At 38.9% G+C, this 144,179-nt stretch overlaps 3 protein-coding genes and 1 long non-coding RNA gene across 4 annotated transcripts; 2 read left to right on the top strand and 2 right to left on the bottom strand.

Moving 5' to 3' along the window:
• Positions 1-13,064: 13,064 nt before the first annotated feature.
• Positions 13,065-14,936, bottom strand: LOC121912037. The gene is made up of 2 exons (XR_006100006.1): positions 14,506-14,936; positions 13,065-13,583 (listed from the first exon to the last, which is right to left on the bottom strand). It is a non-coding gene; the product is annotated as an uncharacterized LOC121912037 (long non-coding RNA).
• A 2,441-nt stretch (positions 14,937-17,377) lies between these two features.
• Positions 17,378-21,643, top strand: LOC121912130 (protein FAM161A-like). Its single transcript, XM_042434215.1, has 4 exons — positions 17,378-17,476; positions 18,460-18,725; positions 20,168-20,320; positions 20,403-21,643. The coding sequence occupies exons 1-4, from the start codon at positions 17,378-17,380 to the stop codon at positions 21,277-21,279; spliced, it is 1,395 nt and encodes a 464-aa protein (XP_042290149.1). The 3' UTR covers positions 21,280-21,643.
• Positions 21,644-22,299: 656 nt separating this feature from the next.
• Positions 22,300-37,275, top strand: LOC121912036. The gene is made up of 9 exons (XM_042434079.1): positions 22,300-23,024; positions 23,448-23,532; positions 23,735-23,810; positions 28,226-28,353; positions 28,918-29,040; positions 29,401-29,428; positions 35,139-35,168; positions 35,932-36,029; positions 36,125-37,275. Exons 1-9 carry the CDS (start codon positions 22,993-22,995, stop codon positions 36,128-36,130), a joined length of 606 nt encoding a protein of 201 aa, XP_042290013.1. The 5' UTR covers positions 22,300-22,992; the 3' UTR covers positions 36,131-37,275.
• A 34,647-nt stretch (positions 37,276-71,922) lies between these two features.
• Positions 71,923-143,860, bottom strand: LOC121912129 (contactin-associated protein-like 4). The gene is made up of 24 exons (XM_042434214.1): positions 143,696-143,860; positions 125,551-125,701; positions 119,474-119,667; positions 115,247-115,394; positions 111,886-112,089; positions 104,380-104,555; positions 104,132-104,278; positions 102,321-102,588; positions 101,340-101,489; positions 100,967-101,138; positions 96,946-97,052; positions 95,385-95,504; positions 94,968-95,168; positions 94,015-94,177; positions 93,463-93,590; positions 93,126-93,296; positions 90,745-90,963; positions 88,169-88,408; positions 83,990-84,211; positions 80,014-80,147; positions 79,232-79,319; positions 76,889-77,104; positions 74,812-74,883; positions 71,923-72,774 (listed from the first exon to the last, which is right to left on the bottom strand). The coding sequence occupies exons 1-24, from the start codon at positions 143,858-143,860 to the stop codon at positions 72,578-72,580; spliced, it is 4,053 nt and encodes a 1,350-aa protein (XP_042290148.1). The 3' UTR covers positions 71,923-72,577.
• Between the last annotated feature and the right edge of the window lie 319 nt (positions 143,861-144,179).

The raw sequence follows: 144,179 nt of genomic DNA, 5'->3' as shown, positions 1-144,179 counted from the left end.
GGCTGAAACCCTGATTTACATAAGTTCACATCAAGTTTTAGACCTTTGACTATGTTTTACACAGATGTCCGACATTATACCAGCATAATAAAATCATATCATAAAAGCAAGATATCTCCCCTTTAATGGATCCATGGTTGAAAGGCGATGAACATGAATGGTCAGAAATAACACAGGTAGCAAACAACCCTTTGGTAAGTTGGTGAGTAAAATAATATCATAACTGATATAATTGATGATAGTAAGACCCATGGTGAAAATATTACATTTCCTTTAACTTTATTTATTCTCAAGCTCTTGATTCTGGGTTTGTTCCTCACCACTATGCTGTATGCATAACACAAAACTAACTTAGAAGTAACCTGACATCAACCTAAGACAACTCTTACCATGAACTAAATTTAACTTTATTCTTTATCTGAACCCAACAAATTGACCTCAACTTGAAACCTCAGCTCTAACTCTAAACATGTGGAGTGTTTTCATTTTTCTGTCCTTGCGAGAACATTTCGTCTTCCACAGAAGTACAAGCACACACATGAAGAGACATGCATTTTTTCTCTAGGTGGAGACAAGGTTTTGGTTTACTCAGAAATATAAAAAAATCCACAGTCATTCAGTTTCATTTTGAGAGTTTGCTCTTCAGTGCAGAAAAAAACAAGCACAGACATATTCAAGTCAAGTCAAGTTAACATGTATTTGTATAACACATTTAAAACAACCACAGTTGACCCAAGTGCTGAACAGGCTTAAAATATCAAATACATAAATATGAAAGTAAATAACAAATAAGAATAAAAGAAAAAATAAACATAATAATAATAATAATAAAGGAATTGCGGCACAATAGAAGATGAAGTCAAGCTCAACTCGAACTGAATGCCAATGAGAAGAGGAGGGTCTTCAGCAGCGACTTAAACGTTTCTAGGGTCTGAGCAGTTTTTATATGAATAGGTAAGCTGTTCCAGAGATTTGGGGCAGCCACCATAAAGGCTCGGTCGCCTCGGTTTTTACGCCTGGATCTCAGAACATCCAGGAGCATCTGGTTGGTCGACCTCAGTACTCTAACTGGAGTATGATGATACAAGAGTTCAGCTAGATAAGGTGGCGCCGGCCTGTTTAAAACCTTTAAAACAAGCAATAAAATCTTAAAATTAATCCTGAAATGGAGAAAACCAGTGGAGAGAGGCCAACACTGGGGTTAAGTGATCACTCTGTCTTTTTCCAGTTAGAAGACGAGTGGCTGCATTTTGTACTAACTGCAGACAACGAAGAGACGACTGTTCTACATCTGCATGCAAAGAATCACAATAGTCTAACCGAGAGGTAATAAAATCACAAATGACTCTCTTGAAATCTTTGGGAGACAGATAGGCCTTTACCTTGGCTGAAAGTCTTAACTGTAAAAAGCTAGTTTTGACAAACTGAACTAATCCGTTTATCAAATTTGAAGGAGCTGTCAAAAATCACACCAAGACTCTTAACAAATGATCGACTGTAAGAGGGTGAAGGACCAAAAGTACCATCAGAGTCACCAAATAGGTCAGGTCGTCCAAAAATATCAGTCTTATTTTAATTTGTATAACAATAAAAGGAATGTTATGTTATGTCATGTTTCTTAAAAATAGACCCCAAGGGCAGCATATACAATGAAAAGAGGTTTGAGCCCAAAATGGAGCCTTGAGGGACCCCCAGAAGTAAGTGGGGCTTTAGTCGAGGAACATTCGCCAAGGTGAATTGAGAAACTCTTATCTATCAGGTGTGACTGAAACCATTTGAGGAAAGTGCCGTTGATGCCTATGCACTGTTTGAGATCCACAGTGTCAAAGGCAGCAGTCAGGTCTAAAAGCACCAGAACAGCAGAATCAACAGTTAAGAGAAGACCATTAAAAACTCTTAAAAGAGCTGTTTCATTACATTAGTGTGGTTTAAAGCCTGACTGAAACTTTTCATAAGTGCCAACGTTATCTAAAAATGTACTCTTGAACATTAAAAAGTTGTACTCTGACGTGTATGTTTGCCTGAGAGCTCAGAGCAAACAGTGAAGGTAATGTGCTTCAAAATGGCTACGGCCATATTACATCACACTGCGTTCTCTGTGTACTCAGAGCTGCAGAGGGAAACACGTCGAGTAGCTCTGCATGAAATCTAATTTCAATACATGTTGAGATGTTTGAATGAGAGAACCAGACCAACCAGTCTGTGTTATACCACTTGGCACGGACATGATTTTTCTTTACAGGCCTGAATGGTTTTCATATCCAAATACTGTGGAAGAGTATTTGGAGAATCTAATTTCAACCATTAACACTCAACAACCCAGCAAAAAGAGCGAAATGGAAACTGGTGAGACCTGATACCTGATAAAGGTAACATTACACTAACATTACATAACATCACCCTGTTTGCCTTTAGCTTATGAAGCTATTAAGCCATTTTCATGAACTCTAAAGTTGAGAGACTAAAAGTTTTACTCTTTAACCAAATCAGAGAAGATTTTTGTTTCCAAAATAAATGCAATTTCTTATTGCACTGCAGGGCAGTTATTTCTGATGTCAGGGTGATAAAACAAATAATCATCATGTCCGCAGGTTTTATAACTTCATACTTTTGAACTCAGAAAAATAATCTTAATAATGTAGGGGGTGCACATAGCATGTGTAGTTAATATAGATGAAAATTAAACTCATGGCGCCATGCTCTGCCATTTTCTGATGAAGTAAACCTAAAGGGAGAGAAGAAATGAGGAGAACTTAACTTACCAGCTAGGTGAGATATAACTGTGTGTGTTAGTCTTTTTCATTTATTAACCTGAAAGACTCATTGAATATGTCATCAATTCCAGGAAGATGCCACTTCCTCACTTCTGGAAACTCCCCCTCCTGTGTTTGGGAAATGAAGATGAGCGACACTGACAGGAACTGGCACGTGATCAAAAATCTTTTCAAATGTTTCCTGATATTACATTGCCTGGCAACACTCCAAAAACAATCCTTTCAAGCGATTAATGCTTTGAATTAGTGCCAATGCAATGGACTCTGTTGCCTTAAATGGTGTCCTGACAGATACTGGCTTTAGTAGAGAATAATTTTCATTAAAGAAACGTATTACAACTTGGAAAAATATGTTTTACCACTGTGTGTATAAAGGTAATGCCAAACAGAGACATATGCTGTATGGAAAGAACAACAGAAAAGGAGACGAGGGAAGAGAAAAGTTTGGTTAGCAGACAGGAATGTGTTAGGTACAAGGAGAAGACAAAGCTAGGAATCAGAAATATACAGATGAGTATATAAAAGGCACTTATCACCTGGTCCATATGCCCTCTTCGTGACTGAGTGCAACTTTATCTGCCCGACACGAAATCAGAAACGAGAAACCGACCCGAGCATAACGGTGCAGAAAGGTGCTGCAAGCTTTACGAGAAAAAATGCTGACTCTGGAGAACATGGGTAATGCCAGAGAGAAGCCCGGCTTCTTCATCACCTGCCATAATGCTGTGTAGAACAAAACACTCACTTGCTCATGTGTCCTGCTGATGAGGAGGCCGTCTGTCTTTCACTTTCTGCATTTACACTGGTGTGCTGACATGGAGGTCATGGAGGCTGAGTTGGCTGTAGCCCGGAGGGCAGACAGGTGGCAGACAGGGTGTGCCTGAATACAAATACAGTATTCTGCAAAGCACAAATAGTAGACTGTTGTGTCTATCAGCAGGTCTAAACGAGGGGAGTCACATCCACCTGCTACATAATTCAGATTTCCTAATTTGGACATCACTCCTGGAGTTCAGGGTGTTCCCCAGAGATAAAGTTTAGCTACTGACACAAGTGCACCCAAGGGACTCTCCATAACCTGTTGTTCCCCTTCTCTCCTCCACAAAGTTTAAGTGCAAAGCAATAATCGCCTTTGAAGTTTTTCCCTACACGTTACATGCTGTGCTGTCTCTGTGTTATGGTTGTATAAATAGGTAGAGGTCTGTCTAAAATGAGGTGATGAGTAAAGTTTTAGTCAGCTCAGTAGTCACTCAGTAGTCAGTCGTCTATGATCTGGGAGACTCCAGTTTGAGACCTGGTGTGGGAACCTCCTTCATAAGATAGTTTACACTTATTGTAACACTTTAATTTTCTAAAATTAAAAGCGTAACAAAAACAAAAACAGGATTTTTAAGCCTCCTTTCACTTTTATTCGAATACAAATACAAATAATTTTGCTGCCTCAACAAATACAGATACAAATACAAATAGATAATGAGTTCAGTCCCAAGAAAGGCTGTTAGCATCACAATACTGTTGTAAAAGATGCTTAAAGATCATAATAGCAGGGGTGTTTCAGTTTTCAGCCCATTAAGTGTGTTGTTTACATGACTGTTGACCGTTTTGTAAAGCATATTGATTGATCTGTCAAAGGAACAAAGGACTAAAACTATGACTTCCTCAGTGTGATGCATTAACGTGGCTGATAGTTATCAACAGAACAGTTATTTCATATTTGTGTTGACTTCATTGGTTGGTTCTGCTTAGTTACATCCACTAGTGCAGCATGATGTCGACACTGAAGAAGAATTGTTTTCCGTGACGTACTTTCCCAAGTAGCTAAAGTGTCCATATCAGAATATTTCATAGAATTCCTCTCAGGCGATGAACAGTAACACAAGCTGCTGGATTGTGTTAATCATACCGGTTGGCTTTGATGTGTGCTTCAAGTATCTTTAGAAATGTATCAAACTGACATCATGAGGAAGCTTCTTAACATAACTCTACAGTATCCACTTGTGAACTACTCTGCTCTTAACAATGAAACTGAAAATGAGTCACAGCTTGAGGGCAACTAAAACAAAAAACCCCTTCAAACTCAGAGAATGGCGTGCAAGGACTTTGCCATCTTTGTAACCATAATAAAGTGGGTTTAGTTGCTGACGTTTTAACTGTGCATTCACCAAACTGCTGCTGCCATATGCGTGAGTTTCAGCGGTCACGTGGTTTGATGAAGTTTGAGTATTTGCTGCTCATTGATTCCTAAATATTTCAGTCCATGATGCAATGAAATCGCAGAGACTTGAACTTGACTTTGGATTTAGATTTGGATTGGATTTAGATTCAGAATTTTCTTTTGTTAATGAACCCCACTTAATGCTGCAAAAGACAAAACCATATACAGTACTGGGAAACAGACAGCTGCCTCCTACATTGGTTAAAACTTCTGGTGCAAAATCAGTGAGGCACGAAAACCAAACCACATTTACACAGGTGGTTAGTTGACTTCTGGCTCTGACAATTACCAGTAAATGGAACATTATGTTAAGATAATTTGACTTTTGCAGTCCTTCCTCTCTGTACAATGAGAGAGAAGGGACCTTCAAAAGGTTTACTGAAACCCTTTTTTCTCAGGAAAAGGAAAGGTGGAGCAAATGGTCTGAAATTGCTGGCAGTTTAAAAAAGGAACTTATCACAGAAAGAAAAAATCCTTTGTGTTTTCATTAAATTTCGTTTTACTAAGAAACGAAATCTAAGTTACAGGAAATGTGAAAGTGTTACCTTGAGGCTGAGAGATTGTTGATGACTCATCCTCCTTCTTTTCTTTTTTTTGTCTTAAGTGTCTCTGTAAACCGTAGTGATGCCTCAAAATGCAGGCTGGACACAGGTGGTTTGGTTTTTATGAATGTTATTGCCGACCCATCTTTCTTTACTTGATTTCTTTTGTTGCTGTTTTTGATGTAACGTGCACACAGAATCAGTTTCACTTTCGTTTTTTTGTTATGTGCTACTTTCTTTGCTGTTGACATTTGGCCAGATTTCACCCAAATCACACACACACACACACACAAAAACATATTTTCTCACTTAGTGGTATCCAGCCATGTGGATAGTTTTGGTTTTTATTTGCAGACGTTTTCAGATATCCGTCTCTGAGATTTCTGCCTCCACCTCAATGCAACGGAAGATGAATGGAACTTCCTTTTTGCGGTTCTTAAAGCACTGAAAATTACATTTTCAAAATTAAATTGCAACATCTCCTTCCATAGACAACGCCCTGGTTGCTTTGGATAATACACAGACCTCACTAATTTTTATTGATATTTTCTACTGAGGAAATAGCCTCAATTAAAACAATTCACTGTCAGAGTGACAGAGGACACAATGCAATATATTTCTTCTCGGGAGTTTCTCTTGTAAACTTTGAAGAAGTCATTGCCAAAAAGTCATCTTATGTCATAAAGTCTGCCCTTGCCTATACTTGTTTGCTGCCTGATTTATCAGGGTATGTTGCGCTACAGGGTGCATCTCCCTTGTCAAAGCTTTTAGAAGGACAAATTCCATTTACCTATATTGTATTTTGGTGTGCAACTCTCAAACTTCAGCAGATAGACCCAAAATTATCTACACACTTTAATACTAGCAGCTGTGAGTGAGAAAATATAGTTTTCAGGCTTTTGGTTGAACTGACCTTTAATGGTGCGTACACGATTAAGGGAAAATTTTCAAAAGCAGACTGGAAAAAGTTGGAGCAAATCGTCTACAATATTCTGCTCATAATGGTCAGTAAATACAAGATGATGCAAGCCAGGCGCCACAGATGTACTGTAAATACATTAACAAGAGTCTAGTTCAGTCGTGTGTCAGCGCAGACTTTGTGGCTCTGCCAGCGACACACAGCGAGGAGCCAGGCAGTCTAATCAGAGCTGGAACAGAACACTCAGGTTGTGTTTTAGAGATTAGAGGAAGAGATGAAGGAAGCAGCACGACCGGACCACAGTGTGAAACAACGCTGGAACAACATCAAGGTCTTTTTTTGTCAAGAGCCACAAATACTACAAGGTTGCATGTAAATGTATACACACTCACACACACTCACAAACAACTGTTGATGGACATACAAACACACATTCAGAAACATTTGCGCTTAGAAGAAAAAAACACCCCCTCCCACCGCAGCAAATTCATATCAAAGAACCACTTCTAATGGGCTACTTCCTCAGTCAGACTCTCTCTCTCTTTCTCTCTCAAGCTATCAACATTTTTGTGGGTGTGTCATCACCGGAGGAGATACTCTGTACAACTTCATGTTCACAGTATCAGAGCGCACAGAACATCACACACAGTATCAAAAGAAGATACTGCTTCCACTGTAGATAACTAACGGCTGCCAAGCAGTGATGTCTTTCATTATTTATTGTGACACTGGTGCCATAAAATTTAGAGAACGTCTGGATTTATGGTTCATGACTTTATGGCTCCCATTCAATATTCTATAGTGGGAAACTGACTTTGCAAATACATCTTTGTTTAAGATATATTGCTCAGGTTAAAGGTTGACAGAAAGAATTTATACTGTGCAACAATAGTTCTGCTTCATGGTTTGTTATCAGTTGGCTCTCACTGGTGACCTATAGTGTAAACTGACAGATTCACAAAAGGAGGATTGATTTAAAGGGGACATATCATGAACATTTCCAGGTCTATATTTATATTCTTGGGGCTCTACTGGAATATCTTTGCATGATTTACAGTTAAAAAAAAACTCCTTATTTGTCTTGTACTGGCCCTTTATGCAGCCCCTCAGCCTCTGTATGAAACAGACAGACATTTTAGCTGTCCTGTCTCTTTAAGGCCCCCTTGAGCCCACTCTGTTCTGATTGGCCAGCTCCTGGAAGCTGCCTCTCAACAGACTTGGGCTTGAGAGGTGACGTAAACAAACAGTAGTGGTTAGGAGTTCACTTCTGTACATGTTTGAACGATCTGATGTCATAAGGAGGAAATAGAGGTAACTTTGACCAGGTTTAACATAGACATCCAACAGACAAAAAGCACAATATGTTGAGTATTTTAGTGGAATTCAAGGGCAGAATAGTAACAATAATGGACAGTAATTGCAGCAGCAGTATCTTAACAGTCAAATGGACTAATACTACTGTGGGTTAGCTTTTGAGTCAATGCTCCAAACCACCACTATGTCTGCAGGCATTTTACTCATCATTCTTCTGAAATTAGGGCGATGCATTTACTGGCATTGTTTTCACTATAGGCGTAAATAAGGGTGGATTCTTGAGAAAAGCAGTAGTAAACAATAACCACTCGAGCTGGTGTTATTCTTAATTTAATACAGTACTTTCTGACTTCCCTTTTCTGTCTGTGACACATAAACAGTCAGGAGTAAATAGTGCATTTGCAAGGGACTATTTTATATTGTTTTTGTTTTTGTTGCAGTTTTTGGACAACAATCGAAGTCTGTGTCACAGAGAGAAAGTTTTATGAAATTTGCTGTCAATAAGGAAAATGTGAAATATCACCAGACTTACTCTTCACTCATTTAATTAAACAGAACAAAGTATTCTCATTAATGTCTGTTTGTGAATGATTATTATTAAGAGTAATGATCATAACTTTCACATGGCCCGGTTTCCTTTATGTGCAGGCAAATAAAGGATAAAGATATTTTTTCAAACTTGGCTGCTCTCCATCTTTGCATTGTGCGGGCCATGGGAGTGATGGAGGTGAATTCAAGATATGTAAACAAAAGCTGTGCAGAGCAAACATTCTTATGAAATATGGAAAGGATGAAGTGTGAACACAAGGACAGACTCCACTGCTGCCTGATATGTTTGGATCTGACCTCAACTTGTTTGGACTAGCTACTGCGATGCCTATACAAGGGAACAGGAATCATTCTCTTCCCTCCCTGTAAAGGCCAACCACAATGATAGAAGATCTCTCTTTCTCTCTCACAACAGACCAACCACAGTGACTATGAAGCCTTTGTCTCTCTCTTTCATTAGTTTAGAAATGGTTGCTGAGCAGAGATTTAAGAGGGATGATGGTGTACACAAACACTCAACACTCAAATTGCCCGGCTCAAATTGAACAAAACATAAATGTGTGGTCATATTACGTGTATTGTTTTCCATTCAGCAGCAGTTGCTCAGATCTGCATCTCTTTCACAGGCCGAAGTTCACTTTAGACAACATCACAATGACCTCTCAGCTCTGTTCGATTTAGCTGATTAACATTTAGGACTCATTATTTTCCGTTTGTAGTGAAATAAAGAACCTGGGAATTGAGTGAAAATCATTTGTAGTGCAAAGACTCGTTGACAAATGTCTTCTTGCTGCAGGAAACACTTGAAAATCAGCTTAAAGGGATCAGAAAAATCATCAGTTTTACCAACGCTGTGAGATACAAACTTCATGATTTGCTTTGAAACTGTAAACTAGAGATACGTTTTTGATTAAGTGAGCCTTCCTGTGTACTTACGAGAATCATCATACAGCTCTGCCTGCTACGCAAATGTTTGTGATGACCCTGTTTAGAAACAAGGTTATTTTGGTCGCCCTAATAATAATATGACCACAGCTTAAGTCTGTCTTTCCTCTTTGAGGACAGAACATGCTCCACATAAACCTCACATAACTAAAGCACGTTCAGTGTACTGCACAAACAATTGTAGCACAAACAAAGCTGTGAGTATATATAGTACACTTTATGTGTTGTTTAAGTGGCTATATGTCTCTGCAGTTCCCCTTAGCTATATGGAGCTTTATAATGAGTTTCAGCTCATAGTTTAGCTGTCCAGCTGCAACTTTAACATTTTGGTTCACTCTCAGCGCTCTCATGGCCTTGTTTTCCACCACAGCAGGCAGTTGTTTTCAGAGAAAAAGCTCTAAAAACCTACTGTACACTTCCTGCTCAGCACCAAACAGCTGGTAAACATAGTGGAGCATTTAACTGCCAAAGATATTTCTCTCAGGAGTTGGTTAAGAGCAAAAACAGAGCTAAAAGAGAGTGAATATTGGACTTACATTCACCAGTTGGACAGACACATGATGATAATGTTTGCTTGTAACTGCTGAATGTGTAAAGAAGCAATAGTTTAGCTAACAAGTCCAACATATCAACTTAAAAGTTAATGATATGTCAACGTTGTGTTCACAGCTTGTTTCTGCTGCCCCCAAGTGGCTACAAAAATCAATTAATTCAGGTTTTATCACAAGTTTGCAGCATCACTTTAGGGATTCGGTGCAGGTTTAGAATAGTATTCTATTGACATGTGCTAATGAACGCAGTGATGTCAGGTTAGATATTAGCTGAACCCTTTAACATCAGATCAAGTTGAGCACATTAGGCTCTTATTGGACTACTCTTGAAAAACACACTTCTATACATCGAGTGGCCTTTGTGTTACATTTCGATGGAACATGCTTTAATAGCGTTATATAATATACAATGCATTTTTTTTACTCATGCACTGTGACTTCTCTATTTCCTCTTCAACAGTCTGTGAAGGTGTTAAAGAACCGCCTCTGTTTCTTCCTGCCACAGTCGAATGGTGATTTAACACCTGTCTTATCGGACTGATGACTCTCCATCAGTTTGGCAGTTGAAACTAATCAGACAATTTTCTTTCTCATGATCTCTGAGATACAAAGAAGCCAAAAATAAAAGCAAACATGCGTCAAGCTGAAAATAAACACATCATATTATACATTAACTGCTATGTTTAACTCGGCTGAACCAGATCCGTCATGCTGGATTTAAAACTTTCACACGGTGACTGTCTACTTTTATTTATTTTTTTTTGTATGTTTTATAACCGATTTTTGGTTCACAGTTGTTGAGGTTGGAAATGGCGGGAAGCTTTGGTGTGGTGTAACCAGTAAATGTATATAGGTTAAAGAAACACATGACCCACAAACAAACACACACACACACACACATACAAAGTGCAGCTACATTGCAACTACACTACATTCCTAACATTTCTAAGTTGCTGTACATTTTCTACCAGGGTTAGACGATATGCTGTCACAGCATTGGGCACAAAATAAAAAGTGCATGTCAACTTAGAAACAGTGTCGTCAACTTCCAAAATGTGGAAGGATATGGTTTTAACCTATAGTTTCACTATAAAGCCTGCAAAAAACTTTCAGTCACGTAGTGAACAGAAAGTGTTATCACACATTTGATTTCACAAAAGCTTTCAATCAGTTGACCTGTTTCCTGTAACATCAGTGCTCAAAGCTATAGAAAATCTAAAGAATAAGATATAAAGAAGTAGACCAAAAGTATGTGCATTATTCTCCCAAAAATTTAGCAAGTAAGTGTGAAAGTGTGTATTCATTTATGCTAACCTCAGTTGACCAGAATGCATTGCAGCCATGAAGCGTGTTGCTTTTTCAGTGAGTGCGGTAGACGGAAACTCTCTGCCTTGCTTTTACCATTATCACTCTCTCACCCACAACCAACATTTGAGCAGGGTCACATTTGTTCACAAGGCATTTTAGGAAATGTGAGAAATATCTATTCAAGCAGCGATAAAGCAGATATTTCAAACACTTCGTCCAAAAAAATATTCCTGGAATGTATTTATCATCACAGATAAGACAACCAGATAGTGGATTAATTAGTGACCTGCATACTTAGAGAATTCAGTCAGTCTGTATTTCCACCTTAACATGAACACATTTATAGGTGAAACTGAATATCTGTGTGTCTACAGCCTCAGGTCCTCCCCTGAGATGTCACCGGGGATCGTTTCAGTGTGATGGTAAAGGTCACATGGATCATGTATCTTATCTTGAAGTATATTCTTCTCGGTGGAAGGGCCTTCAAAACAACATTTCATACCACGTGGCACATGATCTCCCTGCAGCTCCTTGCAAGTGACTTGCAGTTTGTGCACGAGCATTAAGATTAGAATCTGGCATGCAGAGCAGATGCAGATCTTTGTGGCAGGCAGAGTTGCTGGAAACATGAACATGAAAACACTGTCTGTTTCTAGGGACGTCCTGCAGGAAACTCAAACAAACTCCCAGATACTTGAATTTAATGACTGTGTTTCTGGTGGTGAAAAAAACTGAGATGATTATTAAAATCTTACATGATCGGTTTACACAAACAAAAATATGTTTCATCTGATTAACTTGATGGCTGCATTTTTTAAGTGTTTTTTTTTTTTTTCCTGCTAATTCTGTTAATTCTTGGAAGCCATGTAATGAAATGCTATTTTACTGTAGCAGAGCATTTAATTTACAACTATGTTAGGCACTACCATGTTGCAGCAAAGTGTTTAAGTTCAGCATGATCATTCTTTTTGAAGTTTATGTCATTATTGAACTTATTTTGTGTCGTTTTCATACTTTGAAATATTGTATAAAATAAAACATAATATAGCAGATTATGGGTAAAAAAAATGCTAAACTTCCTGTTTCTGTCCTTTCATCTCTACTACTGTTGACAGATCATGTTACATACACACACAGCCAAAAGTATGTGGACACGCAAACATTACACTGGGTATTAATGTGCTGCTACAACAGCCTTTGATCTTCTGATAAGGCTTTCAGTGTCCAAGGTTTTGGACACTGGTGTCGATCGATAAGGCCTGGACAGTTCATCCCAAAGCTGTTGGATGGGGTTGAGGTCAAGGTTCTGTGCAGACCAGTCATGTTCTTCCATGCTGAGATTATGAAACCATTTCTTGGTCATGTTAAAACAGGAATTAGACTGCCACAAACTGTTGCTGCAAAGTTTGAAGCACACTATTGTCTATAGTGTTGTTGTATAACATTTCCTAATATTACTTTATAATAACTACATAGACATAACAACTACAGATGTATTATAGTTTGTGTATCTCTCTCTCTTTAATGCTTTTTTTTCTTTTTGTAAACAGGAATTTACATTTACATTTTGTCACATGGCATGACGCTTTTATCCAAAACAACTTACAAGTAGCGGCCTTGGTGTAATGAATAATAGTGTAAAGTGTAATGAGAAAGAGAGCTAGACAGAGTGTGGTTTTAATTTAATTATTAATATTCCTACTGTAGGATTAATTCATGTAATTAATGTGCTTTTTTATAAAACATCCTTAGGTTCTGGATGTATTTATATATATTGTTTATTTTTAGTATAATTTAAACTATTTCAAATGTCTTATTGGTCTTTATCTTCCTCTTATTTTGTCTTATCTGTCTTTGAGAAACTGCACGCTTGAACTGCAACACTGAACTATTTATTCCCTGTATGTCCACATAATTGTTTTAAATAGAAGGCAGAGAAGAGTAGAGTAGAGAGCACAACTTTATTTGACTTTACCCATCATTGCTTCCCATTGCGTCTTTAGGGCGGCAGTCATGTTTGTCTGAGTCTTATTTTTAGGCTGCAATCAGCCTCCCATTCAAAGCCCGGCCTGTGTAACAGAAGTGGTTTGAGGAACTTAATGAGCAGAGCTTGTTGATGAGAGGGTGGAGTATTCCTCTCAAAAACAAACAGGTTGTGAAGTGCTGCTGTGAAGTGGGAGGTCAGCAGACGAGAAATCCTCTCCAACTCCTGCACCTCGTCATCTCACGTCAGCGTTTGTTCCTGTACCGTGTCCTAAATGTCGATGCGGTTTTTGAGTGCAAGTGCTTCAAAAGTGAATGCATGCACTTACGTGTGTTTCTGTGCAATCACACGCACCCTGTTAAATGTATGTAGATGCTCTGAAGTGAGTTGAGGTAAGATGAGGTGTGAGTGGGAGGGGGGGGGTTTCCTCTTCAACATAGGCCTTCTCCAAAAATGCGGAGGTTGTTTCTCTGTAAAGGGTCCTGACAGAAAAGAAAGCGTCCTTTAGTTTGCAAAGAAAAAACCAACAAAATCAGGAGTTCCAACTTTACAAATAGTTAAGTCAAAAGATGACAGAATAATGAGTGTATTGTATGAATGAATATGACTAAACAGTGAAATTAGTGAAAAGCTACTGTAGAGAGATGACATAAACATATCCAGTGTATATATATATATATATACATGTTGGTATTACAAAAAAACTGATGAGTCAAACAAGTAAAACCAAAAACCTCTTCAAATCTAGAACATGGACAAAATATCCCATGAACAGTAGTTTGACTATAGGATCCACATTCCAGGGTGGTTTGCATTGCCACTGAACAAGACATCAAACCCTGACCAGGTACCTGCAGAAGAGAATCTGACCTTAAGGGATCTGTAAAGAAAAGATATTTGGTGGCTTGGTAACTGCTGTTGTGCAGAACTGTGGCATTGTGCCGCCACATTACTCTGTATGGCGGAGGACAGCCAAGCTTGTGATGACTGTTTACTCAGCCCCACTCTGACCGAACACTGCCACTATTCATCCCACGCCAACACACTGAGAAGCCCAGTGGAAAACTGGACACACACAGAAGAAACGGAGTAACACTGAATGCCCCACAAAGTCAGGAATCTGTGAATTTTACAGTATACGCTCTCTCTAAGGAAATCAGAACTGAATAACCACACGCTCGATGTACAGTGGAAATATATTTATGAATAAATAACATGTATTTTCTTTTCAGAGACAGATTTGTGTCATTAACTTGTGTTTATCAAGCATTTATTCTTACCTAAGTCCTACACAACACACACACACGTACACGAACGCACACACACACACACACACACACACACACACACACACACACACACACACACACACACACACACACACACACAAAGGAGAGTCTGTACCTGAGAGGCGGGAGGATGTGGAGAATTTCTGTGAACTTTGAAAGCAAGGTGTTCCTGGAACTGCAGGAGTACAAACCACGATTCCAGAAACAATGTGAGAGGGGAAAAAAAACATAATCAAAGAAACAAAAAACACACTAAAACCACTGCTTCAAAATATCTAAACTTTTAGTTAAAATCTAAATATCTTCACGATCATTTTTCAGAATGACATCTGAAAACTGCTGATGATTACACTCCATAAAATAATTATGACGGTGAGGCAGGTGAATATAATAATCTTATATGAAATGAAGAGAAGGTCCATGTAACAGAAAGCACTGAAACCTTGTTGTTTCACAGCTATGAAGAGTACAACAGCTCCATCTTGTGGACAGATGTTGTCTCTGCTGGTATGGACTGTAATAATGTTAGGTCCTTTTTCTCACATCTGAAGAAGAAGAAGAAGAAGAAGAAGTAGTAGTAGTAGAAGAAGAAGAGGAAGAAGAAGAAGAAGAAGAAGTAGAAGTAGTAGTAGTAGTAGTAGAAGAAGAAGAAGAAGAAGAAGAAGAAGATTTTTCTTCCGCTGTAGTAGTGGGGGGTGGTAGTAAGTCTGTGGTTTTAAATAGTGAATTATTTCATACTTTATGGTATCATATAATCTATGTTTTTACTTTAAAAGCTCTGAAATAAATAAATTTGGACTAAAATGTTGAAATTATCATGATTTTTATCATTCTTTATGGCATTAAGATTCACAAAATATTACATTATTATAGTGAATTTGTTTCCCAAATGGAAAACACACAGCTATTATAGTGAGGTGCTGGCTTTCCAGTACATCTTTTTTAGTATTATTTTTTTTTTAGATAAACATTTCAGCACATCTTGACTTCATGGGGCATTCAGCATGAGCACAGAAACAGCTAATAGAGAAGTAATTCATTTTCTCACAGCTTATAAACAGTGTTGTGTCTATGTTGGGAGTGATTGAAGAAAAGAATAATAAGGAATGGATTTATAGCCAAGAAAGGCCTCCGACATTATCCACATTGCAATGAAAACTAGAAAACAAACTACAACACATAGTAAAAAAAAAAGTAGAAAAACATCTGAAAAAAAAATCATCAGCATTATGAATGTGCACCTTTGCCCTCCTTTATTTACTCTTACAGTATATTGTGGAAACTCAAGTTTCTTATTACATTCCTACATGACTTTATAATGACATTAACAAACTATATACTATATAATTGTATAACATTTCACTGAAGCTTTCATTAAAATATATTTTAAATTAAGAATAGACGCCTCCCTTTGGTCATCCTCTTGACAGTTTTTGCTCAAAGTGTCGCCGTAAATACTCTCTCCTTGGTCTCCTGTTGTCTCAGGCTCTTAGGCAGATGGACGGACGAATGAATAGAGAGAGACAGGAAACAGATGGAGAAAGGTGTTGCAACACGAGGTGAAGAAACCCAAGTAAATGGATTAACACTGTTGACTCTGGTATGTGTCCTTCCTCTCTAGCTTCATCTGTCAAATCCTAAAAATCTCACAGTTGAGTTGAAGCCAAACTTCACTTCACTTGATCTCAGTCTAAGCCTTCAGTAACTAAACTTTGGGAGATTTCCATATGTACCACTGGAGCAGGAATGTCAGCGGTAGATAATCACTGTCAGCCATGAATCCAACTTATGAACACAACACAGCCCGTAAATAAGCTGGAGTGTGTTTGGTTTTGGACCCACATTTTCATCCACTGTGATCAAAAAAGTGCAAAAAATTGACGTATCAATAATAATTGTAAGCTTGCAACACTTTATTAGGGTTGCTATTATTCTTTTCCATGTGCTTTTGGATTCATTAAACATTTTTTTTTAACTCTAATTTAAACATCTGCATATTACATGTATGTTTTATTGCATGACTATGTGCATTAAGTGGGTATGTTGTACACTGAATAAACTGAAGGGGGCATTGATTTGCAGTGGGAAGATTGTTTAAACTGTGTAGGGTTGGGTGTATGATTGTGAATTAAATAGAGAATGAGGACGTATTTGTACATTGAATTTAGTGTTTATTGTATTTTGTGGTGTTTGTGTCTTCATGATGTATGACAGCTTGTAGCTCCAGTGTATCTGGTGCAAAACAGCTCTTCTCTTTGCATTAGATTCATGCTTTTGGACGTGATCCCTGACAAATAAAATGAACATAATCAAATAAAATGATGGATTACAAACCTACGTAAATACAAACACCACATCCAACACCAACTTCAGAGACATAACCTCAATTTTCCTTTAAGAAATAAAGATACTGTGACTTTATTTATGCCAGACATGCCATAGTTAATATTACATGACCAACTACCAATAGATCTATGTAGATACATGTATTTATTTTATACTGTAAGTCACTCCTATGGTGTCTATTTACTTCTTGACCTTTTTTCCTTCACACTTTTTGCAAACAACAACAGGTGCAGGATACCGTAGACCGGTGCGTGCGCTGTATTTAAGAGAGTTAATCTGTAAATCAGATTGGGGAGCATTCACATAGACATCTATCTCACTGAATCATGTCTTAAAGTGAAAAGCCATTAGACCATCTGGCCATCTGCAACCCCTGACGACTGTGAAAATCTCGACTTCTCCTGGTGATAAGAGGATAAGGGTCTCAGTCTGTTTGTGTGAGTGAGAGAGAGAGCGAGAGAGTTAGCTGTGTGTGTTAATCTTTGCTGGAGTCCTGCTCTGACTTAACCGTGCTATTCGTTTAGCGGGTCAGTGTGCAGGCTGAGGTGACAAGAGGACGCGACACCCAGAAGCCGCGCTCTGCTTCAGGCTGGTTGTGAAGCTTCCGTTCTTACGAGAGAATAAGGAGGAAGATGGCAGTGATGTATCGGTCGCGCTCTCTGGAAAACAAGGAATTAATGGCTCTGTATGGAGGAGAAGGAGAACATTACTTTGTGAGAGATGAGGACTGTACCAGTGAGGTGAGGATTTAAGGATAAATAATATTTTAAACTGCCTGTAAACTGTGTGATACTACTATTATTAGAAAAGATCTACAAGACTCTGACAAGATTTGCACATGCTGCCTATCAGTTCATGTTTCAAGTTGACAACCTGAGCAAGACTTCACAAAATTCAATTCTCAGATTCAATGTATCTCAGAGGTTATTTACAGTTTATGAGTTTCATGCAGAGTAGGAAAATCTAACAGTTAGTTACTTTGTTGTGCACATACAAGTGCCCACCTCACAAAGACTTACATGATAACGAAATACAGTTTCAGTGGTGAAACATTATGAAACATAGACAAGAACAAAACTTCTGACATTATAAAAAACTGATTATAGGGGATTTATACGCCACATCGTATTTGTATATGTATTACAATAAAGATGGAAATACCCACGACCTCTCTCCACATCCTCACCTCAGTTCTTTGATAAAAACACATATAAAGATCTTAACACATCTTTTACAGTAAATCACAACCACATGAAACCACCTGAAATAGATGCATGGCATTTAGTAGTGTTGCAAAAATCACCTAAAATAAATGTAAGCTAGCACAAAGGCATTACCCATCTTTCACATGTAATTTAATGATCCTGTTGCAGCAACCCAATGCAGAAAAGGCTGCCTGACTGTAATGCTTCATTTTTTTTCCTGTTAAGTAATAATTATTACATTATTTGGTTTCATTACAGGTTGACATTTGAAAGGTAGACATTTTTTATAAGCCATTTACAATGATTCAAGGCCTCTCCCATCAATCCTTATACAAATGTAACCTATTTTGTTAAAAGGGGGGCAGATGTTTACTATTTTTTATTATCACTTAATTTTTTTAAACGCGACACTCACTGTATAACCACATTTAAAGAAAAACATTCAGAGGCATTTTTTACCTCCAAACAGCAAATTGTTACCACATTATGGTTCGTTGATGTTGATGTTGATGTTTCAGGAGTACGATCTGGATTCAGAGTGCGGCGAAGAAACAAAAGGCGGCAGAGGCGTTCGCAGCTCTCTGTCCCTGGAAATCTACGGTCTGCAGAGGGAGCAGCAGGTTAATTTCTCCAACCAGGAGTACTACAGGAGGCTGGAGGAGCTGAAGAGCGCTCACCTGAGGAACATGGCCGAGCTGGAGAAGATGTACATCAGTCAGGCCAGAGAGAGACGCGGGCTGGAAGAAGAAAGAGGGACAAACATAGAAGCCAGACAGTCAATCAGGTTGGCATGTCCTATAATTGATTAATAAAATGCTCCAAAAACAAAATGTTTAGACCTTGATACATCATAATCCCATTTATAATAATAATCATGATACTGTAACCACGGTTACTGGGATTTCATAGAGTTTTATAGACACTTAGCTAGGCTACAGGATGTCATTCGCTAAACCTCAAAGTGTAGCAGATAAAAGGTCAAGTGTAAGTTCATCTATTTGACATTTTAAAAACAAAACAACTTTGTATGCATTGTACAACTGTACCTATAAGGTACATGCAACATACATACAGTATACAGAAAACATAGAAAGCAGCAGTAACATTCATATAAACCAACTACTAAATGGAGTGAGCCCACAATAATGTCATGACAAGGGAAGAGGCCTAATCTCAGAAACAGAACCATTGTGAGCAAAGGAAAGTATTGGAGGATCTGCTTTGCACTAAAATATATATTGAAATGTTATTATATTTACCTAAAGGTCTAAATTTAGCCCACTTTTAACCCCAACAACCAGATGTTTTTTTCACCTGCAAAATCATACTCAGTGGGCAGCTGGTTGAGGTGGATTTATTGCTGTGGATGAAATCAAGAATAATTATTTGATCTGATCTGTGGCAGTTACATACATACACAGCAGATACTGTTTATGGGATAATCAATAAGAAGGATGTGGGCCATGATACTCTCCACAGGGTGATGTACAATATACTGTATCTCGTGCTGAATAATTATTCTTAGCTTCCTATAGCCTTCTTCAAAACTATTAAGAAAAATGCACAAACATTTTGAAGTTAAACTGAACTTTGGACTGAAGTTTGGACTTTTTGAAGAAAACCCAAACACTATAGATAATTATCCATAAGATGGTGCTGTTGTGTTGAGTAACCTCCAAGCAGCTGTTTGATGAGCGAGTCTGCGATTTAATGATTCTTTGCATCACCTGTTTTGTTTAGTTTAAAAGGGCCAAAATCAAAGATTGTTGCATCGTTGCTTTTCAGGCAGTCGTTGTACAATTTCCAAACTGATGCACATGACTATGTCCATGTACATATTTTTAAAGAGGTGCAACAATTATTTGATTAGTCTATCAACAGAAGATTAATAATCAACTATTTTGCTAATTGAATAATAGTTTTAATCATTTTTAAGCAAAAATGCCAAACATATGTTGTTCCGGCTTCTCATATGTGAGATTTTCATGTTTTTCTTTATCCTTGTTGAGAATAAACTGAACGTCTTGGGTTTTTGTAGGCATTTTTCACTATTTTCTAACATTTTGTTGACAAAACAATCAATTTAGAAAATATTTGGCAGATTTATCAATAATGAAAACAAGTGTTTGTTGCAGCCCCTAAATCACTTTCTTTCAGCTGTGATTTTGGCAAGAAGGATAATGTCTCCTTCCTGATCCCTGCATCCTGCAATTGTCGCCCTGCCAGGAAACTCCAGCGCATCAATTCCCAAGAGGAGCTGGACTTGCATGAGACATCGAGTGGCTCTGACCAGTCAGACCTCTGTGGAGAGGACAGCATGGAGGACCTGGAACTGGACAATCCAAGAGGGACTTTTGGCCAGGGCCGAACCTTTGGGAGGTTGGTGAAATAGTAGCAGACGTGTTATGAAATCTAGCTTTCTTGGTTTATGTTTATGTTTCACACTCTCTTTATCTTCTAGAGACATCCTGCTGAGCCTGGAAGACTTGACGATCCAGAAGCAGTTCAGGCTTCAGGCCAAGGCCTCCTGTCCCAAACCACAGGGAAGACTGTCGCGTCAAAGTGGGGGCAGGATGAGGTCCAACTCTAAGGTCACTGTGCCCAAACCCTTCCAGATGATGCTGAGAGAGGAGGAGAGGAAGAGGCACAAGGTGCGTACGCGCTCAGAGATCGAGCTGGAGAACACCTTGCTGAGACGGGAGCTGGAGGAGCTCCGAGAGTGCCAGAAGAAGTTCCGGGCATCACCTGCACCAGCGCACATACACCTGCCTCTCTACGAAATCATCAGCCGCCGCTCCGGTCAGCGACCAAACCGAAGCAGTGGTAATAACAGCAAACGTAACACTAAAAGCGACCAGGCCTCTGCTGCTGCCTCATCACAGCCTTTCCATTTCCTGGAGAGAGAGAGGAGGAAGAGGGAGGCGAAGATTGTGGCTGAGCTGGGGAGGCTGGGACCGAAAGAGGAGCGTCAGGCCTTCAAGGCTAGGCCTGTGCCCAACTCAGTGTACGGCACCAGACACAGAGCAGACAGCAAGACCACAAACCGTCGGCCCCAGTTTCTAACTATTTGCACAATGGAGAGGGAGGCCACGGAGGGCCAAAGTGATCCGAGCTCCGACCTGGAGACCGACAGTTCTCCTGACTCCTGTAGGCCTCAGAGATGTCCATCCTCCAAGCCAGTGAAGAAGCAGATAGAGCTGTCCATTGAGATGGTGAAAGAGAGGGAGTGGTCCTACATCGACCCGCTCAAAGCCACCGCCTGCAACCTCTGTTCACCTGTGCAGCCAGGCGACCAGGAGCCTCTGCTCACTAACAAGAGTGATTACATCAGTGTGTGAGAGACAGTGTCAATCAAGGAAAAAGACAGCAGATATAACTAAACTGTTTGTGTTGTAGAGGAGCTTTACTAATATTTAGTAGAGAAATTCTTTATCAAACAGCAGTACATGGTAGCCTAATGTAATATAGCCTAGTAGCCTAATGGCAACGGTTTGTAGAGCCTTTAGCAAGGTATGCATTGTTTTCATAATACATTTGTTGTGATTAACTTTCAAAAGTTTATTTGTAAGTTCTGTTTTTCAAAGTATCCTTAAGGCCCAATAAACTGATTTTTTGGAAGAATTTGGAACATGTTTGCTTGCTAGCAGTTTTCTTTTTCCCTGCTTTCCTCCTTGAAACCACCATGAAGGGAACAGTGCAAGGCATTTGCATGCAGGAGGTACTTACAAATTTAAAATATTGCTCCTTTAAGTTGCTTGTGTCCAAAAAATGGATGCACTTTAACAAACTAGTTATCCGCTCTGTGACTGAACATCAACCAATCATCCATTGTCGGTGTGATGGGTGTTCCTCCCACACCACAGTTTCATACAACAGTTATTTTAAAGGACAGGTTGCATGTTTTCAAGTCTGTCTTAAAACAATAGTCAGGTACCTAAATGAATGATCACTTGCCATAATCATTCTCCTGTTCATACTGACCATTAGAAAATCCCTTCATAAAGTCACTTACAATGTGAGTGATGGGGGACAAAATCTACAGTTCTCCCTCTGTGCAAAAATGTATTTAAAAGTTTATCTGAAGCTAATATGAAGATTCAGCATCCAAATGAGTCAAATCAAGTAGATTTCTCTCAACGTTGCAGTCTTTTTAGTGCCAAAGTTCCTCTTTTTGTTACTATACTTCCACCACAGCTCAACAGGGAAACTTTCTGAAACACAAAGAGGGAATTTTATGCTAAAAAGACTGTAAATGTAGCAGATATCAACTTGATATGACTAACTCAGACAACTGAAGACTCATATAAGCTTCAGATACACTTTTAAATGCATTTTTATACAACATGACTGCACACTGTGTTAAGCTAACTAGCTGTAATTTACAACACCAAAATCTGTATTAATCACGGAGTGGATAAGTAGCTCAAATGTGTAGCATAGCAAAGCTAATGCTAACAGTTTCATGTAAGTGAATGAAAGATGCTAAAACACTTAGCTTCAAGATTAGTCAAGATAACTAGCAGTCTACTGGGGTAGTTGGTAATAAGCTCAAAAGTTTTGCATAGAAAAGCTAATACTAGCCGTTTCAAATGTGTAGCATAGCAAAGCTAATGCTAACCGTTTCATGTAAGTGAATGAAAGATGCTAAAACACTTAGCTTCTTAGTCTTGGAGGTATAGTTCAATAAAAACACAGATATGTCTGGTAGTCTGCTAGTTAGCAGATTAGTTTAGATAACTAGCAGACTATTGGGGTAGTTGATAATAAGCTCAAAGGTTTTGCATAGAAAAGCTAATGCTAACCGTTTCAAATGTGTAGCATAGCAAAGCTAATGCTAACCGTTTCATGTAAGTGAATGGAAGGTGCTACAATGATTAGCACCATACTCCGGGGAATAGTTAAATAAAAACACTGATTCGGGTGGTCTAACCTACTTTGTTAGTTAGTAGATTATTCAAGCTTTCTAACCAAGTAGGGTCCATTTGATAGATTTGGTAGTTAATAGCAAAACGTTTAAGCTATGCTAACTGTTTCATGTATATGAATGGAGAATGCTAGTACCATTAGCACCATACTCCAGGAGGTAAGTTATAGTTAAATAAAAACACAGATTTGGGTGGTCTAACCTTTTTTGCTAGTTAGGTCGACTAGTCTTTCTAACCAAGTAGGGTCCATCTGATAGATTTGGTGGTTTATTTCATGTCAGAAAAACGTTTTAGTCATTGAATGGAAAATATTATGGTACTTACACTGAAAGTGAGCTGTCAATGAAACGTGACCGCCACAATACTGTGAAGTGGTTTGAGCAGCCAAATGAGCTGTTTTTGAGCTAGGTTTTCTAGTAGTTGTGATTTTTTATTGTCATTCAGATTGTTGTGGATGCTTAAAAAGACAGTCAACTTTGATATCATACATGCATTTTTACTATTTCCACCCACATTTCTAGAGGCTTTGATGGTTTTAATTCATATTATGTAAATAAATTGGTGACATTTTTCCTTTTTAGGAGAATGGGATTTGAATATTCTGTAATAGCCTGTGCATACACATCACAGGCTGCAGGAGGAAGTCAACAGCTTGCAGCAGCTAAGGTGTCTGTCTCCCTCTCTCTCACTCGCACTCTAACTAGCTGCACATGAGGGGAAATCCAAAGGGTTGACAGAGAGGGCGTAAAGCAAATGGTTGCCAATTGTCCGATTTATTCATAAGAGCACATGATATGATGAAATAGGAAAGACGCCTACATTCGCTCAGTTTTTCTTTTCTTTTACACAACGGGCACGCACGGGAAAGGTAGGAGTTGTCACCAGACAGCTGCACTCAGAGAAGATGCTGCTCACCATCGCGGTTCACCTGTGCTTGTTCTCCTGTGAGTTATACAACCTTTTATTCTGTAACTGAAGCCAATGCCTTATGTTAAAAAAATCTTTCTGCAAAGTTTCCGAGTTAGTTGCACGCGGTGTTTTGCACCTGGCTTATTGCATCACCTACATCATATGACTGAAAACTAACACAACATACTGAATGCAATGAAACTTGCAGCGCATATGCCTTAAAATGCCTTAAAAAAACATTGAAAATACAATACGACACGCTCCAACTCACTCGGTGCATCTGTGAGAGAAAATTGAACAGTAGGTTATCATTTGATGTATTTTTTTGTATATTTTATACATATTACAGATAGTGTTTTAAGTTCAGTTTAATGTAAATTTCTCTGTGCTGTCTATTCTAAACGTGGTTCTTTGCTGTGCAAGATGAGGCAGATAGTGTTGTTTGTTCTTAGTTTAATATGGTAGTAACGTTATTTTGTGATGTTACTCGGTGCATGCTTGAGCGCTGTCATATATGGTCATGAAGAAAGGCTTTTCCCAGGTTAGTTGAACTTTTGTCTTTTGTTTCTATCTGAGGGTTGTTTGCTGACCTGTAAGGTTAATAAGCAGATGTTTTAAATTCTGTGCAAGTAGTATTTAAGGGACTGGCTGAGTGCTGACTTTTCAGACAAAGAAAAGATAGCTAGGTGATATCTATCTTTGTCTCCAGAAATATTATGCATTATGCTTCTAATTGTATTATTTGATTACATTATTTCACAACCTGACAATGCTCTCTTTGTGTGTTTATTGAGTGATCAGCAATTTTCCATTGCCCATGCCTGTGCGCTTGATAATTAAGAGGGTTAATGTTATTTTAAGTGACAGTAGAGCATTCTTTACGGTTGATTAACAATGTGTGATTCAGTGCGACAGGATGAATCAACATAAGGCTGTGAGTGCACGATGTGTGTATGTGTGTGTGTGTGTGTCTGTGTGTGTGGGTGTGGGGGTGTGCGGGGGGGGGGGGGGGGGGGGGGGGGGGGTAGGACGACGACGACGCAGGTTCATAATAGACACTGCATATTCCACTTCCTCTCATTCATTCACACGACCTTAGTCCTTGATGCGCAGTAACAATACGAAAGTGACGTGAGAGAGGCATTTTGTGATTGGATGCACGTCCTTGCAGTCAGTTGTCTCAACAGAATGAGGAGCTCCGTCTGCTCCTTGAATACCATAATAACGTAACATTATGTGGATCTTGTTACTTGCACTTGTAGATTGTTTGCTCAGGCATTCAAACATCATTTAATATGTACATATGTATATGTATATATATATATATATATATATATATATATATATATATATAAATCTGTTAATTACTGAAAGAACAAAGTCGACATAAAAGAGCAATAAAACAGCTGTAGCCTGCAGAATATGTTTAAATACAATATAGCTTATTTAGTTTGTTAAAGCCTGACGACCCTTTCAGGCTCAGGATGATTTTACAGGAGACACACAGCTGTGCAGCATCATGTTTTCCTGAAGGAGCTGAGACGTACTAAAATGGAGAAGAAGAAAGGAGAAGCCTTTTGGCTTATAAAGAAAAGTAAAAAAGTTACAAGAGTGTTTTTTATATGATTGATTTATGATTTATTAATTTTTATTTTATGAATAAATATGATCAGCTGCTGTTGGTGCTTTCATTCCTCTTCCACAGGTAGTTTTCCTGATCTGCTGTAAGGCCTATTACAACAGCAGCCCAACTGTTTACTGTCCTGTCACATCAGCTGATCAGTCAATAAACACATTGGATCAAAGGGGTTTTGCTGTCCGGTAAAAAGCTTCTGCGTAGGATACACCAGTGTTTCCTTGGAAGCTCCTCTCTCCTCGCTCTTTGTCTACTCCAGGTGCATTTAAGGAATCGGAAGTTGTGATGGCGGAGGGAAATCAGTTTCTGAGTCACAGGAAGGAAGTCATGAAAGAAGGAAGGGTCATTACATCATCAACCAGACTTTCATTTTTGCCAGATAAAGCGATTTGAGGCTGCAACAAAAAATTGTTTTAATTTTCAATAAATCTGCCAAATATTTTCTAAATTGATTGTTTTGTCAATAAAATGTCATAAAATAGTGAAGAATGCCTACAAAAACCTAAGACATTCAGTTTATTCTCAATGAGGATAAAGAAAAATATGAAAATCTCACATATGAGAAGCTGGAACAAAATATGTTTGGCATTTTTGCTTAATAACGATTATCTGGCATTTAAGGAATCGGAAGTTCCTCTATGATGGCAGAGAGGTCAGTTTCTGGGTCACAGACGAGGAACTTATAAAAGAAGGAAGGATCATTACATTATTCCAGCTTTCTGTGGTGCCAGACTTGACCTTTGATGAAGAAATGTCTCTACCACATGGAAGAACTATTGAGAGAATACTGACTGATCTTCCTTTTATTATATATTATATTATATAGAGGTGTAACATTAGTCTTCTCATGACATGCCATTGTAGGCTACCACTTTCTCTGCTGTTTTAAGCGCCTCTGGAGCGCCTTTGAAGACCAACAGAAAATAAATGAATGCACACATTTAGAGAAATCAGTCAGTATTCTCTAGTCTGAGGTATGTTCTTTCATTTGGTAGAGGCATTTCTTCATCAAAGGTCTTACAACGTAGATATGTTTGGTTTTAGTGTGCTTCTCCATGCATCTCCCATAGAGTTCAATACAATTGGCACCAAAGTCTGGCACCATAGATAGTATAGTATCATAGTTTGTATGATGTAATGAGGAGTGCTCCACGGAGGTTTCTGTCCGTCATTAGTAAAGATCGAGCTGGGATATCAGTCAGCGATGTGTCATGAATCCATTAACAGCAGTTATTCCAGCGAGTCCAGAGTCATGTTCTTTGAAACTTATTTTAAACTGTGCCGCCTTAACGGGGCTCCGCTTTTTGAGTCACACGTTATGGCTGAACTGTTTGACACCTCATAGTGTGTGTGCATGTGTGTTTACACAGTCACATAGTGGGAACTCACCTCCGTTTTGGGGAAAAAAGAGGTGAGTCCCCACAAAAACCAAGATATCTACAAGTTAAATAAATAATAATAAAAAAACAATACAAAGTGGATCCTGTGTTACATTATGTAACTGTGAATTTTATACATGTGTCGCTGACAAGATGTAGAGGGACAAGATGTGGTGATTTGCGGAGTTCAATAAAGCATAAAGTATGTCCTAGTTATTGTTATTGAAATATGACTCATTATAGAACTGAGGTGGTTTTGGTTGTGTTTCAGCCAGATGCTAAACAAACACGTTTTCAGAAATTAGCAGATATTATCTTTCAAATGCAGCCTAAAACATGACCTCACTGTTCTTCTGTTAAAAGCTTTTCCATTTGGATATGCCATTAGGCAAAAATTCCAAAGGGTGGATGTTAAGCGGATGTTAAAGAACTGTGACAAAGATATGCATAGAGCAGGACAGTTGGAAAATAAACTTGTTGGTGAACAAACTATGTCGTGGAGACACTTTCTAAACTACCTCAAACATATCGTAAGTGTTACTGTAGAACAGTTTCTTGTTAGTTATCGGCTAGCATATACAGAAATACTGGTATATCTGTGAAAAGCTGTAATATATCAGTCTGATAGCTCTAGTTTCTGGGTCCCTGTGAGTAAAGTGAAGCTGTCATTGTCTATGTCTGCTGTGTGAACCGTACTTAATCTGAATTTAGAGGTGACAATGGTGTTGAATCCTTCACAGGTTATCCGAATGATCAGCTTCTACTGTTTATAAGTTTACAAATATACACGTTTATTTTGTAAAGCCTCTTTTAAAGGCTTTTAGTAGGGAAGCTACACCAACAGCTCATAGCGAAAGAAATGCATTCATTACTATATGATATAGTTCAGCATTCTGTGAGTTAGTGTATTTATCCTGTATTTTTGAGATTCAGTAAACACCCAATGTTAAAGATAAGTGGAGACGTAGCCTTTTGACACCCTTTTTTTTACCAAATGGAAAAGCTTATAACAGAAGAACAGTGAGGCCATGTATAAGGCTTCATTTGAAAGGTTACATCTTCTAGTTTCTGGAAATGCACTTGTTAAGCATGTGGCTAAAACACAACCAAAACTACATCAGTTCAAATATGGCTAAAAAAAGTGGCCAAATTGTGCCAATTGCTTTTACTCATTACTGCGTGATGCTAAGCTGCTTACAACTGGCTTCGCCAACAACCCGGTGAATGTTAAGAGGTTAAATTGAAATTAGACATCTAGCATACTGACTGGGTTTAAATATGTTTACATGCTCTTTTCCAAAACTAGATTATTTTAGCAGCAGTGTTAGGAACAGTAGCCTACACGCTCTGTGCATGTAAGCATTGCTAGAATAAAGTCTAAGAGCATCTCTTGATTAAATGCTTCTGATGATGTGTTTGTTTTATTCCCTCCCAGGTGTCTTCCTACAACATGTCAGTGCAGAGGATATCGTGTGCAATGTCACTCAGGATGGTAGCGGGACGCATTACAGTGTCCCAGAGTTCAAGGCAGAAAAATGCCATTACTCTTGGACCAACATCAATGTAAGTTAGACAAGCCAGAATGACTTAGTTCAGTGTTTTTGTTTTCTCTGACATGTTCACTATTTAAAAAATCCTATGCACTATCATATGTAGACCTTTCTCATGGAAGATATTCTGACCTGTGGTAGCTGGAAAAGCACAGGTGTAACTAATGACATTAGTGATGACTGTTCAGTTTTGATGTGCTTGTACAGTATGTCAGTGGGCCATTGTGTGCAATAGCAGTGCCCTGTCACCATTAGTTGCACCTGTGTTTGACATGTAAAAATGCTAATGAATCTCAAAATAATAATAATAATAACTTTATTTGTATAGCACCTTTTGTACAAGAAATGCAGCTCAAAGTCCTTTACAACAAAATAAATTACATGCACCAAGTGCTTAAAATACATAGAATGCATACTGAATAATAATCAAAGAAAATATGATAAAATATGATACTATATATATCAAACACATCTTTAGCTGTCATATGGCCTGAAGGTCACTGTTTGTATGGATTGTCAATGTGATCTAATTTGTTAAGCTGTTCTGATTTTATTTTATTCCATATACTGACTTTAGGACAGTGTTCTGGCAAATCATGAGCAAAAAATGGATGAGATAGTGGCGAGAAAGAGCAGCAGGACTCTTTTTACCTATAAGTGCTACGAGCGGATCTCCTACAAACGAGACTGCATCTCTGAGGTATTACACTGTTGACATTTAAAAAACACATTACTGCACATTGACCAATACATGAAAAATATAAAAGATAAAAGAAAATCAACACATAGATTGATTTTCTGAATTATGTAAGGTACTTGTACTCTCTTGTACTAACTGTTCCAGTCCAAAAAAATATTGTTTATGTGTGATGAGAAGATTTCAGAATAAAAAAATAAAAAATACATTTTCATGTAATGACATAATACATTAACTGTGATAACTTAATCAGCAGAAGTACAGAAATTTATACTAATATAATTCATATGACAATGTCACCATTCTGCCAAGCTCCAGACAATATTAATGTCACTGTATTGTTCCTCTGTTCCTTCTGTTTAGGGGACACCACGCACGGCAACCTGCACCAGTGAGTATCTTACCTGCCATGATATATTAAATGATATTCATTTTCCTGGTAAGGTAAGGTAAGGTGAGGTGAGGGAAGGTAAGGTAAGGTGAAGTGAGGCAAGGTGAAGCGAGGCGAGGTGAGGCGAGGTGAGGTGGGGACTGGACTACACTGGACTGGACTGGACTGGACTAGATTCATTGTCCCAGAGGGGAAAATTGTCTTGGGCTCAGGTTTTGTATACAGCAGCATATACAAGAATACAAGGTACACAAAATACAGTGCTGCTTGAAAGTTTTCTGCATAAATATGACCTAAAACATGATCAGATTTCCACTAAAGCCCTAAAACTAGATAAAGAGACATCAGTTAAACACTTGTTCATTTATTTATTGAGGAAAATGATCCAATGTTACATATTTGTGTGTGGCAAAAGTATGTGAACCCCTAAGATTATCAATTCATTTGAAGGGGAAATTAGAGTTGGGTGATTCAATCAATGGGATGACAATCAAGTGTGAGTCTGGGAGGCCCTGCCTTATTTAAAGAAGAGAAATCTGGGTCTTCACTGTCAAACTCTGAGCTTCACAACACAGGTTTGTGGAAGTGTATCATGGCTCAAACAAAGGAGATTTCTGAGGACCTTAGAAGAAGAGTTGTTGATACTCACCAGGCTGGAAAAGGTTACAAGACCATTTCTGAAGAGTTTGGACTCCACCAGTCAGCTGTCAGGCAGATCATATAGAAATTGAAGACATCCAACACCATTGTTACCCTCCCCAGGGGTGGTCGAACAACAAAAATCACACCAAGAGCAGGCGTGTAATAGTCCGGGAGGCCACAACGGACCCCAGGGTAATGTCTAGGAAACTAAAGGTCTCTTTTGCAGTGGCTACAGTCGATGTTAATGAGTCCATCATCAGGAGAGCATTGAACATCAATGGTGTGCATGGTAGAGTTGCAAGGAAAAAAGCCACTTCTCTCCAAACAGAACATTGCTGCCGTCTACGGTTCACTCAAGACCACATGGATAAGCCAGAAGGTGATTGGACCATCGTTCTGTGGATGGATGAAACCAAAATCGAACTGTTTTGCTTGAATGAGAAGCGTTATGTTTGGCAGAAGTAAAGCAGAAGAAAGATAATGTTTTGGAACCTTAATCCTAAAGAAATACTGTCGAAGGACCTGAAGCATGTAGTTCATGCAAAGAAGCCCACGACATTCCTGAGTTGAGACTATTCTGTAAGGACAAATGGACTAAAATTCCTTGTGTAAACAGTTACAAACATTTGGTTGAAATTATTGCTGCAAAAGGGATCACACCATTAACTGAAAGCAAGGGTTCACATACTTTTGCCTACCACAAATATGTAAGATTGGATAATTTTCCTCAATAAATAAATGAAAAGATAACATTTGTGCCATTTGTTTAATTGGTTTCACTTTGTCTAGTTTTAGGACTTGTGTAAATATCTGATCACGTTTTAGGTCATATTTATGCAGAAATATAGAAAATTCTAAAGGGTTCACAAACTTTCAAGCAGCACTGTATAGATACATAATCTCCATGTGTACATACAAAATATACCATTGTATCCTAGGCGTTATGGAATTTTATGCTGTTCTTCTTGTGAGTGAATAACATCATTCATTACCCCTCTTCCGACATGCACTGGACCATGCGCCACATGTGCTAGCACATGTAGGAGAACTCGAGGGCAAACCGGTCTACCATCAGGGTGGAGCCACAAGCTAGACTCCGCATCAACTTTGCAACCTTTACGCAACCAAAGGCTTCACTCCCTGTCATCAGCGTGGTTTTGCATTGTCACAACATCATTAGCGGAAAGTACTGGAATTGGGTTGGCAGGTTGTGTGGAGGCACATTGTTGTACCATGGAGGAAGAGGAGAGTGCAGCTCATTTGGCTGCAGCATCAACCATTGCATTTCCTTGTGAAACAGGATTATTTCCATTCGTGAGAGCAGCACATTTGATGATTGCAAGCTGAGACGGGCGCAAAATAGCATCTAACAGGTCATTTACCAAAGTGTGATACTGTAGCGGTTTTCCAGAAGATGACAAAAAACCTCTCATCTTCCATAACTGGCCAAAATCATGAGCGGCGCCGAATGCATGCCGATGTACACAAGTCAATAGTTGAAAAGCAATCATGCTCATCATCTGTGTCAATCAACCGGATCATCAGTCAGCCGGATTTAATGGAAGTGAGTGCTTTAATTTGTGGACTATGAAGAATGATTGTTTCATAGCCTGAGCGATGTGCAGCTGTCATGTGTTGAGTAGCAGATGTGTTCAAGATGTGAAGTACTGCATGTGGGATGTGCACAACACAGTCATGAGCCAGTATAATGGGAAAAGATTTCTCAATCATAATGGCAACAGCGGCCACTGCTCTTATGTAATCTGGCATGCCATGAACCACAGGGGTTAGTCGAGAGGAGTAGTACACAACTGGATGGTAATGAGACCCATGTTTTTGTTTTCAGATCTTGATCTTGATCTTGATCTTGATCTTTCAAAACATGACCCAAGTATGTCACTTCAGACCGACAAAATTGCAGCTTGGCCAGTGATGCTCTGTGACCACACTCAGCTAGTCTCTGCAGGAGCAAGATAGAGTCTGTTCGAGAAGCTTCTTGTGATGGCGAAGCTATTAAGAGATCATCTGCGTACTGCAGGAGAGTGGAGCCCCCTGGCAAGTGGAGGTCATCCATGTCCTGTTTCACCGCCGCTGCGTATACCGTAGGACTCTCGACATAACCCTGAGATAAACGCCACCAAGTGTACTGTCTTCCTTTGAATGTGAATGCAAACAGATACTGGCTATCTGGATGCCACGGTATTGAGAAAAAGGCTGAACACAAATCTATGACTGTGTAGAGTTGGATGGTAATGAGGCTAAAATCGAATTTGTGTCTGGCACAATTGGAGCTGTTGGTACTACAATGCTATTAATAGCCTACAAATCATGTACAAAACGCCATTCATCTGGGCAATTTGCTTTTGGAATGGGCAAAATGGGTGTGTTGCATGGACTTGTGGTTTGAACCAACACACCTTGATCCAATAGAGATTGAATTACACCTTCAATACCAGCAATTGACTTGTGTGGCAAATTGTACTGTCTGATCGTTGGTAGCTTAGCATCAGGCTTGAGTGTGACTTTATGAGATGGAGCCGAATTCACAAAACCCACATGGTTTTAATGTTTAGCCCATAAAGTGGATGGAACCTCTGCAAGCTCTGATGGAGGTCCATGGAGGGAGTTGTTGTTGCAAAACAAATGTGCTTTGTGGAAACTGAATGTGCTGAGTTAAAGATAACATGTATAGCTCCTGGCCCAAGTGTGTTATTGTTTGGGTTTGAGAAGCATCAGCGGCTCCTTTCAATGAATTGCACTGGGCCACCGTGCTTCCAAGTTGTTGTGGCTCACAGCCAGGAGAGACTGCTACAATGATGTGTGGAAATGAATCTTCTCATATTGTTTATCATTATCCATTTTGCGCTGTGAGTCAGATAGCCAGATTGGTATTGCACTTCCCTGTGGACCAACAAACAAACACTGTTCACACTCCAACCCCTCAAAAACACATTAGCCAATTGTTTATACTGCTCTGAAGGGTTAAATGCTGATGTACAATGACAATGCAGGAGAGGCCTCATAGCAGACATCAACGTTGCATATGCTGGAAAAACTTTTCTCACTTTTTGAATGCTGGATAGTGTGAAATTGGAAACTATGTTAAAATCTGCCAATGTCCAACAATACAAACAATCAACAATGATTGCTTGAGCAGCCTTCTCATTAGGGAGGCTTAAAAACAATCCATCTGGTGTGCATTGAATGGTAGCATGTAGCTTACAAAGTAAATCCCATCCCATGAGATTGATTGGACTTTTATCAGAGATAAATTTGTCAGATTTGTAAATTAAAGAGTACGGTCTTGACCTGCTCTATGTGAAAAGTGCCTTGAGATGACTTTTGTTGTGATTTGGCGCTATATAAATAAAAATTGATTGATTGATTGAGATCAGAAAAGAATGTTGCACATCTGAACCTTCAACAGTTATTGTAGCTCTCTGTGATAGTGGCTCTGCAATAGGAAGGCCAGAAACACCTACAGTGGTGACAAAATTAGATGTCGGTGTACATACATGCTCAGCGGCCTTAACTTTGGAAATTGTAGCCCCACTATCTACCAAAACTTCAACTCTACTACCATTAACCTTGACAGGCATCACTGGATCTTGTGCAGGATTAGTAGAAAGTTGAATTACAGCTGCTTGAATGGGAAATGGTTGTTTTGATCCTGTCCCTCCATGGCCTCCCTATGCTTGATTGCAATATTGTGCATGCTTCACACCAGCATCCTTTTGAACTGGTGGTGGTGGCAAAACAGTGGGGGCTGCATGTGTGGAGTCCCCTGTTTGGTGACCCTGGTTTGGGTTATCGGACCTGTTCTGACGACGACCACTCCTACACTCTTTAGCCCAATGCCCTGCTTTTGCACATTTGTGACAATTTCCTCGTCTTTGTTTGTTATTGTTTTTGTTATGTTGCTACTCACCTTCCTGTTGTATACGCAGTACCATTTGTTTAGGGCTGGAAGCAGATTTGTTGTCAGTGAAAACCTCACTCCTGTTTAGCGCCATCATCTTTTTTACTGTCGTCTTCCAATCTTTGGTTTGCCAATCAGTGACTGACAATTTGTAGGCAGCTGCTACATGTGGCTTCAGGTTTTGCAGAAAAGTTGTTACAACAAAACATTAATTTCCTTCTCATCCTATTCCTGCATTGCTATCCCACATTCGTGTAAATCTCTGAATAAATGCAGGCACAGACTCATTTGATTCTTGGACAGAGTGGATTACTTTTGTAAAGTCAGTGCGCTGTCTTGCACACTTTCTTATTGCTGTTTTTGAAGGGGAATTCAAAATGTCAGTCTTCTGTTCTGATTGTCTCATCATTCGTGTCATTCTAACTGTTCCTCGCCTTTTAATAATGCTGTGTATGGGGAAGTATGGGGTCATCTCTGTGTCATTCCTGGTCACTTAGTTAGCTGTCATAGCTGAAGAGAGAGAGACAGACACAGACACACAGGACAGCTCAGGGGCCAGTGTTTCACACTGTTTCTAAAATGATTAAACACAATGACTTGTAGTCAGTTAAGTGGCAGAGCATATTTAAGAATTAAAAACATTAAATTAAAACTAGAATTAAACTATAAAAGGTAAAAAAAAAAACAAAACAGATGTGCAAAACAGGCAAAGTCCATAAATTAGATATCCAAATAAATAAAACAAGTTAGATAGTATTGTACTCACTAACTGTCACTATTGTGCATGAAGACATTTTGCTTCATTTTGCTTCCTAGTCCATAAAAATAACTAACTGTGCAATAAATAGATAAATTAAAAAAGGTCACACAGGTTCTTTGTTCAGCAGTCTTATGGAGGCAGGGACAAAGGAAAGTTAAAGACTGTTGGTTTTGTATTTCCTGGCTCTATAACGTCTACCAAAGGATAGAATAGTCAATGTCATTGTAAACAATTTGTTCTGCTGTTCACCTTGTGCCAGATTCCTCTTGATCTAGTTCTATCTTGTGTGTGATTTGGCCTTTGTTTCCTTGTGAAATGTGAAATGTCAGTTTCTCCGTTAATCTAATTTTCTTAAGTATGATTCATATATGGTCATCTTCTTTTTACAGGAAACTGCACCGGGTTTCATGTGAATAAAGGTAAAGAAGAATTTTAGATTATATATTTGTATCAATGAGTCACATCCCAGAACTGATATGAACAGTCATCTAAAAGAGATCAGAAATGATTTGAGCTGAGCAGATAACTGTGAGAATGTGTGTCTGCTCTGTCTGTTTGTTCTTGCTGTCTAAGCACCAGGCACGAGGTTATTGTAAGGTTATATTATGTGCCTCTACTTCCTGCTTTACTCACTGTCTGATGTAATCATTACTCACCGGAGGTTGTGAACCAATACAACATGACAGACTGCTTTGACGCAGTTTCCTTCTATAAAAAGTAGACAGAAATTAGAAGTCATTTAAGAAGTTAAAAGGGCCTTTTCCCTAATTAAATGCCTTTTCAGTCCTCAGGTAGCACTGTTCATGCTACTGTTGTAGGCATTTATTTTATCCCCAGTTACAGTGGAGCAGATAGGGGTGTATTGTCTTTTTTGAAAATCAACAGCAGTTTGACAGAACACATAGATGCCATCAATTTGCAATGCAAATCAGTGGATTGATTAATTAATATACAGTAACTGCATGTACACAAAAATAACCAAGGCTGTCTTGCTGCCCACATATTGTTTATTGGTCATGATTGTAATGGAGGAGTGTTTTAGAAGAAGTTAATGGAAAGATGCAAATTGGCGGGACAGGCCTTTAAACATGCCTAATCACATCATTGAATGAGCAACTGGGCTTAAAATGAAATGTTACTTGTGGAGGAATTGACTTGTTAAACCCTCTGTTCTCCTGACAGACGTTCCTGTCTACGTGATTATTGTTGTTGCTGTAGCTGTCGTCATCCTGGTGCCGTTGGGACTTCTCTTGTGCAACAGACTCAAGTTGTGCAGGAAGGTTAGAGATCTTAGAATAATTTCATTATATAAAATGACACGCTCTGCCCTTACCAAGCATATTCTGAATCCTCTGTTTTTGTTGTGTGTATGCAGCGGTAACCAAACCAGATGCGTTTACCACACTGTGAAGAGGCCAAATCATCTCCCCAACACGACTGATGTGGAGGCAGCTGATTAGAAAGATGTGGTGCTTTTTTCACTTTTCTACAAGAGATTTTATCACATGGATCATTCCACTTGATCCGTTACAGTGGTGTCATGACAATAATGCCCTCCATTTTCAATTTATTATTGTACATACTACTGGAATGCCACATATTAATTCGTTCATTTGTGACTTAAACTGAATAAGCTTAATTTCCCAGAGTGCTCAGATTCTTCATACCTCCAGTTATAACTCTGCACATGAATCCAGCTTTGAGCTACCATTGGTTACTGTGGTATGTGACTCATGATGTCATCAGGTCAACAAAACCAGGGCTTCCCCTCTCCAGTGTCTCTCTTCTCCTGGACACTGCAGGGTTGTGCAGCTATGAGCTGCTTGTCTCTCTCTGCTCTAAAGTAAACAGAACTCTCCTTCCTTAACGGCGGCGACACAGAGCCGGCCTGATTCACGTTTACTGTCAGCGGCTACAACGCAAAGTCTGCCTGCTGCCTCCACAAGCAACTGGAGCCATAAAGACAAGTTAGCACAGAGCTTGCTGCTATTTCTACAGGACAGAGGAGTCACTGGTTTTCCTCCTACCTGCGACCTGGAAGCAAAGCCTGCACCGTTCAGCCTCGGAGCTGCAGCTTTTCTTAACCTGGCTCAACACAGTAGCAAGCTAAAGCACAAAGCACTTATAGTCGCATTTGTTAGACTACATATTGTTTTTTAGTGTTTTTACTTTTGTGTGCTTTTGAATACACATGCTGTCTATCCAAAATCCTTCAACCTTTACTAGCTATTGATTTGGTAATTTTGGTTATTTTGGTTATAGGTGTTAAGTTAATTATTAATCAGAGTATATTTTATGAGACTGAATCAGTGAATTGGCTATCATTTCCCTGTTTTTCAGGGTGGTGTCCCGAGGTGATTTGATGTAAATTAAATCCTATTATTTAAAATGATTAATTATTTCTGATAATTATTAATTATTTCTGGTAGCCAAATTTAATGGTGCATAATCCCTACGTTATCACACGGGATTTAAAGAAAACTGCCATTACGGGTGGTTTCTTAGCAAACATACTGTACTGTAGCACGCTTCAACTGATTTCTGAATTTTTATATATTCATGCTGCAATTATATTTACGTTTGTTGTATACGTTTGTGTTTCCCCTACATTTTTTAGTAGCAGAGTGCTTTCGTTACCACTTTATCTCCATAGATCTGCTGCACAAACCGTTACATTCGGCTAAAATCAGTGTGCCTTCCTGTAGGAAATCATCTTTTTGATGCTCAGTATTCAAAACAATATAGTGTTAATCTTAGATCTTAGATTTTCTCATGAATTCATGTTACAATTTACATTATGTTACTTTATTGAAGGACTGGATTAGTAGGGGGAATAGCTATTAGGACAACCTAAAATATTCCACATTATCCACTACTACCAGCATGTGAACATGCCGCTGCTGCAAGAAAAACTTTTGGGGAAACACTATTTAAAAAATGTCTTGCTTCTGTATATCGCTAAATGCTGTAAGTTTTCCCATGAATTTAATCAGTTGTGGAGAATCATGTAAATCAATGTGAGTTTTGAAGCTATGCACTGTATGGTGTTCTCAGTTTGGACTCAAGCAAAGACTTATGATATGGATTATAAACTCTCCCATCAGTGCTGGTCACTCGTTGACATGCAAGAGTTGTTTACATCCAACTGAGACGTGTACTGTCTTTATCATTTCTGTTGTTGTTGCACTGCTGTGGGCTGTACAGTATAAATATACACTATATAGGGGGTGGATACAACAATGTGTACTGTAATGTATTGCCCTTGCTGTTTTTTTCTGTGGATGCTTGAAAAAGTTATAGTGAAAATTGAGTTTGCTGTGTCCATCTTGATGACTGATGATTCAGGTTGTAACACTGTTCACTGTATCTCTTTCACTGTAATTTGCTTTTTTTTTGGTACACATCATTAAAGATTTACAATTTTGAAAAAGAGTTTTAATTTTTCTTCTACTTGTGCAGGTTTTTTACAACAACGGAGGTGTGCTCTTTTATCTCATGATATCTCTCAGCCAGTGACAATAAGTAAGGCTGAGTTTACTCTGGTGGCGTGAGGAGTCTTGCGAGAGGAAGTGACTCACACAGAAATGTTAATGCTCTCTGTAGCCCATCTTTCTGTGAGAGAGCACTACATATGTTGACTACAGATACACAGATATCTGACATGTGTGCATGCAAGTGTGTTGAAAAATAATTAAGAATAAGACACTATTTCTAAAAGATACCATCAGAAAAGGCTTATCTCTTGCCCCATTACAGCACCTCCAGGAAGGCTGCACTGTAACCTGACACCAGTGCCCTACACTTCCTAACTGTTTGTTTTTTTGCCTGGAACAAGATTACAATATGCTTTAACAGTAAAACACCTCTAGAGTAATGAAAGACTATAAAATATAATCTGGTAAAAATAGAACAGATAAAGAGACAGAGTAATTCACTACAAACACATTACTCCACTTCTGGTTTACTGTGGTCATGACTGTAAGTTAACGGGTGAAAACTCTTAGTTATGTAATAGTCTTTGTGTAAACACAGCATGCCACACAAGGTGTTCAAAATGTGGTGTGACCAGCTCAGCCAATGAGACAGGGCCTGAAGACTACACTGACATCAACCGTCTCTCTGTTTTGTTTTGCTGCCACTGAAAAATGTGGTCACAGATGTGCAGATAAAGTGACTTATGACAAACACTGTCACGCAGTAATATGTTCCAAACATAGTTTATCACTAAACTTAAAGGGTTTTGAACAACAACAACATGTAATGACAGTGTGAAGAATTGACTTTGTTATAAACAATAAATTAATCATGCTTGCAGCTCTGTGAGGCTGTACTTTGGCTAAATGGAGTGGAGCTTTGTGCTAAATGCTAACATCAGCTTCCATCAGCAATGCTAACATGCTGATATATAGCAGGCATAATATTTACCATGCTTGCCATCTTTGTTCAGCATGTTAGCAGGCTAACATTTGCTAATTAGCATTAAACAGAAAGTACAGCTGAGAGAATATCATTAGTTTTGCTGGTATATGGTCACAATTCAAAGAAAAGGACAAATGAACATGACCTGAAAACTGATTTACTGATTTATGGTGCTACATGAAAAAGTCAGACTCACCAACAGTACTACAGTACAATGCAACCTGAGGCGAACACAAATGTCTGTACAAAATTTGTGCCAATCCATCGAGTTAGATGTAGATATGCTCCTGGACAAGTGAAAACTTTCACCTGCTGGTGGTGCTAAATTAAATTTAGTGGATCAATTGGTTTCATCCACAGGGCACCATGAATATCAGTACTAAACGTCACAACAGTCCATCTAATGGTTGTTGAAATATTTCATGAAAAAACAAGAATGTCAACCTTTTGGTAGCACTATATGAAAAGGGCAATCACCACGTCAGCAACCTTTACCAAATTTCATGGGAATCCATTCAAAGGTTGTTGGGCTATTTCAGTGTGGAACAAAGTAGTAGGCCAACCGACTAACCAACATTGGCATATCTAGAGCTATGCTGCTAGCGTGGCTAAATTTTTTTAAATATAAGTCAGTTTTCAGCCTGTACATCATCATTAGTCAAAATGAATCCTCTTGTGTATTGTTCAGTGGTTGTAAATACAGTGTTGAGACGATAAACCAAAACACACACACACACACGTGTGTGTTTGTGTGACAGGTGATTTGAGGAAGTGTAGATGAGTCATCAGTCTTAGCAGCCTCGCCCAAGGTAAAAACCCCAATGGGAATTTCTGGAATTTCATTTTCACAATGTTCAATGACTGCTTTTTAACCACCGTTGGTACAAACTTTTGAAGAATTTCAAACAAAGGTACAGAACCAGTCAAAAGATTTGACAGTGCGTCCAAACTTTGACTGGTACTGTAGGTTATGTGCCATTGCGTGTGTGAAAAAAATGACCTTCAGCTTACGTAAGGTCATTGAACCAAGAGCGCATTCTTTCATCTTGCTCTTTGATCAGTTTTATCACCACTGGCCATATCTTTTAGTAGGTGGGATGTTTATGTTCTCTCTCAGTATCATGCCATTAATATGACCATATATGGACATATGGACCTGTCACCTACAATTTTCATATAGTCATATAGAGTCTGTAAGATGAGGATTGGATTATGTGTTGCTTGAACAAAGAACTACAGTTTCATTTAGTGAAATCTTTGCACAGTTTTGAGTTGTAATTCTGTCAATCTTTAGCAAATGTTTAGAGAACTGGAAGAAACCAGTAAAGGGCAGATTGCGTTAAGTCATGAACCAGATCCATGCAGTGAAACTTTGGATCAGATGCTCTAGATTTCTTAAACTATCCTTTACAGGAAAATTATAATAATTATTTTTTCAAGCCATTAGAGGTGAGTGACCGGATGGAAGGTAAGTAATACTGAAGTGGATTTATGATTGCTTGTGTTGACAATAACTCAGATAAAGTACTAAAGTAGCTGTTATGAGAACTACACTGAGTAACAGCTACTGAAGTAGAGGAAGTAGAGACACTTTTTACATTTGATGATTTTACTGCAAAATAATAGTGTACTTGTTTCAAAAAATAGCTTCTATATATACCTCAGGTTGTTGTGTACCCATGGAAATTAAAACAAGTTATCTAATCATTATGGTTTTAGAACATTGACACATCAACAAAAGTTAGTCCTATGGATAGGGGTAAAATCAGCATGGGGATGGGATAAATTGAGCACTCTAAGGGTAAATAGTACCACAATTAAATACTGATATAAAAATGACACAAAATCAAACAATTTTGAGATAATTTTGAACTTTATTAATGCCATCAATTTAACAGTTTAAAGATTAAACTGTGATCTCTGTGTGTGTAAATGTGTATATTGTATGTACAGCGTGTTTGTGTGTGGCTTAAACGTAACGTTAGTCAGCGATTAGGTTTTTATTCATCAACACTGTAACACTTATAATAGTGATCATACAATAACAGTGTCTCTAGTTTCTAGAATATCAGAAAATAAAATACGCAGGTTACTCTGTACATACAGACAGGTGACAGATTAAAGGAAAAACTGGTCCAGGTCTGAATGCTTGACCCCTACAGTGAGGGGATCTGGTGGCTCTGTTATGCTGTGGGGGGCATTTTGCTGGCGTGGTTTGGGTCCACTTGTCCCCTTAGAGGGAAGGGTCACTGCAAATCAATACAAAGTTGTTGTGAGTGATCAGTTTTACCATCAGGGGCCTCTTTGCAATGAGTGAAAACTCTCTCCACGGCTGCATCGCTCCAACAGAGCTCCTCATATAGAGAAATGGGGGCGTTGTAGTATGCTAATTATTGATAGCGGGCGCATGCCTGTCAATTTAGAATGATTCTGACTCACATACATATGCACAGTGGCAACAGTAAAATTGGCCACATGTCTTGACATTTTACGCACATATTAGTGAATGAGGCCCCTTATGTGCACCATTATTCACATCTTCAGATTCACTCATGCTGTACAAAGAGGTCTTTTTTTATCAGCAAGCTTTTCAACAGATTTAGTCATAAGCGAAACACTTTACAACCTAACGATTGAGAAAGGACTCCTAGTCTTCCCATATGAATCAGAGTACAATCAGTTTCAGTTAAGCAGAAGTACACAGTATGTTAAATGGAAAAGTCTCCTAACAACAATAACAAGAGTGAACTTATTTAAAGGGCTTTCGATAAACCTGACAGCTGGGCTGACTGAGTGTGGAACTGACTTTGTTTTCATTTATTTATTTAACTGACTATTTAACTTCATGATGTGAAACCTGTTGTTTGTTGCACAGTACTGTAGTTGCAAAGTTCAAACTTCATGGAATGAAGGTGACTCAGAATTCATGCAAATGAGATCATGCATGTTTTTTAAGTGACGTGTGTATATGTGTGATCTCTGCTTTCCCACAAAGTTTGGAAAAAGGCAGTACCCAAGAGGAAACAGCAGAAGAGTCATGTATTGACCTTTTTCATAAATTTCTTTGCAATGATAAATAGGCTGACGCTGCTGATGTGTTTTAACATGAAAGCATGTTGCTATCTTTTTTAAATGATATATCATGTTGTCACTATTCCACAGAAGACAATCACACGTGTGCACCTGCAGGTAGACCCGCCACTCTGCACGCCACCTGTGCGTGTGTGTGTGTGTGTGTGTGTTTGTAATGTTTGTGCAATGAAGAAACCCCCTTTCTTTACTTTGCAGCGTGACTTCCAAGAAACAAATGGGTGTTTCCCCTGGCATGAAAAATGCCACCGAGAACGTTTAAAAATCAAGCCCTTACCTTTTAGGGCATATATGTTTTAACACACACTACCAAAAATAGCTTTAAAGTTTTTAAAATTGAACTTGCAAGATTGACCAATTCCCATCAAAGTTTTTCCTCTTCAGATGCTGCTGTATTGTTACCACAGACCAACTATTGCACCCTCTCTCTTCCACATATGAGCTTTACTTATGGTAAACCACATCCTGCACTCATTCACTTCATAATTTGTTACCAAGATATTTATAGCTTGACTCAACTGATGTTCTTTCAACGGAGCACTGGGATTTTAAGAACAGCTGTTGTCACAGTTATAGGAAGATATGTGACTTGTTATTTGACTCACCTGGACTGTACTGAGCACCTGTGCTGAGCTCTATGCAGATGAGTCACACTCTATATGAAGATCAGACTATCATGACAGTTTAGTTTAGGGATATCTTTTTGAGTGGCAATTCTGTGAACCATTAAGGAAAGTGAAGAGATCTGGAGGAAACTATTGACATATAAAGGGCAGATTGTGTTAAAACATGAACCAGTTCCATGCAGTGAAGCTCTGAGTCACATGCTGTAGATTTCTGAAACTAAAACACCATACTTGGATATACATATATGGACATTTCCTGTCAGCTACAATTTCTGTGAGATTTATTACATTAGAGGTGAGTGGCGGAAGGAAAGGTAAATAATCCTGAGGTGGATTTAAGATTACTTGTGTTGAAAATAATTTAGATAAAATACTAAAGCAGCTGAGAACTACACTGAGTAACAGCTACTGACGTACATACAGTTCTGTGTGGTAACTCACTTGACTTTCTGTTTCTAAATCTATTAAAATGTATTCCAGATACCATGTTTTTCTCTTTGTCAGAAAAGCTTTCAAGATGGCGCTGCTGGTGACCTAGAAAAGGGCAGCATATATGTTTTTTTGCTTCATACATTGTTTTTTGTGTGTTTGCAAGTGTGTTTCTTTTCCACTTGTCTTTAGTTACATGTCTATTTTTATGCAGCAATTTTTTTCTTTCTCTTTCGAGAGATAATAAAAGGAACTTTGACAGTGCCCACACATTGTCTAATGACAGAAAAAACAAATCCTCCTAACTGAGCCTGGCTACTTTGGTGACTATTGGTGTGGAATATAGTGGAATATAAAACTTCATTGAAAGAAGAGTTTTTAATGCTAGAAAAGCCTCTTTACTGCCATAATCTAGCTCTTTTTTAAAAATGATTTTCTTTGTTTGTTTGAACAGCTGGAATCAGTATTTGTATACTGTAGGCAGATCGGGTAGTTTATGACTCAGAGTGAATGCTAGTAGGTGACTTTGAATGGCTCTCGGTACACTGTTTACACAGCTACAGTAGTATGTGGAAACGTGTGTGTGTGTGTATTCACCATGACTCAGCTCATTAACTCAAAGTCAAAACAAGATTGTGGCCTATTAAATTCTGCTCTATATTACATTTCACATCCTGTATTCAGATATTCAGTTTTTTTACATTTCCATATTTACATGCTTATTGAATTATTGTACTATACCATACGATGTTGCTGTTTCAGTCACTATGTCACTTTGCTTTGCATGCACAATTTCATGCACTTACACTATTGTATTATATTATTTTATTTTATCTCGTATTATCTGTTTTCTATTTATCTGTATTAACATATGTTGCCTCTTTTTATTTTGCTCCTGGAACATCAGAATATTCCTCCTTGTGGATCAATAAAATGTAATTTTATTTTTCTTGTGCCGTATTTCACACTATCACTATGTTAATTAATGAATTGCAATATAGAATACCTTTTAAGTTGGATGAACCACACCCTGTCAGCCACTGCCAACATGGCCTGAGTTAAAACAAACCAATGGTAAGAATGAACTTAAAATACTTTTTAAAAAAAACAGAAGTACCACTAGATGTCAGCAAAGCTTCAAGGTTTCCTCATGCAAACGTTACACATGACAAGTGTTTTTTCCATGAACAAGACCTCTATCATCTATTTATGCTTGAAATTCAGCTGTTATCACAAACAATTTTAGTAACAGCACACATTATCCTGTGGAGGTGTACTAAATGCATGGAAGTTCCAGTGTGACAGTATGGAGAAATGAAAACAGCCAATTTTCCATGATGGAATTTTTTTTTCTATTACTTTCATGTACAACATGTTCCTAACAGACATTTGATTTTTAATGATGACAAGCTTTTTTCAACACCGGATATCCTAAACAGTATAACACAGTTTCATATCAGCGTGTGTCAAATCAAACCAACTTCCTAACAGGCAGTTGTTGGGGGATTTCTCACATTATTGAGGTTTCTACAGCCCTTCTACAGCAGTGGCTCAAACCACTTCCCTTCTGTTGTCATTACTTTTAGAAACATTGCTAACCTTTTTTTCAGCTGGTAAATGTGTTATTGTCTTTCCTCCTAGTTTTCCTTGCTAACCCTAACCTGATGTGTGGCATGGTTTATCTTGTTTTTAATTGGTTCTCATTAATCATGAATTAGCCTAGAGCACTGTTTATATGTATATGTATATGTATATGTATTAGGGATGTGCAGAGATCCCAGTATTTGCATCTGTATTTGTTGAGGCAGCAAGATTATTTGTATCTGTATTTATAGTCGAATAAAAGTGGAAAGAGGATTAAGAATCCTGAAAAGGTGTTACAGTAAGCGTTCATGAATAAACTACCCTATGAAGGAGGTCCACACACCTGGTCTTGAAGTGGAGTCTCCCAGATCATAGACGACTGCGCTGACTACTGAGCTAAAACTTCTTACTCATCGCCTCACTGCAGACAGACCTCCACCTACTTATACCCCCATAACACAGAGACAGCACACCGTGTAACATGTAGAGAGGAACTTCAAAGGTGATTATTGCTTTGCACTTTTCATTTATTGCCTATTTTTGAAAGCCTAACTTTGTGGAAAGGAGAAGAGAAACAGCAGGTTATGGAGAGTCCCTTAGGAGAACTTGACATGCGTGTTAGTAGCTCAGCTTTATCTCTGGGGAACACCCCTAACAAATAAATTTTTAAAATATTTGTATGAAACAAATATTCGTACAAAACCCACTATTTGTGCTTTGCGGAATAATGTATTTGTATTCGGGCACACCCCTAATGTGTATATGTATATGGATGTAAAGGGCTGCAGATGTCGGCACTGGAAAATTTAAAAAGAGGTGTTGAAAACTGAAGAAAAGAGGAAAAAAAAAAAATCAACCATGCAAGTTGCTACCCACTCTGGTACCACTACAGACCAGTCACTGGAGCTAGACAATTGCCAAGAATACAGAACAACAACAACAAAGCATTAATTAAGATTCCTGTTATGGCTGACAATCACAATTTATCTGTGAGCCGTCCCACACATCCAACTTTCATCAGCGATCAGTTTTATACTTCTTTTCAGACCTTGACGGCACTGATAAGACGGCCTTTTGATGCACACCTGTTTTTACTTTTATCACTGATTAAGCAGACGATCTACACCAGTATCACAAACAAAACAAGTAAGGCTGAAAGATAAATTAACAGATTGACTGAAATATTGGGCTGACATGAATGATCTAACATGCACAAAAAGTGTTAATGCTGGGAAACGGGGCCTAGCGAAGCATGCGATTTTTTCTGTCGTTAGCTTTTAGCACTGAACCTTTGTCATGCGCAATAAGATTTGGGGAAAGTTTTGGTCGGTGTTTAACTTCTATAGTGATATTCAATCCCTATGAAACCTGCTTATTACCAGTTTCATTATATTGCACTAGAGATCTCGGAGCTGCGTCACACCGATGTGGCTAATTGTTGTGGCTGAAATTAATGTAGCTTCATAAATTAAAACTTCATATTGTCTATTCACAGTGACACAGCACTCCGAGGACAGGGGAGCGAGGCGGAGGGAAATATCAAGGGAGGAGCTGTGTAACTGGTTTTTGCTGTATCACCATGAATCACATATTCAGCGACCAGTTCTTGCACATTTAATCTCCAATAATTTTGCGTGATGATTCATAAGCATGCTTTCATGGATTATGAAGCTATTATTCAGTTTAATGACCAACATTATGAACTGTTTTGTAAATTATGTGCATTTTTAACTTATGTAATGAAGCTGACAGGGCTTTTTTATGTGGTGATTTCAGTTTTCTATCCATTCTGCTCCATTTTACTTGGCCAAAATGTCCCCACACTAAAATATCCTCACTTTTAAGGTCTAACACTCAAAATGATATTGACAAATACAGAGACAGAAGAGTAGACATGCAAAACCTTACAAAGGGGAAAATACACAGGACAAACCAGAGTTTGACATTGATTTCCCCACGAGCAAAGGCATGCAGCACAAGAGAAGACTGGTTGTATAAACACTGTTGACTGGCTGCTGATTGCCATTGTCATATTATACATAATAGTGGCTCAGCTTTCCTCTCGCCTGGACACACATTCCTCCTACACATTCCTCTTGGATTTGAACCAGAACGTCAGTACAACTGAAAGTAGGAAGTGGACGACAGGTGTCCCATTGTAGAGAAAAACACAGTGAAAAGTTTAACAATGGCATACACTTATGTTAAAGATGATTATAAGGAAACATGCCTTTTTTTCTTAACTCATTTCCTCTCAAGTGTATCAATACAAAGGCATGCAGCACAAGAGAAGACTGGCTGTATAAACACTGTTGACTGGCTGCTTATTGCCATTGTCATATTATATATAATAGTGACTCAGTTTTCCTCTCGCCTGGACACACGTTCCTCCTGCACAGCTCACTCCTAGACACAGACTTCTCGCCTGTTGCACCACTTCCTTCCCTTCTACCTGTCAAGCACCTCCAGCTTTGGTCGCGGCTCCGGCTGTCTGGCCCTTCATCGCCTCAGCTTACCCATCACCTCGCCTCAGGCAGCAAAACCAATTAGTGTCTGATAGTAAACTGGAGACGTGCTCTATAAACTTCAGAGCTCTGTTTTTATTTCTTTCTCACTGTGACCGCAGAACAATCTCTTCCGCTGACCCCTGGCGTCTCAGGTCAAGTGGAGAGATTTTCTAAGATATAATAATGTTCCTACGCTTCCCTGTTTATAAGAAGTGGAACATAAATCGCCTTTCATTGTTAGTGTTTTTAGAATTCTGTTTGTATCCCCCTGTGCTTTTTAAAGTTGCTGCTATCCCTGAGGTATTTTGTTATGTACTGACTACATTTTCCGGACATGGACATATTGACATAACAAATCCTTTTTGCCAGCCCTCTAAATAGAGATGAAACTGAATAATAATGGCCCGTGTGAGTCTGTTTGTTTGCTTTATCAGCATTTATTTGCATCCAAAATGTGCTTTATTGTCTCCTGATGAGACGCTTTTTGTTTTTTCATTTGGGTGATCAGCGGCTGCGATTGTTTCCATCGGACAAAGCCCAATGCAGTAGGTAACAAAAGAAAACATAATGTCTCTGCCTGAATCATCTTATCAAAAGTTCCCACTCCTCTTTTTGTGAGAGAAGCTGGTAATTAAGGCCGATCCATATCGACACTTTTTTGAAAACATTTCAATTACAAAAGGCTGAGTGAGGATGTGGGGAGTTTTGTTCACCTGCATCAATAACTTTCTTTTCTCCCTCTGTGTTGCTTTATGTTTGACAGACAGGCTGCCCAGCTGAGTCGCTTCAGAAGAAGATCGACCATCATTGCTCTGAGATAAGGAGGCCTGGAGGTCAGAGTCAGAGTGTCTGGAAATAAGTGATATCAGCTGGGACGCTATGTGATATCTATATTCCTTTGACACCTCCATGGTTATGACAGATAAGGAAAATTCATGGTTGTAGTTTGTCGTAATGAAGTGATCATTTAGCAGCCACTCTGCAGTATCAGGCTAAATGAGGCTAGCTAACTCGGGTCAGCTACTTGATGAGTTGGTCCACTGACAGACTAGAATAAACAAACTCAAAAGGGCAGTAAGACATTTCCAGGCGACTTTACAGATCTGGTTTGCACTGCACGCACAACTTCACATACTATCAGATTCATTAAGACTTGAAGTCATCCATTCCAATGGAGGCTGAATGACGGACAATAACAGACTAGTGCCCCCTAGCAGCCGTTGGATTTGTTGGTCAGTGGGTCACGTTGGATATGTTGGATTTGAACCAGAACATCAGTACAACTGAAAGTAGGAAGTGGACGACAGGTGCCCCATTGTAGAGGAAAACACAATGAAAAGTTTAACAATGGCATACACTTATGTTAAAGATGATTATAAGGAAACATGCCCTTTTTTCTTAACTCATTTCCTCTCAAGTGTATCAATACATTTTGGGATTTATTGTTTGACTGTTGAAACCATTTCACTAATCATGAGAACACCAAGTTACACAAACCAAGCTTCACAATTTGGTCACAATAACAGATAAAAAAAAAGAAATGACTCTTTCAGGATGTGACAACTCCACAGACAGATACCTGTGTGTTCAAAAATATTATGAGCTATTATGAGTTTCCCTTTTAGAGAACAGACCTTAAATTGTTTTAGGATGTTAATAATTTAAAGTTAAAGGGAAGTCTGTGAGTTATTTCTGGACAGAAAACCAGCTGAGCATGACAAGAGTGTGTGGACAACGTTTTAAAGGCAGTTTCAACTTATTCCTCATGTTTTACAGTCATTAACAAAGAAAATACAATCCAAACACACCAACAAAGTTTGCAATAATGAACATACTTTTGTTAGACTGATGTGGACAAAAAAAAAAATGTTCTGGAGGCTGAGGATAAATATTTTATAGGGTTTGTCCATCTTTTGTTTAGTAGTTGAACCAATCAATGGCTGCATATCAATGCACAGCTCTAGAAGCATCTGAACAGACTTCTTTTTTCAACCCACGTCGACATGATATGCCCACATAAGGTCATGGAGGTTTCACTCAGTTTCACCATTACATAATCAGTGATGACTGATTCTTCTCAAGTAGTAGTCTGTAATTTTCCATAGCATGTCCAATTTACAGAAAATCGTATAATCTGATATTAAACAAATGCTGCCACCTTGTGTCTAAAATGAGTTAGTGTTTTTTTTAAACCTTTGTAGATGAAAATGATGTAATTTAACATAACAACAACCAACAACCAATGTGTGGGGTTAGGGATATGTAGTAAATATACAGTATGTACGCAATTATACTTCCAACCTTATTCACCAGCCAGCCATTGGTTGTTTTCTGTCCCATATCTGCTGCTTCTGTATCTGATGACGGTCACTCTCCTTTATCCACTGCAGTGTCACTTTGTTTTTGCTCCAGATACTAGCAACAGTCAGACAGCGATCAAACCAGACACAACCGTCACTGGCGACCTATACATCGCAAACAAAGCTGATATGCCACACCGAATCCCCTTTATGCTCGGAGGCTCTGTCAGAAAGCTTTTCAGTTTTCCACGCTGGGCGTCACCTTTTAAAAAGTGAGACCTGGTATCGAAGCCCGAACCCTTCAGGATGAACACAAGCACTGAAGTCACGGTGTCACTGAGTCCCGCTGGGCTGCCATGTCAAAGAGAATTTAAAACACTGTTAAGAATACGAGTGTAAACACCCAAACTGTCTTAGTGCTTTTCAATGTTATTTTACAGTGTTGGCTTTAAAATTTTACAAATTCAGTTAAAGATAGGTGTAAGTTAATGGGCCAAGGGTGAGACGTATCACTTGTACAACCCTTTCTCTTACAAACTGCATCCATATAAGTTGCCCTTGCTAGTATCTTTTGGTGTTTTTTGTGATAAATCCACCTGCAAGTGCTTTTTTTTGGTAAGAATGATTATGTGACCCTGTCTTGGAGAGATGTCAAAATTATAAGACATTTGTTGTTGTGCTCACATGATCCATGTTAGGCCGACTAAATAAATTTGGGTTTTATTAAAGTACCACAACCTCCATTACAAGCAGAAAACTGAGGGCTACATAATATTTGTCTCTGGGTGTGTAATGAAGCTGTCTTACAGCAGTTTAGTCTATTGTAATGTGTTTGGGATGGGATCTTGGAGGTGACAGGCTTTACACAACACACATAGGGCGTGGTGTTGGCACATAAGCCTTGCTTTTCTCATCCACCTTAATGAAACATCCCTCTGTTGTATCATGCAGTAAACAATAGTTTTGTATTTAAATTATTTCATGCAGAAGTGAAACAGTCCGAAACTTAAAGAGAGAGAGAGGGGGGGAAGTGCTTAGTGGTAAGAGATTACAGATCGAATTTTGTTGTTGATTAAAGAGGGGGATGATGAGAAAGAAACAACATAACAAAGAGACACTATATAAATGGACAGGGTAAAGTGAGAAGGGGGGTCTGCAGCATATCCTCAGCAGTGAAACAAAAGGCAGGTAATTTAAAGAGAATCGGGAGGCTGAATCATCACCAGGGAATCTCTCTGTGGGGGAAACAACAAGCAAGAGAAAGTAACGATAAAGAGAGGCACACAGACGGCGACAGAGAGAGAGAGAGAGAGAGAGAGAGAGAGAGAGAGAGAGAGAGAGAGAGAGGGAGAGAGAGAGAGGGAGATCAGAGTTGTCAAGGTATACAAAGGAAAGAAAGAACAAACAAACTTTTCTTCTTTCACCTTTACTGTCTGTCTCTGTCCTTCTCATCACAGCTGCCTTTCTTCTAATCATGAAAAAGAATGCCGACTTTCAAAGCTCCCCGAAATATATTCAGTTATTCTACAATGTTTCGACAAGAACTCTTCATACGGGTGTCTGATGGCTAAAGGACTTAAGGTCAGAATATGAAACATTTGTATGTGGGATCATACTTGTTTTTCAGCTTTCTTGACTCTTTTCTAAACAGCTAAAAAATGTCAGAGGGATATCAGCACCATTTCTCCTCTCTTATTTTATCTTTTCTACTGGTTCTCCCCCCCCCCTTCTTATAGCTCTGTCTTTCTCTCATTCATTCTTCAGCCTGCGGGACGATAGTTGAGTTTGAGCATCGAGTTTATAACTAAAAACAGCAGCAGCTTTAATCCCAAATCAGACTGCAAAATAACAACTGGGGCATTGATTCTTGAAATAGAAATGCATTTTCAATTCATGGGGTTGAATTATATTGACAGTAAGGCTTTTATTATCTGTGTAAATTAAAATTACAATAAAGTGATAATCAGGTGGCAAAGATATATATGAAATAGCTTAATTTTTGGTCTGGTGCTGGGATTCATTGTTTGGTCTGAGCCAATGAGGGAAAACTTGTTTGTTAGTACCAGAGTCTGGCAAAAAGTGCCAAAGATAGTTGTTTAAAATATGAAAAAATAAGAACTTCAGAGAGAGTTTCATACCTAGATTACTTTCTCACCTCTGTATGCTGGGGCAATCACAGCATGAAGTACTACCACGGCTTGAGACTGAAACCAGTGCAGAAGTACTTAACGCTCGGGCCGCACCGCCTACCTCTATCTAACAGTGCGTGACGGCTACCTCGCTGAACTGCTGCGGCTCACATGCAGATAGTGTTACTGCCAGGCTTATCTTTCTACATTGACTTCATCATTTCATTATTTAGACAGAAAAAGGTTACAAAGAGTTGGCTCAATTGTGAAAAATAAATAATAAAATAAATAAATAAATAAAAAATATACAGTAATCTCTCTTCATGTCACTTCATTTTGAAACAGATACTGGAAGTGTTGAGTTAAAAAAAAACGAAGTTATATTTTTTCATGTCTGTAACATATTCTGCAGATATAGACACTGAATATAGTGAAAGGTGTAATGTTGCTGGTATCAACAGATCATTTTCACGCTCTATTTTTGTTGAGAACTGTGCACGTCACGCGGAAAAAATAGGTGACACGCCAAATCTCTAGAGGTTCTGTGATGCACACACGTGCTGCTCAGGTAGGCGGTGTGGCCCGGGTGTTAAAACCGCTAGATGCTGCCTACAAAAAAAAATCTGCGGTTCCAATTGACTCACACTCAAAAAGTGTCAACTTCTCTCTAGAAATACTAAATCAATCACTTTTTCCAGCGAGTCATTATGGTCTTAATCTGTAAATTCAGGCCCTCTAATAATTCTGCTGTGTGAGCCGAGACTCGAACTGAGTCGGATTATTGTTGCAATATTTTGGTAAGTTTAATGTTATTTGATTATGATACCTGCCCTGTTTGCACAATTTAGCTAAAGTAGCTAATGTTAGCCCGAGTGTGCACCACTTGGTGTTCCCAGTAAGCTAGTGTTAGCTGCGGTCCGAGGTAGCGGGGCGTTTCCAGAGTGTGCAAGGCAACACCTTGGACTCCTTATTTGGAAGGTCCTGGCTCCAAATGGAAAGCTGGCTCCAATGCAAACCAATGAGTGATGTCATACCTTGCTATGGCCATCTTTATATAAAGTATATATTGTTTTGGAAAGTTACAGAAATTGCAAATCCAACGTCCAATTACGACGTTTGAAAGGAAATCTGCAAAATGATGAGTTATATCTTATTGGTCCATATCAAATTTTTATTCAATGTATGTTTAGTTTAGCTTATTTACTGTATTAGTTTGTTTCGGGCAGTTTGAGAGACGGCTCATTGACAAACTTAAAACTTTAAAATATACCAACATGTTTCCTGTTATTTTATCAACTGTACTTACTAATAGCTCCAGAGACTATAAACTGCTCTGTAGTTAACTCCAAAGAGTTTATAGATGAGCTTCACACAGAGAGGAAGCAATCTGTTTCCCCAGAGCCTCCAAAACACCACATTACTCCGAACTAATCAGCCGCTCACTTACTAATATCCCCACAGGAGGAACAGCTCACAACTGAGTAATGGAATGAAAAGGATGCTGCTGTGTTAACTTTGTGATGTCTTCTGAAAACGACACAATGGAAACTGATAGAAAATCACAATCTGTCAAAAGACAAAGAAGAATCAATTATTCCCATTAATTAATTACTGCAATAACGTAATAATGCTGATATAGATGTTTATAGCAACACAGAGAAGAAATGCAATCACTCTTTTCTCAAGTTTGGGGAGGAAGGAGCGAGAAAACCAACAGAAACCTGCACATCATTTTCAGCTTCTGCAGGTTTAGGCTGAGTTTTTAGAGCAAGATAGAAATCAGAATGAGAAGCTGAGATATAACTATTATCTAAAAGGTAGCACAATACAAAAAGGTAGATGGGTTTCGCACTGAGATGGAAAAACAAAACCAGGCTGAGTTGCAATGACCTCATAATAAATAAAGTGAGTGGGAGGATGAAGGCTGCGGTTTTATCTGAACCTTGTGACACAACCAGCGTCCATTCTTCTCCTTTTGGCAGTGAAATCACTTTTTCCTCCTCTCCAACAGGAACAGCGCATCAACATGATAACATACTGACAAGATCCGACCCATATAGTGCCAGGAATTCATAATGGAGAGAAGGTTAAGAAATGTTCATGGTGGAAAAAATAGCAGCCAAACTTCTGAGGACTTCTGTGAACCTCAAGGATTATGTAGTGAAAGCTTGTTTGAGTACACAAATGCATATAGAAATGTACTTTTGTTGTCCACCTAATATTGTAAACCGCAATACTAGGTGGATATATTGAACATGACCGGGCTTTAATTATAGTACCAACCCACCACAGTGATTATAATTACATTCTTTCATTATCTGCCAGACAGCAGTGGTTGCAGCAAGCAGACGGTTTACAGTGGAAATGCAAAGGTGTGTCTCACGTTCTTCATCTTCCTTAATGTGGTCTTCAACAATCTCCACAGTGCTGATGGAGAATGGGAACACAAGCAGCCCTAGTGGACAAATGGCTCCTTAAAAGATTTTGCTTATTGTCAAATCTCATGTACAGAGACAAACCAACAATGAACTGATCCTACTTACAAGTATAGTGTGTGATGTATCTTATTCCTCTGTGCTGTAGACCTCCGTTGTTGTCCAAAAACTATTAAAAACACATCACCGTGCCACTCTGTTGCACTGGGTGACATGTTCCTTCACCGTGAAGAGTTTAGGCGTGTTAGTTTGTTTAGAAACGGATCCAAAAGACAAATTACAGTGATCACGTTTTCAGTCTCCAGAGAGTAGTTCTGTGTAAGGCAGACACCACTGAGCATGTGCAGCTGCTTCCATAGCTTCATGTGATCTACGTTGGTGGTGTACGGCACCGAGGAATAAGATATATCAGGCTTTGGATAGACACAAAATACTTGTGAGTAGATCAATTTATTGTTGGTTTGGCTCTGCACATGAGAGTTGTTGACAATAAGGAAATATAGAAAATTGCCAGACTTATCCTTTAACACACCGCTATAAATCCACCTTTAGAAACGACGAAGGCTACAGTGCATAGGCGTTACAAATGGGAGGAAAACAGAGGAAAGGATCAACAGTGTTTGTCTCTATCTGTCTTGTGTGTGGAATACTCACTGTGTGATGCCTAAATAATCAAATCAGGGACACCAGATGAAAATTTGCCTTCTTGGATAACTATATACAGAGTTGCGGATGACTTCATGAGCTGTTGGACTAAAATTTCTCACATGGCATATCGTTTTATTGTTCACACACCCACCACAGCTGTTTCCAGACATGCAGGTAAATATCTATACCTAAATACCTGAAATAGATATGCACCTACACAGTTTTACTATTCAGTGCAGTTTACCATGGTAATTAAAAAGGTAATTAAAACGGGAGGATTAGAGCAACCAGCCATGCAAACTGTAAGAAATCTAGTATTTATATCAGTCTCTTTTTATTGCCAAGCACCAATGCAAATTGATATGCACACCTGTATCCATTTTTAGAGCTTGATGTAAGGAGGACGGGAGAGAAGAGGGAAGGAGAGAAAAGAGGAAAAATGGTGTTAAACTGTTTTTTCAGATGGGATGAAACAAGATATCCTTCAATAATCTGTGAGGGAGATATCGTTTGATCCCAGGAAGGAAAAAAGTTTCACAAACACACACACAACTGTAAAAAAAAGAGAAAGAAATCAAAACAAAATGACAACAGCTGTGGAAAATTAGGAGCTTGTCCAAACTCGAGTGAGTGTGTACCCACCTATGATTGTTGTGTGTGTGTGCGCGCGTCTATATGTGTGCGTGGATCCGAGCTTGTGTTTCCATCAGGGATTCATAATGTGGTTGATCCCCGTTCTCTCAGAGGGAAGTGAGACGTGTGGAAAGGATAAGAGATGTGAGGAAGCAATGCAGCCAGCTGAGCCGACGCTCAAACACCGCCCGTCCTCAGCTGCCAAATCTATTGATCAATCTGATGTATCCGTTCTGAGAGTCGGATCCGAGTCACGCAGGCTTTACACCATCTCTAACAGCAGAAGATCCCTCTGAGGATGTCTTGTGTTGTCCACTCCCTGCATGTTAAAACAACTAATTGGAACTTACTGGAAGTTTTGTAGGAATTATCAGACATATCAGCTGTGACGTCTCAGCCATATTTCCTCTGGGTTATTAAAACTCCAATTTAGAGTTGTCAACTTAATTGCTATTGACTGAAGGAGATAACAATGCTCATTTCTGCTCATATCTGCTTTCATTTGTTGGTAATTGCAGCATTCTGTATGGACGGTGCTCTGCTCAAAAATACTTGGCTGGTTCATGTCAGGCGTCTCTGGTTCATTTGCAGTCAGAGCAGCAAATTAACAGTCTCTGCTCCTGCAGCTGGAGCAGGCATGCACTGAGGAAAATGGAAAGAGCCGATTTGATCTCCCCACTAATTGTGAATGCAGCTTTTAATATTTGAGATACTGACATTGAGATCGTTATCCCGAAACAAAAGTCCTTATAGTACCATATGCTTTGTGGTTGTCCTTTCCCAGCCTCTGTGGCCATGTGCTTCCTCTCAGCAAAGCGCCACTTCACACTCAGTCACTTCACATATTAATACTCAGGAGACGCCGAGCGTAAAGCCGTTCTAAATGCCTGGTCACACCAGAAAGTGGCAGTAGCAGAATTCATCCGCTCATCCTTGAACATCCTTCTCGGTTGTGGTTACTTCCATTTGTGACAAAACAGATACAAAGAGGAAAGCTTTGTTGGCGTTGGTTCTCTGTTCCCTCAAAGGTCAGCACTGTCTGTATGGTTGCAATTGCTCAACAGCAAGAATTTGTCAGAATGGCTCACAAGTTCCCAAAGGTTGAGGTGAATGTGAAAGCGTCACATGAAACAAGTCCACCGGTTGTGGTGATTCCATTTAAAGGGGACACACATGGTGCTTTGTGTGATTTTCTGTCATTTTTATACTATTATGATGTCGGATGTCTACGTTAAACATGGTCAAAGTTCCCTGTAAGTCAAAAGCCAGGGCTTCAGCCTGCTCTGAACGCTTTGTTTGCAATGTTACCTTTACTTCCTCCTGGTGAAGATGTCAGATTGTTTGAGCAGTCCATTCTGTAGCTTTTGTTTGCTGCCAGAAGTCTGCAAAGACGCAGCTTCAGGAAACTAACCAATCAGAACACAGTGGGCTCATCAGGAAGGGGGCCTTAAACAACTTCAGACAGAGGCTATAACTGAGGGGCTGCATAAAGAGCCAGTATAAGATAAACAAGGAATTTTTTAAACTGTAAATCATGCAAAGATATTCCAGTAGAGCCCCAGAATATAAATATAGACCTGGAAATGTGCATGATACACCCCCTCTAAATTGACTAAATTATGTGTTATAAATTCTGTACACGCAACATCTATTGAATATCTGTCTGCCCTGGAAGCAGCATCCTTCCTCTGTTCCTCTTTCTGAGGTTTCTTCCATTTTTTTTGTAACAGGGTAGACCTGTATCGGCCTGCTTTTGAGTGCAGCGATCAACACTATTATTGTTTGAGCACCTAGTGTGTGTCCTGTGGGTGTGATCTTTTCTTGTGGTGTGGGGTGAATTGCATGGTGATGGGCTGATGGTATACAGGAGTCAGTCAGTTTGATTGTCTCCTCTTATGTGCAGGTTCAGACTTTAATATTTGTATTTGATGTAATTTTGTGTTTTTCCTTGTGCAAGTATAAAATCTGAGTATTTATGTGGGTTGGTCTCTGTATTCTATTGTGTGCAGAGCTTTGGTGGAAATGATGATGTTTGTAAATTACCAAGTCAGTTTGCTTGTTTCCTCTTGTGTGCAGTATGGGGGGTGTCTGCTGCTGCTGGTTTTCTCTACAGTAAACGGCTGCTGGGTCGATGTCTGGAGAGCTGCATGGTGCAGAGCAGCAGCTGGTTAACAGAGCCACCAGAAAATACAGTGCAACATTGATGCAGCGACCGACCAACAACAGCACAGCGGTCCTCGGTGTGATAGTTTTGGCTTTCACTCAGGGAAGAGAAGTTGAGCACACCCAGACACAGACGTCCTATTTCCCCCCCTATCCAACTGACTCTTAGCTCCCTCGGCTTTGGCTTTGTTTTAGCTTTTATTTATTTATTTATTTTTAAACTGCACGGTCTGTCTTTTGCCCATTTCTTTCTGCATGAGTTGGTCAATTCTGAACTGGGTGTTTTTCTGTTTTTCCTTGTTCAAATTAAGGGTTTAATGATAGAGGATGTGTTACATCTGCTCCTGCGACATCACCTGCCACGCCCTTTACTTCCCATCCCGTGTCTCCCCTAACCTGTTGCCACTCTCCCAGATGCTCTCTCCGTCTCTCTCTCTCCCTGTGTATGTGATTGTTTGAGTGGAGACCGGTGTGCCGGAGTCAGAGCAGAGCCCCACCAGCTGCTAATACTCAGTCCTGCCAGATTGTAGCTTCTGCTCAATGTACTCTTCAAGCCATTTTTGCCTGCGTTTATCTAATTATCCTGTTGTGCCTGTTTTTCCCCTAGCCTGATGCCGTTTCTCTTCTCCCCTGCTGCTCTGAGTCCGGTCTCTGTCTCCTACCCCTTGTCTCGTCAAGCCCTGCTTCCCTGCCCTGGACCCTGCTCTACTTAGCTTCCTCGGGTCCTGCTTTGAACCTGTTTACCTTTGCCCCCAGCTTCCCAGCCACCAGCCCAAGCCTCAGCCTCTGGTTCCCAGCAATCAGCCTGAGCTCCCCCTAGTCTGCAACCCATCTTCAGCCCTGCTTTTTAATAAGATGCCTTATTCACCATATCCCCGTCTCCTCGCTCTGCCCCACGTAACAGGATGTTGTGTTGCTGTACAGACTGTAAAGCCCCCCGAGACAGATTTGTGATATTGGTCTATGCAAATAAAGTTGACTGGTGCAGCCATAATGCATTTCTCTGGTGTTGATCCATATGTTCAATGTTCCAAACCATCTTTTCTTTGTCGAGCTCTGGAGCACAAAACAGGTGGCATTTCAGTTCTAGTGTGGAAAAACGATGCCATCTTTCACAAAGGAACAAGCTACACACCTTTCAGAGCCACCTTTCAAACTTACAGGGATGAGTGTTTGAAAGTCAAAATAGTTTTTCAGCTGTGTATTTAATTTGGGAGAAATCCACTTACCTTGCACATAATAGGTTGATTTATACCATTATTTAACAGGTCAATTATTTCCTCCTCGAACATTTCTTGACTGCTTCAGGCCTTAATATGTATGAGTCTCAGAAAAATAATTACAGTACCAGCAGTCATCGTATAAATGAACATCAGGGTGGCGGAGCTGAGCTGTCACGCAGAGACCGGAGGGGGAGACAAAGTTCGGGGGTTCTGGCTGGTGAGGCTGACAAATCAAAAGTCAGATCGTGACACTTCTGTTTACATTGAGTCAATGGACGGAAGATTACCCATGAGCCTCTGGGATGGGGCTACGGCATGCAGACAGTGTCTGTGGATTTGACAAAGACGGAAGCTCTCAGTCAGCAGCCCCCAGGGAGCAGGAAGCCGCGACGGACTGAATGCTGAGTGGGATTCAGAGACTCAGACACCTCCGGACACTTTAAACACTGATGACTGAACAGCTGCTTGTGTGTCAGTATCACATCACACTGATGACTGCGTGAAGTGTAGTGATTCAGTACTCCTCTTCCTCACCAGGAAAACAGAACCACTGAACTATTCAGACATATTGTATGTTGTGCTGTAGAATAAGAAAAGGAGAAATGATAGTCTGTCAGGAAATTAATCTCATATCATCTTACAGACTTTATGTATCTCTCTCAGCTAGAAATTTGTATTAAAATGAAAAAAAAAAGAAATGTTAGGGGAAAAAAACAACATACGACATGCATAAATTAGATGTAGAGAGATAATTTAACATATTTAAGTGGCGCTGGTACTTTCTATTTAAAGGAGTACTCCACTCAAACTTATAAGTGCTTGTCTGGTATGTTGTTGGGTGAGTAAATAATACAAATCAATTGATATAAAGAAACATATACCCTTTATTTGTGAGAGTTTGATCAGAAGATTGATGCCACTCTCATGTCTGTGCACTAAGTATGGAGCTGAAGCTGGGAGGTGATTAGCTTAGCTTAGTGTAAAGACTGAAAGCAGGTGGAAGCAGCTAGCCTGGCTCTTTCTTAATTAAAAAAAATCCACCTATAAGAACTAATTAACACATTTTATCTAGTTTCTGTACTCAAGCAGAAATGTAAAAGCGACAATTTGTGGTGAATGAATGCATTATAATGGATGATAACACCTGAAAAAAATTGCAGTTCACCTCTGAGCTCAACTGTCTAACAAAGGCAAAAGGAAACTAGAAAGCACTCATTACATCTTGCAGGCGTTAACAGTTGTCTGAGTTTGTTAAAGAAGATTTTGCATCTGCAATCTGTATAAAAACACACATACTAATGATAAACACATGTGCCTGATGTTTTATCATTTCAATAAGTCCAATAGTTTATGTGACACTGTTCATAAATGCATCATAGAAATCTTTTAAAAACATTCCTGAATCTGAACCGAAACAAAATCTGCTGAGATCTGTTGTTTCTTGACCTGTAGCTGAACTTTCCAACAAATTTAATTAAAATCTGTTCAGTTCCCAGCTATCGTGCCAACAAACAAATAGACAAACAGAAACAACTGGGAACTGAAAACATTACCTCTTTGGTGGAAGTAATAACTGTTCAGTGTGAAACTGAGAAAATGGCTTTATGGGGATTTTTTGTCTTTCCAGCCAAAAGCAGTGGGTATCTGAAAATGTGTTGACTTGCTCACTGAGCCAACAGAGGTTATTGTTTATCCTTTTTTCCTCCAGAGTCCTAACACACTGATGAACAAACATGACTGAACTAATTTTGGGCTAAAAATGAAACTAATGCTCTTTTTTTTCTCTTTTTTCTCCAAAGTAGTGAAATAACCTTTTCATCATGATGGAAAAGTCTGAGATGAATGAGAGTAAACAACCAAATCATGCTCAGATGAACTAACTCAGATCTTGTTGTAGCTGAAGGTGCCATTTTTTAATTAATTCCCACTAATTAGGATGTCTGTCTAATCTGAGTTGGATATACATGATAGTTTTCATTTTCATTTTACTTATTTAGTGGGAAATTGTGTTATTGCTGGATATGAAATGTGTCAATATGGTAGCAAAAAGAGGAAAAGGTATTAATTTATACTGGATTGTATGTATATATGTGCACAATATTTGTCAAGTCATGTAGAGACAATGCTTCCCGTCAAAAGACGCCATTAAAAACAGCAGAATTCATCTGATGCAGCAGAACTGTAAAATCTTTGCTGAGTGTGACTTTCCTACATCATACCTCTAAGTCTTGTTTTAAAATGAACCTGTTCGCTGATAAATTTGCAGCCTCAGATCTGCAGCACTTTTATGTTCATATCAAGCTGTCTTGATGTTAAGGAAGCCCTGCGGAGCTCTGAGTTGTGCTTGGTTAAAGTCATGGAGATTGGATTAAAAAAAAATTAAAAGAAATTAAAAGAAAATCAAGCCGCAGCAAAGTCTGGAAAATATGTGAGATGCTGGTTGTTGGAGTAATTCATTCATTGTACAGTTTTCAGGCTGAACTGTGAATGAATAAAAAAAACAAAAAAAAGCCTCAAGCAAAAAACAAAGAGTTTTCTTCTCATTGTTCATCCAAAGGGATTTACCTAACTAATGAGGTGGAAAGGTTTATTATTTAGATGCGAGGAAATAAAACACAAGCAAGAATCACAGATGAAATGATGCAAATGATGAGGGTCAACACAAAGTGTAACAACCACGGATGAGATGTTTTCACTTTCCAAAACAAGGCGGATGAAATAACAGGTGTGAAATTAATCGAAGCTCTTAACCAGAAGGCAAGTTCACATCTCACATATAGTATTAAATTTCAACACAGTGTAGTTGATGCTGAGCTCAGCCAACTTTAACAAAGTAACTTAGGTTGAGTGAGACATTACAACAACTTTATGTTCTTGATCTATATGCAGACATATATAAAAGGGGCACAGCACAGACATCTACAAGCCAAACTCAGCCTCTAGTCTTTTCACAATCTGTGTTCTTGTGTATACTTGTGTTCTTGTGGACTCGTGCAACGTCATAAAGAACAGTACACATGACTGGAAGTGTTCTTCCTCCGCCTGTTTTATCAAGGACACTGTGTCAGTCAGCTGACTTGTATGGACTTGGGGTAGCTCTGAATACATTTCGCACCAATTTGTGGCAATGGTACAAGTATTAAGGCTAAAAGCTGTTAAAAATTTAATCCTAGGAGTGCTATTGTGACTTTAAGTTTTTCCAAAAGTGAAAAAATGCCTATTTGTAAATTTTCTCCCATGCTCTCAGAGATGTGAGGACCTGCTGGCTGGTTGAGCTGCAGGCCGCCTGCCTCACGAGTTGACTGGACAGTTAATGTCTGTCGTCATTCGAAGGAGAACAGTCTTATCTCTGCAAACCTTTCGGTAATTTACAGCTGGCTCTGGTGTCTCTGCAGCATTTTGTTATATAACACAATTCCTATTGGAAGATACATTTAGATCTCAGAGATGAATATTTGTCACTGCCTGATTAGTTTGTTTGAGCGTAAAGTAAATATATAATCAAATGTGTTGTTATGTACAAACATCACCACATTTCAATAAAAATCAATATATTCAAATATATGACCTGGTTCGTTTGGTGACACAGCTCCGCCTAACTTCAACTTCCTCCAGTCAAAAATATGTTTTTCTTATTGTGACTTCAGTTGGATGTTTGATCTGTGCAGAATGATGAATGTGCAGAGTTTGAACCTAGAAAGATGTTTTTATACATTCATTTCCTGAAGGGGCAAATTCCTCTGTGCTCATCTTAAATCTGAGTTAAAGAGATGCTTCTACGAGGATGATTTGTGACATCACAGCGAGTTAAGAGCCAATCGAGGGCCAGTATACAATTTACACAAGTGTGATGTGGAAACCTGAAACCTCCAGTGCACTGAAAAATGGACTCTTCAGTAAAGTAGGAGATATCTTATATGCAGTGGCTAAACTTCTGAAATTACACCTATTTGCATTTTCATATGTTCTGGATTTTTAACATTTTTGTGGAAAAACATATCAGACAGTATTTATTAAGCAGAGGATTTTTATGTCCTAAAATATGTCTGGAAGGAATCTTTAAGCAGAGGTCTAATGCTGCATTCATGTCATATTGGAGTTACCATAAATATGAGTTTCTGATGTGTAAATAGTGTTTATATGACCCTCCAAGTCATAATTATGACCGGGAAACAGATTTTTCCTGAAAGCTCTGATATATCCGACTTGGCACTTAATGAAGTGTCTGAAAATTAAGCAAACACGGATGCCTCATGTCAGCCAAACTCTGTCTTTTAATGTAATTAAACCCAAATTTAATGGATATAAATGTAATTTTGTGGATGTATAAAGTATATTAAACCCTCAGTGAACAAATTCAGTTATCATACAACCTTCATGAGTTGTCAGACGATGTGAACGCTCGCGAGCACTTCACATGGGAATCTTTCCGATCCATCTTACCTAGTGTGAACCATCAGTAGTAAGAAGTTAATGGATCAGAGCCAGAACGTGCTGACCACTTAGAAAATATATCCTTGACTGTAAAACAATTTTGTGATTATATATGTGAATATTGAGAGGCACTAGGGAAACGCATTAGTGCTGAGTACAGGCAGATGTGTTTACTGCCAAGCAACAACACATTAGATGAAGCAGAGGAGATGAAAGATGAGGGAGGTTGACTGTTGCAGGGAGACCAAAGTTTTCCTTTTAACACACATAGGAAAACTCAGAGGTCATTTTTCCTCCAGGCACTCTGAGGTGTCAATAAAGACTCTTAGAGGTCTTTTCCTTGATTTGCTGAAATCTGTCACTGTCCTGCAGAGTTCAAGGCTCTGGAAAACAGTAATCCATCACTGCCTCTGCTCTCTGGACACTCGGCTCTGACCTTGAGCCATAAACAGCATTACTGATGTATTACAGCAACTGAGACTGAATAATTACACAGAAGAGGAGAGGACCTTTAGCACACGGCCTGCTTGGCTCATGGATGGCTATAAATATGGATAGGGAGGTGTGATTTGATCATGGATACCACTGCAAAACTGATTATATGCTGAGTGGGAACGCGGTGTGGGTGGTGATTGTGATGGAGCTGGAGCTGGTTTCCATGCAGGGCTGTCATTCTGAACCCCCCCCCCCCCCCCCATCTGTGTTTAATGAATATGTACATGGCTGCAAATGTGATGTGTAAAACGCACTATGAGCAATGATTATGTGTGACAGAGTAATGGCGGTACAATGCAACGCTGCACAAGATGGTTTATGATCTGTAAATTATGCACAGACTGGGATCTGGGTTTAGTCTTATTTAGTCTTACAGAATTAACATCTAAAAATGTGAAAATCATGTAGTAAGAGGTGAGAAATGGAGGTGATTCAGCACCATGACAGGTTAAGGAGGGGTGTTTGAAACATATAGTTGAATGGCAGAGAAGTGGAGTATGTTGTAGGAGTGGCTCGAAAAAGGTTTTATGTGACTACAGCAACCGTCCTGCAGGAAGACGCAAACTTTTCAGAAGCATCTTTCAAGTGTACATGTGGTGATTATTTGATACTCAAAACAAACTTCTTGGTTATCTTTTGAGTAAAATATTAATATAAACAGAGAAAAAGTGTGAAAAAGAACAATAATTTAACAATACAGCCTTCTGTCATGGCCATCAGTTTTAATTATTATAACTACAAGTTTGGTATGACAGATGGCTGTAAATGCTATGATACCCATGAGCCTCAGAGCCACCTTTGCTATGGAAAAGAAGCCAGCCAGAGGCGTGCATTGGACCTGCAAACACTTTGTCATGACAGTTGGGAACAAAACACCATGCACGGGTGCTGAATTCATCCAAAACAGACCCAAAATTTGGTGATTGGATGTTCCTTACCAAAAATCCACCATGTGAGTTTGGAGTTGACATCTTTGATTACTTTAATGTGTCTATAAGCCTCTACTAAAACTGAACACTTTCTAACAGTTGTTCATCTTTTGCACTGATGATTCAACCATGAAAGTTTCATGCTCAAAGCCTTGAGGTGCTGCCAGTCATTGCACTGAATTATCTATGCAGTGTGCAGAAAATGACCCCCGCATGTCTGAAGAATAACCCCTACTTAGCACCTCGCTGTCACATCTTCAGTAAATCCGACCACAGAGTTCAATCTGAACAACGTAAAGAGACGGACATGGTAAGTGAGAAAATCCCCATTCAGATCACATTTGAAAGTCAAGTCCGAGTAAAGTGTAGATACTGAGCAATTTGACTTCATTATACATTATGCAAATTTATATAAATACATTATAAAAGTCAGTTTTTAGAGTAATTCATACTGAGCATGTTTGAAAATCTGGAGCATTTACAGTTGCCTATATAAGTATTCACTCCCTTTGTGAGATTTCATTGAACAAAAGGTCATTAGTGTGTGTTTTGACAGTATATTTTGTATTTGTGATTAATTTTGATCACTTTGTATATATGTTTGCTCTTTTCTTAGTGTCAAAAAGCCACATAGAATTTACTTTAAGTGAAAACAGAACTAAATTAAGTTTTACAACATGTTGCTACTACAGAACTGATGCAGTCAGTGCAGCTTTTAAACCATAGATTAATTAAATCTTATCATTTTCTTGTGTTTTATGATAATGTGATATATGTAGCCAGTCAAATAAAACAGAAGAGAGCAACAATTATTATCAAGTTTCATCTAATAGTCTGAATCTGATTAGTGGCAACTGTGAAAGCTGAGCAGATGGCTGAATGGGGCTATTTTTATGGTTCCTCGCTTGATTTTTGGATGACTTTAATTCACTCACCACTGCCTTTGTATTCATTGTTTTTGAAGGTCAGGCTGGTTAGTTATGACACGCTGCTCAGATAATTTAGTCAGAAAAAAAAACACATGAGCTTTTGTTAACATGGTTTTGTATCCATTTTATGATTTTCTTACATCAAAATAGCTCCTTCTCTATTTTTTTGTGATGACAGTTGAATGAGACTCTAATGAAGAAGGTCCACCCTGACAGAGGGGTTTATTTAAGGGATTTGGATCATTAGGTGATGGAAGTCAGGTGTGTCAGCAGGTGAGGCAGGTGAGGGTCATTAGTGTGTGGCTAGTTTGTAAGACTACCTCAGCTAGCTAAGGTTAGGGTTATGGTTATTCATTAAACCTCCATGAATTTTAACTACCAACCACCAAATTTACTTCTATGCACAGAGCAGGTCCACATATTATAAATTTGAATAAAACTTATCAGATCATCATCATTACAGTAGAGTAGTAAGCAAGAGTCCTCCAGCTGATACGACCTCTCAAGAAGCATTTCCATGACCTCAGACTAATAATGCTTTTAGTAAATACTTAGGGAAATGGTAGAAAAATACTCCAAGAAGAGAGAAATAAAGTGAAACTTATCTTTGTGTGGACACTGATGAGAGACTGTAAATCCAACTTTGTGGATGGAAACAGTAAACACAAAAGAGATGGACTTCATCTGATCTCCAGAGAGTTTGTTATCAAAAGTCGTCCTCTAGAATTGTTATTATGGTGTTGCAGATTACCCAGCATCCCCTGGGTGTGTTCTCCCTCCATCACAGACTTGCTCACGATTATCTCAATTAAGGAGTTTTAAGCAGCTAAGAACCCAGTGTTTTAAGTGAAACTGCATTAATCTCATAAATATTCCCTGCAGACTTGTGGCAGTTTGGAAATGTTTAAACCACTTTGGTTTTTCAGAGAGGCCTTTTTTAAATTAACTCTACATAAGTACACTCATTTTAAGATCTGCTTGAAAAACATGTGAGAAAGCCAAGTGAGAAAGGACACAAACTGATGTGAATTAACCTGAAATCAAACCTCACAAACATCTGTGCAATTGGGTGTTTGAGATTTTCTTGCAGGATTGCTTTTGAGTTGCATGAGTGCTCTCAATTTGGTTGAGCTGCACAATGCAGACTGGCCATTTTCTATATTTTTCTTATTATCAACAATCTCATGTGCAGAGCCAAACCAACAATTGATCTATTTACAAGTCTTGTGTGTGTATCTAAAACCTTTATATATCTTAAGTATTGAAAAACGTGTCAATTGATGTTCTTCGAGAAATTTACAATGTATAATGTGGCAGTGGCGTCTGCCTTACACAGAACTACTCTCTGGAGACTGAAAACGTGATCACTCTTATTAGTCTTTGGAGCCATTTCTAAACAAACAAACGTGCCTAAACTCTTTGTGACGAAGGAACATGTCACCCAGTATAACTGTGGGGCTCAATGACATGTTTTTAATAGTTTTTGGACAACAACAGAGGTCTTACGTAATACTTGTAAGTATCCATAGCCTTTAACTACACTTACAAGAATCTAGAAACTAAATAAAGGAACATAAATCAATCAATCAATAGCAATAATAAAAGTTTTTTTTTTGGGCCCATTCATATATGTTACCTACATTTGGGATTTTATTTAATTTGTGAGATGTTGCTGAGAGATGGAAAAAAATAATGATGGCTTTATCAGCTACAGAATCCAACAGCAAAATTATTTTGCTCCTCAGTTATTTGCTAAAGTGCTGAGACCACATAACAGTGCTATTGCTATCATTATTTAATAAGAGTAAACTGTGTGCCAGGTATGATTGGTCCCATCGCTGCTGTGCTGCAAACACCGTATGGAGGAAGTGAGATGAGAGGAAAGAGGAGGAGGGATGGTGGGCTGACTGCCACACTGTGCACTCTGGCATGTTGTAGGTGGGTACCCATCACAGTGTCGCTCTCTTGCTTTGAATAAAGTTGTAGAAAAAAATAAAGCACTGAGGGATGACAGCTGAAACTGTAGAAACAAGCGACTGTTCCTGTGATGCTGGTGTCCTGTGGTGATTCATGCTACCGCTGTCTCTTTCCCCATCGACAACCGCAGCAAAACAAAATAATGATAATAATAAAAAAAAACAAAACAAAATGTTGCCTTGAGCCAAATTTGACGTGGCGGGGTGTTTCGCTTGAGCGGTCCAACCTCTGGCCCGCGTGCTGCTGACCCCTGACGACTGCACTGTCAGTGTGCAAACAGAGGCGGTCCGCATGCTGTCAGCAGGGCTTTTTAACAGCGCTGGCCAGCTGACACCTCGGACAGCAGGATCTTGACTGTGACTTAGCCAGCGGCGGTGTACGGCTGAGAAGTCTTTTAACATCAATAAATGTCACATTCATATTCTGGATGCATTTCCCTGCATGATTATGATGGATGTACAGGCGATGCAGAGCCAGAGGTCTATGCTGTCATTTATATTCAGGTGCTTTTTATGGAGCTGTTTCTGTTTGTGGTCCTGCAGTCCCACGAGATCTCTAATCAGATAGCGGGCGGCTGTTAATTATCCAGGTCGTATAGTGTTTGAAGGAGAACACAAAACCTCTCCTGTCCTTTTCTGTTCATTACTTCTTTATTAAATGCACATATTTTGTTTTTATTTGAAGCTTGACATCTGCGTTGATTAAGCAGAAGGTAAAAGTAAGTAATGGTTTGGTAGCGGGTTGAGAACAAGTCAACAAACTTTTTAAAGGAGCATTGCTGCCATCTAAGTGCCCTTTTCTAAATCTTTATTTAACCAGGACATGTCTGTGCTTTAACAAGATGTTCCAATGCCCCCCCCCCCCTTTAGGCCAATGTGACTCCCTGTTTCCCTCTGGTTACATAACTCAAGTGCCACTCTGTTGTGACCTTTGAGTGAGATGAACCCTAAACCCTCAGAACATCACGGTCCTCAAATTTCCATCCAAGTCTGATCTATTCTGGCTCATTCAGGCTTGAACCTGATCCAAAGCCAATATTTTAATGTCAAAATAAACTCTCTCTCTCTCTCTCTCTCTCTCTCTCTCTCTCTCTCTCTCTCTCTCTCTCTCTCGTACAGACATACAGTAGCTACACAGCCTTACCATCATCAGGCATAATGTAAATTATGAACTGACTTGTTCATCATAAAACAAAACTTTGGTAATATTAATGTAGCTCCCGTCAAGATTCAACCATCACACACACATGCAGAAAAACTTTAAATCTCTCCCCACTGATAAAGCAAATCCTAAAACAGTCAACAATACAATACAAACAATTAACCAGCAAGCACTGCTAAATCAAACAAAACTAACTGACATCACAGCAAAGCCGTGAGTCGGTATTGTTTTATGAAGCAGTTGTTGATGCCAACAAGCAGAATCACACAAAACCTTCACCGAAAGGCAAAATCCAGAACAGAAATGCAGAAGATCAAAAGTTCTCTCACATATTTTACTCTTTATATATCTCATAAATAACCAATAACCTACATATGGTTACATTAAATGTTTACTAGTAATATTTAGATCATATTTTACCCCAAAAACTAAACATAAACTGGCAGTATGCAAAAGAAAACCCAGCCTGAACCTGAACAAAAACCCTTAAGGTGCGGTCAAATTGTGTTTCTGTTTTTGAATATTCCCGTCCGACAGTTGAATTCAAGCGTGCGTTTCATCTTTTGGCGTGATTCACAGGTCAGAGTTGACCTTTGTTCAGCTTTGACTGGGCAGATGTGCTCATTCGGCCGATAGAAACACTTCTGCACTTCACCATTTTAGCACATTATCGCACTACCAGACTAACAAACTGTAGCGTCACCGTCTTACACTGTTTACAGTTTGTGATTGCTCTCATCAATATCTATTTATTATTACAAATGTGACACCTCATCCTTCTTCGGGGGCCGAGTGTGGGAACTGTCGGTGTACAGAAATGTCATGTGACTGTTTCTCAGACCTCTATGTAGTAGTAGTAGTGCCTGTTTTTTCACCACTGCCCCTTAGGGAACCCGTGCGTACTTCTTTTATTGCCTTAAAATTACTGCAATTTCTCAAAATAAATGAAGCTCACATTTTTCATGTCGGCTTTATGATTGTAATCTAATTCTAATAATCTAATTTGTGGCAACACATTGTCAAAAAATCCAGGTTTTGTTGGAAGAACATAATACTCGTATAATTGTCTTCACTTCTAATAACTGAGATGATGATCATGACTTGATCTGAATTGTTTTCCCCTCTTGGTGCTGCAGCATGTATATATATATATACATATATAGCACTTTGAGTTTGACTATGAAGTGTGGAACAAATTCCATGTATCATTATTCTTATATGTGTGTGTGTGTGTGTGTGTGTGTGTGTTAAAGGGGGCGGACAGCAGGCGGTAGGAGGCCTCCATCACATAGCAAAACTGTGTCTGGGTGTTATCGCTCCTGCTTGGAGAGAAGCTCAGTGGGTCTTTGACAAGAATTAGCTTGACATCTCCAGCACCTGAATGCTTCACTAAGCAGCAGGCGGTGAAGTTTATCTCCACTCTGCAGACAGATGCATATTAATAGCCATCAGAAATGTCACAAGGTGAAGAAAAGACCCAACCAACAGCAACTTTTAAAGGGCCAAAACATTCACAGATGTAAATGCGTGTAGTTTCTGCCTCATTTAACAGAGAAATAACTGATTCAGGTTTCTAAGCCTCAATGATGTTGTCTTTTGCAGCTGTTAAAAGGTGTTTATTGATCGAGCTCAGAATCTCTTGTTCAGTGATTCGGCTCTACTTTGTACTATTTCACAAGACTCGGAGTATATGGTATAATCAATCAAGTTAATAGTCCATTAAAATTGCAAGATTGTTATTCAGCTGACGACAAAGATAAACCCGCCTCAGAAAAAAGCGTTGATGCTTTTATTTTCACTGAACAGAGCTTTTTGTTTGTTACTAAAATATCTGTACAGATTAAAATCTTACAGCAGGTCACTCGCACTCACTGACATCACAATTATTCTCCAGTACTGTAAATGTCATCATGTTGTTTAAGTTCAAAAGCGATTAACTGCCAGAAGAGAAACCAAACCTCTGTCACCCAAAAACGAGAAATTCATTCCTCAAAACAATTTAATGTGACATTCAGTAAACAGTTCACATCGTATAAAGCTGCTTCAAAGTCCTCAGTCTGTGTGTTTGTTAGTTTGAAAGATGACGGTGCTTTATCATAACATACCACCAGACTGATGCTGATGTTATTACAGGTCTTTGCCCTTATTTGTCATTTTAAGTGTTTGATATCTGGGTAAAATCCAGATGTGATTTAATACGCTTTCGTTTACACAGTGCAACAAATATGTGTTTAATAATATTATCATGTGATCTAAACATGAGATTGTCATGTGAACATGCTCGGGGTCAGATCGCAAAATCCATGTTTTAATCAGAAATTTTAATTATTAATATTGCAATTAATTGATATTTGGGATCATGAGTGTTTCCTTACTGAAGCCAGCTAATGCAGTTTTACAAATAAAACCTAAAACAGCAACAAAACAAAAGCACATAATACTTCATAAGACCACAGGCTCACTGATGGAAATTTTCTGGAAAAATACGTTTTGGATGAATTTTTATGAATGCTTTTAAATCTCTATGAAAAGTGCCTCTGCAGAGACAATTTTGTGCATTTTTCTGGCATCATATTAAACTTTTGCAACAGCAATTTTGACATGAACAACCAAGAGATGAAAAATAATAATAGTTTTTTTTTTTTTTTTTTAAAAGTGGAAATACATGTATGCAATTTAGAGTTTTTCAGAATTACTATTAAACTTCAGACCTCTGGTTAGCAGAGAGACACAGCAGGTTGATCCACCTCCTCTTGTCTCTTTGTCTGGTTTGCCCCACTGAATAATATTCTATTTAGTATTTAAATGAGTATAGATGACCGTTTCCCATCAAGTCCACAGCTCTCCATCAGCTCAATCTGCCTTTCAGACAAGCAACGGTCAGTGTTTACAAATTTAATGTTTTAGTTGGAATGAGGGTGTGGACACAAAGGCTTGAATTGTTTTGTGGTGCGCAGTTACCGTGTCCTTTTCAGGAAAAAAGAAATAAAGAAAATAAATATAAACGAAAAGATAACAGGAAAATAAATATAGAGTAATATAAAGAAAGAGAGGTGAAATGAATAAAATGCAAAGGTGGCTGAGAAAAATGAGAAATGTTCAATGTGAACGGATACATTTTTTGCTTTTCCCACAGTTCACACAGGTGCAAAGAGTCAAAAGGAAAACATAAAAACAAACTGGAAATTGAGCCTATTTGCAGCGTCCCAACAGCTCCTGACATGAATAAAATTGGTTCATTCACTCAAAACAAAACAAAAAAAAAAGAAAAAGATTATCCTTGTCGGAAAATGCATTTAAATCATACCAGACCCTCAGATGTTTTAACTTTCATACCAGCAATTTCATGGAAAATACATTTCAATAGGACAGAGAAATACAGATTGATATAAAGTCATACTTTTAAGATTTACATCATTAGATATTTACAATTGATCCACAGACAGTATTGACGCATTGTAAATTCAACACTTTGTTCTTATGCATCTTTATACAAGTCTTATACAAAAATACAACCACAGAAGCAAAAATCAAACTTAACAAAACAAAAAAAGACAGAAAATGTGTGTATAGTTCTGTTTGTGCCGTCCTGTCTTGTTGAGCCACTGTTGGGTCTCAGTTTGTAGTGTAAAGCACTGAGGCTTGACAAGGCATCTCTGTCTGTGTCCGTCTCCTCGGATCGGAAACTGCCGGGTCAGCAGCGGGTCGAACCTTCGCCTAAATAAAATATTCCTTCTGGTTCTCACTGGGACCATTGCGTGAGTTGGTCTGGCTGCTGAACGGCAGCTCTGGGCTGTCTTCGGGTTTTACTGTTTTTACCTCCTGGCTCTGACACGTCCCTTTCCTCCTGTAGAGGAAGCGGCCCGTTACGGCTAACGCTGACACGGTCACAAAGATCACCACGGCTATCACACCTGCAAATGAGAGAAATGGAAATGTCACTTCAGAGTTTGACAATAGAAGAAGTTTTCAAAGAGGGAAAGTTCCTCTGCGCTCTCCTTAAATCTGAGTTTAAGACGTGTACCTACGAGCAGGATTTGTGACATCACAACTACTTTGGAGCCAATCGAGGGCCGGAATTCAATTTACACAAGCGTGATGTGGAAACTTGAAGCCTCCAGTGCACAAACACTGAGAACGGACTTTTCAGAGAAGTAGGAGACATCTTGTATAATTTTTTAAGAACTTTTTAAATGAAACATATTTGCATATTCATAGATTCTGGACTTTTCAATGAGGGAGAAGCAGTTGATGCCATTTTTAAGGATTTTTTTGTGGGCAAAACATGTCAAACACAATTTATTATTTCAAGCAGAGGATTTTTATATGTTTTAAAATGAGCGGAGGGGATCTTTAAAGAGCAAGTACGGGCCAATAAAACAAATATTACAATGTAGATTTATTACTGTAAAACTAATGACCTCTCTACGGACTTTCCATCTTTTATTGTTTTCCAAATTTGAATCACGGTGGACTCATTATGATTTAAATTGAAAACAAACACAAAGGAGTTAATTGCATAAGTCAGTATTTATCAGATGCACTGTTGGCAGTAATTACAACCTGTGCAGAAAAGTCTGTATCAGCTTTACTTATCTCGACATTAAAATTTCCCCCCAACTCTTCTTTACAAAAGTCTGTCGAGTGTCATGATGTGGACCAATGTTGAACCAATGTTGTTTTTAAGCTCTTCCTCTGTAGCTTTGGCTTCAGTTTGGGGTCAATTTAGTGCTGGAAAACAAGTCCTCTCACACAGATGGCAGTAGGTTTTCCTCCAAGGTTACTTTTTTAAAAATTTTTTTTTAGCTTCACTCATTTTAACCCCGTACTTAAATAAAGTTTCAACCAGAAAGTGCACGGTGTCATAAAGCAAAAGTTTGAAATTCCCATCAGGCAATGTAAAAGTTCAAGACATGTCAAAATGTCATTCAAGGGAACACATCCGTCGGCTGCTGGTGGCTAATAAATGCAGACTGGAAAAACAACAAAATGTGTGTGTGAGTAAAGCCAGATGAATTTTGGCTTTGCATTGCATGTTGAATCTCAGAGCACAATGTCTGCAAAACAAATATTCACCCCATATACAGTGGAGGTCATGTCAACATAATGTATTGTTTGCATGTATTGTGTTAAAATTGGTAACACATTAAAGATGTACATAGTTTGAAAAATCACTGCTTTTGAATTTTAACTTTGATATTTTAGTTGGACTTGTTTTATAGCTGGACAGATTAGATCTAAAGACAAACATTACAAATGTCTCCTTTAGTAGCTATAGCGTAGAAAATAAAAGTTACATTTAAAAAGCAAGCGGTCAGTGGCCTAACAAGCAGCGAGAAAAGACCGGAGTGCTCTGACTCCATCATTAGTTGTGCAGTCCGCTCATTTTCCACAAGCTCCTCAGGCAATTTCAGCTATTAGAAGGTCTCTGCACCAATGTCAGGAAAAAAAAAAAAAAAAAACAGTCATTGTACTTGGAAATAAATTCTAATTAGTTGCGGTTTCCTTTGTGTACTCAGACACAGTCATGTTGTTTGAGGGACAACTCAGGGCTTTCATTTCAAACTGTTACACAGCATGCAGATTTCATTAAAAATGACACTACCTATCAACCAATTAGTATTTCAAAACAAAGATTCTTTAAGTGAAGATCTTCACAAAACACAGAAAGCCAAATATTTTGCAGTTGTGCAACATAAATCTTCAGTCGTGAACATCTTTTCATCATCAATTTTCTTTACTGAGGTTTAGACATTGACAGGTATCAAAGAAAATAAAATTATCCAAATTTTCAAACAGATCTGGTTGGATCGCAATTTGCAAACTGAGTCTTATCGGAGCCTTTGTACATCAAATCATCCTCATCATCCCTGCTTGTTTTGCAAACAGTTTCTGTCTCATGATTGACGAGACTGACGGTGTGACAGTGAAACAAGTTGCGGTTACCGTACCTCCAATTAGAGCTGAGTCACTCCTGATGGCATTGACTAGAGGCTGACCTGTTCCCACTGATCCAGACTGGCCTGCAGCACAGACAGAAGAAACAGACCGTAGAGAGAAAGAGAGAAAATAGAAATGAGGGGAGACAGGAGAGAGAGAAGAGAAGCGGAATCACAGGGGAATACAAGTGTGACGAGAAAATGAAGTTGAACAGATGAGGAGAAAAAGTAGAGGAGGGAGAAAGTCATTAGTGCCATGAAAAAAATAGAAATGGAGCTACTGAAGAGAGATGCTCGACAGAGATATATGTCGAGGAGAAACAGGAATCATATATATTAGTATTGTCAGTCGGAGCAGAAAGGTGTATTCTCTGTGTGAGTGACAAGAAAGAAAACTTTCCTCCCAGATCTGAGCTAATTGCCTCAAAGGTCCCATCATAAAGCTTTAGAGGTAGCACCCACACAGAAAGATGGACAGTATCACTTACAATAGCCTCAATAATATTTATTAATTCCTTGAGAAAGTGGCTGCGTTAGTCGTACACCTTCACCATGGGCGTATAGTGTTTTTGAGGTCAACCACAGATTTTTGAAGGCTGCAGTTTGGATTTGCTAGTTTCTAGCCACCATCTCACCTATTATATCAAAAACCAAACAAACAACCCCTTCCTTAAGCTGTTCTGCCTCTATGAAGGACTGCATTGATGGCTTTCTGAGCTTTTATCCCATCAAGTACAAATCTGTATATTTTACATCATTGTCAAGCATTCTCCAAAGGATAACATAAGTTTTAGATTGATCTCCTATCATCCAAGGAGCTATTGTTTTCTATGATTTCTGTCCACAGTGAAAATCAATGGGCTGAGACAATGGGCTGAAACTTGCCTGACCTGGGTAATACATCATAGTGGATTCACACAACATCTTTATTTTTTTTGTGTAAGGCACACCGCTGCTTGTTTAAAGGCGCCTTTAGGCTGTGCAACAACAATGATTGTGTAAGGTTATTGCAAGTCACACAGTGCGAGACGCCAATAATAAAAATCATGGTCACAATCTGTGTCGATATAAGTTCGAGGCTGTCACATTGTGCACTGAATGCATGGTGAGCTGTGGCGCTACGATGTAAATACAAGCAGTAGATGAAAGCAATGAAAGCAGAGGCGCATCAGCAGCTTGTCCTCCATCTGTGCTTTCAGTCACAGTTAATTTCACCTCCAGCATCTTGGTTTTTGTGTGGCATGGACGTACAGTATTAAGGTGTCTTTCCCCTAAACTTTATATTAAAAAACTGGACTTATATAACGTCATGCTGGCCAGAGTATTCTGTGTGTATTCTGATTGGTTTGTTTGTAGACGTGGGTCGTTGCAGCAGTCACATAATGAGAATTCAGTCTTAAATTTCTGTCTCTGTCAGAGTTTGCCTCAGGCTGTCTTTGCTCGCCAAAGCTCCACATTGGTCGTCGGTGGACATGTCTCACGCTCATCTAGGACCACCGTTTTGGAGAGAAAGATTTCACTACATTTCTCTCAAGATTGTCAGCTTTCGTCTCAGTCAGCCCAAAATTGCACAGGTCGCTTCAGATTTGAGGGTTTGCAAACGAAAAGTGTTGCATTTGCGATGACGCCAATTAAGCTAATGGGCTACACATGCAAAAAAGCCAGTGTGGTCCTTCTAACAATGGATAGTTTTCCATATAACATGCAGTAGAAGACATGTATTTACTCAAAAAAAGGGAAAAAATTAGGGAGAAGGCTGAGGCTTACAAAAGTACAGCTAAAACTGAAGTCAGCAAGTTTTTTTTCTTCATTTGTTTCATATAGTGGGTCATGAATGAGTGATGATTACTATAATCACCCAGACTGTCTATAGTCACTCTGTCTTGTTTTGATAAGCTTTTTTCACAAAACACATTTGGACGTATCACAGTAAGAAGAGTACAAGTGTAAATAATTAAAACAAAGATGGCTGAATTCTGTTTAGTGTAACAGAGCCATCGTTAACAGTATTCATAACACCTGTACTTTTCCTACTGTGACGAGTCAAAATGTCATTAACAACAAAGAAACAACAAAAGTTCCTTCTGACCTGATAAGTGGTCTGTGGTTTCTGCTGCGTAGGGATTGGCTGAAGTGGAGCCACAGTCGGACTGAACCAGTGGACCGGTGATGATAACTGGGCTGGTGTCTGAGTGGAGCAGAGCAGCTTTCAGAGGGCTGATGGAGTTAAAGAGGACGGCAGACAGGCAGCCTGTGAAACCTAAAGTGGCAAGCCGAGTCATCTCTGGATCCAACTCACCAGAGTCTGGAGAGAAAGAGAGAAACAGGGCACGGTTTAGTAACAGGCCTTAAAATCTTGGGATTTTCAATGGATAAACAATCACAGACTTTCCCTGGATATACTGTAACATGCGTCACATGAAACCCATAGTCAAATAGTTAAATCAAAGTATGCTATAAGGACTAGCATAACTTTGTGTAGTGTGTTTGCAGTGGCAGTGCTACACCTGCGTCAGGAAAGTCTCACAGTCTCTCATCTTATTAACAACCAATTTCTTAGTTTGTCTCTGAAGGCGCCATTCAAAAAGAACTTAACTAGGTCATGACAAAGTAAATTATAGAGCTGCCATGTCTCTGTTACATGTCTAATCTATTTAACAGGCACACCAGGTAGACAAAAAAGAAAAAGTGTTTTGAGGTATTTTGGTAGAATAGTCTTCTATGATAAGAGGTTAAACTGTACAGGACGACTGTGTGGTTAAAACGTATCTAATTAGACCAAATGATCAGTAACTGCTTTTTCTCCTCCTGTCTTCAAATGTTTTAGGTCAGGGAGAATCAGAGACAAAAACAAAATTGTTCAACACTGCGATAAATCTCTATGAAAGAATGAGAGCACCGTACTGGACTGTTGCAGCTTTCCAGAACAAATAATACTGCAATGTACATGTCATACCCAAGAGGTGCCATGTTATTGGACCAAAGAAAATGCAATAATTATGAGGCGAAACAATCACTGACATTATTGAAACACCTACAATCTCCCAAAAGAACATCCTCAATGATGCTACAACTTCACACAAAGTATACAAACACAGTGCAGAAGCAAACAAGAAAGAAAAAAACCTTCTTGTTGTGGTAATAAGGAAACTTTGTTTTCTCTACTTGCATCAAAAGCACTGTTGTTATGTGCTGTATGAAATCCTGCAGTAGCTGCAAAGAAGTTGTGAAATATGGTTTTAAAACCACACAGAGGCCTAAAAGCCTGACTGTAAGTGAAAGACAGTGTGGACTCGAATACCAGGTAAAAAAGGAGTTGCAACAGGAAGTCTACGGCTGTATTCAGACCACATCAAGTTGTGCGGTGAAAACGCCAGTTCTCTCATTCATTTGAATAGAGGTAGTGTGTTTCGGCTGCGGGCGTTTTGGCCAGCTAACTTTTGGAGAAATGCAACCTGACGTCACTGTGGCTGAAGGCTGCTGTGGCCAATCACAGCTGAAGATCTAAACTCTGCTGTGAGGGAGTAAAAAGACGTTACTCTTTGTTTGATAAAGTTAAAAGTAAAGTAAGTGAGAAAGTTCCCAACTCATTTTAAAAAAGACGAGAAAGAGAGAGAGAGCAGCTGTGGTTGAGCGAGCTGGAGAATGAATAAAGACAGGGAGCGCTGGTAGCGAGAAAGCTGGTGAATCAGATCAATAAAACGTCATTTTCTGATTGTTTCACAGCGGTTAAGTTCTAGAGCACAAATAAACACACCCACACACCTCCGCTCGACCCTGCAGAGGTGGGCCGCACTGCCTGATCTGGTCTGAATACGACCATAAAGCTACACTGGTGGGCAGATGGAAGCCAAAATGACAGAAGCCTAATGAACAACGGCAATGCTGGTCTGTTACTCACTTTGGTCCAGACAAAAGTATATCAACAACTACTGGATGGATTTCCATTACATTACATTTCATACAGATATTCATGGTGATCCCCTAACATTTTCTCTAGTGCCTCCATGAAATTCACATTTGTGGTTTTGAGTAAAATGTCTCAACAACTACTGGATGAATTGCCGTGAAATTTGGTGCACACATTCATGTCCATCTCTGGATGAATTGCAACAACTTTGGTGATGTTATATTTGGTGTCATCATCAGGTTAAAAGTTGTATTTGTGCCCTCACTATGGGTGCAAGCTAGCTGTTGAGTTAACCTCGGCTTATTTTTATCGATGCTGTTGAAGTGTGTGTGTTGTATAAGAGGAGTGTACCACCAATCCAAACCTATCAAAATAACAGCTGTTCCAGGGATTCAACCATCATGATGAAAGTTTTGAATACCTCATTGTCTGATGAGGCAAAAACATCTCTGAAATCAGTCTGTCTGAGTGCTCTGCAGCCTGAAAAGGCCTCGTCTGGGTTTTTGTTGCTGTCTCACTCACCACTCACTCTGCCAAGAACCAGCGATTTGATGGCATTGAATTCCACATCAGATGTCAGATTGAAGTCTTCTCTGGCGTTCTGGTCAATCTGAAAGAAAATGAAAGATTTCACTTTAAGATTAGTTTTAGAAAAAAAAAAAAAACACCTCAACAGCACAACTGATTCAACAGTCAATTGATTATACGTCCAATGAATGATATTACAACTTGGTGCCAACCAGTCAACACACAGTTTTTAGCACATTAATGCAAGATTATAGGACAATGGATTAAGTTGAGGAAATTCTATCGTACTACCGGGAGCTAGGATGAGAATGAAACATTTCCCCGTATTTGGTTGTTACAGTGCCTTCAGCTCTAAAATTTGATTTTCGAAAGCCATGAAGTCAGATGGAGAGTTTCAACTGTGATTTTGTTACTTGGAAACACAGTTGAAAGTTGTGTATCATCAGGACAGGATGTACCACATTATGATAAAGCAAAGATTATGACTTTGAATCAGGTGCCACAATGTTCTACATTATCTTAGAGCCCGCAGAGAACGTCCTGTCTTGTATGTATTAGAAAAAGCACTTTAAGAGCTGTTTCTGAGCTACCAACCACATGTTTGTGTCCATTGTTTGAGTGCAGCTCAGGCTTTATTATCTGTGAGTGTTTCGCTGCAGCCTTCTCATAGTTTCCCCCAGTGATGGCTGACAGAAACTCTGCTGTGAACAACAGGCTGACTCGGGGTTTAGTGCTGACTGTGGAGACGATTGTAGCCTGTTGTGTGTGTGTTTTACCTGCATAGAAACAGCATCTGCTAGTCTGCTGATAGTAACAGTATGTAGCTGTCCGTTGGCGAGGTTTCTCACTTTGCTGCTCAGGATCTCTACATCCTTGCTGCTATCCAGTCTGTACCTCACCTCCAGCTTGTCTGTACACACACACACAAATCAACAAAACAATTCACTAGTATATCCCTTACAAACACACAAAAAAAGACATCACAAGTAACTTATAAAGCATGTATATTTCTCAAGAGCAACATCTTATTATTTAGGAAAATGTGTCTTGTATTATCTTTGTATTATGGCCCATACATAAATAAAGAAACAATGTTTTTGTGATCAGTAATAAATATATAAACTGGAGTTATACAGACACACAGCAGTGTTTTTAAGAATTATGAACAATATCATTGAGCATTTCTCATTCTTAATTTAAACAAACACTTTCAATATTCAAGATTTCAACTTCTAAAATAATATAATAAACATTTAAGTTTCATTAATTGCTAAAAAACCACCCAAACTGTAGGAAAAACTGAACCACTTTGCTAAATCTGTCCTCATCCGTGTCGTCTTGCTTTAATATAAATTTTATTTTAGAGAATATTACTTCAAGAGAGATGTGGACGTTCCAGGGCAACAGCTGCTTAATAATTAACCAAAGAGAATTCAATATTTGGGGAATTAGGGCCAAGTCCTGTCAATAAAAGTATACAGAATCATGTTAATTTATATGATTTTCACATAATTTAAGTTGGATAATTTTATTCCATTCACATGAATAACATTTGATGTCTGCAGGCCAAGTGGATGAGAAGAAGATACAGAGGAAACTAAGGATTTCCTTGAAAGCAGTGCAGTGCAAAAGCACACAGCAGGGGTATATCTGAGTGTTTAACATTTTGACTCTTACTTCATATATGTATATTTTGGATAATAATTGTGAATGCGTATAATCTTGTGATCTGACAAGGAGAGTTTGTGTGGAAAGAGACAAAATTAGAGAAAAAGTTTTTCAAAGTTCTCGATTCCTGAATTATTCACATATTTCAGCTCTAATAATAATTTTCAACACTTAATAATTACCATTTGTACCACACACATTACAGGAGAAAAGACAGAGAAACGTGAGAGGCAGCGTTCAAACTATAATGACCTCACAGGAAGTGACTACAGAGCCGACAAACCCAGATGACACATGGAGATTGTCAGCAAGCTTGTAGGGTTTTTGAAAAGTCCTTGTTTTTCTGCTGAAAAAATTTAGTCATAAGAACAAGAATTTCATCTGATGGGTCAAAAATTTAGCAGAATTATCTCACTGGTTTTCTAGTTTTCTCAGTTTCAGTTTCATGCAGTTTGAGAATCAATTTGGAGAAGTCATTTCTAGGTATTATGTTCTCTGTCTTCATTTATTGCCAGTGTGACTTTATTATCAGGTGACAATGCAAGTTGAAACTATGTGTTTCTTCTTTGTGTGTTCACAGAGGCTCTGAGAGTCAGCTGCTAAAAGCAACCTCTAACCCTCCTTTATCATGCAAGAAACACAGTATTCATGCATATCGTTGCTTTGTTTCTCTGCTGGTTTTGCTTTTCAATAGCGTACAGTAGCTTTTGAATGCAACACTTTTTGGCAGTCAGCTCTTGGGTCTTTGATGTCAGAGGAATACCTCCGTACCTGATGAAGAGCCAATCTGGGCTCAAGACGTACTCTTTTTTAAAATGTAGAATATGAATATGAAGAATATTTTTGAGGGAGCGTTTGCAAGTTTTTGAGAGACACAGAGTAAGCAGCTGGAAAAGAAAGATGTGTGTATTTCTAGAAACAATAATAACCATGATTTATTTAAAGATATCCATGCACATTGTTGTTTTGTTTATCTTCTAAGGTTTGATTTTCAATGACGCTGTTTGGCAGTCAACTCTTAAATCTTTGTTGTCAGAGGAATGCACTAACTCACAGCCGTGTTACGATACAACAACCACGTAACTAACAAAAGAAAAAGAGGGACAAAGATCTTCATGTTCACCATGATTGAGTAGCTAAATCAAGATTCATGTCCCTGGAATTTGACTTTCATACCATCATTCAAATAAAATGGAAAGCAAGAAAAGTATAGAGCCAGATGCAGTTAAATGTCGATATTTTAAAACCACATATTTCTTACTATAATTCCACAGCCTGTATGTGGCACTCAGCCCCAAGTTCATTGGCTCTTACTGATGTAAATCTTTAAAAATGGGTCATTATATATACTTTAATTTCTAAAAAAATTACAAAAAACTGCTGGACACTGGATGGGATGGTGTATTTGGGATAGACTCAAATAAACTTCAGTGCCCATGTTCATTATAATGAAGGAACATGTCACTCACTGCAGCAGTGTGGCTCACTGATGTGTTTTTAATGATTTTTGGACAACAATGGAGTTCTATCGCACAGAGGAATAAGCTACAGTATATCAGGCTTTGGCTATGCAGAAATATGCAATAATAAAAATATAAAATATCACCAGACTTATCCTTTAAAATTATGAAAGAAAATACCCAAATAGTTATAAGAACAATTTGCCTGATTAAAACTTTAAGGCGACACTTTAACAGATGAAGGTGCAGTTACACGCTTGCTAACAACACATCAAACAGGCTGCTCACAGTGTTAGCGCCGACTTTTATCACCAAAGAAACCTGTTCCAGAGTTTTAATGAGGTGCTTCAGTTTAAATGCAGCTACCCGCAGACTACCTGATCACCATGGTAACTCTAATGACCTGCTGGCCATCATCTTCCTCCAGTCTGGATTATTAAAGCAGCCTATTTACGGTCTATTTACACCTGTCCTAGGTGGAATATCACACATAATAGGTTTATCAGCTTCTTTTTCCTTTCCAATTGAAATGACACCACTTGCCACTCTTCTGGCTGAACTCAACGACAAGTTGATTAAACACCGCAGTGAACAGCAGGAGAGGAGAACTGGATAAAAGAAAGCAGGATGAAAGAAAAGGAGTTGGAGCAGAAGAAGAGGAGAAGGGTGACAGGGAGACTTGGTTTAGGAGAAGAGAAAGAAGCCTCAAACAGCCACAATGTCTGTGCACATATCAATGCTTTCAGTGTATTGTTGATCAACTGGGACGTAAAGTAGCTGATGCATAATGCAAAAAACTTAAGATGCAGTGAAACGTCGCTTTAACTGCTTTGAAAATGCACTAAAACTGTTTTAAGGTGCTGGATAAGCCTATTTAAATTAGTAATTTGGTATACACATATACATTTTTAACTTAAGTTATTATCATATTGAGGAATGAGATGACATCAGTTATTACTTTCTCCTTGTTCTCTTTCATGTTGTCACATTATTATCTTTAAAAAATCTGTCACACGGCTTATGCAATCAGAAATGTTGGTTTATCTCCAATGTGACATCAGTTATTAAACAGTTTTTTTTTTCCATTAGTGGGATTTTATTACACGTTTTATTAAATTTCGAGTTGGAGTAATTTCACTACATTACATTACCAGCAGTAAAGAGGCTTTACATGATCCCTTTCTACAAAACTAAGCAGCACAAACGCAGAGAAAAACAAACTGGGGGTTTTCAAGTTTTCATAAGGAAAAAAAACAATCTGCTTCTTTCATGTTAATTCAGAGCATGTTTCAGATATTAACACATTCATTTACGGGAAATTAAAACCTTAATTGTCACATTTGTATCATATTAGCCATACTGGAACATTCAGGGCCATCCAGTCAAAGCTAAGAGCAAAAATAACAAGTTATAAAAGTTGTTGACCTTACGGGGTAAAACAGAGGAAGAAATTAAAGCTTCCTTTATTCAGTGGAGGGACAAAGAAGAAAATAAACCTCATGATGATGCTACATGAGCCAAACCAGGTGCCTAGATACAACAGAGTGAACATCGACAGAGAAAAACACGTATTCCTTCTTAAAGAAATACAATACAGGTGCTATAAGAGGATCTGAGCGCTCACCGTGCTTGTTGAGCAGCAGAGCTAGGTACTCTCTGTAGTAGGAGCCGACGTAGAGGAGCAGAGCTGGACTCAGGCTGGTCCTGAAGCTCAGGGAGATGTTTTCTGCTCTCAGGGTCATGCCAGAGTAGATGGACGGAGGCGGAGCGCTGCTGCTCTTGTTCAGCGTCAGCTCCTTGAAGGTGTAACTGACGGATGTTCCTGGTTTGAAGCTGGCTGAAACCTCTGCAAGAAGGGAGATAGCGTCAGAGTTCGTTACAATCTTGAGTTATAGCAGTTGTTTTATTTATAGTTGTATATAATAGGCAGTTTTGTTGTAGATGGTATGTGCATTTTTGAATCTGGCTGAGGTCAACTTGGTTTACACTGTTCTTCTTCACATTAAAAGTTTTAGTACAAGTATTTTTTTTCAACCATTTTATCTGTATTTTGCTTACACAATACGCCCCAGTAACTTTTTATCCTGTGCATATTGTACGCTCACTTAACATTTCACTTTGCCAAATCAACACTGCTTCCCAGAGACAGCATAACAGTAAAGTTTGCATTTAAATTTTCATATGCCCTCACACTGCATCTAAGTAACAACTAGTCTCACTGGGGGACCTTACAGTAGCAGTTACTCAAATGCTGTATGTAGAGCGCCTCTGCAGCACTGACAGTGCTTAATTAGTGAGCTGGTGAAAACGCACACACACAGAAAACCAGCTGACAGGTGAAAAGAACAATGCAAAATCTGGCTGCTAATTATAACACAGTCATGAGTTGTGACTTCTGTCGCAGATACAGTATACCTGTGGCGCTCCAACAGCCAACACAGCTGGGCTTTTTAATTACTGAATACATATGCAACACATCTCCATAATGAAACGACAGTATAGGTCTAAAATTCAGCAGGAAAGAAACAACCTATAGTTACATTTACGCCATATAGCAGCTGTAGTATTGCACTCCAGAACGACCCATAGGACTGTAATATGTTGCTTTCCAAAACTGTTATAAATCACCGTTAAAAAATAATTATGGTGTGACAACGCTGTGGTGAAGGTCTGGTTAGGTTTAGCCACAAAAACCATTTGGTCAGGGTTAGGGAAAGGTCATGGTTTGGGTTAAAATGATCACTTGAAACTTGGTTTATACTTCCTTAAAGTTACGTAACCTTTGTCGTCACGGCAACACTAAACTAAATGTCCCAATTCGTGGTTGGAAACATGATACTAGCTTCCCGTCACTTCCCCGGGGCATAAATGTAACTATAGGTCGTTTTTTGCCAGTCTGAATTTTAGACCTATACTGTTGTTTTTCTTGTGAAGACGGGCTGTCAGCTGTTACTGTGCTGATGTGATGACTCAATGTTCCTGTGATAACTTAAATAACAAGAACTTGAGGTGTGCAGTCTTAGAAAAAAAAACAAACACTTAATGCAATGCATCAGAACACAACAATCTGACAAACTGTCTCCATCAGGATGCCCAGCCAGGCTTACTGCTGCTCCGAGTTTAGTCTTTGCTCAGATGCTGCAGATAAAAATAATTACATTGTATTTTGAAGGAACAAAAGTCTCCACACAGCTCTTTCTTTGCATGTTACTGTAATACAGTTTATAAAAGCCAAAATATTATTTAAAGATGCATGCCCATTTCCAGGTCTATATTTATATTCTGGGGCTCCACCGGAATATCTTTGCATGATTTAAAGTTTTAAAACATCCCTTATTTATCTTAAACTGGCCCTTTATGCAGCTCCTCAGTTCAGTCTCTGTCTGAAACAGGCTGTTTTAGCTCCTGTCTCTCCCAATGAGCCCACTCTGTTCTGATTGGCTGCCCCTTTGCAGACTTCTGGCATGTGCGGAGGCTACGTAAACAAACAGTAGTCGCTGGGTTTCACCTCTTTTTCCCATTCGTGAATCAAAATGTAAACATCTCAAATATATCTGTACGAGCCAAAATCCGATCCGAAATATGCGAGCGGGCAACATATACAACCCGTAGAACAACCTTAGCAACAAAGGCTACAGAGCGGCCATCCAATTGTGGGCATGTGCATGGGCATCTTTGCAAACAGAGTGTCGGAGCAGGATGAAGTTCTGGCTTTTGACTCGAAGGCAACATTTTTAACTTTGACCATGTTCAACACAGTCATCCAACATTATAACAGTAAATAACTGACAAAATGAAAACACAAAGAGCATGTTATGTCCACTTTAAGACATTTTATCTGTTGTGTTGTTTGTGGCACTAAATAGGCAGTGTACAACCTCTTAAATACTGAGGATTTTAGAAAACATTAATGCAGTAAATTAACTTTTTAGAAAGATATCTTAAGCACACATTAGTATTGTACTTACAAAGGTTTACAGCACTGTGTTAGTAGAATGTACTATAGTATAGAGTACATTAATTGTACAGACTAACATTTTGCAACAACGTGTATTAGAGAGATTTTGCAACATTCAGGCAAAAACCACAAATGTGGGAGACAAAGGTCAAAACAAGATAAATTATCAGCCAACCATAAACTTCTGCCTCAGGATATACTGTGCATCAAATCTCCCACAGGATCAAGATTATTAGCAGCTGCATATGGGCTATTCAGCTGAATCGGTTTTCCATCCCTAGGACATTCCATGCATAAATATGTATGAAAAGTGTCTGTATAATGCATTATTTTATCCAGCAAAGTGTCCTCCACTTTGTTGTAATTGCAATTTGAAGATACATCATGTAAAACCTTAATAAAAACTACCTCGAACACTGAAAAAATAGGATTTTAGCCCCACTCTCTAACACTACACTTCATCATGAAATGTAATGATTAGAATCCTTCAGAAATCTTTTTTTTTTTGTTGCATTATTGTATTTTTGTATAATTGGAAATTGATCATTTGTAAGTTAAAATAAACATTTTAGTTGTGTCCACAGGTTTTCACTCAGTCCTGTTACCATGACACATTACCCCCGGAACATTCCGCAAGTCACATGATCAACAGGAAGTAGCATCAATTGAGTCTCCTGAAGGCCACGGGAAGACCAAAAGTAAGTTCTCTCACTCTGTTTTCTGTATTTTTGATACAGATTTCATATTGTAAATATGACTGAGAATGTCAATCTCAATGTTCAGTCCTGTTACCTAAATTATTTCTTAGATGTTATCATGTTTTGTTTTTTTTAAGATAATTTTGGTAAACCACTAAGCGTTCTCATGTTCTCACACTATTAGCATTGATGCCATGTTGCTACATTTCATGTATTTGCTAATGCTATGCTGAAAACTCAGTCCTGTTACTTTCAGTCCTGTTACTCATATGAAGTATTTGTCATTTGGAAACCTTGAGATTGACCATTACAGTGCTGAAAAAAAGATTTTAATTTTCAACTGTTACAACATGCAAATGGCACCGATTCAGCTGAATGGCTCGTATAACAAGGATGTGAGTATACAGTGGTGGGATATGCACCTGTATGACCGTAGGGCTCCTGTGTATATATAGTACATGTGTGTTTAATTATTCATGTTTGTCTGTGTGACCTCTTCTAATGTGCATGGCCTCTCCTTGTATCTCCAAGTGTGTATTTTTATTTCTAGACCACTTTTAGGTGCTGTATTGTAACATATTCAGGTAACATTTCAATACATGTCAACACTCATGGTTGAGTTGTGTGTTGCTTTTGAATGGGAACTGATTATTTAACCCCTGATACGCCTAAAGGAAGCTGTGTTTAGATAAAGTCAGCTTGTTAGTTTTCTAAACAAGGTATCTAGTCGACTTTATCATACACACCTTGGAAAGTTTAAAATTCAACTATTAACTGTGTTGAGCTACAAAAAACTACAGCTGAGAGCAGATTTGGCTATTTGGAGGCACTATGAGGAGTTAAAACAAAACAAGTGTGTTTGTATCTAACTGAAGTTATAGCTGCATGTGAACACTGCTTTCTGCTGTCATATCTTTCCTAATTAGCTAACTATGCTATAAATTGAGTTCTCAAATGTCAATTCACACAGCTTTCTTGTAGAATATAAAAAGCCAACTAATAACTAAATCTGTTCACAGTAACCTACATTTATAAACTGGAAATTTAAGTAGGCTACTCTATGTCTCTTTTTAGTCTTCTTGTTAGTGATTTACACTCTGTGATGTCTCCACACACTGCTGGGAGACTGGTGACAAAGCCTCCCTACCTCTTTCGCAGAAGGCTCCAGTGTAAGCAGAGGGGCCACAGTCGCAGGAAAAGCTGTTGGATCTCTCCACACAGCGACCCCGGTTCTGGCAGAGGGAGCCGTAGCTGCTGCAGTGGCCTGGACATCCCGCCTGAACTCCGGGGGTGATCTTGGCCCTCTCCTCCAGATCCAGGGTGACACCATTCAGCTGCAGAGCACGAATACAACCCTGAAAGCCCTTCTGTCTGGATGCTGTGCCTCCTGAAGACACACAAAGGAAGCACTTAAAAATGTTCTCTCTATGCTTCTGTGCAGGCTACATAGCTGCAACTGATGATTATTTTCACTTTCATATCATCTCTGGATATTTTTTTGATTAAGTGGGTAACCTTTTAGTCTATAAAATGTCAGAAAATAGTTAGAAAGTACCAATCACAGTTTCCCAAAGCCCAGAATGAAATTGATATTTAATCTACATGGTGCATTATATAAAATAAACAAGTTAAAATGTCCGAAAAATGTTGGACCAGAGAATGTTTGGACCAGAGAATGTCTGGCCTACTTGGCTGATAAATGAGATAAGCAATTAATCAATTATCTGAATGTTATTGATTAACTTTCTGTTAATTCATAATCAATAAATTCAACACTATGAATCACTCCTCTTTTCCCCCTTTTTAATTGCAGAGGATCTTGCACAACTTGTGATTTTTTTTACTATTAATTGACATTTTATGAATGACTGAATGGTTAATTGATTAATTGGTTGATTGATTAATTGAGAAAATAATCATAAAACAATTAAAATAGTTGTTAGTTGCTAGTTTCCTCCAAAATTCTATTGATAAGTTGGTGGAAAAGAGTTTGAAACATTGTGATCTTTGTTAAAATAACACAAATACTAATGGTCTTACATGTGGGTTATAGCAGGTCATTATAAGACCATACAGGGTTTTTGGAAGGTTTATATTCTTTAATGTGTCTTTTTGAAGGTTTACATTCACATGGTATGAAAACCAACGTTACTGTATCCATCACAGTGAACATCAAGTTTACATGATTTTCTATTTCCAAATTCAGTCATTGTTTCAAGCTAATGCAGCGTAAGTATTGATTTATTTGAAAGGCCTGCAGTTCTTCACATCATAACAGTAATATAACTTTAGACATGATGTTCTCAGATAGATTATGCAACCTAAGCAGGTCTGTTCATACCGTACAGAGGTGAATGGAAAGCAAATCTCTGCATCATCTCTGTGATCAAATCTGGGATTGACGCTGACTGATATTCTGATTTTATTATTAACAGCTAAACTCACTCGGCGCCTCCGGAAACAAAGATTTGTCACCAGGCTCACACTGAATTTTTTAAAATGATGAGGTGATGAAACACAGTGAAACACAAACTAGCAGGTGAAAAATTCAAGGAGTTGACTTTTTATTGGCTGTCTGTCAGCTCGCCCGGCACCATGCTGATTCTTGCTATCTTAAAAGTTGGCGAGCTGTCAATCTCTCTGACAGTCTCCTTGTCCTGCCTGGCTGCCTGAGTGTGACAGGAAAACATTTTTTTTTTTCAGGACAGAATTTAAACTCCAAAAGTTATTGTTTTCCCGACTTCTCGCATTACAACCTCTAACTGCTCAGAGTTCAGCCCTGCAACATTATAATTGTCACAGAGTGCCAAACTGGCAACCTCAAGACTGTTATAATGAGATAAACAGCTTTCCAGGACTGCAGAGTTGATGAGGTTCATATCATGGCCCGGTAGTTTCATCAGGAGCTGTCAGAAAGAGGAATACCATAACTAATGGACTGGGTTCGAACACTGTTTCAAGGTTACTGCAAGGAAACTGACCACTACAAACATCACCACTACATCACATCACATTCACTGCATCATCCTGAGGATATTTCTAACAATTTGTTACAATTTACTCTCAGTCTCTTAAGTGTATATAGAGGTATTGCTTCTATAAACTGGTCTTAACATAGTCGAGGAAGGATTCTTATAGGCTGATTGAAACCGCTTGAAGCTGTCAGTTCCAATGTGGATCAATAAGTAACCACACCAGACACAGACACAGCGTTGCAATATTGTTACTGTACAGCATCAACAAGGATAGGAAGCAGAGCTTTAATCTGCAGTTTTGCTGAAGGGTATAGTTTCTCTGACTATCTGTTTTCCTCAGGAGGAGCAGAAGAGACAAAGATGTAAAGTTGCCAGCCTCCCTCGGGTCAACAAAACATACCGTAGAGTCACTGTGTATTTGATGTGCAACAGAGAGAAGAATATAAAAGAGAGTTAAAGAAAGAAAAAGACAAAGAATATTGTAACAATTCAAGAGGTTCAAAGAAACAAACAGCCTCTGACGCCAATGCTTGATAATGACAGATATCACATGGTTCTGACAGAAGGTGGAAATGTGTCCAGAACAGCTGAGACTAACATGTCTTCCAGAGAGAAATCATGACTGTGCAGACAAAGAGATCGCATGATTATTCTATTGTTGTTTTTTCCTCGTTGGGGGCTTTAAAAGGCTGCTTTGAATTGCATCTCAAATGTCCAAACCAGCCCTGACACAGCCATGTACACGCACCTATAAATAACTGGCTGTTCAGCTGCAGGTGGATGTGCCCATCAGCGGGAGCCTCCTGTGTGGCAGCAGGGAGCTCGTCAAGACGAAGCGATGCCTCTTTAACATTCCGCTCGGCGCGGATGCGATGCCACCTATTGTCATTCAGCGGGAAGCCAGCCTCCACGTGAACCGCCAGCGGCCCGTTACCCACGTCAAAGGAAAAGAGGACCTCAGTGGAGGCTGCGTCAGGGAATAGAGAAGCAGAGAGTCAAGACTTACTGTGAATATTCAAGAAAGTTGATTTTTACCACCCATTCATCTCACGTCATCATGTGTTCTGTATATTCACTTGTTCCATCTGTAGACAGACCAGGTGTATCAACACACACATACACACATGCTCAGGCATAAATACACACGCACAAGCTCCTGTTCCGTTTCTTGCATGATTCAATTGTTCAAACATTTGTTCTTGTTATACCCTAATTAATGACTTGGTTTATCTGAATTTGCAAAGCACAACATACACTATTTTCCAAACAGAACAAGACAGAAATATAAGGAAGAAAAATAAAGACACAAGGGAAAACTGAGTGCAGTGATTTCTAGCTAATTCAAATCACAGACAATATTGCTCTATTTGCATGACAGATAATGTTGCCAACAAGCCATATTTTCCAGTTTTGAACACACTGAGCCGGCACACATTTCTCATTGATTTACTTGAATATAAAAGGCCCACTTTCTCTTATTGCCCCTTTTATCTTGTTACCCTTTTACCAAGAACCAGGCTCATTTTGAATCCCTTATTCCCAGTAAAGGTAACACCATCTGTGAAGGCAAGGAGATGAAGTTATTTTTGCAGCGGGAGTGCAGACCCAGTTGACACGTTGACACATAAGCTCCACTGGAACTTTGATAAGGAAAAAATATATTCAGACTGAAGTAATGTATCACTAAAGTGATGCAAACACAAACTGTCGCCAAACATCTCACAAGGATGTCACGCTAAAGAGCAGCTGTTGTTATGACAACCAGCTACAAAGACAAAGAGCTACTTAAGGTGGTTTTACAGCAGCCAGTTACAAGGATGCAAAGCTCTTAGATATAATGACCAGTGACATTTAGTGTGTATAAATGGGATTAAAACCCCTAAAACTTGACTTCAAATCCAAAGTATTTCTATAGTATATAAGATTATATATTAATAACCAGTGGAGCAACAATCAAAGTAAAAGAAACATCTTAAGATGTTATTTATTAAGAGTTCAACACTCAGCTTGTCCACTACATCAGGACTGTGTGGGTGTAGTTCGATCATATTTGATTGACAGTGACCAAACAACCCGCCAACTGTCATTAAATTCTTATTCAAATATTACTGAATCCTGATTGACCAGGGAGAAGAAAAATACTGAAAAGAAAAGAAATATCTAATGGGAAACAACCAGAACTGTTCTCATGTTGGTAGAAAACAGAGTGTTCATGTAGGACATGATTACTCATACTAAGAAGCTGATTGAGAAAATACGTTTTCAGGGCCTTTAGGCAGGAACCTGACTTCCTCACCTTCACAGCTACATTTCTGCAGGGGTAACTTGATTTCTTTGCAATTTATATTTTTAACCAGGTCTCTTCCATGTATGCATATGCAAACACAAAGATTTGAGACATGAGAAGCATCACAGTGGCAGGAGTGTGACAGGAAGTCTAAAATTCAGACATATGCATTGCACGCAGTGAGAAAAACTGTATTTCCTCACTACTTAGCCTGTTCTTCTTCTGTGGTGTCAGTACAAAATTCAAGCTGCAGCTACATATATTATAAACAAACTTCAAATATGCCAGCATTGGATCAAGTGGAGAAATCTGATGATACGCTGCAGCCTTAATCTGATTTCTTGTAGTAATCTGGTTTCTTGTGTGCATGTAAACATAGTTTATCATAAAGAGCTACCTGTATATCTTTTTCTATCAAGATCAGCTACAATCTTTGACACTTAATCAAGAGGTGTTGTAATAAACGGCGGCTACAACAGCATACATTATGTGAACTGCCATAAAGTGTCACGGTGCGATGATATTTTAACACCAACATGCTACGATGATACAGAGACTAACTCTAAACTCTGGTGGTTATAAGGGAAATGCATTGCAGCAGGCTGCAGCAATGACACTGCAGTGATTTCCCACCGGAGGAAAAACAAATGGTGGTGTTGCTGGAAAAGTGCATTTCTTTCTTTGCGAGGAACTGAGACGGAGTTCCATGAAAGGCTTGTCACCTCCAGCTGAGTTCAATCCAGATGAGACTTCCAACTTTCAGGATGATCCTTCTTGCTTAGGTTGTACTCATAGCTAAGCGCGGTTTGGATTAGACATCTAACCTGAGAGGTTTTACTTACAGCTGAGTTCGATCCGAATAAAGTCTTTGATGCCCAAGTTTTCCAGGAAGACACCGGAGGATGAAGTGGTTTTAAACAGGAAGGAGATGTCTGCGCTCAGCTCTCCATGGAATGTGGGAAAGTGGAGGTATGACGTCTCTGTGTCAAAAAATGCAGCGTTCCAGACGTTTTCTGCAAAATAAATGAGAAACATATTAGTCATAGTCTTGAATACATGAACGTTTTTGCAATTTAGCCGATTATTTGGTGTGTCAAGTTTGGTGAGTACTGTACCACACACACACATAATTTCAAAAACATATACAAGGTGACATTGAGGGCTCTTGACTGGACTTACTGTCTCCATGGCAACGGAGAGGTCCTACCCTGTAGGCGCTTTCCGAGCCAGGCCTCTGGACATCGCCCAGCACCAGGGACCTGACAGGGAGGGTCTCCTTATGGGTCAGGAGGCCCGAGTCATTAGCCCTGGAAGGTAGTGAAAGGGTGGAGTGGAGGAAGAAGGAGAGCAAGAAGCAGAATTTAAAGAAGAAACCGAAGACTAGAGGGGAAAGAAGACAGACTTTTATAGGAAGCAGCACAAGTAGATAGACAGGAAAGAGGGGGGAAGTTTGATTATCATTATCATCAGTGGCAGGAGATGAAGGAAGAAACAAGAAGGGAAAATCACCATGAGCAATAAAGTGTAAAAGATAAAGAGAAGAGGGATCAATCGTATTTTTAAGTAGATACGCACAAATTTTCCCCCTTTACTTGGCATGTTGACATTAATATCACAATATATTAACCTACCAACAGTACTCGTATACATTAAATTTGTGAGACTACAAGGGCTGAATTCTTATTTCGGCATGCTTCATCTTCAGTTTTGATAATAATCAAAGAACAGTACCATTCGGTGCGGTCTGCGTCACAGTTGCAGCGGTGTTTAGGGTCCACACAGTTCTTCTGCAGGCCGCAGGCACACTGCTGGGTACCTGGAGGAGCCCCACCCCAATAAGTCTGCACCTGTCCTTCACCTGGACCTCCCACCCACCAGCTGAGCAGAGAGCCGTCTACAACACAAACAATACTTGTCTTAGTCACTTGTGATGAATTAACACATGGAGGCTTTCCCCAAAGGTTGTCATAACTGCCAAAACCCAACCTTAACACTTCAAACTCCTGTTTCAAATAAAAAAAAACAAAATATGGGTGCCAGGCAGCACCATGATGTTGGTTGTATGTGGTGTGACAGAATATAAGCAAGCCTTAGACTGAATTCAAATGTCCAGACTTCACTTCAGTTGCAGATTCATGGACTTCACAGGAGCATTCCTGGGAATTCTGCAAATGCCGAGGGCTGTCCAAATCCATTTTTTATCAAGTCCACCAGGGGCCTACAGCGGACTTTCTGCAGACTTCCAGAGAAGTCGTTGTATATGTTTATTGCTGCAGTGAGGTTTGATTATGCACATACAGAATATTCATAGACCTACAGGCTGAACAAGGTGGATTGTTATAATTTGTGAAACTGGATGGGCAAAGGTCTGTTTTTGACCATGTAAAGCAAAAATATCTGAGTATTTTCCGACCATATTTGTTGTAGCTGCTGTTTAAAGCAGCAGACCTTGCAGTTGCCAATATCAAAACCATTAAAAACCATTTAGAAAAACACTTTGAAATGAGTTGCAGGGCCAGGAATTTACATTAATCTCCATGGATACACTTGAGGTCTTAAGTCTCCTCTTACAGAGCATTTCATTCCCTTACAGGCAGCGCCTTTGCAGGCTTGATGTGATGACAGTGAACACATCACAGTATGTGTAACAAAAGTCTGTGATGACTTAGTCTGCAAGTCCTTACCTGGCATTTTAAGGAGGCGTGACTTCCTGCAATGGTAGGTCAGTTCCTGTTCGCAGTGATCTGATTGGCTGATGATGGCGGCTAACTGCACCTCCTCAGATGTGTATTCAAAGTGAGCTGAGTGCTGATTTTTACCCAGCGAGGGTCGGACTCTAGTTAGCTCTGTGTTATTGTGCTGGATCACCATCCACGTCTTGTCCTCTGGTGGAGAGGGAGACAGAAAGAAAGAGAAAAAGATTTTAAACAAAGCATATGTTCTCAACTTTTTATTTTATGTGTGTGTGTATTCGGGAAATCCACCCAGTCAGCAGCACTGACAGACAGAAATAGAGGCTAGATGAGAGCGAGAGAGAGAGGGAGAGGCTAGACATGAGGGTGTCTGCGTGGTGTGTTTGTGTGTGTGTGTGTGTCAGCTACCTGTCATGTTGCAGTATATTAGCTGTGGTCTGATGGGTCCGCTGCCATCCACATCAATGTAATAATACCCCGACGTGTTCCCTTTGTGTTTGTACGCCTCACAGGACTGCTCGTATATGGCTGAGGACAGAGAGAGAGCGAGAAATGTTTTTGTTAGCTCTTCACCAGGTGAGAATTCTACTCTCTCTTTTCATCCTTTGTTAGTGATCAAAACCATGGAGTCCGATTAATTAAAAGACAGAGTATAATGCAATGGTTCCCTGGGCACAGACAAATAAAAATACCCAGCTCAATACAAAGCACGTGCTCTGATTGCAGTTATTTTGTTTCTCTTTCAGAATTTTAAGTTGCTTTCTCAATTTGCAGGTTAACTATAACTGCAAAGTGCTGCTATTGGTTAAAAACTGGTCGCAACTACAGCATTTTGTTCATGATGGACAGGAGGAGAGACTCTTTTCCAAAGCTTCCTGCCACAACAGATTCATACTAACACTTATTTCCACAAATATTATGCAGAACATGTATATCGGGCACTGAACAAAAATACTTTAGGGAACCATTAAAAGGAGACCTGTGATGGAGGCTATTTTTTTTTAAAAGCAGGTGTTTTCTCATATCAAACATATTTAAATTACTTCTGTGAATTCAATGTTGGCACACTGTGGCCACTTGGCAAACAAGATATAACATTAATTAATCAGCTTTAGAGGTGCTGGTAGGTGGATTTTGTTACCTTTGGACAGAGCCATGGTAGCTGTTTCCAGTCTTTATGCTAAGCTAAGCTAACCATCTCTTGGATGTAGCCTCACACTCAATGGACATCTAACTCTTGGAAAGTAAGCAAATAAGCATGAGATCATGGAGCAATAAAGATTAAGAAACCAAGAATTAAAGTATTAGTTGCTGTGCTGACTGTTGTGGGAACCAGAAACAAAGTTATTGATCTTTCTTGCTTCACCTTTGATTCATGTCTCATATATATTGGCTAGATTGAAGAAAACCTTTCAGCCTTGACACCTCTGCTTAAGTGTTGGGGAAACATCTTCATTGTAATTTTTACCTTTGGCAGAGAATCACCACAACAGCACTTTTCTTGGGTCTTCATAACAATATACTGTATTTGGTTTGGTCTGCTTTTGCAAAGTAAAATCCTTTATATTTTCCTAAAGCATATGTACAAAGGTTTCAACCAAAAGGATTGGATGGTGAACAGGCGAGGAACTAATATCTTCCTCTAAAGAATCTGCCTGTTGGTTGAAATTGAACTGAAATTGTAGCCATCGAACGTTCTCTCTCACTTCCTCCTCTGTTTTTTAACCTTGCTAGCTCTCTTTCTCTCTTTGTTTTGACTGGTTTCCTCTGGGCTGAGCGCTTACACAACTATTATTGCGGGAGAAACGTCACATCTCAGCCTGACCTTCTGCCACAACAACGTCTGCAGGGACGTGACGTTTAAAAGCGGCAGGTTGTCTCATTATAGGAAAAACAAGTGCAAACATACACACAGAACCACAGACTCCATATGTGTGACCTTTTGCGCAACAAAGCATCAGGCTCTTACAGCTGTGGCAGGTGGCTCCACTGTAGCCGGTGCTGGAGCAGTTACAGTGGAAGGTGCTCCACGACTGACTGCAGCTGCCTCCGTGTTCACAGTGACTGGCAGAACACCTGAGAGAGAGAGAGAGAGCACGCATTTAGACTTTATCCCCATTACTTTTCCCCTTGTTGTAGAGGAACCGTCACTTTGCACAGTTATACAGTGTTCTGGTAAAATATCTCTGAGATGACAGCACACGGCAGAACTGAATGTAAGACAACCGACACAGAGAATGTAGATGATAATATTTGTCAGTTTTCCTCTGTTAACTTTATATTCCAAATGTTCTTCCTGTTTGAGATGTTCACAGGGTTTTATGGGTAGACTTTGATGGCAAATATGGTGGCGACAGCTCTCTCAGACGTCTCAGAAATGTTTGTAAAAAGAGCACAAACTCTAAAACAAAGATATCATGCTTTGGACAAAAATACAGTAAAGATTAAATTTGTAAAAAGAAAAAAAATAGCACTAGAAGTCATCATCAAGTGTTTGCCAAAGGTTAGCTAACAGTTCAGCTGTTTAAAATTAGGTTAGCATTGGATGTAGCCTCTTAACATCCACCCTTTTTTTTTTAAAAAATTTTCACCCATTTGGTATACCCAAATGGAAAAGCTTATAATATATAACTGTGAGGCCAAAATGCATGTATCAGGCTTCATTTGAAAAGTAACATCCTCTAGTTTCTGGAAACGTGCTTGTTTAGCATGTGGCTAAAACACCAAAACTACCTCAGTTCAAATATGGCTCAAAAAAGTGTTTTTGGTTCTTGTCTATAATGAGTTATATTTGAATAACAATAACTAGGACACGCTTTATGCCAGAACTATGCAAATCACCACATACCTTCTACATCCTGACAACCACACCTGTATAAAAATTCCAGACCTCTAGGCTTAACCTCAGGGGAGCGAGTTTTTAGTTTGTGGTGTCACTGGTGTCCCCGAACCTTTCCAAAACGTCTCCAAGTGGCCAAATTGTGCCAATTACTTTTACTCATTACTGTGTGATGCTAATCCGCTTACAACTGGCTTAAGCGGGTCGCCAGCGACCTGATGGATGTTAAGAGGTTAAAGATAAGGAGGTAAAATAATTATTTTAAGGTTAGGGTAGGTCTTCCAGATGATAATAATATGACAAAAACTACATCTAAAAGTGAAAACTGGAACTTGCGAGGTCCACTAAAGATAAATATAATTAATAATCCACTGCCCCAACCTGAACACCTTTACTTTTCACTGGATTCAATATCTAAGCACAGCTCATTTCTGGCTGTGCCACTTCATTTATCATCATAATGAAAGGATATGTTGCCCATTGCAACAGTATGGCTCTCAACAAAGTTATATGGCACAACAGCATGAGCTTTGTAGCTTTATATCAGGCTTTGGCTCGACAGACCTTTCTTTCATTGTTGGCTTGATCTAAAATGCTCTTTCATTCCTCCTAACCACAATAGTTGTCATGGTGTCTGTAACATGGTTTCTAGTCTGCAGAGGTGAAGAGGTGTAACTACATGTGTGTGTGCTCAGTCATGAATCCCTACAACAATGACAGCTGAGGCGAAAGCGCTCGCCTTAGAGATTTTTCTGCCACCAGCTCTGGAAGCAATGCTTAAATACACAGGTGGGTGTTTATATGTGTCTTTTCTACTGTGGACGTGACCTGAGAGTCAGTAGCTGTCTTCCTGTTGACTGGAAAATAACCCTAGTGTTTCTACTTTGCTCTCAAACTTCATGTAGGTTTTTTTTTTTAGCACAGACTGGTTGAAACTGCAGCATCCAACATACACACAATTAAACACGTTTGACCAAACTCTGCTGCAGTTTTTTTTTTCTTCTTCTCTTTCAGTGTCAGCCCAATGTCGGGAGGGAGGAATAAGAGGAGAGAAAGAAAAAAAAAAGGGTTCAGACATGGGAAACAATGAGTAGAAAGACACGAAATGATGGAGATAGAGGGAAAGAAATCCAGGAAAGGGAGTGAGGGAGCAACAAAGGGGATGAAGGCTGGGGTGAATGGAGCTCAGCAGCGACTGGGTAAACATATTTGAAGGGAGAAATGAGGTCAGTGAATTGCGGCTGCAGAGAGACTGAATGAAAAAGAGAGAAGGAGAGAAGCATATATATTTTTAATCTTTTAGTCAGGAAATTCGCTGTTATAGAAAGTCTTACTCAGCAGGCTTGTCTGATGGTAAAGTTTGGGTTTTGGCACCAATTTCACCACTTTCCTTTTATTTATAAGACACCACTTAAAACCACTATGTGCTTTTAAATAGCATAACGCATTATAAATTCTGTCAATCCATTGTTGCCTCACTTATCTGCAAACATATCTAGCAAAACATATGTCAAGACTTTTTCCTGAGCCACACAGTCCCCCGATAATTTTGGTGTACATATGATCAGTCAAGCGGCACTTATTTGGGGAAAAGCACGCTGTAGGTTGGAGGTGAGGGGTTCGAATAGTGTGAATCAATTTTTCAACTTGACATTTTATTGAAACTAACGCTGCTCGGTGGATAATATGTATGCCATTTACCAGTAGGCTCTAATGATTTGGTAAAAGGTCTAATGTTGTGTTCTGAGAGCAATGTGTTCACGCACAACAAAACATTAAACTGATACAATGGAGTTTGACTTGACATTTTCTGCAATATAGAAAAAAGAAAAGACATTTTCGAGGCCATAGTTTCTTCAGTATTTGATGATACAGAAATGTTGAGAATATTGATTCTATCCAGTGGCTGTAAGAGATCTTTCAGTGTGCAAATCTCTGTTGGTTCAACAGAGTTTCAGTCCCCAGCACTATGCGCTACTATTATCTAATATTTTTATAAGGACATTTTATAAGGATATCTAATATCCTTATAAAATGTAATATTGTTCATGAAGAGGAAGGCACTGTGATGTTTTTGGAAGCACTTTCAAAAATCTACAGCTGTAAACTGTGTTAAACTTTACTTTAAGCTGCAACTGTAATCCACCTGCACTTTACTTTCCATGTTCGTTTTAAAATGCGCAAACTAATTGTAAGCAGATGCAGAAGTGCAGTTAAGAGCAGATGTATGATGCAGCAGTTTTGTTGAAGTGTTTTAAATTAAATGTTCACTATTAGGACATTTGATGTTTTTGACTTGAGTTTTCTTTACATTCTGCTTCACCCACAGCAGTTAAATCCTTTATTCACAATCTTTTAAAAGGTTCCTCATGAGCACAGTCTCTGTCTCTCAGAGCATACAAACAATCACCATAATAATTATAATGATGATGATCATCATCTGGCAACAGTGTGAACAGCAGAGCGAGAAAGCAAACTGGGAAAATAAAAAATCTTTTTTGAACCAGCCAAACCATCTATCCACAAACTTTGAAGCACAATATCCCCAAATTTTTCCAAACTCAATCACACGCTAAGCCAAAGAGCCAATCAGTGCCAAGCGCATTAAAAAAAATGGGTGTATAATGGTGACTTGGCAGCAACCAGCAGAAAAGGAAAAAATAGTTTTGTCACTGTGGTTATTTCACTCTGATCTCAATTGAACAATAACCCTAAATGTGTGTGTGTGTGTGTGTCATACTCTTTCCGTTAGAGACCATAGTGTTCCACTGATCCTGGCAAATAAATCACATTTTCAAGATACAAAGAAAGCAAAACCATATTGTAGCCCAGAGGGAAGAAGCTGCACCTCATATAAACAATAACAGGATTGTTTTCCCAGCAAGGAAACATTTTGGGAAACATTGAGACTGGAGTATTGCAGCCATAATTCCCTTTTCATCCAACCTACTGCTGCTGAAAAATCCATGTGTAACACCATTTCACAGGAAACCACTCACAGAACCTCCAGTGGGAGATTAACAGGGGTTACAAAGAAAGAATAGCAACAAAATGTGCCAAACAAACAAAACTACAGCCGATTTAGCATAGCATTTGCTAAAGTCCATTTCTGTATGAACATTATCAAACAAAGGGTGCTTTTAGGTCTGACCTGTCAATGATGCCGCACATATCGATCTGCAGGTGACTGTAGTTTCCTAGCAGCCTCTGCTGCACCATGATCAAGTCCACCGGTTGGCTGTCCACAGTCAGCTGACGCATGCAGCCCTGGAAAGCCTTGAAGGGATTCCTACACTCCTGGTGGCTCCCTTCAGCAGGACAACCTGCACAGCAGAGGAAACAACATCCATCAGCTGATGAAACAACACAGAGGATCTTCACTCATACGTCACAAATTACTGTAGTGATGACATTCAAGTTTAGAACAGTTAAACTTGACAATTATCACGATTGAAAGGCATGCACTCTGCCTACAAGACAAATATACTGTTTAAGCTTTTAGAAACAGTCCAACAGTCTCTTACCACCAAAAAAAAGTTGACCCTCGGTAGCAATAAGAAACGAGGGACTGGCATGAGCAGTGGCTCCTTCATCTCTGTCCACTGCGACAGTCAGACGTCCTCGTCTGGAGATCAGCTCCACAGAGTGCCACTGGCCGTCATCCAGAGCTGAACCTGAGGACACACACAGATATACTGCACATACCTTTGACTGTCTTCATTTTCATCCCATCTTTTAATGTCGTGGTCTTAAACTTTGCTTTACTGTTTATATCTGCAATGAATCTAGGACAGAAACTAGACTCGATATGTGCTGGTTATAGCAAGATGTACAGCCTTTGGTCGGGTGTTAAAGTAAGTTATAAGTTGTCGTGAATGAGAAAACGTGTATGATCTCTGGAGGGAAATTATCTATGATTGCTGTACTCGATGTGGACATCAGAGATCGGACTCAGTTACTTGACAGTGCTGCTGAAGCTGGTTGGGATTCAGTATGTTGTTCAAGGACTCTTTACCGAGATGGATGAATGAAAAAAGAAAGATTTGAACCAAAATCCACTGGTTTAAGGATTCTCTCTCTAAAGACAGTAGATGCATTTTTTCTGGCTTTTAGATGTGTTGGAACTGACATCAAGGCATTTTATTTTAAGCATTTCTGTCTCTTGAAATTTGTGAAGATTTTTTTTTTCTGTCCTGTTAGCTCTATGTGTGATAATGAATATGCAGTATAAACCTTTACATTGTGAAGATGTTTCCAGCAAAAAGCCACTAAAAGAACCAAATACCAATTACATAATTAAAGAAAAGGGGTTTCCTGTTCATGCTGGGTTACGTTACTAAAAACTCAAGTCAGTTCCTGCTCTGTAGCATCTGTGCTGTAAATTTTTAATTGTTAATCTGGAACTTGATAGGATGTAACTGGACACAAAATGGAGAGATTTTGCCACACAAGGGATCACAGATGACGGAAAACCATTAAAGTTGTGACTTGCGGGTCAGACTGACCTGCGCTGAGCTCCAGCGGCGCCCTGCCCGACTTGTGGACCTGTAGATGGAGCCTGGCTTTGCTCAGGTACAGCCACACCGCCCCCCCTTGTTCCGGCAGGTCAAAGGTCAAGAGCAGCCCCGCCTTGTTCCACGTCCGAAACTGAAGCCCCACTGACATGCCCGTTGATGACAGTTCTGTCACCCCTGGCAACCACAGGAAACTCTGGGGGCTGGTGAACGTCATGGCAACAAAAACGGGCTCAGCACAAGAAAAGGTCACATTGCCCTGAGATAGATGGAGAGGAGGAGAGGAGAGAAGACGCGGAGAGAGAGAGAGAGAGAGAGAGAGAGAGAGAGAGAAATTATTACAGCGAAAGAGGGAAAACACAGTAATGCATGAATATGAATTAATTTGAGAGGCTGCATGGCGGTGCCCTGATGCACAGAGATCTCATCAGCAAGTCTCCTTAAAGAGCATGAGACTATTACCATAATGATAATAGCCAAGCTTAGAATAAGCACCAGCAGATCAAACTTAAAGCACCAATGTCACACGACAGCTCTCTAAGGTCATAGGGGTAGTATGGGGGAGCAGAAATTGAGAGCGAGAAATAAGATGGCGATTAGGCGACTGGAAGCACTCGGTCAACTCTGTATGCAGGCTCATAGTTTTGAGAAGTGGTAATTACAGTAAGTCCCCTGCCGAAGCAGCAAAACTGATATATTACATCCCAGGTTCTCTACTGGGAACACTGGGTTTCTATTTTCAGTGGAGTATGCAGCACACAGACACTTGATCAAATCAAAAAGCTCTTTGTGGTGCAGTTAAAGTGATATACATTAATGCAGACTGAGGAGGAGAGAGCCGCAGAGATTCAGTGGTGATGCACATTAGCTTGACACAATCCAATAAACACACACACACAAACACACACAGGCAGATATATAAACTTGCTCTCTCTCATTATGGGCATTTACAGTAAATTGGAAGTAAGTGAGGAGATTTTTTCCTTCTTCTAACATTCAGAAATGTATGTGCACTTAATTTAGTCTTCTGCATTTCCCAGTTTCCGATCATTTGATTTATCTTGACTGTGGCACTGCACAACAACAGGAATACATAGAGGTCAATATCTATTCCGTAAATATCTGGTATGTAAGCAATAATATACTCGATGTCCTGTTATATAAAGATAACAAACTATAGGCAAAAGCAAAAACACCCCGTCGTGAAATGGATTGTGTTTCCTCTGCCAAGCTAATTATTTTTTTAATCAATGACTCAGAGTGTGTTATGTAGCTTTTGCTTTGGCCACTTACCAAAGCAAAACAAGACAGGCTGTGTTCAAGTCATTATCCATTTTCAAAGCTTGTTTGAAGTCAGTTTAACGCATGGTTAAGTCAATTGGATTATTATTATCTATCATTATGTATTAATGCAGCATCAAGTAGAAGCATTGTTGCTATAGTTACCAACAACTTTATATACAGTTCTTGTGGTTACCTGACTGGATGTTTGTATTTTTTTAGTGTTTTTGATGGACATTGTATAATAATTGTGTTTTATAAGCATACATGTGTTAAAATAAAATCTATGAACGTGCTAATGGATTCAAAATGTTGGATCCAAATCTATATGATGCTAATTTCTGGCCAAAATGTCAATCAATCAATCCAGTAGTTCAGATATATCAGTGGATCCAACTGGAGGCCTGTGTGGCGTCCACTAAAAGGCAAACTGCACATGTTTTGTGTGTCTACAGTGTCTTAATACAACACAAACACACACACCCACACGCTTTTCATTCGAACATTGTGAGCCAGTTTACCTTCATAGTAACCCGCTGGTCTTTCTGTTTAGCGAGATCTACCAGGTTCAGGCTGTTGTAAACAAGGTTTTCCATACAGCCGTGAAAGTCCCTGTTTGAGTCGCCTGACCTCCGAGAACCAGGGCCTTGGTCTGCTCCCACACTCATCTGTGAAGGGGAAAACATGAGCATAGAGACAAACATACAAAAAAATATAAAAAATAAAGCTGAGCAGGTGTGAATGTAAGTAGTTTTATATATACACACACCTGATCATGGTCCCAGTGAGTGAATCTCGACGGGATCTGCACCCACAGCGTGCTTTTGTCCACAGTGAGGTTGAGGTGAGAGCTGTGATGCTCGACTGCGACGTGGTGCCAGTGTTGGTCGTCTAACAGGCTGCCCAGGGACATGAGATGCCGGCCGTCGGGAGAAGAGCTCCTGCCTGGAGCGTGGGAGCAAGACGAAGAGGAGGAGAAAGAAAGATGAAGAGAGGGAGGAAGATGTAGCGATGATGGTAGATAAAGGAGAGTGAGATGATGACAGAATTTAAAGGAGACAGTTGATATTTTGAATTTTATTTATGAATTAAATAAATAAAATTTGCACAATAAGGGATATATTTCCTATAAATCACCAAATAAATTCTGCAATGTAGCACACAATTAAGTACTCAAAGATCACAAAAACGGGTGAATTGTTTTCAATAAACACAAATGAATGTTGATGCATGAAAACAGATATTCAGATAAACTAATTTTCTGTCATAGCCGGATAAAATATGGAGTTTTTTTTCCCTAATGTTTATTCACGGAAAGAATTTAACTCTGAAATCTTTGTATTTTCACCAGCATATTAGGAGATGTAGCCTCCTCTGTTTTCCATCTGTCTTTGTGAACAAAATAAGCAAAGTATTCCTGTTTACACCTTATTGTTTACACTGGCAGTGACTGGTGTTTAAATGTGTTTGAACCGGTAACGTAGTGTCACGGTTTTCAGATAATCTCAGAACCAGATCCACAACTGAGAAAGAACCAGAAAAAAAGATAGGTGATAACACATAATTAGTACTAAAGGGAGTAGAAAAAAAAAAAGGTAGAAAGACATAAATAAATGACATAGGAAATGCTGCACTCCCTAAAGTGTTGGCAGAGAACAGAGTTTTCTGCTGAGAGAGGGAGGTGAAGCCAGAGCTAAATGCACTCGGTCATTAAATATGAATTAGATACCGTTTGAACCAGACAAAGTTGTCTGTGTGGCAAAAGAAAGAAAGAGATATGGGGGGAGGAGGGGATAGACAGAGACCAAGTTAAATGTGTTCAGTTATCAATCACCATTGATCTATCAGATGGATACTTGGCATAGCGGAGGGAGAGACTAGAGAGGGGAAAGGAGACAGACAGAGACAGAAAGGGAAAAGATGCAGTGTACTTAATCATCATTGATCAGCAGACTGATGTTTGTACATGCCACACGGAGAGAAAAATAAGGAAATGAAGGTCAGTTTAGTCAATACTGAATGATACAGACTGAAATTATGTACAAGGCTAGACTATAGTTAGATATACTGTATATTCCAGTTTTTAGAATTAAGTGCTTTCACGTAGAGTTAAACTTTTTTGAATTGTTTGACAGTGCTGCCGACCTTTGAGGGAACTAGAGTCCAAAATGCAGGAAGCTACTTTATTTGCTCCGTCTCATCATCACATTTTATACATTCTCCCACTGCCGAAAGGGACAGAACACCGAAAAGAGGTTTTTTTTCTCTTCATATCTATTATACCGTGAAAGAAACTAGCCACATCCAATGCATCACCAAGCTTCCAGCACAACTTATTTTATGAGGCTGCGTGGCTGAATTTAATTTAGCCTTTTCCTGGTGTGATTAAGCACTGAACAGTCTAGCAGTCAAGTGAACAGAAAAAATGCCTGATGTTGTATTACTTTCATGTATTCTAACATTATCTCCCTGTTATCCATATGCAGTATGTATAAAAATGTTCCAAAGCTAGTTAAATATTTAGGAGGGCCAAGGTATGACTATTAAAAAAAAAAGTTTTAATAAGGAGCAGAACATTCCTTCACAACCTGAAGATAAGCAAAAAGTTTAAACCCTTAAGTTATATGTTTTTAGTTGTCCTTAAGTGTTGTTTAAATTCCTGTTAGCTTCATCAATGTAGGAGATCCGTCTGAGCGATGACGTTTGTTCTGTAAGTGCTCTTCATGTCTGCATTACTTCAAGAATCTCTCTGTGTGACCTCCAGAATCACTAATGGTTCACTGAGGTCGTCTATATTTTCAGCGTGCATCCTCTGGATTCATGTAACCTTCTTGAAGGGATTCTTAAACTTTCACAACCCAAGAAGCTGCTAAAAGTTCCTCAAAGCCTTTTTTATTTTTTTTTTTACAGTGCACGTTCCCTTGTATGTTAATTCCAGATGGCTCCCTAAGGCAATATCGCCTAATCATCTGCTGTCTGCTTCTGCATTACGGCTCTACGCTGTGACTCTAAATCAAATTGTGTTGGAAGACATTGACAGGTCTTATAAGATGACAGACTGCTGTAACTGTTTCAGCGTTTTCAATTTATTCCGTTCAGCTTAAATGATTGAGACGGTACACACAACCAGACAACACAAGAATAATGTGCAACCACTTGAACCTGCTCACAGGAGAAAGATTTTTTAAAGAAGCTTGGCCAAAAGAATAAATTAAAAGGAAAAAGTCTGATAGTCAATTGGCAGGAAAAAAGATGTTGCTAGAATTAAGTAATCATTGTAATTGCTTCTTTCCTGTCCTTCCCGGCTGTCCGCTCAATAAAATCAGCAATTTTTAAACTTTAGCGTCAGTCAGCAGTCTCTAAACATATCCATAGCAGTAACTCCAGATGGAAACTGTAAAATAAAGTTTGAAGTGAAACGTGTTTGAAGAAGCCATGTTTCAAAACATTAAAACACTGAACAAGTGACTAAACTGCAGGACCACCGGAGCCTCGTAGGCCACGCAGCCAATCATCTTGTCCTTGTGTGTGACTGGATCAGGTCAGCTGTGGGCTGTAAAATTAAGCACAGCTGGCTTTTTCTGACATGAGTGTGTTGCTTCTTGGATGAAGGCTAAGCTGTTTATTTACAACCCTGCAAGACTCAACACAACTGAAAGACCTTCCTATATATCAGTGGATAGAGTGTGTAGAATAACAAGGTAAGCCAGTACTGCAGTATTGAACACGACACACAGCCCACTATTCACTGTGACAGCTGAGCTGACAGACTGTATCCAGAATGAGTCATTGCCCGTGTGCGCCAGGCATCTTCAGTATATAGCTACAGTATGGGACAACAACTACATGACAGGAATAATTAAGATGTTTTTCACAGATTATATATATATACATATATACAGTATATATAATTATTGCTAAAACAAAGCCCTCTGTGTTGCTAATAATGTGCAAGATCTCAGTTTTCTACTGAGAGGGAACAAAGAACAAAATAATATCAACCTGACAAGACACATTTCAGGCATTCAGCTGTTCTGTCGTACAGTTCCTGCAGCCTGTTAACACACAGAGGCTCCAAAAGGGATTGAAAGCCCGGCCCGAGCAGCTTTAATATGACCACAAATCAATCATCTCCATTTCAACAGCTTCTACCTGAAACTCTGAGCCTCACAAGGCAGCCTCTGACAGCTCCTCTGGGAAGAATTTGAGCCTTCGCCTTCAGGTCATGAGTTAACCGCACGGATAAACCCATCAGATCCATCTTTCACTTTAACCCTTTACGCCACACACTTGCACAAAATGAAACATGACCTCTCTACCCTGCATGCCCACTTACTTGGCACTTTTTAAGTTTTAGGCACTTTAGATGTTTAGATTCTTATCCATTATGCAGTACTATCAGGGAGGCGTCGATCGGTCCCAAATTGATTCTGCAGCATGACAACGACCCCAAACATGCAGCCAGAGTCATACAGAACTATCTTCAGCAACAAGAAGAAGAAGGAGTCTTGTAACAGATGGTTTGGCCCCCTCAGAGCCCTGATCTCAACATCATGGAGCCAGTCTGGGATTAACATGAAGAGACAGAAGCAGTTTGTATGAAGTCAATTGATAAATAAAAAATATTCTTGTTTTTGAAAGCATCCTCACTTTACTTTTAGTGCTTAAAACCTTTGCACAGTACTGTATGTACACGTTTATTAACTGTATTCTGTGCCTTTGTGCAAACAAATTCAGATTAAAAGTCCCATTTGTGAGATTAAAACTCACAAACTGGGATTTTTAATCAAACTGCAGTTTAAGGACTTCATTGGTTTACATAATTTATGTCTAGAAATCTGCTTTCTTCCCTTATTTTATAGAAGGGAAAGATTTCATATATTTCTGACACCTTCTTCGTTATACAAAGAAAAGCTCAAGCAGAAGGCACAAGATCAGTGCAGTCCCTGATGGTATATTTACTTTCACAAAATATTCCAGAGGGGGAAAAAAAAAGAACTGAGCTTAATTATAAGCCAGTGAGCTACAGAACTATAAACAGACATTTTGATGAATGTATAGCAGAGAGGAAATGAGATGCTTTTGGAGAGAGTGCATACATTTTAATGAGCCAGTGTATTTATTCACACAGTTTGGACAGCTCTAGACAAACAGAGTGGAACTAAGTGTCTCCTGTTAAATGCTGCTGAAGGCTGCTAAGGGTACACAGGGGAACAAAACTCCCCTAATGGGTTGTTACAGTGGGGGGGCCAGACCAGCAAACACTAATGAAAATCTATCGCAGGTAAAGGTGCAAATCAGTTAATTACCTCTGTTATAATTTACAAAGTTAATGTTTTTAAACTTTTAAAGGGGTGCACAATCAGCTAGAATTACAGTAGACAGGCTGGTATTACATCTTTAGTGCCAGCAAGGCACTGAACCAACGAAACTGCTTATGGCATGCTGCACTGTGGTTGACCCCTCTGAAAAAATGCACTAAGGACTACAATAAGAGTTTATATGAGTGCTGTAAGACACATTAGTTAGTTCAAATAGCAGAATAAAATCATTATGATTTGAAAAGTAACGGTAGAGAGGATTGACAGGAAGGGGGTGACATGCAATAAAGGTCTGCTGCTGGAATCAAAACGCAGACATTGGTGTTTTTGTGATATGTGTCTTAACCAGTAGGCTACTGGGATGTGCCGGCATGAAACAGTATTTTTGCTGTGTGTCTAAGTGCTGCTGTCTAGCCGTCTGGTTTAAATTTTGCCGATATTTCATATTCATAGAAATGTAAGTTTCTCAGTTGTTTCAGAAAGATTCATGACCTTTGGTGCTAATGATGTTCTTTCAAAACCCTTTACAAAAACTAGAAAATAAAGAGAAGAGTGGTGGGCGAGCTTGTTTGCTTACTTGCTGAAAATGTGACATTTTTGTTCATTTTCACTTCTGCAGCAGTGTTCTGTTGTTGGAGGAAGCTGCATCTCGCATCCGTGTCAATCATGAACAGCGTGTGTTTTGTTCTTACTGAGGATTGTTTTTATTGCCAAACGTTATATATACATGCACATTTAAGTCACCAGACATGTTCCTGTACAATGACAGCTTTACAACTGAGAATTCAAGGCAGACACACAAGTCTACCGGTCTGTACATTTTTTAGAGTAAAAAAAAGAAACATAATAGAGTACGAAATGGAAGGAATAACCCCATCTGAAAACGAAACATGAGAAGGAAGTCAGACAGAGAACTGTAATGATATATTCAAAGGGTGGTGAACTCTAAAAGGCAGAAGGAAGAAGGAGAGCAGAGGGCAAAGAGGCGGAGAAATGTGACCGAAGCAGCGAATCGGTCGCTTATGACTCAAAAAAAAATATTAAGTGATAAAAGAAATGGTGAAATGGTGAAAAATAACAACAGAAAGGCAGAGAATGGTGCAAAAAAAAAAAATCAGTCCAGCCAACGCATGGATTATGAAGTGAATACACACTATTTACAGATTTGTTGTCAACACCAAACTCAGCACAGCAGAGATGAGTGACAGTAAAGACTTTTACCCTTCAGCCACATGGCTGTTCTCCAGCTAGACCACAAAGGGAATATACGGTACTGTCTAATGAATTGGAAGGACAAATCTAATGCATCAACTGCACCAGGAGGTTAAGACCTTTAATTACACATGCTGAAATCATAAAAGTAATATAGTAGTCTGCTAGGAGGACAATCACTTATGAAGTGTTTCTGTGCAGCTGAGTGTAGAAGCTGGTCTCAGCAGTTTAGATGCAACTGACATGAAGAATAGTAAGCAAGGTCCCACATGAACACAGTGCCTTTGAGTTGAAATATTTCTCCAATGCTTATCAGAACAGTAAGTATTCCACCTCTCCTCTATATAAATCAACAGCATGAAAAATATGCATGAAAAATATGCACAACAACAACAACAACAACCAAAAGAAAATGAGCACAGCGACAAAAAGAGCACTCCAGCGATTTGGTGTTGCATGTCCATGAAGTTGAGGGAACTCACAAGGAAAAGAAACACAAACAAACACTCTGCAGAGGCTGATTACATCTTCACTTTCAGTTTCTAGTATGGGTAAAGCTCCAAAAACACTATATCCTACATTTACAGTGATGCAACTTTATAGCGTTTTTCATTAAACCCTCCTAAATGCTGACGTCTTTCAGTCTCCACAGCTTCAGTTTGTAATGCAAGGCTTTAAATTTTTAAAGAATAAGGCTGGCAATTCTGTATTTTTCTTATTGTCAACAAATCTCATATGCAGAGCCAAACCAACAATGAATTTATCTGCTTACAAGCATTGTGTGTGTGTATCTAAAACCTAATATATCTTATTCCTCTGTGCTATAGACCTCCGTTGTTGTCCAAAAACTATTAAAAACATGTCAGTGAGCCGCACTGGTGCACTGGCTGACATGTTCTTTCCTTCCTTAATAGTTTTTGAACAACAGAGAAACAACACAGGCACAGAGAAATAACATATATCAGGCTTTAGATACACACTCAATACTTGTAAGTAGATCAATTAATTGTTGGGTTGCCTCTGCACATGAGATTTGCTGACCTTAAGAAAAATATAGAAAAATCGACAACTTTATCCTTTAAGTCTCAAGCCCAGTTCAAGACAAGCCTGATGGCATAATCTGAGTTGTTTTTGCAGACTTTGGGAAGCTGCCTCCAGAGTAAGCCAAGACATTATACAACTGTTACGGCTGGCTGAGTGGAAGTGCTTGTGACGAGTAAACTGAACTTCATAAAATCAGTGGAGTTTAATCCACAGTACCAAAGCAAATACTGAGCATAAGTAGACGACACAAGTATAAGAACAGAAACCAGTGGTCAGCAAACACCATGTTATTGTCCGCCAGTAGATCTGTGGGAGAGCAATAAAACTGCCAGGAAGGTTCAGCGACCTCATAGCTTACTGATATTGCCAAGAAAAACAATCACAGGCTAATCAGAGCAAAGAAAGTTGCTTGATATGCATGGCTTGGTGGCACAATCCATTAAAGAGTTGGTTCACAGGAATGAGCGTTAATGGCTTCTAATACACAAGATTCCCAAGATAATTGTATCACTTGGAAACTTTTCTTTAAAGCAGTACACACTTGACAATATTTCAAAGTGAATTAAGTTCACTTAGTTTGTTTGATAATGTGATGCAGCACCAGCATGACTTTAAGTAATCTTGACACTGTGTGTGTGTGTGTGTGTGTGTGTGTGTGTGTGTGTGTGTGTGTGTGTGTGTGGAGGTCAGAGTTGTACCTTTTTGGAGGAGCAGCAGAAGCTTCCCTTTCTCTAACTCTAGGGTGAGGCTGTGCTCGCTCTGTCCCTCCGCGTGAAGCAATATCCCAGAGTTCCTCAGGGTTTTAAATTTCAGAGAGATGCTCTCTCTGGTCGTCTGTCTTGGCCGGGGACTCAACCTGTAGAAAAGGCTGCTGCGACCGTCGAAGCTCACCACGTCAGAGTCTGAAAAAACAACACGACCACATCTTACTCAGTCCTCTGTACCCGTGTACGAAACAGGAATCATCTGGGAAATATTGTGAAGGTAGGGGGTACAATCATTACTGTAAACACATCACAGGAGGCCTATGGTTATGCACAATGTGACAAAGGTACCAAACTTTATATTGTTCTTTTGAAGATCTGCAAAAGTTATTTCTCTCACAATTGAGGCTATTTCTCAAAACATATCTATTTAAATCTCATCCCTAATCCATCTCTTTCCAGCAGAGTTGGCAAGATATTGTTCATAGAGGACAACAAACTGATTTCATCATAAATCATTTCTCTACACCTTCACCATATGATAAAAAAAATATTAAATATTCAGAAAATGTTCTGAAAACTTGTAGGAAATACATTTTAAATGATTTACATATATACCCTCATATATAATTGAATAATTGGACTTATATATGGAAAAATAAATCCTTTTTCTGTCTCTAATCATCATCAGAAAACCTTAATTCTGTAAATAATTCTTTCTCACAGATCATAGATTGTATTTCTAACTTTGCTTGGTGATATTATCCAGTTTTCATGCTTACATAATTCAATACATCAATTCACAAACATCTGTTTAATGAACTGAAGGGAGTTCTAAAAAAAAAAACCCTGAAAAAAAACTATATTTTAACATTCAAGACATTCAGTATTTTATATATTGCCTCATATAGTGTGTCTTTAGCATGTTTTTTCTTCACTGGAGGCGTTAAGTGAAGACTGAAATCATTCTGACATACCTGCCATACCTTTGAAATACCTTTGAAGAACACTTTCAAAGATAGTTCAGGTAGTAGTACAAATATATTCTGCACAATATTAATCCACATCCTCATCTCTGTTTTGATTCAGATTATGTATCAAGAAAGACAAAATATTTGTTAAGTTTGCAACCTGCAGTTTGGATTTTCATCTAATTTCTGCTCAGAGCCATGATTGAAATGCAGAAAATCCCAGAGGAAAGAAAGCCGAGTGAGTGATTAATCACAAACAAAATGTTAGACACTCGGAGAAGCTGGTCTTTTTAGCTTGTCTCTGAATATGACAAGCAGATTGATTACAGACCATAGTGCATCTTTCACGTTATTCAAAAAGAAAATAATACACTAACATCGCCCGTCTTTTCTGTTGCTGTGCTGATGCTACAAATCTGCTGCCTACAGAGTCACCATTGAAGCATCAAATTAGAAATGTCAGCTGAGATGCTTCAATTATTGAATTCAGTGGATTTTGGCATTTATTGCTGAAAGCAGTACAAACCCAAAAACTTAAATTATTCAAAAGTCAAAGCCCCAGAAGTGTTTTTCTTCTTCTTTACCTTTTGGATGAAATGAAGAAAACTTGCCAGCAGCCTCAGAGTCTAATTAAAGCACATTTCTTTAAGTTGAAAGCAACCATTAAATCAAACTGAACCAACAGACAAGCGCACTAATGTGCTATAATGCTATTTTTTTTTACCAATCACACTCTTGATTTACTTGCACCACGGTTACAGAGAACATTTTATTTAAAGGTGTTTAGTTCCTATTGTTTTGATATCACCATGTCATTTTATTTAAAAAAAAAAAAGAGTAAACACTCTCTGTCTCTCTGTCTGTTGCCGGGGGCAACAAAGTTATAATTAACTTTTCGTGCTGACTCGACCTCTCATAGACATATTACCTCTGCCTGTATTCATGTAACATAATGAAACTTTGTCTAGAAACCAGCAGAAATAGCAGGAGGTAAGTCTGTTATTACTGTCATTGCCACAGCTGTCGTGTCCTCTTCTGCCTCCTCCTCTGTCCTTACTTCTCTTCTCATGCTGTTTCGGGTTTTCCTGCCCATTAGTCACCTGTCCAGAAGGTGCCAGCTGGGCCCCCACTGTCCATCACATCCAGTTAGTGTTGTGTATGTATTGTACACATATATAAGGCATGTTTCCATCCATCTTTAATTTTGAATTTACACACTGCGATCTGATATGCCAGAAGTGTGAAAAAACAGACCCCAAATATTACAAAAAGTTTCTGTGTCGATAAATATAAGATGCAATAAAAGCAGATGGAGATTTCTGAATGACATTGTTGTACCTTCTTGTTCTGTAGACAAAGTGTCTACATGTCTCACTGTTGTATCCCTCCACTCAACCAGAAAAAAATTAAAGAATAGAAAAGGAGGGGTGTCTGGTAATCTGGTACCATGTTGCATGTCTTCTTCTTTTTTCAGCATGATAAAAATGTCAAAAGGATAAAGGTGGATGAGAGAAGACAAATTCATTCATTCAAACAAAAACACTGTGAATGCCATGTTAGATTATGGAAATGCCATGATGTCTCAGAGAGTTACCAGTGGTGGAGTCTAAATTACTTAACATAAACATAAGACAGTTGAAAATGTCATTGTGGATAAAAAAAAACATAAAATATAAAAAGACTGAAATGAAAGTATGATATGTAATTCCTTTTTAATATTCCAGCAAATTCAAGACAAAATATACTCTATTCAAAAGTCCCCTTACAGACATCTTTTAATGCTCTTTGAATGATAATTTGTGTCAATTATGTTTTTTTCCATCACAGAGTTTGATTACATAGTCAAAATTACTTAAAATTACTTCTCCAGTGCACACACACACTGAGGAAGGACTTTAAGAAGGAAACTTCTTGCATCCAGCATTTAAACTTTTAAAATTAAAAATATTTGCATATTACTAATTATTCTCCCTCAACTGCTAGAAACAAACAATCTAATTCAAGCAGTTTTCACTCTGTGTATACTGGCTTCAAGTTTCCACATAAGAAACTTGATGACAGCCTTTTAGTTTCAAACTCTGCACATGCATCATTTTTGCACAGCGAAGGTCAAACTAACAATGAGCAAAACACATTTTTTGAGAGGAGGAGGATTATAAAGATTTGTAAGAACTGTTTTTCCCCCCAAATTTGGCATAAAGGGCTGGTTGCTGAAAACAAACCCTTGGGTTTATTGTTTAATGCATGGCTAAAAAGCTGATTAGTAACTGGCTAAGAATGTCTAGCGGCTAGAATTTGAACACTCTAATGTTCTATTTTATGATGTGAAACAAGTAATCTCAGTTTACGCTTGTAAGTGAAAGGTACAAAAACCCGAGACTGACTGTAAAGACATCCGTAGGTCTCCAGTCTGAGTCCAATCCGACCATTGGGATTCCAGTCCAGGGGGATCAGGCGGACGTAGCGAGCGATCACTGGATGCTGGAGCTTGTGCTGGACCACGCTGTCTGCGTTACTGTTACCTGGAAAAGCCTGGAAAAAAAAAAACCCATCAGCGGTAGCTAAATTAGTTTTCTGGCTCTCCGTCAATACACCTGTCCATCTTTCGCTTGTGAGACACCATAAAGATAATTGTATTAAAAAAAAAAAAAAATCCCTCTGGATCTTGAGCTTACTACTAAATAAGTGAACATGTTCTCTTTCATCTTTTTATTGAAGTTGAACTGCAGTCCCTAGGGCTTCTGTGAGAAGTGATACGTTTGATTTTCCTCTTAATGAAGGGAATATTGTGGAGATAGGGCCACGTTCCTGGTGAATGGGTTCTCAATCAGGTAGAAAATTAGATTTGCGAAGCACTAGATGTAGTTTTATATGTATTAGACGCCTTGGTAAACACTTGGTCCATAGAGAATAACATTTATTAACCTCCTTGATCCTAGAGCACTCTTTCTGGGATTTTTTAAAACCTTTTTAAGCTTCAGTTTGGACTTGATATTAAACCATTTTTAACATCTTTCCTTATAAACCTTAAACCCAGTCTCTCTGCTTTTACTCTCTATTCTTTCCGGGTAGTTCTGTTTCTAGTAGAATAAACTTTTTTGCTTGATTATACCCCAGTATGAATCTTGATATCTTTGAGACTCAGTGCCCGTTCCTAGATTACCTCTATTTCAGTTTTTTGATTTTCTTCTCCGTTGGCCCCGTCACATTTCAATGTTTCCTTTTTTTCTGTATACTGGTCTGATCCCCTTTATTTATTTGTTTTTCAATTTGTGCAAATATACCCCGCCCTCCAATTAAACTTTCAGCACTGTGAGGACATAAAGGCGCTACAGGATGGCTCAGTGAATTATGCTCTTCCTCAAATGGAGGATGTTTACTCAGCTGAAATGTCCTTGAACAAACCACCGAATCCCTACTAGCTCCAGGCTGTTGCAGCAGATCCTGACCTCTGACCTCCTCGTGAAGGTGAGGGGAACAAGGATAAATATGTATGCCATTAAAATTCGTATCTGGTCTGGATGATTCCTATGAAACACTGAGTCGCCTGAGTAAATTGTCACAATCTGGACAATTGTAACACAGTTCCCACAGCTTTGAACAGCCGAGTCTGTCAGAAAACAAAGTCCCAATCTCCACAAATGACCATTTCCTGCTGAGGAGGCCGAGGAGAACAGCGCCTCATTTAGTTGAGGTATTGTCTTTTGAAATATGACCTGAGTTGAGAAGGGAAAATCCTCCAAAGGGAGACTTTAATTGCAGAGAGAAAGAGAGAGAGAGAGAAGGAAAGTAAAACAGAGGCGCCGGGTTGGAGGGAGAATCTGAGAATAAAGCAGAGAAAGAATTTGGTAACATAACATATGAGAGAAAATGAGGGTCAGATCCTAAGAAAACTTTACATAACCAAACTCCTCATTAACTAGCACCAAAATCAGGAGAAAATTTTATTAACTCTACTTCACTCACCCTACTATCTAATACACAAACTCAGATGTACTCCTAGTGGATTCTGTAACTTCAAAGCATCGTTTTAAGCTACAAAATGATGATTACACGTTGAAAAAATGTAAGTAAGAAAAACTTGATCTATAATACAGTTTTTAAAGATCATGTAAATGGCATCAATTGCTTTGTGTCCAATTTAAATCCCCTAAACATGCTTCTCAAATCTTAAGTATTATAAATAAGCAACAAGCAAAGTTTAGCTCTCAGTAGTCTGTCAATCTGCTTTATCAGGACTGTGTTGATTTTGTTTAATCAGATTTGATTGAATATGTGACTCTCAGCTTTCTCCATCTGAGCCGCGCCTCCTTCAAACCGTTGAAAGATCTCAGACAGAAACAGAAATACAGAAATCTTATCTGTTAAATAACCAAAACAGTTCAAACTTTGGCAGAAAATACTGGTCTAGACCCCATCGCTCAAAGTAAGAGGCTGATTGAATATAATTTCCTTTACAAAAAACAAAGAGAAATGAAAACAAATGATCTATTTAAAACACTCTTAGTAAAGGTTCATGCAACTAAATCAATAAAGGTAAATGTCCCACATCCATTACCTCAGGCTCCACACCTTCACCTACTGCATGTTTCTAGCCTTTTTCACTTTTGGCTCATATTTTCCTTTCAGTAGGACGTTCATTTAACAGAATCTGCGTCTTCACCTGTCCTAAAAGGAAATCTATGATGTATTTCCAGTCCCTTTAGGTCCATTAACAGTTAAGGATGCTATCGTCCCTGATTAGGAGAATATATACGACCGACACCATCTGCTCATTCACACCTTTGTAGCAGCTGCGAAGAGAGAAAGAACAGAGAAGATGAGAGAGGAGGGAAAAATTAGAGAACGAGAGAACATTACTCAGCCTCGCAAACTCTGGCCTCCGAGTTTAAAGGAGAGAGAGGTCCTGGAGGAATTGTGACTGATGAAACAGCTCAGCAGTCAACTCTGTTCCCCGAAAGCTATAATAAACTAGGCTGACTAATATGTGGAGCTTTAGAAGGACTTTTGAGACATGCTGCGGATTTATGCCAAGTGTGAAATCAACAAGCTTTTAAGCTGTGAGAAGCCCTTTTCTGTTCTCTCTCTGAAGGAGTCTTAGCCTGACATTAGTTTTACCCTCGCTGTGAGAGTCTTAACTCTCATCAACTTTAAAGTGAAGCTGTTCGTCACAGCATCGCTGTAATAGGGAGAATTTTCTGTCTGTAACAAGAGCTGCGAGGAAAGGCTCGACTGCCTCTACCTACTGTCTAAGGGTAAAATGCTTCACACATTCAAGTATGGGCAAAAAATATTAAAATTTTAGAAGTGTTATGTGAGTAAATGAGATGCTAATTCCTCCGTATTTGATAAATTTGAATAAACTGGAGGTTTGTCCTTGACATGCAGCTTGATTTGTTGGCTAACTGAAAACTGATTTTTCAATTAATCGTGCCACCTTAGTGAGCAGCGCTTGTTCTTCTCATAGTTCATAGGGGTTCGTTAGCACATCTAATAAACCTAACTCATCATTAATAAAGAGGAAAGGCCAATGATGGCTGGTGAACAGCAGATTCAGCTGTCATGCTTCTCTTACTTCTCTCCAAATGGTCTTCTGCTGTCTGCAGGACGATGCTTCAAGCCATTTTATGGATACGTTTTAAAACAATACTCTTTGCGGTGCCTTTTTTAAATAATACTGTTTAATACTGTCTATCCAACAGTATTGTTTCAAGTAGTCTTACTCTAAGTGGTGTGTGTGTGTTGCAATACTGATTTTTTGCACATTTTTTTCAGATTTTTTTAAAGTAGCCCTATTAAGACAAAACAAACAACGAAACAAAACACTCAAATAGCTTTTAACATAGAGAAACATTGTAATGTCACTAGTTACATTTTAATGTAAGTAGCAAGAAATGGGGAAAGTACCATGAGTAGTAAACGATATCTTTGCTGTTTTTGCACTACACAGTCTTATTTTTTTTACAACTGTGTTAGATCTGTATTACATACATATACAACAATTGGCAACAATGAGATAAATGCATCTTTTTCTGGTTTTTTGTCAGAAAATGGTAAAAATAAAAAATCCAACACATTTTATATATGTATTTTATCCTGAGGTCTGTATTTTCATTGTATATATAATGTTATCATATACATACTGGTGAGAACTGCTGAGGATGTTGAACATCACATAACATCACTTGAAAGCAAATTACATGCAAAATTATTCATATCAGCCTTTAAAGGAATATTATAGGTGTAATAGCTGCATTTTTCGCACCCAATAAATTTTGCCATTAGAAAAAGTACAGGTGTAAATCATAAAATTATGGATGGCTGGATTACATTTAGCTGCTCCAGTTTCAATGCATGCTGGCTCACTGTCACATTGTCATGGCATACTGGGACACTTGAATAGAGTGAAGCCATCATTAATGTTATCAGTAACACCTTCGCTTTTCCCTTGATGAAAAGTCAAAATATCTGCTGTGAAAATTGTCTCCTGTAGCTCTGTTTTGACAGAACACCTTCAGACTCACTGTTCTCCCACATACTGCTGTTAAATCAAGTTCTATTATTACACTAACTGCAGAGCTGTCAGTAGAGTTTTATTATAACACACTCACCCCTATACTGTCTTCCTGTCGATACTGTTTCCAGTTGTGTCCTGTGTCGCTGAACATCAGCAGGTAGGCCGTCAGCCAATCGGAGCTGCCATAGCGGCCTTGCGTAGCAACGGCAGTGATTTGGGTCCGCCCACCCAGGTCGACCTCCAACCACTGATATCTGTCTGAACTGTGAGGAGACCAGCCTCCAGCTCCTGGACAGAGAGAGAGGAGCGAAAGAGAAATGCCTCTGTAGCATCTAAAGAGTTAAGTACTGACTTATTTTTTTGGGCGAAAAGTCATATTAAGAGTTCTTTAAAAAAGTAGAATGAACAAACACTGATAAAACCATTAATTGTAAGACACTTTTCTCAAGAAAATTAGTTAAGGATGCTGGAAAATCAAAAGGGAATAATCACTTGTTAATCACTGCATTAGAAAGGCCAAAGACATTTTCAGACAAATGCAAATCCGAGTTTTCAGTTGTCTCTTAAAAGAAGACGAATCTTACTCAACTTATTTCATCAGACACAAACTTTTCCATACTTTAAAGGCCCTGAGCGGAAATGATTTATCAAATTCTTTCTTTGATGTTTAATTTGGAAGTTAAAAGAGTTTAATCTGTTGCTTAAGGACTGTTCCGTGCATAATATGAGCTGCAGCCGAGGCATTTATGGCGAAAACCACAAGCCTTATACAATATTAAAAAGTGGGCAGTTCATAGCAGACCTTCATATAATCTGAGTAGCAGTGCAGAGACCCATAAGATGAAGACACGTTAAATAATGAAAATACCAAAAAGTGTGTGTGTGTGTGTTTGTGTGCAAGAGTGAAAGTGCTGAATCATAACAAAGGGACATTTTGCAGCCAGGACACCATATGCACTCATTTTAAAGGGAGATACGCCTCTTTTTTCTTATTTATTTATTTAACAGTCAATACAATGGACATTCATTGACTGTCCCAGAGTTCGCTAGATAGCTGAATTTCATCAGCAGGCCCTGGATAGGCAAATGAATTATAGTATAAAATGTTACAATTCATACAGGTGTATAGTAAATAAACATTGCATCATACAAAACTAATAGCAAGCCTCTGTTTAGTATCTATGTGGTTAATGGTCACATGATTGGTTCTGTTTCAGCCATGATTTCAACTGTGATTTAAAACTAATGAAGGCAGAGCAATGTCTGATAGTGTTAGGTATTGTGTTCCAAGTTTGCTGCTCTAATGGAGAAAGCTGACCAGCCATATTCACCAGCTGCACCACACAGCTGCCTCTGGTAGATGCTCTTGTTTGCCTAATGTTATCTGAGCACTCTATCATTGGGTCGGGGCGGGGGGCGATGCATTCCCTACACTCTAAACTCTAACCCTTTCCCTGAGGATGATCAGTACTTTTGCTTCTTCCTTTCCTGAGACGTTAATTTTTTTCCATTTCCTGGCACCTTTGGCCTTAACCAAACTAACAATCTTTTTTTTAAACCAACCTTGGAACATCTTCTGAGCACCCAGTTGACCAATGGTTTGTCCTGGTCTCAAGTGATTCTACTTAAACGCCGAAAGGTCGATTGATGTACAATCAGAACCATGTTGTCCGACCACCTCATAAATCAACTGTGTTAATTGGTTCGCTCAAAGGTGGAGCGAAAAGCCGACTATCATAGAAAGGGGAGGGGGGAGATGTGACATTGTTTAAATATGAGGATAACAGTGAATATATTCAGACAGGCAATCATGTGTTGCACTTGGTTGTTCACATAATAAACAACATAAATAGTTGTGTCAAGAATGAAAATGGAGAGCTACAGAGGGAAGCTTCCTTCTTACCTCCACACAGCTGACCAATCACTGCATGAAGTGGGTGTGACACTGACCCTCCCTAATCCGCTGTCGGCAGGGTTAGGGGGGAAGGAGCTTCCGAAGCCACACAACCACAACTGGACTTTTAGTTCCAATTTTAGGTACTGAGATTAGTTTATAGGTTCCCAAGTACCTGGAAGTTTTGGTGAAAAAGGGGCTTATCTTCTCTCATCTCTGGATCTCATCCCCATGACCTCCAGCCTGCCCTCACCTGCACCATCTCATCCCAGTGGTTTACACTGGGAACACCCTTAAAACTATCACCTAACACCTAACGTTACGTCGACCGTTCAACACTGCTTCATCATTATAATACCAATAAGCCATAACACGCCATAATTCACACTGATGTTAGAGAAGTTGAGATGTGTTTTTAGTTCTAACAAAACTTTTCTCCATATTTCAAAAAGACAACTTATGGTTGACTTTGAAGACAAATCTCTAATTAATACCGGCAGCCATAGACTGTAATCAGTGTCATTCTTTTGTCACTGCAATTTCCTTTGTAGTGACAGTCATAGATTGTAGAAAAAATAATGATGCAGTATCAGTAGCAAAGTTGTTTTAGAAAGAACTTTTGTGTCTGGGCTCTCTGCCAGTTGAGTCATTTGGTATCAGTAGTGTTGGATGTTGAGGAAGAGCCTTCAGGTATAATGAAAGGAAAATCACTTGGTTCTTACTTGGTGCTTAAGCCTTTGTATCGTCTCATAGAAGCAAGATTTTTTCACCAAAATTTCCACAGAAGCACATCAGAGGAATGAGAATTAAGTCTTGAGACCCCAGTTTCATGTGGAAAAACTTCCCATTTCCAAAGAATAATGGTTTTTTTTCCACACAGCCAAGGTTTTTTTGGAGCCAGGAATCTCATAGACATAGAGGAGTCACTTCCTCTCCCAAGGCAGATTAATATAATTTTGGTTCCAACTTGGATGATTTATAACAGCACTGCCAGAGATTAGCGTTTTGAACCCAGCCTCAGTGTTGTGGACCCAAGCATCTGCCTGCCCAGAATAAAATGTGATATAAAGCTGCAATGTTTTGAACAGAGAGAAGCTGGCAGTTGAGATGTCCGTGATATCATGCCTGGATATCAACTGTTGCAGGGGGAGACAGAACTAAGCCATACTGTAATACAATGTTGGCTAAGCTGATGGCTTCACCACATGCAACAGATGACAAACAAAGTCCCTTCGGCCATCAATAATGCACCGCTACTCTGACAGACAGACAAGAAAAGAGACAAAAGACAGACAAAACCTGTCTGCAGCATCACAAAGCAAGAAAAATGTACAAATAGAGCTGTATTTTCTTCTTTATTATAGACTGGAGAGACTTTCATTTCAAGTTCTTGGAGAATATAAATTTGCATGGGGATGTTAATTATTTGATTGTATTTTGATTACAGTGTTTTGACTATTTACTTACTAGGTAGGTATTATTAGTCCGAGGCTTGTGCGTATTTGATAAGAACTTGTGAGCTAGAGCACTTTTCACTAGTACAAGAAAACATTAGGCTTTGTTTTCAGAGCCCTCCCTGTTCAGTCTCATCCAATTTATGTTTTCCTGAGAAGCCTATAATTTGCACAGAATTACTAGGTTTAATCATTTGAATTCTGTTTGGCTGTTTTTAAATAACAGTCGGCAGTACTGGAGCTGAAGCAGCAATTTTAATCAATTACATTTAACTCTATTTAAAAGCACTATGATCGCATTTTACACGTGATTATGACATTTTTCCAAATCGTTGTGATGGTAGAGGTTTTTGTGGAAAAAACAAAGGAATCCTGGTGCATTTATGTGTTGTTTTCAGCAAATTCACTCTCAGTGCACCAGCATTGGAGTAATGTCACAGTGAGGCTTTTTGTTATTCAGAGGTGCAAAAGTCAGAAATTTTTAACTCCCACACAATCCCACAAGTTTTAAAAAAAAAATGGAGTGATTGATCATTGCCCGGCAACTAATTAAAGGACCAGTGTGTAGGATTTAGTGTCATCTAGCTCTCTGGAGTCAGTGTTTGGTTCGTCTGTTGGCGGGCTCTGTGGAAGAAAGGGCTCGTTCTAAGGTAACGAAAACACAACAATTCTTATTTTCAGCTGATTATACATTATATTCCATTTCTGCCGTCCGTTCCGTTAGATGCCAATAATTTCTACACACTGCATCTTTAAGGAACATGAGTAAAACATGCATCCCTAATTTTGTCTTTACAACGCTCTAACGTAGGTTAATCCACAGGTTAATAAGACAACTGATCGGGAGAAGCAAAAATAGCTTGGTGTTTCTCTTAAACAGAACTGTGTGCCTCTGAGAGTCTCTGCTTATTTTACTGGTAAATTAACTCAGAATGAGGTGGTTCCTCAAAGGACGACTATAGAAGATGAGGAGTGTTAGCAGCAGCTGGAGGAGAAGTAAATGAGCAGGAGCCGTTAATTTATACACTGATTTGTAAACAGAACCGATGGGATACTAAAATTAAAGCCGTTTTTATTTTTACATCAGTGAAGCATTTTGTTATGTTGTGGATTCCCTCTGAAGTGCATGTTGTCGCTTTGAAAACTGAATTTGATTTATTAATCAATCTAATTCAGTTCTATACTCTAATTCAATACAGCAAGAAATCATTGGCAAGGAGCAATACAAGAGCTAATGGGCTAAACTCTCACCAATCAAACGCAGAAGAGATGTTATCTGGCTCTATATATTACCTATGTATGCGCATTTAATGCACACATTGCTTACACAGCTGCATCTTTAAGAGACTGTGTGTACATAATGGCACGTATGCATGAATCCATACCATGAAACAGGTTTTTTTTAATCTATCTGGTGAATGTTACTCATGTTTTCAGTGTGCTATTCAGGACAGTTTGCGTCTTGTTTCACTATTTCTTCATCTCTTCGCTTCTCTGTTTTTTCTTTGCAGGTAAACTAACGTATGTTTTGCCATGCAGATGCATCTGATCCTCCTTTAGCAGCATCCGATCCTTCTTTACCCAGATGAAACACAGATCGGTAAAGAGACAGAGCAGATTGACTGAAGTGAAGGAACATAGCGGTTGTGTTCGCTCACTGCTTTTGCCATCAAACACAGGAGGAAACAGCAACCTGCAGGCTGTGTTTCCTGCAGTCTCCCAGGTGGTGAGAATCACTCAGATCCTCTGCTGTGTTGAAGACAAAGACATCACAGCGTTTTCATCTGATTCTTGTCTCTGGTCCGACAGTAAACCAGCAAACCCTTCCTGCCAGAACGCGCCAAAAAGAAAGATGTGTTTTCTGAAGCCCCGTATCAGCAGAGAAGTTTTTTTTTTTACAATGTTTGTCAACTCCCATCAATTCTTCTTAAGACAATCGCCAAACTTTTGCAGAGTCTGTGAAGCATTTATCTAATACACCTGTAATATGTGTATCTAGAAACACAGCAGGTAAGGAGGCAATAACCACTACTCTCTGGCTTTATCTGTCCGTCCATCTATCTTATTATCAGTTTGTGTGAATCCAACTCAGACTTGTCTTTGATCTTGATTGCTGTGTGTCCTGCAGGGAAGTGAATCATGAGGTGAGCAGCACTGCTGCAACACATCAGAGCAGAAACAGAGGGGAGCTTCCTTTCACCGCTTATTTTATCTGCACAACCACTGAAAACATGAGAGGGAAGAGAAAAGAAAAGAAGACAAGAATGCGGCTATCATTTATTGATGTTAAACTGCTACATTTTATATGTGAATACCGGGGAGTATAGCTGAGGGAGAGATGGAATAGCTGACATGCACAGGCCCGAGGGAACTCCTGTTTCTTATGAGCAGTAACATCCAGTCCCTTGATGATCAGTCACATATTACGACGTCAGGCTGATTCTTAATTAACCTTAATCTAGAAAGCCTCGAGTTTAAACGTATATTCTCTTTAAACACAGATATGTCAACATCCTGGTATATAGATAAGGAAACATCAGATTTAAGGGCAGCTACCACTGAGGTGTGTTTGAGCAATGCATGTGCAGAACTCCCAGCTGCTCCAGTGCAATGTCAAGGTTGTTTTGGGCAGCTGACAGGTGTGAATGTGTAAATGTAGTTGCTATTGTCAGCTAAGAAAGACACAACGCATCAGTGTTGTACAGTCTGAGAAGAGTCTCCAACTATGGTGAGTATGTTGCTTTGTGTTGCACAATACACCACCTAACACATTTATTAACCAAAACACATAGGAGATATCAGCCTCGAGGTATTGTTACTCACCTTCCCTCCGGTTCAGCTTAGCGAAGCCTGGCCCGTGGCTGCTGGACAACTGGGAGGAGCTTCTGAAGGATGATGGCAGTAGATGGGATACCAGCGAACTGTGACACACCTCTGTGAATGACAGGGCAGAGGGTGCAAACCATTTAAAATCCTGACATAATACACACAGGAGTCAAGATACTGCTGAAAATTGTTTGACTGTCAGCTCAATAGTGCCTTCATTGATTTCAGTGCTGAATGTATTAAAAAAGCGCATAATCCTTATTTATTAGGCCTAATAATAGTCTTGTGAAAACAGCTTCTTTTTTTTTTTACTACAGTGAGACCCTGTTGGATAAATAATGCATGGTGCCCTAACTAACTGACAGAGCAGACTCATTAATTAGATAAACTGGCCATTTTTGCATTCCAGCAAGTACTCGTTGCAATTTTTAATTTGTTTCTCTTATTTTATACATTGAATTTGCATTGCTGAACAACGGTGTGTGCTCAAAAAATAGATAACTTTTGAAAAAGCTCATAATTAAAGGCCACCCAGAAAACATTTTATACATTTATGAGTAAACTATTATCATTTTTCTTGTAATACACCGCACTGCAGACTTACAGTAAATGACCCAGCAAAGGCTTCAGCTGAATCCCCTGTGTTAATGGATGTATCTTTGCTGCCGGGAGCCAAATATCTCTGAGAGCTCAGATATCTTTTGGTGAGATTATATTAATGAAGCATCTTGAGTTGTCTTTACTTTGTTTAGTCGAGATTTAATCAGACTTGGCCTCACTGCTTTGATATTGGATTTCTGCCTGTTACGGGAACTTACACAGAAGGTTTGACTTTGGTCTCTCTTTCATGGGACTTTGATGTTATCTATCTTTTGTTATGTGTTGCTTGCACGGTGCTACAGCACCTTAGCCATACACTATTCTAATGTGTTAAAACATTATTCATTGAGTCTATGAAACCCTGATGTAGTAGTCAGTTATAGAGGTTTAAAATGTGAAATTTATTGTTACTTATTTGTTGTTTAACCAATAATTATTTGCTGGGCATGTACAGTCTTTATTACTGATTTATTTTGACACAGTCAAAATGTAAATTTATGCTTCACCAAATGTAAAATTATTTAAAGTAGTAGGAGTTAGCAGTAGCCAAATATAAACAAAACTGTTTCAATGGTAAATAAATATTTAAATATTTATGGATATTAAGAATATTAAGTTTATGTAGATAGATAGACAGACAGACAGACAGACAGACAGATAGATAGATAGATAGATAGATAGATAGATAGATAGATAGATAGATAGATAGATACGTAGATGTTTAAGTAAGTAAAAGTAAGTGAATGCAGAGAAACATCCTTCAGAGTTGGAATTTCGTGTGTGCGTTTCATTTAGATCAGGTCTCTGTGCCAGTGACAATTGTTCTGCATTAAACCTATAAATTTTTAAAATGAAGTATCATGAGCTAAGGTGCCATCTAACACAATTATATATGAGCTGCAAGAACACATACAGTCCAGACTCAATGAACTGGGAAAGGTTTGAAAGTATAAGAGGACCTGAGCACTTATCATCTCTTTAGAAACTTTAGAAAATGCAGTATTTTTTTTTGAAACTCATAGTTTTTATTCAAGTTAACTAAAACATGTTTGAGGTTTGTATTGTTATTCAATCCCATGCTGCTGTGAACAGACTAGTACATTAATAATGAGATAATTCTGTGATAATTACTGCTGCGACATTACTTTTGTCCATATCACTACATGCAAGCAATGTTCTGGACATCTCTTGAGTTCCACATCGGGAACCCAAAGAGCAAATTTATTTACATCCTCATTTTGCTCAGGTTATCACATGAAAAATCCAGCTGTCAGGTGCTCCTCTCTATACTCTACAGAGGTAAAATAAAAACATTACAGCACTAAATAAAATATTACAGTGCTGTAAAATATGTAATATCTTTTTAGTTGTAAGTCTCTGTAGAGTCTCACAGATGGGAGGAACCAGTGAAAATTATGTTTTCATGCATCAGAAATTTAACAGGAGTCAATTTCCTGTTAAAGTAAGTAATGTGTGTAACTGTGTGACATCCTGTGAGTGGAATTTTATACGATTATAAACCTCGATAGATTTTAAACCCACCACTTGACCTTTACAGCCATCAATGGGTGACTGACCTTTCTCTCTCTTCTAGGGGTTAGGGTTGCCTCATTTATTAATACAAGAAGTGTAAGAGCAGCAAACATTTCTTCACAAGGATAAAAAACCATCTTTATCACTTATCTTTTGACCCAGAAAAAAATTTACAACCCTGAAGGGCAAGACCTTCTTATGGCCCTCAGACACAGATGATATATGGGGGACGAATAAAAGAAGTGGAATTATTGTAGCTCATGTGGGAGATAAAAAAAAACTTCCAAATCACAAAACTAATTTTCTTCACTTACGTTTGGGTTGTTTACTGAAACAGGTGGGGCACAAAAATCCCCTGACACATTAGCAGGAAGTGGAGATAAATGTTGAGCACAAGCTGGACTCCCAACGGCTAACACTGACCATGAACATAGTGGAGGAAATACTGCGGAACATTAAAATACTAAATCTTGCTTGTCCCAGGTGCTTTGCTGAGGTCTTCCTCCTGAGGGTCTCAATCTTGAATGTTCTGAGATGAGAAATGAACATTTACTCCTAACAGTTTAAAGAGATCTGGCCTGTGGGAGTGGGACAGTTATTTCTCCATTAGCTAGTATTAAAATACAGGATATCGACCCATTTGAGTTCACCTTTCCACACTTAGTATATGTCCTTTTTTTGTTTTGGAGTTTGACAAGAACAAAAAGTGAGTCTGACCACAAAGAAAAATGTAATATACAGCATAAAGCTCTATATCAGATGACAAAATTTGGTTTACAACCACTTATAAACCTTATAAAGCACTTACAAAAGATTATGGGTAATAGCTTCTAATTCATAAGAAATTACATATTTGAAAATACATCTATTAACTGAGAATCAACTACGATAATCACTGTGAAAAGCTGCTTTTCCTCTACTAGCTTTAGCATTAGCTCTGAACTCACTAAAGCTCTGGAAAACTAAACCACGATAAACCTCTGATAGATCTATTTTTAGCCACTAAGAGACGCTAGTAAAGTTAGCAACCACATAGCTAAACACAGAAAATTACATAGGTCTAATTACATTGTGGACTATACAACATTTACTCGATACAGTCAGCTGCTGTTCTTACAGTAGCTCTGCACGTTTCTTATGTTGTAGTGAGTCTTTAAAGACAGTTTCAGGTCCTGTTTCCAAATCACACAGTCAATTGTGCTGTTGGTTAGCGCTGTCGGCTAAATACAGGTGAATCCTTCCTCAGACTTTGGGTTTTTTAAAACCACCATTCCTGTTATAGTGCACTTTTAGAAATCTCTCACTGACACACGGAGGATTCAGTGTCGAGGCTGCTGTAGAGTTTTAGTCTGACAGCCTCTGGCCTTAACAGAGATACACCAACACAAATTGAATCATTAGTCTTTCCTTTTCAGCTCTCACATTCAAAGCTCTGTGAGCCTGAAAACACTATAAACTGAAAAACCCTCCCTGGACACCCATGACATGTGTTAAATCATCATTTATTCAGCAGAGTGAGCTTCACTAGTGAGCTTCACTCCTCTCATCCACCTATCTCTCCATCTGCTATATAGCATCCACTTTACCATTTCGCTGAAATAGCAAAGTCCCAGCAGAAGTCGAGATTGCATCAAGCCAGTGAGCATCTTCCTCCACTTCAATAAGCAATAGACACACAATATTTACAGGTTCAGAGCTCTTTAAGGGTCTTGGACACAGTGCGGCTCAATATGCATCTCTTACACGGATGTTAATGTTAATTCATGCATCACTGGGCACAGTAATCACACTGAGTCCTATTTACGCCCTGAAACATGAACCACCGTCTTCAAACAGAAAATTGTGGTGATCTCTTTGCAAATCTGCACAACCTCTATCTATAACTTGGCCAAGGAGAGCTGAGGCTGCTCCTCCTTCACATTAAACAATAAATTTGTATATATGCTATGGAAATGTGAATAACTGACTTCATCTGAACCTGTTTCAAACTTTCAATCTGAAGTGAAGATGCTCTACAGTATGTCTGAAATAATGCCTTTTTCCCTGCTGCTACTGTATTCATTAAAATTTTAATGTAATGTTTGGAAATACTGAGAAAGAGAGCAGCATAAATAGTGCATGCGATGTACATTTACATGACATTTTACATTTTTGATATGTACATATAGATGTGATTTTTATCCACTGTGACTTACACTCTGAGCGCCTGAAAGCCCCCCTTGCTTTGCACAGAGGAAGATACAAAATTTCCAGATATTGCATGTAGTCATCTATTACAGAAATATTAGCAATATAAATACAAAAATCTTAGAATCTTTAATTAAGATCTTGAAAGCTGTGTGAGCTCTGTCATGGGTGGAAAAACTGTGACTGAAATAATGAAGCTGTGAATGAATTCTCCCACTCTTCAATGCCTTTGCAATCTCAGGAGAATATATGTACATCTTGCACTGTGATGTGTTATGTTTGAATTTCATTTCTTCACATTTTTTTCTGAATAAAACGGTAGCAGGTTAGGGACCCGTTTTGTCTGAAATGTCAGCGGTATTTATTTAATTTTGAATTAATAAAGAGACAACTTCTATGTCAGAGACAAGTTTTCTCCTCCACATTCACTGACTTGACCTTGAGACATCAACTGGCTGACAATGATCGCACTTGTTTGGCTCGATGTGATTTTTTTGAAGCTGTCTAACAGCTATTGGGCTGTGAAGATCAGCACATCCACGATCTGGATGCTGAAAAACAACTTGAGTTTTTTTGTTTCCAGTCCTTCATCTGCCAATCAAAAACACACCTAGCATGCTGGTATTTCTTTATGACTTTATAGCCTTCTGAAACTTATCCAGTTAGAAAATGTCAACAGCTGTTAATATACTGTTTAAGTGCTGCTACTGATACTGGTGTATAAAATATACATGCAGTTCATATACAAGCTGTTCTTAGTATATTTAAGGACATGGTGGCAATTTTCAATATGTATCTTATTTACAACAAATCTCATGTGCCAAACCCACAATGAATTGATCCTATTTACAAGTATTGTGTGTGTGTATCCAAAGCCCGATCTATATATTAATATCTTATTCCTCTGTGCCGTAGACCTCCATCGTTGACCAAAACCTATTAACCTCTTGTATTGAAGTTCTTTGAGAAATTTAAATATAGTACAAAATCAAGAGGTTGTGATATGAAGCACAACAACCAAGCAAAGCTCTGTAAACAGAAACACGTTCCCACTCATGCGTAGTGGCTTCTGCCTTACAAGGAACTACTCTCCGGAGACTGAAAACGTGATCGCTGTTATTACTCTTTTGAAACTGTGTCTAAACAAACAAATGTGACAGTGACCTTTGTGGCGAAGGGACGTGTCACCCAGTGCAATGGTGTGGCTCATTGATGTGTTTTTAATAGTTTTTGGACAACAATAGAGCTCTACAGCAAAGAGGAATAAGATATATCAGGCTTTGGATACACAAACAATACTTAGATCAATTCATTTTTGGTTTGGCTCTGCATGTGATATTTCTTGACAATAAGAAAAATATAGAAAATCGCCAGCCATATACTTCAAATTAATTAAACTTATTCTCTTTTTAGGCTGAATATTGTGTTGGACTGCATGATATTGTCAGTGTTGTTTTCATGACAGCCTACTGACACAATAACAGTATTTATTGCACAAGTATTGTATTGAATTGCATTATACTGCACAGATCCCTCTATTCTGAGGGGAACAGCTGGTTTACTCTGTATACACAAAGTAAACACATTCTTGCTTTTAAACATAGATTGCATAAATCAACAGAAGTGCACAGAGAACATTAGACAAATATAAAAATGTCTATAATCTGATTCGCAGATGTGGAATATGTTTTGAAAGTTCCTGGTTACAAACAGACAAAAGTACACAGAAGATACAAAGTAGATCAAAATTAAAAAAACAACCAAACATACAAGCTCAAGTTCCTGATTCTGTACCTCTAGGTATGTGGAACTCAGTTTAAACATCTACTGGGTTTCTGCTGGGAGCAGAAAACTGTTTGTAGTCTCCTCCCCTGGTGAGAGAGCCTGACCCTCTGCATGGTGGAGAATTTTAACGCTGTGAAAGTGTTCACACTCCATGTAGGAAATTGTAAGCAACAGGGAAGGTAGAGGTCCTTCCTGTTGGTGCTGCTCACATGCCCTACCTGTACCCACTGTCTCATACACATACAATTTAGGACAAGGGCACTGAAAAGCATAATATAGCAACATGGGGAGCATGTGTAGTGAGGGATTGTTGCTCAATATAGATTCACTGAGTTTTTGGCAGCATGTCAAGAGTGCTTTGAACATTTCTCTGTTTACAGGAAATGATTCTTTTCATTTTCCTAAGCTTGTAAGCAAGAAGCTTTCAACTATTTAATTTAAATTGCACTCAAAGCCACTTCAGAAACTAATTTCCTGCAGTTTTCTAATATCAACACATACTATATTGTACAGATCATTATACTCTTTTGATTACTAATGGAGCAGCACTTTGCTGCAAATTCTTTTTGCTCTGAATTTCCCAAGTTTAACCGACTTTAACTGCCAACCTGGCAGGAAAAACACTGCTGTCATTAGTGCCCTTGAGCAAGGCATTTGACTCCCACCTGCTCCAGTGAAGTGGTGTGGGAGTAAAACAATAAAACATCAAAAAATCATCAGTGCGCTGATGGAAGAGTTTGTTAATGGTCCCTGTTTAATATTCATTATTTTTTAAACGCATTAAAACATTGAGTCTAACACATTATTTCTTGTCCTAGAAATAGCTGGTAGCTACTAGTTAATGATATGAAAAAGAACATTATTTTTCTTTGTCGCAGCAGGAGATGTTTTACTTGTTTGTAATACCAACAAAAACGGCACAGCAAGGCAAGTTTATTTTTTATAATAAAAAGCAGCGGCAAACAGAAAAGTCTTCAGCCATGATTTAAAAGTACCGAAAGTTGGAGCAGACCTCAAATTTTCTGGGAGTTGTTCCAGATATGTAGTTCATAAAAACTGAAGGCTGCTTCTCCATGTTTAGTTTTGACTCTGGGGAAAAAGAGTCAAAACTAAACAGGAAAAAGTCATCAGGCGCTTCCTTTACTGTATGTCCAAACATGCATAAAACAACATTCACCACTCAGAGTATGTGTCTTAAAACAAGAACACTTCACCAATAAATTCAACAGGAAACACTACAACACACATTACAACAGCAGAAGAACTTGCACAACACAATATTCGCATGAAAACAACAGCGATGACTACACTTTGTTAGCCGCGCAGTTGCCATCCTGAGACCAGCTCATCTCTGTACCATCCAGGCTTTGTAGAACACATACCACATGTACTCGTTTAGACTTCACCAGCACTGCAGTAGCCTAAATTATACATAAACATCAAAGACAGACGGTGTGTGTGTGTGTGTGTGGGCGTGTGTGTGGTGCAGGTCAGTGGCACATGACTGCCTCAGTTCACTGCAAGCACCGGTGCTGTAGTCATACTTCATTATGGCTTCTTGTTACAGCCTCTGCTTTGAGGAGACGTTAAAACACAATCACCTGTTGAAACATTTTGCACTTTAACATCTCCCTCTTCTGTGTTACTCCATTGATTCCTGAAGTAATAATTCACAGGTGGATCAGTGTGCGGACTAAGCTACTGATCAGCACTTCTGGAGTTGGCAGGAGTTCAGCATCACACACAGGACTGACTCTTAAACTGCAACCGGCTGCCTTTCATTTACACCCAGATTTGGCATTTGCGAACATTCATTGCCCACTGCAACATAGGAACATGTTCTTTAATGGGAACGCATCACGCACACTTTACAGTACAAAAAAAGTCTGGAACAGGCCCTTCTAACTCTCGTCTCTTTAAGACCCCTCAGCAGACTTCAGGCAGCACCGGAGGCTACATATACAAAGAGTAGCAGCAGGATTTCACTTCTTTTTCTCATTCTTTACTCAAAATGGATAATACCTCCGTACATGTTTGATGGTGCAATGATCTGACGTCACCAGGAGAAGGACATAGGGGCGACATTGCAGATGAAGCAGAGCAGACTGAAGCTCTGGCTTTTAACTTGCAGGGAGCTTTTTACATACGTTCACCTCAAGTTTTGGAAGTTTGGAACTTGATCATAACATAACATAACATAGACATCTGACATCATAACAGTAAAATAATATAAACAATAAGCAGAACATAATAAAAAGCATGATATGTCTCCTTTAAGCAAATATGCTTTGTTGATATCCAACCTTAAAAAAAGCACAACTGGTACAGTCCCTGATGGTGGATGCTATTATCCTCCGAGAATGCAATGATCTGCTGGATCAGCATCAATGATCACATAGTTTATTATTCTATTTATTAGAAATCATGACACTTCTCTTAGAGGCAGATTAATATCTTAATTAGTACATAAGCTCTTTTGCAAGATTCTGTTTAGGTTGTATTTACAGTTGGTTTGAGTTCAGCATAATGTTTTTATAGATATGCAAAGCTTTGCTTATGCATAATACACAACATTTCCCTCTGTGGATCAGCAAGAGATTTACATGAGTGCATTTCTGGTGGCACAGACACTTTTCTTGAAATAGTTATGAAGTACACTTCAGTATTTGCACAAGTATTTTAGTATAATGTTGTTGGGAAAACCACTTAACGGAGCATTTTCACCACATTAAACTGAATTAGGTTCTACTGTACCACTCAACGCAGACGATCTGGCTGTGTAACACAATCTGATTTGTCCTCATTGTGTTTCTCACATGCATGATGTGAAAAATTTAATTAAGCCAGGCTGATATTTTTCTCAATATTGCAGGATGGGTGGGGAACCTTTGATGCTTAATCATCTCAGCGAGTGCAATCACAGCCATGGCTGTCAGCGTTTTTGACAGATTTTATGATCATTACAAACTATTCTCTCATGGTTGAGAGAGGTGTGAGAGGTAGTTAGTATGCGCGGAGATAAGGAGAAAGTTGAGAATCCCGGTGAAAAACGATGAAAATGAGATGAGTCGAGATTTTAATGAGGTTTCAATTGGAAATATTTACATGACACCACCTTATGATTCAGCGTCAAAAAAATTGATACCACAAATTCCCACAAGGAGCAAGAGAGTTTTCCTGGTTGTGACCTAAAGATTTCTGATTGAATCCCTGCCAGCTGCAGGGCTGCTCTTCTGTAGCTGACCCTGACCTGAAGTACTATTAAAATGAGATCAATTCTCTGCCACTGGTGGACCAGCTCTTCATTCTCCTCCACCTCATGAACTGAGTCATTACATTGCTGGTCAGATACCTTATCTATGTTACTTCATAAAGTTTCGGCTTCGACTCGGATTTGTCCTGCAGTGTTCAATGTCAGCTACTGTCCGTAATACCAACGACATGTCTTCTGCACTCACATTTCCTAAGACATCACATCTGATCTAATTATCCCTTGAGGCAGCCTGGAGTGTAAGAGGGAACAGATGGTGATTTACAGTCTAAAGGATTCTGGAGTCGGCTCCTGTATGTAGATGTTTTGTTAAATTATGCCCAAGACTCCTCCAGAAGCCTCAGAAGTCTATTCTGGCAACTACAGAATATCAGATTAGTTGTCTGCAGAGTTCTGATTGCACTATATTGGTTCTGTCATTGTAAAAAAAATGTATGTTAGAGAGACAATTCAAATCCTGTCAGCATCTATTTGAGCTACATTAAGTTAATATATTAGACCAAAGAAAGTGGTAATGTATGACAAGCTGGAAATATATGAACACCAACCACAAAGAGAACGATGAAGGTAATAAACTGATTTTATTTTGCTTCAGGGGACAATCACAAGTTAAAAAGGTCAATGAGCGACTGAAGGGTTGCTGGTTCAGTTCCTGGCAGCTACCCAACATCTGTACTAGCAAGACAATTAAACCCCAAAGCTTCAATGAGTGAAGTCGAGAACTGTGTAACCAGTAAATGATATACAGAGGGATAAACTTCTACTATGTTCTCCTTCATCATCATTCTCATCATTAACTTTTTCTTCTTCTTCATAATCTTAATCATCATCATCATCATCATCATCATCATCATCATCATCATCATTCTCATCGTTAACTTTTTCTTCTTCTTCGTCTTCTTCTTCATCATCATCATCATCATCAACTTTTTCTTCTTCTTCTGCATCATCATCTTCTTCATCATCATGATCAGAATTTCATCATCAGCATCAACTTCATCGTCATCATCATCATCATCATCATCATCATCATCATCATCATCATCATCAACTTTTTCTTCTTCTTCTGCATCATCATCATTTTCTTCATCATCATGATCAGAATTTCATCATCATCATCATCATCATCATCAACTTTTTGTTCTTCTCCTGCATCATCATCATTTTCTTCATCATCATGATCAGAATTTCATCATCATCAACTTTCTCTTCTTTGACCAGCTTCATCATCATCATCATCACCACCATCATCATCATCATCAACAACTTTTTCTTCTTCTTCTGCATCATCATCATCATTTTCTTCATCATCATGATCATAATTTCATCATCATCAACTTTCTCTTCTTTGACCAGCTTCATCATCATCATCATCACCACCATCATCATCATCATCAACAACTTTTTCTTCTTCTTCTGCATCATCATCATCATTTTCTTCATCATCATGATCATAATTTCATCATCATCAACTTTTTCTTCTTCTTCTGCATCATCATCATTTTCTTCATCATCATGATCAGACTTTCATCATGATCATCACCATCAATTTTTCCTTCCTCCCCATCATCATTTTCTTCATCATCATGATCATAATTTCATCAGCAGCAGCATCAGCTTCATCATCATCAACTTTCTCTTCTTCTTCTTTGATCATTATCATCATCATTTTCTTTTTTTTTTACTGTCACTTTGATACTAATCATCTCACTTGCAGCCATCATTAGAGGGTCAAAGGTCAGGCATGCTCAAGCTCATTACAGTTGAAGTCTCATCTCTCTCCTCACTGCTGCACTTACAGCCAGTGGGTCTTGTTTTTAGTACAAACCAGGACCCTCTACAATGCCCGGCGACTGAGCGCTCTTCTTAGACCAACTACACGTCATCGTAGGTGATGACAGTACCATGTGATTAATGAATGTGTGTTTAAGGAAGCAGAGCTCCAGCGGGACTGGCCTTGAGCCAATATCAATGTGTGTCAAAGTCAGATGGATAGACTGCAGGCCTCTGTCAGTTTTATCACTTAACTGCTTGTCCCTGGGTTAATAAATCTAGATTCCTGAATGACATCTCCACGTTTACCTGTGGCCACAGCTGCCATAATGTAGCCTTGACTTCATCAGATCGCATTCATGGCCCCCCCCTTCTCTGAACACACATTTTCATAAATGACACTAAAGAAGAAATATGAGAGGGGGCTTCTCCTCAGCTTCCTCTCACTTTTCCCATCTCCACTGTCACAAACTCCAGAGTCTCATGAATCATAAAGGACAGTGGGTTTCTGCAGGGAGGTGCACGGCTCATTCACGCTAATTGGATTATATCCACAGGTTTACATTCCTCTCAATACAGACATCCAGTTCATCGGAAAGAAGTAAATTCTGATGTTTTGGTTGAGATGGGCAGCATTGTGAATTTTTCCTTTAGCTCTATCCTCAGAATTGTTAATAAAAATATATCTCAGTATGAGCCTGGAATAGAAGAGCAGGACACATTTACTGACCGTAAACATCATTAAACAGCCAGTGCAGTCTACCAAATGAACCACATTATTAGCCTGCAGTGATCATTACAAACCTGGAGGAAATCAAGCAGGAAACAACATCTTGTCATTAATAACCCACTTCTGATCTCTGAATCACTGCATAATGCAGGTAAAAATCTACATTATTTAAACATTAACTTCAGGGCCACAACTAACGATTATTTTCTCAATTAATCCATCAATCATTTTGTCTACAAAATGTCAGAAAATAGTAGAAAATGCTAGTTATACCTTCCTAGAGCTCACCCTGACTTTAAATTACATCTTCAAATGTCTTGTTTTATCTGTTAAAAGTCCAAATCCAAAGATATTCTGCTTCAAATCCTCACATTTGAGGAGCTAAAACCAGCAATTGTTTGGCATTTTTGCTTAAAAAAATGACAAAAATAATTATCAAATTATCAAAATAGTTGCTGATTGATTTCCTGTCGATCGACTAATCGATTAAGTGGCTAATCACTGCAGCTCCAATGAACTTTGTGTTAATGATTTTTAAAATATTAACTAAGTGGTGTCAAACTGAACCTGAAGAACATGACATAAAAACACTGAACTCAACTGAAGCACAGCAAGTTTAAAACAAACCAAATTAAAGCTTCATGATGACAGCGATCGATTTCCTTTCGGAGTTTTCCTCAAAACTTTTTTTCCAAACTGAACATGTGTGAATAACAGATCATCTTCTGAGGGGAGTATAACAAACCCTGATATACAGTATGCAGCTCTTCTGACTGTGTGCAGACACCATGAGAGGGACAACATCTGGATTGTCTGATTGACAAAGACCTTTAATAGATCCTTTAATAGATTCCCTAACAGTGTCATCTATCTGGTGAAAGCTTATTTTTTACAAGTTAAAATGAGTTATAACGGAATTATGTTATTTGCGTGATAGTGATAGTTGATCAGTGCCCTCTTACAAAAGGCACAGATTACTGAGCTGCAGGACAGAAACGTTGGAGCTGGTGGGGATTCAGAGATTCGCTCAAGAAAACTTCAGCAGGTAAAAGCTCGACCCTGAATTTCTTCTCATGCTTTCCCTTCTGGTTGGAAAATATGAGTGGAGGGAACAGATGAGATCTCTGCTCCCTCAGCGGTTAGGTGCTCTTGACCAGGCCACAAAATGACTCAGTCAGCTGATGTCAAGAAATTTTTATAAAAACATCAGAGAATGATGACTTGAAATGCACCCCGAGAAAAGTGAGTTTCCACCTTTTCACCTTGATGGAAAGACAAGAGACAGTCAGAGACGAGACATGACAAGAAAAAGGCAAAAGTTTCATGTTGAACTGGGAGACCATTTTTCTTCCACTTCAGTGATCAATGTTCAACTCATGCAAGGAATTTTATCCACATGACCAAGGTTTTAGTTTTGAGCAAAAATTGTTCTTCTATAAACATTTTACATAAACTAAATTCTTTTGTTGCTTAACATTATGTAATCTAGTAATTTAAAGTACTTATCTATACTGTGCACCTGTTCTTGTACTTCTGCTGCTCTGACTTTCAATATCTCTGTATGGGATCAATAAAGATTATCGTATCAACTTAAATTAAATATATTTTAGCCTCTGTATCTGGACTCTTACCATAATCCTAACTTTAACCACAGTCAGTTTATTAGCCTAAACCTAATCAATAACCTCAACATTTGAGTTTTTGTCCCATGTCTCTTTGTCCTTTTTGTGATGAAGTAACATAACTTTCATATTCCTGTTAACAGCATCACATGTAAACCATTAGTTAACTTATCAGCAGCACACAGCTTAACAATATGCTTGCACAGAGTAGCTTTCAAGCTCTGATTGTTGCCAAATAGGAGAATATGCTTACAAACTGTAGAAGTACCTCAAATTAGCACAAGTCACTTCCTAAATAATCTAACGCACCTGAATTTACAGCTCAGCATCCATCATCAGCCAATACTTCCCACCTTGAAACAGATTTGGAACAAAATCATCTGACTCTGAACTGAGAGAAGACAACACTTTCACCGCCTCTTCTCTTTGTAGATGAAACACTTAGTGACATTAGTTTTAAACTGAGAACATCTCTCAGTGGAGACTGGTGACTGTGAGTGGTGAGTCATTCATTATCTGAACAAAACGTGTGCATGCACAGGTACATAAACCACATTTATCTGCATTATGTGCACACACACACACCTGATGAGCAGGTTGGCACCTTGCATGGTAGCCTGTGCCATCAGTGTATGAATGTGTGTGTGAATGGGTGAATGTTGGCATGTAGTGTGAAACGCTTTGAGTGGTCAGAGGCCTAGAAAGGCAAAATATAAATGCAGTCCATTTACCATTTACACACACACATACACACACACACACACACACTCTCTCTCTATCTGCTGCTTAGCATTCCCTTGCTCTCCTCATGTTCACACATGGCTATTTGCTTCTTATCTGAGGAGGCACACACTCACACTGACACATAAACATGCACACAGACACGTGCACACACACAGGCACATATGCACGGACAGACAGAGTAGGAGTGCAGCGGTATTATCTGTCATTAGGCTGCGATTAGAACACACACTCCCCTGACTCCAAATCAGCCGAGAGAAGAGATAACAATTCCATGGAGGACATATGCAACAACACTGGAGAGACACAGAGAGGGAGAAAGAAATTTTTATGATGCCTCATGTGTCTCCTTTGTGTACCTAAAGCTGTGTGTATGTGCGTGTGTGTTTTGTCTCACGGGCACAGCAGCCTGTAAGCGCACTTTGGCTCATCGGAAGCACTGTGTGCATGGCAGCAGTGCCTCCCCTTATGCATACAGTCAGCATTTGAGGGAGCATTGGGCAGATAACTGGAGGAGATACCATCAGCTGGACTAATAATGTTCACACAATTATTGAGGGCTTTGCATGGAAAATTGTGCACCACTTAAGACCAGAAAGGACTAAACTTTTTAATTTAATGACCACCACAAAAACTAATTGGTTTAAAGTCCCTATGATCCTGAAAATTTCTGACATTGCCCCCCCTAGTGGTGGTATAAAAAGCTATGTGGCATAAAAAGCATACAGCATCCAATCAGAATAACTTGAAACATGCTGTGGTTCAACTCCACAGGTGTTTCCCTATACAGTAAACTGAATTATATAAAGTTAAATAGTCTTAACAAGTAATCAACAAAATGTGTTAATTATACAATATTTTAAAACACCAAAGAAGAATAGTTGACTTGCGCTTTTGTGCTCAGTTAAATTAACATTAACTTGACTATTGCATTGCATCTTGATAAGATGTTTACAGTTTGCATTTGGCTGCATCAACCTCAGTGTGCTGGTGAGACATCAGCCATATCAAAACCATCTCCTGCCTCCACCTGCCCTGCTCGGAGCCGCTGCACTCGCTGCATCTCGTTCTCTCTGCGCTGCCGCCACAACCGTAACTTCATTAGAGAGCATTTCTATGCAGCATATCATTTCTTTTCTGAGCTTGGTGAACTCAGACAAATCTCACCTCTAAACCGCATCTCTACTGAGCTCTCCTATGCTCCCAGAATGCACCTGAGGGCAGTCACCTGTCTGAATGAGCTGCTATGTTTGTATATGAGGTGCAAATTACACACAGATTACGAATACAAATTGTGTTAATTTTGCTCATAATATTTTGGTAATAAATCTGTGTATGATAGACAGATACATACAGATATATACTTAGTAACTACTGTATGACTGAATCAGAATGACTATTTTTAGATTGATAATACTGCAAAAAATTGTGCGTCATTTAGTCTAATAAAGTATTTGTTGGAACTTGGCAGTAAAGCTTCAATAAACAGAAAACCCTTGTAGCAGTAACTGTTTCTACTCCAGGCCTACAGGTAAGTTAGAGACATTTCCATCCTCTTCAAATTAGCTTCTGACCCCTTTCCAAGTCTGTGTCTACTGCAGGAACAGCAACTCTTTTTATAGTTAGAATACATGTACATAACAGTGTTATTGTTCAACTTTAATGACTTGAAAACAGCTTGTGACGAAGGTTCTGGCTTGTAGCTCAACTGTAGCTGCAGTATTCATTTTACATGACTTTGTTTTGTGGTATATTACCTCCTCTCCAGATGTTTTTTGTTGAATGTCTGCTTTAATTATCAAGTGTAATTGTCTCTAGTGTGAAAATAGAAGCATTCCCTTGTGATTCCTTAGTTCACAACAAAGCTAACAGTAGACAGATTTTTGATTTTATGTTTTATTCAGCTTTTTCTACAAATTTCATCTAATCTTCATCAAAGTTACTACATATTTGGATGATGTGACTATAGTTGGTCGCCAAATTCTGCACAAATCTGCATATTTTCTGATCAAAATCAATCAAAATTTGATGTCATTCAGTATAAAGGTGGTTCACTGACAAACAGCATGTATGTCAGTGGGTTTAACTAAGTGGTCATGAGTCTGAATCACTTATAAGTTTGTACAATACATCATTGCACAAAGAGCTCCAGTATACCCAGACTCTTTCTTTTTCTCTGAGCACTTCATGGATAAACAGGGCTGCTGATGACAGATTTATCAGCCATCAGAGGGATGAAACCTGTGCACCTGTCACTGCTCCATACACTTCCTTACCCTAAATATTTACGCTGCAGCTTCAGCGGAGAGAAGGGTCACTCTGACTGGTTTCAGAAACACAAACATCTGCCCTCTCACAACGGTTTCACCTCCTTTGTTCACTGTGACAAATAGCTTGAGTCAAACCTTGCCTATGGCACTGGCTCAACACTAATACAAAGTCAAATAAAATGTAGAGAGATGGCCGGTGTATGGGAGATTATTAAGCGGATGATGTACTGTATGTTTGCTCTCGACGAGGGCAAAAAAAAGGGTTTCAAGCTCTACTTATTGATTTTAGAGTGACAGCTACATTTTCTTTTGATTATGGTTTGTGATAGGCACTCTGCTGAGTCCACACCATTTCCTCCGGGGCAAAGAAATCTCTTTATCTCTTTGTTTCATTTTTTTTTATTTTATTCTTTCAAAGCCCATAATGTCGGTGCGTCTTTCTCCAGCAATTGTTGTCTGTCAAGGGGAATATAAACCTGACGTGGTAATATTTATCATTTATCTGTCTGTCTCCGCTCTGCTCAGCCTGAATCCCTTAGTGGCATTTTATTTTTTCAAATGTATAACAAATATTGTTTCCCCAGGCATGTTGACTCAGACTACCATTTAATACAGCATCAGCACTATGATAGAGAAACATTTACCCTCTTTATTAGTCTGCCTTAGCAGTATTGTTTGGCATATGCACACATCTCCTATGTAAAATTATTCCCCTGCTGACATTTCCATCAACACAGTGGATCCCAAATGGACTATCAATGATGTACAGGAAGAGTCTTATGAGGCTTTTTTGAATAACTATGCTTTTTTTTTATTACTTTTTGTGGTCTTAATAGTGCCTCTTAACTATGTTGTCCCCCCCAAAAAAATACAGGAGAAATCCAGAGGGCTATGAAACATCCCACTACAAAAGAGAATGACAAGTAGACAGAATAAAAGATGATGATAATATAACAAAAAATGCTCTCAACTAACACTCATACAGTAGAGCAGAAACAAATGAATTCTCCACTTGCTGGTCATTTTCTTCTCTATGAGCACTGAATCCATTTCCATCCAAACCTCTGTCAAGAAATGAATAATGTATTACTGAAATATGAAACTACTACAAACCTCTCTAATAACGGCGATTCACATTTATGCAGCCATACTTTCAAAATGCAACCGCAAACTTCTGCAGCCTCCGCAGGAGCAGGTGAGGCTTGAGTGCCTTGCTCAAGGGCAACTGTTTAAATGTGCTGAGAGGGAGGAAAGTGTTTCTCATTCACTTTCCCCCACCCACACGCTTCCTGCGCTGCCCCATTGAAGAGCTTTGCATGGGAAGCCGTGCGTGAAATATAAAAATAAATCAATGAAGTGATATTGCTGAGCATGTTATAAATCTCTAACTCGGATGTCTTTCAAAAGGACTCATTTGCAACTAAAAACTATATTAGTTTTTACCTGTATTATCTCAGGAACTACACTTTTTCAAACATTTCAGATGAATGTATGGCAGCAGCAAACACACAACCCTACATCAAATCTCTTCTAAGATAAAAAATGTCACTGTGCTCACCTCCTCTCGTTGCCCCGTACGAGCTGGAAAGTATTAGGGCGACCTGTACAATAATTCCCCAGACTTTTTTACTCCAGAGATCCATGATGAAGTGGAAGGATGCTGCAGAAGAGCCCGGCGGGTGAAGAAAGGAGACAAGCTGCCTCTCTTCTCCTCTTCACTCCACTCCTCCTCCTCCACACTCTCCAGATCCCTGATGAATTTTTCACTTCTGCGTCCACAGCGCTCAACCAACATCCGCCTGCACCTCCACCGCGATGACAGCAGAGGCAAGAAGCTGCTTTCTGTTCAGCTGCACTCTGCAGAATGAGGGGATAGAAGAGGGTGAGGGAGAGAGACACACATAGAGAAGGAGAGAGAGAGAGAGAGAGAGAGAGAGAGAGAGAGAGAGAGAGAGAGAGAGCTTTCACTACTGTCACAGCTCCGGATACTTTAGTCATTAACAGGACTTGAAGACCCTGAGCTCTGCCAAAATCCTTATGCAGAAAACCCACTGCAGGCTACTCTATTCTGCTCTGACAATGTTTGAGAAAGAGTCATCTCAGGTCCCATTAGG

This window comes from Thunnus maccoyii, chromosome 14, assembly GCF_910596095.1.
Source record: "Thunnus maccoyii chromosome 14, fThuMac1.1, whole genome shotgun sequence".
NCBI lineage: Eukaryota > Metazoa > Chordata > Actinopteri > Scombriformes > Scombridae > Thunnus > Thunnus maccoyii.
The sequence above is the reverse complement of the archived record's forward strand: the minus strand, read 5'-3'. Positions and strand labels throughout refer to the sequence as shown.

Excerpts from the sequence above, each read along its gene's own strand:
- LOC121912036 (XM_042434079.1), top strand. The coding sequence starts at position 22,993 with ATGCTAGTACCATTAGCACCATACTCCAGGAG. Across the intron at positions 23,811-28,225 it reads TCACCTGTGCTTGTTCTCCT|GTGTCTTCCTACAACATGTC; the intron begins GTGAGTTATACA and ends ATTCCCTCCCAG. Across the intron at positions 35,169-35,931 it reads CGGGTTTCATGTGAATAAAG|ACGTTCCTGTCTACGTGATT; the intron begins GTAAAGAAGAAT and ends TTCTCCTGACAG.
- LOC121912130 (XM_042434215.1), top strand. The coding sequence starts at position 17,378 with ATGTATCGGTCGCGCTCTCTGGAAAACAAGGAATTAATGGCTCTGTAT. Across the intron at positions 17,477-18,459 it reads ATGAGGACTGTACCAGTGAG|GAGTACGATCTGGATTCAGA; the intron begins GTGAGGATTTAA and ends TTGATGTTTCAG. Across the intron at positions 18,726-20,167 it reads GAAGCCAGACAGTCAATCAG|GAAACTCCAGCGCATCAATT; the intron begins GTTGGCATGTCC and ends TCGCCCTGCCAG.
- LOC121912129 (XM_042434214.1), bottom strand. The coding sequence starts at position 143,860 with ATGTTGGTTGAGCGCTGTGGACGCAGAAGTGAAAAATTCATCAGGGAT. Across the intron at positions 95,169-95,384 it reads AATATACTGCAACATGACAG|AGGACAAGACGTGGATGGTG; the intron begins GTAGCTGACACA and ends CCTCTCCACCAG. Across the intron at positions 93,297-93,462 it reads TCTCCGTTGCCATGGAGACA|AAAACGTCTGGAACGCTGCA; the intron begins GTAAGTCCAGTC and ends TTTATTTTGCAG.